Source organism: Coptis chinensis, chromosome 2 (genome assembly GCF_015680905.1).
Source record: "Coptis chinensis isolate HL-2020 chromosome 2, ASM1568090v1, whole genome shotgun sequence".
NCBI classification, from domain to species: domain Eukaryota; kingdom Viridiplantae; phylum Streptophyta; class Magnoliopsida; order Ranunculales; family Ranunculaceae; genus Coptis; species Coptis chinensis.
Window position 1 is genome coordinate 28746338 of NC_141457.1, and position 144179 is coordinate 28890516.

The 144179-nt window shown below is 36.2% G+C and overlaps 1 long non-coding RNA gene and 1 pseudogene across 2 annotated transcripts; one reads left to right on the plus strand and one right to left on the minus strand.

The window, feature by feature from the left end:
- Nucleotides 1-19346: 19346 nt before the first annotated feature.
- Nucleotides 19347-20560, minus strand: LOC147515674 (uncharacterized). 2 transcript variants are annotated; one of them, XR_015213491.1, is made up of 5 exons: nt 20359-20560; nt 20145-20231; nt 19912-20048; nt 19774-19824; nt 19347-19685 (listed from the first exon to the last, which is right to left on the minus strand). It is a non-coding gene; the product is annotated as an uncharacterized LOC147515674 (long non-coding RNA). The 2 variants fall into 2 exon arrangements; XR_015213492.1 differs by having other exon boundaries at nt 20145-20265.
- A 33102-nt stretch (nt 20561-53662) lies between these two features.
- Nucleotides 53663-54900, plus strand: LOC147515675 (calcium-dependent protein kinase 4-like; annotated as a pseudogene).
- The last annotated feature ends 89279 nt before the right edge of the window (nt 54901-144179 follow it).

Consider the following 144179-nt stretch of genomic DNA (forward strand, 5'->3'; position numbering starts at 1 on the left):
GATTCCCTCGTTTCGGGTCATTTTCGAAGTTTACGCAACTCGAAAGCGCTTTTCAGCTTCTGAGGAGCGCTTTCGCTCTCAGATATTTTTTCGAGTTTTTGTCGAGGCCAAGGCTTATATAAGAGCGCACTTTCAGCGCCGACTTCCATGGACCAGAAATTTCCAGTTTTTAGTCGTATGTAGTATCGGATCATTCGCAGCTATTCCAAAGCATAATTTTGAGATGACATCTCCAACATTGATACCGAACGATCTTTCGAAGATTTGTTCCAAAGCACTACTTATGGTGCTTGGTTTCGCGAAGCGATCACATTCGTTGGCTGGGAGCCGCTTATGGTAAGATCTGATGCACTTTATTCTCCGACTCTAGCCTCTTATTTTTACGATAACTGCATTTTCTTTGAAAGACCAGATGGAGAACAAGTGTTCTCCATCAACATTGATAATGAACCAATGGAAATTACCAGGTTCTTGCTAGCATTTGTTCTTGGACTTGCTATGCCCGCTGAAATACAAGACCCATGGTGTTATTGGGTAGACAATATGTATGTCTACACTTACGAGTTTTTGCATGAGTCGTATGGCGCGGGCATTTTCCGTATCGAGGACTAAGGGGAATATAACGTCGCCTTTGGTAGCCTGTCCATGAACATAGGAACTGTTATGTTTTGGATCATGCTAAACATTTTAGGGGAATGACGTTTTTCTTCTGTGAATGATGCCACATGCAGCGTCTTCCTTGCTCTAGCCACGAGACGTATATGTCATGACCTTCCCCGAACCTTGATGTCTAGTTTAGCTCGATCCCATAGCATGAGGCATAAGTACCTTCTTATGCCCGTTCTAGTTTCTCGTATTATGCTATGTTTCTTTCCTGTTTTTGTACACGCTTCCGCGGATTGGATTACGGCGATTACATCGTATGACCCACCAATAGTATTATTCGATCTTTCCGTGCAATGACTTGGCAAGGGTGTAGGATACAACCTCATCCGGTTGCACCCTACACCCGTCGGACCAAAGTGGCTCTTAATAGGTTAGCAATAATAGATGATAAATGGCGGGAAGCCCGCAAATTATCATGGCATGGCAGGGCGCTTGAAGGAACCTCACTTCTTTATGGAAGAAGAGAATGAGGAAGATGGACGATAATGGGGGATAAGGTAAGTTTCATTCTAGTTAGTGTCGCTTATGTCCTAAGCAATTTCATTCTTGTTAACCCCATAATGGGTAGAACTTCGTATAGAGTTGTGTCGGTTTTATTTCCTATATTAGTGCGTTCTAACCTTGTTTTACAGATGTTCCCGAATTTCACGCAGCGCTCAATGGTATTTTTCCTACCCTCTTTATTTAATTGCTTTGAGGACAAAGCATGCTTTTTATTTGGGGGCATAGAAACCGCGTGTAATTAAGGCATCTGTTAGGATATACATAGAGTTAATATGCATTTGTTTTCTAGTTAAAATTTTAAAAATTCAAAAATATAAATAAATAAGTTCATGCTATACACTTAGGAATAGTGGTATTGTTTTCCTTCTCTATGCTCTTAACAATCTAGAAGTCTCAATGTAGCTTTTGCATTAGAATAATTGTTAGAAACTTAGGTTAATATGTAGGTAATAATCTTTGCATCTATCTATAAATATATTACATGAGTATCTATGATTGTTAGCAAAGTAAGTTTCAAATCTAGGCTAGAGTACTTATTCTACAAATCCCGTGAGAATATAGCCTAAAAGCTTTATATGAGCGAAACATTTGAGAAATGACACAAGGGAGAAGTAAAATCCGGATAGAGAAATCACACGTCCACTTGCTTGATCACTATGCCATATCCTAAAGCGAGAATTTAGGTCCCTCTTTGGATCGATATAGCCAGAAATTCAAACCTATGAATTATTTTCCACTAGTAAGCCCCTCGAGCCTTTCTTTAGCCTTCCATAAACCACAAATCCTTTACCCTGTTACAAAAACAAAAACAAAAATAAAAAAATAAATCAACCTACCCAATTTAGAATAAGTCTGAGAATATAATGAGGAAGAAAGAAGAAGAGAAAAACCTGTGTAAACAAAAGTTAGTTAATTGCTTCAGAAAATAAAGAAAAGAAGTTTCCATCCAAGGAAAAGAAAAAAAAAGAAATAAATAAAAAAACTCCAAAAATAGAATAAAAGGGAGTCAAAAGCCAAAGAAAAAAAAAAAGAAAAATATGGCTAGGGATGGAAACAAAGTATAGAAGCAAAAGAAAATAACAAGGTTTTCTCTAAGTTACATAATATGAAAACTCTATTATCTCAGACTTGTCCTTTTTGAATATCCATTTCCTTCCTTCTTAAACCATCTCCTAATCCCCGCAACACCTAATAAAGACCTCTAGCTCAATTAGGAATAGGTTAGTGTGATAGTAAGTGGCAGATGTGTTTGATCGACTCCGGCTTCCTTGTTGTCATTGAGATTGTAAGGTAAAGTGTGCCCACTGCGCACTAGAGTAGCGAAACTTGAGTGGAAAAATCAGAGTGTTGTATCTTGACTATTATTGTGAGAACCTACTTAAGGACGCTATTCCGAGTTTCAGAAATGGACCTGCTAGACATTTCATAGTATTACTCATTGTATATATGCTTATTATAGATGATTGATTATTATGCATATATTAGCTTAGGTTTTTGACTTGGTTATTCTTGTTCATAGCTAGTGAGATGTATAGATAGTTTGGAGCATGAATAAGGAAACAATAGTTTTATTTCTTAGTCGTTGTAGTATAGATGAAGTTTGTGAGTACCTTCACTGGAAAACTCTCACGAGGCTATAACTCGTCGACTAGGGAATTCCTAGTGGTTTAAGGCCTTGTTGCATATGGTCAATGCAATTGCACTTTCAACGAAACGAGAAGTAGATAGAACTCCATTTTTGGTCGGGCTTATGTTAATTTCTCATCTTTGCTTGAGGACAAGCAAAAGGCTGTTTGGGGGTGGTTTGATAAGAGCCCAAAACTGTAGTTTTAACCCTTTAACAGATCATACTTTTAGACCAATTATGTGAGTAATAATTAAGAGTTAACATTCGACGTGTTTTTATGCATTTCAGCGCCAAAGTCCATTATGTGCAGAAATGTACCACTTTTTAGCGAGATAAAAGGAAAAAGGTCGGTTACTAAGGAGTTCCGTGATTAAAGCCCAAGTTTCGAAGACAAAAGCCTTTCTAAAAGCCCGGTCAAAAGCTGAAAAGTCGACGCGGCGTAAAACAAAGACACAAAGTCGTGAGAACTTCCGAAGGACATATCTTTGGACTCAGACCTCGGAATGGGGCCTACCTTATGTCAAAACGACCGGCTCGGAAAGAGATTTCCAATGGTGTAAGCCTTGACCCAATCAGAGGAGCAGAAGTGGACGGAAAGTCTATTGAAGCCAACTGCAGCTGAAGAGGCCTTTCTGGACTGAAAGAATTGGGTTTTGGGCCTGATTCTCTGGCCCAAAACATGGCTCCAAGCCCATGCACGATTTTTGGATCTGAAAGTATAAAAACAAAAGGTTAATTCTTAGTTACTGGTAGATTTTTAGGTTAGAAAATAAAAGTAGCTTAGAATAGAAAGTAGCCATTAAAATAGCTTCTAGATCTAGTTTTTCATTTAGATTAATTAAGTTTAGTTCCATTTCAATTATCATATTAGATTAAACCTTTGAATCTTGTTCTTCATTTTGATTAGATCAATAAAGTAGTACTTTTATCAATTTCGATTTTTGTCATTTCCATTTCTAGATCTAATTTCAATTCCTGTCCTTATTTCATTTGAGTCATTAAATTAGATTTCATTATTGTTTAATTAAGTAAATTTCAATTCTTTATATCATGTTTAGTTTAAATGTAATCGAAATGATTAGCGTAATGATTCTCGGCTAAACCTCCATTAGAGGGGGTTGAGAAGCCTTGATGAAAGCTTGATTCCGATTAACGTAGATTCGTCGTAATTTCCTTTCCACTCTAGAAACGTTTAGTTCACCATGAGAATGGGTTTAATCGTTCACATGCTAGTTATTAATTGGTAGAAATGCCATGTGTAATTAGGGATTAGGAAGAACCAATTGTTCGGCGAAGCAGTTCAATTCGGATTACGACGATTTGTAGTTAATAGGATTAAGTCGAGTTAAGGTGGAATCAATTCCCCTCTAACTCCTTATCATCGAATCAACGTAGCATTCCCTTAGTTGTCCTAATAGTTGACTAGTGCATCTCGTGGGTAGTTGCATCGTAGTCTAGTTGCCTTTTCGTAAATCTCTCATTAGACCTTAAGTAGAGTAATTACACACGCTAACAAGCATGCGGAAGGACTAGGAGTGGAACGAATCACTCTACTCCACTATATCTCATAGGATTGAGAGTAGAATCTTTGATAAATATAAGACTCATAAGATAGTTTTAGTTTTACTTGCGTTTTGAGTTTCATCGTTCATTTCGTAGGTAAGCTAATCATTTTATCATTTCTTTCTATCTTTCCTTGCCTCTCTTTTTTATTCATTGAATATGATCAATTTCGGCCAAGAGAAAAGGGATTCTTTTATATAGGCTACAACAGGGACCATGAGGAGAAATTAGGGTTAGGTCTCCTGACGGGCTTGGGCTTCCCATGTTCGCCCAGAACACACGGCCCAAGTCTGTCAACAAATGACTTATTCCACTAAAGGCCATTGTTGCACTACTGCCCTAATCCCAAATTACGTGTATTTATGGGCTCCATATTATATGCTCGTTGATCTCCCCGTGTTTAAGATATCAAATGCCCGTTGATTAAGTCAAATTACTGACAACTACATTAATCAACTTCTTATATCCTTGAGTAGTACCACTCAACCTCATTGTCATGTCGGATAAAATTCACCTGCAGGGTTTACATAACAATCCTTATGAGCTCCTCAAGGGGCCATCATCGACCCGGCTTCTTGCGGGTCACGAATTCCTTCTATAATCAACAACACACCTTACATACAATGTCATTACCCAATCCATCGAGTTTGTTGATTCACAAATGAATCTCACTCATTGATGATTTAAAGCAATGTACAATGCACGTAAGTGCCCGTTATTATATCTGGATTAAGAGGACAATCATCCATAATAACAGAGGTGTTTGTTCTCTTATATAGTTAGTATAAAGAGAAACAACCTTACTTGGTCCTGTTCAATACACACAAAGTATACTAGTGCAATCCTATAGTTAATATAGACTAATACCAGATTATACTACAACCGTACCAATGGTTTCTCCAAATCCATCTAGGTTGTGAACATTTGCTTATACTTTATAAGGTACTGATGATATGATCTTCTGTGTGTCACCACACACCATATTATCTACAACATAAAGTATTAGAAATATGCATATAACTAATAACATATATAATATGCATAACATTTGCCCATATGATTCTCATTCAAAATATAAAGAATTAGAATTAATATAAAAGTAATGCTTTTAGTATATAACCCTATCAATATGATACCCACATCGAGTAACCGTAAGACTTCTTCCCTAACCACCTCTTTCATGGCAGGGTTCAAGCGACGCTGAGGTTCGCGTGAAGTCTTCGTATTATCCTCCAAATGTATGCAATGTGTGCATACGCTAGGATCAATCCCCTTAATGTCGTCTAGGGACCAACCGATCGCGGAACGATGTTCCTTAATCAGCCTAATCAAACATGCCTCTTTATCAGTAGACAACTGAGAGGATATGATCACCGGATGGATGACTACCATCCGAATCAAGATGGATATATTTTAACTCAATAGGAAGAGGTTTAATCACAGGGGTGGGAGGAATGGGTAGAAAGGCTTTCGGAGGGTCTTCGTCTTGAGTAGTAAAGACTTGTTTAGGTAAGAGGTCTTCAAACTCGGAAGATGGAGCTATAGAAGGATCTAAGATAGGAGTAGACTCGAAAAGGGCGTTGACTTCCTCTACGTAGGAGTCGTCGTCGAAGTCAGAACTTCTGAAGGAAAGGAATTGGTGCTTCTGATTCTGTGGAAACATGTTGTTGAAATAATCTTGAGCTAAGCTCTCGATCATGCTAACTTCTCCATCGATAGTCGTATCGGGTAACTGTTGCATCATTTTGAAAACATTCACCTCAATAGAAAGGTGTCCAAAGGACATAGACATCGAACCTATAAGCCTCTGAGGATGCTTTATAAGGAAACTACTCACATTCATTATATCAAGAACCTCCTTATGATAATGTGAAAGCCCCTTGAAAAAGGCACGAACAAGCGTGTCTTTCGCAAGGTTATGATGTGGACACTATATAAGAAGATCAGTGTACCAGTTCTAAGCCTCTGAAAAGGATTCATGAGGGTTCTGGTGGAAGAAATGAATCTTTTGAATCATTTCATCTGTCTTTAGTGGTGGGTAAATTTGTTCCATGAACAATTGAACAAGTTTGGCCCTTGAGTCCACAAAATTAGGCGTTTGGGCAGTTAACCAAGACGCTGCCTTATCGGCTAGGGTGAAAGGAAACACCCTCACTTTAATTTTTTTCAGAACCTACATTAAGATGATTGAATGTAGTGAGAACTTGTTCTATCCTCCGCATATGCTGATAAAGCTTTTCGTGGTATAAACCATGAAAAATGGGTAACAAATTAAAAATATTTGGGGGAATTCGAAAATCCCCCATTGGGTCTACAAGAACGATGCATGACTTAGGGCCATCATTTAGGGCTTTGTAAAATTCAAAGAGAGAAGTCTCTACTTCTTTAGCCATTGATACAGGTGTAGTGTGTGATATTCTAGATAGGCGTGTGCGTTGACGTTTATGATAGATAATGTTAGATGGTTTTCTCTTACCATACCTTAATCTCATGCAAGGCTATGTCTAATATGAAAGAAACACGAACAACAGTCAAACAAAAACCTGATATACTATAATTAAACTTCTTTGACAAAAGAGACGAGGAGTGAAAAGAGGAGAACCTAAAGGCCTCCTTGCTACGCTTATGAATAATGTCTTTAATACGAACCTCAATGTCCTGTAGAAGCTTGGAACACCGAATTAACAATTATTTCCAACGAAAAGATGACCTGTAACTAACCTGTGTAAATCAGACTTTCTTCAGAGGGGCACGGGAGTGCTCAATTATAAAGTAACAAGGGTGCGTGCGCGCTCTGTTAATTTTTTTAGAAACAGGCTTTCACGCGATTTCTTAATGGGATTGGCCTTGAAACTGGAAAGAAAACACAAAACAAGCTTACTGGAAGGCAGGGCACTTGCGTGCTTAGATATATTGTAAATAGGGTGCGTACGCGCTCCGAGTGTACAACTTTGAAAATTTCCAGTAGACTTCCCGTGAGGCCAGGAGAAGAATCCAGTTTTCAGGAAACAGAAACACAGTCAGGAATCAAGGAATAGTGGCGGAAATAACCAAACACTTGCGAATAGTAGGGTGGGTGGGTGAATTGGGCTGTTTGTAGAATTGAAAAACTAAGGGAATTTATATCTAAAGACAACTAAGATGGCAGCGGCGCCATTTTATAAAATATAAATTAGACTTTTACTCCTACTTAGCTAAAGAGGCTAGGAAAAAGTAAACTATATTTTCCAATATTTTTATATCAAAATTCTACTATCAATTATCATGTAATAAAACTATAGTAAGAATTCGTTCCACTCCTAATTACTTATATAATAACTAATTCCACTAATGATGAACAATTAAACTGCATGAGAGTAATTATTTAAAATAGAACTAATCTTTTGAGAACTAATATTGAATATATACTAAATTATACTATAACAATTAAATATTAAGATGTGAATATGAAGAAGGAATTAGGGAGATTTGAAATCAACCTTGATTAATCCCTAACATGTTAGTATAGAGTTTGTTGCAACCCTAATCTTTATGTTTTCACACAAGGTTTAACGTAAAGGTTAGGTCTTTTTATCTCTAATTATTCATGGTATCTCTAACCAACTAATAATTAGCATGAGAGAAAGTTGAAACCCATTCTCATGGTGAATGAACTACCCTCTAGCCTAGGTTTATTTTACTACTTATTGCTAAATAGAAAACCCTAGACTTGAAGCTCTTAAATACAACTATTCTATACTAACACATCAAGTCTTCATCAAAGCTTCAATCAAGCCCCTCTAATGGAGGTTTAGCTATGGTTCATTAGACTATCATGGAATAAATAATGAGAAGAATAAGACATAATTAAAGGAATATTTGTATTAGAAATAACTTGAATTATATTAATGGTGGATAGGCTAATAAAACATAAACTTTTAAAACTAGATTAAACTAAAGAGAAGAGATAGGAGAGAGTTAGAGTTTTGCTTTAGTTTTTTTTATATAGGACATGGCTAGGTTTAAAATTTCGTGCATAGGCTTTGGAGCTATGTTTTGGGCCACTAAATCAAACCAAAAACCTAATTACTTAAGTCTAGAAAGGGTTTCTCTGTTAGAAATTACTGCAAAAACTTTTTCGTCAACTTTTACTGTTTGATTTACTCAAGGCTTAGACCATTAGAAAGCTCTTTCCGAGCCGGTCGTTTTGAAATATAATAGGCCAAATTCCGAGGTTTAAGTCCAAAGATACGACCTGCGGATGTTCTGTTGACTTTTATGATCTATTTCTGCCCGCGTTAACTTTGACTTTTGCAGCTTTGAAACTTGCAAAAGTGACATATTTCTGCATATAGTTGACTCAAAGACCTGAAATATACAAAAGTATGTAAACAGTACTAACTCCTATTTATTATAAACATAATTGGTCTAAATGTAATATTATTAAGGGGTTAAAACTACAGTTTTGGGCTCTTATCACCTCTTTAGTTTAGTTGTAAATTAGGGTTCTCTCTCTTTCTCTCCCTCTTTAGTTTAGTTTAGGTTTAGTTAATTAATTAGCCTGTAGTGTAGCCTCCATTATAACCTATCAATAAAAAGCTTTAGTTTAATATTCAATTCTTGTCTTCACATTATGACTTTACATTATTGTATTAGTTTAATTAATCTAATAATATTAGGCTAATCCCCTATTAGAGGAAGTGATCATGAAACCTAATGAGGAATAAATTGTTAAGTAGAATTATTTAAATTGTGCATGTGTTTCAATGGGTTTAATTTACTGTATGACTTCCAAAATAAGCATATAGTAAATTAAACTAGGGATTGTTATGATTAAGTCGAGAGATTTGGTTGTTATAATCCTACATGCTAGTAATAATGACTATAGAGATGTAGGTTATTACTAGGGATGATAAAGTTTGAGGCTTTAGGTTGGATCATTGCGTGAAAACCTAAAGACGATCTCTTTTCAATGAATAATTCAATTCTTGTATGAAACTAATCATTAGGTGGATTTATTACTCCTCTCTAGTATCTTTCTCATAGTTTAAATCACTGTTTTAACATATTTATTTACTGTTTTCATAGCCTAAAATATTACTCTCTCATTAGTGAATTAGTTTAGTTAGTCTTATTCGTATTAAGTACGTGCAAGCAAGAGTGGAGAACACGATTGCTCCTCTATAATAACATGTTTAGAGAGTATTATAATAACTTGATAAGCATGATTTAGTATTGTAGAAATACTGGTTTTACCTTATCAAAACTTAGTTATCAAATGGCATCGCTTGCTATCTTGCTTGTTTACGTATTGCGTGTTTAGATTATAAAAACTATTTTCACTATTCACTAACCAAAACACTGTTCATAATTTCTTCAAATTTTTCTGCTACTGCCTGAGTGTATACGAGTGGTGCTTCCAACTCCCTGCACTCCCGTGACCTGACCCTAAAAAAATCAAACCCTAGTTTTAACTTACGAGCGCGCACGCCCTAGATTTGCCTTTACACAGTGCGCCCTGTGCATTACGCCCTAGGCGCGACCCACACTTAATTTACCATATTCTTAAGTGCGACCATGCCCAATTTACCATATTCTTAAGTGCGCCTGCGCATCACACCCGAAACGCGACCTGCTCCTAATTTAGCCTATTTTTTAGCGCGCCCGCACCCTATTTGAAGTAGAATATATTTATTTTTTTTAAACTAATTGCAATATTACGTCATGAGTACAATGCAATGCTCGTATGCCCTACCACTCCAGTAATTGCATAAAAAAAAATTTCATACTTTACGGTGTCTAGAAAACTCAAATAATTGGGGTTATCTAATTAAGGTTTGGTGCACGCACGGACAACCTCCCTCAATTCTTAAGTGGCCTGGCCATTCGTTTGAAAAGTTTTTAGTAGACGTGCTTCAAGGCTATTGAAGGCACTATTCGTACACGTAGCAAGGACGCTCCAGGTATCACCTCTATACATCCTCGATTCTACTATTAGAAGATTCTATTTCTAGTAATAATCAGACTAATTTTTGCATGCTCATGAGGAATTGCCTATTAGACTTAAAACTTGCATGAGATTAAGATTTGGTACGCATAAACCTGCCATATTAGTTCTCATAGACGCATAAATAATTGCCTATCTAGAAATTTATAGTTAGAGTTTTTGTATATTAATTAACATAGAATATTTCTTTAAAAACAATATATGGCTTATCAATATGTAGACCAACAATCATGTGGTTATTATGTAAATCCTTCACTATGTTCATGATGTGGTAGTCTTTACCATTGGGCTTCTCAGTGTCCATCATACCAAGAGTTTGGGCCTACTATAGGATATAATTATAATTATGAGCCTCAATTTTCAAACTTTCATAGTAACCCATCACACTACGAGATCAACTAGAGTCATTCAAATGCCATATCCCAATAGGTACTCATATCGTATCCATTCTCCAATAACTATGACTATCAAACACCATACCAACTAGAACCACATAACCAAGCTTCCCCTCCGCTAACAACATTTGTCGAAATAATGACCCAAAACAAAATAATACTTCAGAACCTAGAACGGACAAGATTGATGCTAACCTCACCTACGCCAGACCTTTCCACCAAGCCAGAAATCAACCACCCATCTAGTTCGCCACCCTTCCCCGACTGAATTTCCCAACTAATAACCGACTCAACAAAAATATTTAGGGAACAAAAGACTAACTTAGAACAAATATTTAGGGAACAAAAGACTGACTTAGAACAAACATTTAGGGAACAAAAGACTAACTTAGAACAAACATGTAGGGAACAAAATGCTATCACCCAATCTATGCTTCAGAATCTAGCCCATATGATTTCCATGATTCCCTCACCTAACATAGAACTTTCAATCTTTTCAGAGATCGACACACAAGTAGAACAACCTATTCCCATAACCAAACCATTCCACCTAGTTAAGACCTACCCTGAATTTCATGAACCATTACCTTCCCACGACCCTCCCATTAACCATTGTATTGACTCCACACCCTACCTGGATGAGGAAATTCTTGAAAGCGACTATTTAGGACTTGTTTTAGATGACCACTCAATAAATTCGAATGATAATATTGAGGACACTCTTGAAGTTCTAGATGAAGAGAACAAAGAAATATATAAGGAAGAACTTGATGAAACTATGATAGAGGAAGAATTTCTCAACATATTTTGTGATGCCAATGCTCAACCAACTGAACCACCAACCGACCACCATCCACCTGAGTTACCACCTCCTAAATTATAACCATCTACCATAACTAAACCATCAATTCCTACACCATTTCAAAGGAACCTCAAATTTGCACTTGATCCTTTTGCTTTAGAGATCCTCTATAATTTTTTCAACCCTCAAGGTAAAGAGTTTTTGCCTAGCCCATAATCCCATAAATACACCATTCCTGAAGTTGAGAGCCACGCTTTGACTAAGTGTATTGAGAAACCTAGTTTGTCTTATTTTTCATCATCTGAGCCTCATGAAAGACATTAGGATCCATACTTCATTCCTTTCTCACCTAAAATATAACTAGTTCATCTTTTGGTTCATTCCAACTCTTTAAAACAGCTACAACATGATGGTTTGCATATGTTCTTTGATATGTTAAATAAGTTTGCATTCATTCTTCTACATGATTACTTCCAATTATACCACTTCATTCTGTTTGGGGGTGCATTTAGTATCATGTTTTTATGGCTAGACCCCAACTCTTTCGACTATTAGTTTATAGTTGACCACGCATCATCCATCTTGTGCCACCCTAGTTTCTTGCTTGTTTGGGGGTATGCACAGTCTTGGGGAATCTGACTTAAAATGACCCCACATTAAGTATAGGGAATCTGACTTTAAAAGACCTATACAATTTTTTGTAACATACTACCTTTTTGGAGTATAGGCCACAAAAATTTTCAAACTTAAAAAAGGTTTTCAAATTTTGTTTGGGGGTGCCGTATTTTGGTCTTTCATTTCAAAACTTTTTGCCACCTTTGCCTTTCATGTTTACTCCAGCCGAGTCTACTAAATTATGCTATTGAATTCTAGGTTATTTAGTTACATAATTTAATTGTGCTATTGAATTATTTCATGAACCCCCTTCTCTAAAATTGTTTGGGGGTAGTATATTTAATTTTAGCACATTATACGTTCACGTATTAAAATTACATGTGTAAATATCAAAATATTGATTTAATTGGGATGCATAATGTAATTAGGTACCTTAATTTCATAAAATTTCACTATTTCAGTGAATTTCAGAATCTAATCCTATAGGAGCCATGATATGTGCATGTTTGATTTGTGAACGTATGATATTATTTTATTTCTGTTAAAGTCCGCTTATGTCCCAAACACTATTTATTATTTCATGTTATCCCCAGGAGAAACTCATATAGGAGTTGCGTATGTTTTTATTTATTTATGTTAGTATAGATTAACCTTCTTTTACAGGTGCTCCCATTTACAAGCACGTTTCTATGATACTCTCTATCCTTTATTTTCATTCCATACTTTGGGGACAAAACATGATTCTGTTTGGGGGTTGGTATAGAAACACATTGCAAATATTTAAGAACATATTAGGTTGTATATTACTTATTAATTGTCGTATAAAAATTAGAAAAATATAAAAATCATAAAAATAGTTTATACTATGCACGTAGTGAGAATGGTATTGTTCCCTTCTCCATGATGATATTAGTCTAAAAATCTCACGTAGTACTTGAATTAGGATTTAATTTTTAAAATTTAGATTAATATGTAGGTAATAGTCATTGCATCTTTTCATGAATATCTTGCAAGAGCATCTTTTATTGTACTTGATAATATTTTTTTGAGACCTAGGTTAGAGTACTTAATACATATTCTTTGAGTATCTAGCCTAAAAAGCCTCGTAAGAGTGAAATATCTGAGTGATGACACAAAGAAGAAGTAAATTCCGAGTAGAGAAATCACACATCCACTTACTTGATCACCATACCATATCCTAAGCGAGAATTTAGGCCCTCTTTGGATCGATATAGCCAGAAATTCTAATCTAAGTATATTTTCCGCTAGTCGCCCCACTGAGCCTTTTAATTAGCGATTTCATAAACCACAAATTCTTTACCCAATAAAACAAAATAAAAAATAAAATTAGCCTACCTATCTAGATAAGTCTGAGAAATAGGATGAGTGAAGAAAAAAGAAAAGAAAAACCAGTGTAAATAAAAATTAGTTAGTTGCTTCAAAAGAAAAAAAAAATAGAAAAAGAAAATAAAGTTCCCATCCAAAGAAAAGAAAAATAAAATAGAAATAAAATAAAAAGTTCGAACTCCAAAAACATAATCAAAGGAGTTAAAAGCCAAAGGGCTAATGATGGAAACAAAGTGTAGAAGCAAAGTAAGAACAAGGTTTTCTCTAGTTACATGTAATTCAAGACCCTATTATCTTAGACTTGTTTATTTGAATATCCATTCCGTTTCTTCTCAAATCATCACCTCAGCCCCGCATCACCTAATAAAGACCTCTATCTCAATTATGATTAATTTAGTGTGATAGTAAGTGGTAGATGTGTTTGATCGACCTCGGCTTCCTTGGATTATCATTGAGATTGTGAGGAAATGTGTGCCCAATGCATACTGGAGTTAGCAAACTTGAGTAGAAAAATCAGAGTGTTATGTGTCTTGACACATTCCTTGTGAGAACCTACTTAGGCACGTTACCCAAAAGTTTCAGAAATGGACCTGCCATTGCGTTTCATAGCATAGTTCATTGTATAGTTGTTTATCTTAAGATGATTTGATTATTATACATGTATTAATTTAGGAGTTAGATTGATGATCCTTGTTTAACTGCTAGTGAGATATATAGATATCTTAGATAAAATTAGGGGACAATTACTTTTATTTCTTAGTAGTTTTAGTATAAATGAAGTTTGTGAGTATCTTCTTTGAAAAACTTTCACGAGGCTATAACTCATCTACTATAGAATTCCTAGTGGTTTAAGGCCTTATTGCATATGGTCAATACAATCGCACTCTGCGAAATGAGATTAGTTAGGACCACATTTTTGGCCACTTATCTGTTTTTATTTCTCATCTTTAATTGAGGATAAACAAAATGTTGTTTGGGGGTGGTTGATAAGCACCCAAAAGTGTAGTTTAAACCCTTTAATAGTATTACATTTAGGCCAAATATGTTTATAATAAATAAGAATTAGTATTGTTTACGTGTTTTTGTGTATTTTAAGTCTTGAAGCTGTTTATGTGCTTAAAGACGCTATTTTGCATGGAAAATGAGTCAAGATGATTGTTGAGGAAATTCTACGTTTAAAGCCCATGAATCATGAAGAAAAGCTTTTTTCAAGCCCAGTCAAAGATGGGAAGTCAAAGTCAATTTGGGTAGAAAAAGAATAGAAAAGTCAATAGAAATTCAAATAGTTGTATCTTTAGACTCGAGCCTCAGAATTGGGCCTACATTATGTCAAAACGACGGGCTCGAAATAATCTTTCCATTGGATCTGGCCTTGTTCGAATCAAATCTATAAAAGTGGACAAAAAGGGTACTGAAGTAATTTCTAGCAGTTGTGGCCTCTTTTAACTTAGCCTAATGGACTTTGGGCTCACATTAGAGGTCCAAAGTCTCCATTTTTAGCCCATGCACGAAAATATAACCCTAACCCTCTTCTATATAAAGAGGGTTAAGGCTAAACAAAATTTGGCTACTCCTCTCTTTAGTTTAGTTGTAAATTAGGGTTCTCTCTCTTTCTCCCTCTTTTGTTTAGTTTAGATTTAGTTAATTAATTAGTTTGTAGTGTAGCCTCCATTAGAACCTATCAATAAAAAGCTTTAGTTTAATATTCAATTATTGTCTGTACATTATGTCTTTACATTATTGTCTTAGTTTAATTAATCCAATGATATTAGACTAATCCCCCCATTAGAAGGAGTGATTATGAAGCATAATGATGAATAGATTGTTAAGTAGAATTATTTAAATTGTGTATGTGTTTCAATGAATTTAGTTTATTGTATGACTTCCAAAATAAGCATATAGTAAACTAAACTAGGGATTGTTATGATTAAGTCTAGATATTTGGTTGTAATAATCCTACATGCTAGTAATAATGACTATAGAGATGTAGGTTGTTGCTAGGGATGATAAATTTTGAGGCTTTAGGTTGGATCATTGCGTGAAAACCTAAAGACGATCTCTTTTCAATGAATAATTCGATTCTTGCATGAAACTAATCATTAGGTGGATTTATTATTACTCCTCTCTATTATCTTTCTCATAGTTTAAATCACTGTTTTAACATATTTATTTACTGTTTTCATAGCCTAAAATATTATTCTCTTATTAGTGAATTAGTTTAGTTAGTCTAAATTCGTATTAAGTACGTGCAAGCAAGAGTGGAGAACATGATTGCTCCTCTATATCAACATGTTTAGAGAGTATTATAATAACTTGATATGCATGATTCAATACTGTAGAAACACTATTTTTACATTATCAAAACTTAGTTATCACATAGTGTAAATAATTTTTATTATTTTTTAAACTTTTTTTTATAAAGAAAAGTACGTAATTTACATCCTAAAAGTGCCTAATTTTTGCAAATATTTCTATCCGACCCCCAAACAGTCGAACGCTTTGTCCTCAAAGTGTAAAGAGATAAGGAAAAAATTTACCAAAGAAATGTGGCAAAATTGGTAGTACCTGTGACAACAATATTATAAAGATAATATGATAATATGAAGCACAATCAAATTGTTACGTACTAAATAACACAAACTCTACTGGAATAAACATGACAGGTAAAGGGTGGCAAAAAGTTTTGAAATGAAAAACCAAAATACACCACCCGCAAACGAAATTTGAAAACTCTTTTTAAGTTTGAAAAATTTTGTGGCCTATACTCCAGAAAGGTGGTATTGTACAAAAACTTAGGTCTTTTAAAGTCAAATTCCCTAGACTTATTAATACATGTTTATGTTTATTTAAAAAAAAAAAAAAAAAACTTTTATAGGTTTCATTTTTGAAAAAAAACAAAATGACGAGGAAGAAATAAAAATGAAACTCACTCCATAGAGAAACACTACTCAGACAAAGAGAAAAAGTGCAAGAGATGAATGCGAGAGTCACATGAAACGTGGGCTAAGGATCCGACACTTACAGCCACTCACTCCAAAAGGAAGGCCCAGTTATCTTAATGGCGGACTCCCATAATATAAGATTGGAACGGAGTACACCGAAGAGTACAATGAGTCTTTTATAGTTAGATACTCGAGATTTTATCTAATATATATATATAATAAGTAAAACTTTACCTAAAAAATGAATTCAAACCTAATTTTTTGTGGATATCATCTACTCACCATAAACATCATCTTTTCAAAATTTCAACTCATTTGGAAATCTCTAACTTAGGAAAATGATGATTGCAAAAATACTATTTTCTGGAGCGTTAGATTTCTTTTTAAAGATGACAACAATTTTTAACTAGGATAGAGATTTCCAAATGAGCTCAAATTTTGTGGAAATGATCTTTATGGTATGAAGGTAATACCCACAAAAAGTTAGAGTTGAATTTAGTTTCTAGGTGATGTTTTACTTACGTACTTATTTTAGCTTTAAAATAAGTATGTACTTCTAAGATCGGGCTGATATATATATATATATATATATATATATATATATATATATATATATATATATATATATATATATATATATATATATATATATATTTTCAACTCATTTGGAAATCTCTAACTTAGGAAAATGATGATTGCAAAAATACTATTTTCCGAGGCGTTAGATTTCTTTTTAAAGATGACAACAATTTTTAACTAGGATAAAGATTTCCAAATGAGCTCAAATTTTGTGGAAATGATCTTTATGGTATGAAGGTAATACCCACAAAAAGTTAGAGTTGAATTTAGTTTCTAGGTGATGTTTTACTTTACGTTACTTATTTTAGCTTTAAAATAAGTATGTACTTCTAAGATCAGGGCGATATATATATATATATATATATATATATATATATATATATATATATATATATATATATATATATATATATATATATATATATATGGGGTGGGATAGAGGCACAGTCATTGTAGCCACATTCTAGACACAGTCGATCTGTTCCACCGATCTGTTTCGATATAGTCTATTCTCGTCCTTTGGATATTTTTTAGAGTTCTGAAAATCAAAACAGCTCAGTATCAAAATCGATAATCTTACGAAGGGTTTTCTCTCTCCTTCTCTCTCCCCAATTTGCTCCAGATTCAAACCAACCCCTCCAAATTCAACACCTCCAACACAAACTCAAACAACGAATCTGGCATGTGTGCTTCTCCATCCATCTCGCATCCACCAACAAACTTGAAATAGGAAAATAATTGAAAACCCTCACTCTCTCTCCTCGTCTCCTTTAATAGGTTCGTTCCTCGATTTATTTTCATCTCTTCTTGTATATAATTTTCTAATAATAATTACTAAATTCATGTTATTGCAGGTCCTAAGAATGTAATTGCGTGCTTCATAGTGCAGCAGGCAAATTTGTGGGGAGCTATGGTCAGCTACACGATTATTACACGCTACCAAAGCATGAGTGCGTGAATTACACTAGCTAGATCGTTGATCTGTTACTACAATAACGACTCGGAGCAACATCCGGATGAACATCAAATGCAACACACATTTTATGCTTAATTTACATGATAGTATTCAATTCAAATGCAACACACATTTTATGCTTCACATGATAGTATTCAATTCAAATGCAACACACTTTAAGGACAAGATACATAGATAAACTGAAAACAACACATGTAAACGTGTCATGTTAGTGGTTTTACTACTATTTAACGTGTCATGTTGGGGAACATCTAAAGTTCGATCTATTAAGCTCGACTGTTTTAGCACAATTTTAGCATATGACTGTAATTTGGTGAAATACAAGCTTTGCATATTGTTTTGTTGCTTTTCACCTAGCCCTGAGTAGTTTCATTTTCTCTGGATGAAGTGATAGTAAGCTCAAGTTTGGAATTTAACGAGAGGAAGACTATCCTTATACAGGGAAAGATGGTAAATGCAAATTTGATAAGACAAAGATTGCCGCATCTGTATCTAACTTTAGTGTTATCTCCATTGATGAAGAGCAAATAGCTGCAAATCTAGTGAAAAATGGTCCTCTTGCAGGTTTGTTAGCCAATTCTGCCAATGTCTTTTTATCATTCATTTTCCTGATATTGCTCTATGGATTAATAACTTGGTGATATGCTTGATTGCAGTGGGTATCAATGCAGCTTACATCTGCATTACATCTGAGCGGAGTCTCATGTCCATACATATGTTCTAAGAGGAGGTTGGATCATGCAATATTGCTGGTGGGATTCGCTCGGTGGCTTTGCTCCCATTAGGCTAAAGGAGAAACCGTACTAGATCCCGATGAATTCCCTCGGGGACAAACCGGGAAAAGGATGGTTTCTACAAGATATGCAGGGGGCCCGACGTGTGTGGTGTGGACTCTATGGTCTCAACCGTGGCTGCTGTTCAGCTCACTCCCAAATAAATTATGAAGTTATCAGCTAAAGATCTACAGATGCATGATCTTTGTGTAAATAGCTGGGTGTTTTATAGTTTATTTCTGAAAACTATGCTTTGCTTTAAACACGCAGCAGCTATGCAGTGTTCATAAACTATGCTTTGGTTAAAGATCTATACATGCATTGTGCATGATCTTGTGTAAATACTAAATGGTTGGATGTATGATAATTAAATTCTCAAGACATTCTTGCTTAGTACACTACACTATAGTATGTTGTTGCGTTGTTCGAAACTATGCTATCACAAAGCCCATAATGGTATAATACATTTTTTAAACTTACTGCTTTTTTGTAGCAAGTTATAAGGTCATTATGGTTCTATTGAAGTATTTCGTTTATCCCAATTACATCTTCAAAATTTGACAAGTACAAATACAAAATAAATAGAAAGCTCAAATAAATATTCCCACCGAGTTCAATTTTCTATCACAAGTTTTCTTGAAGTCATCATACTATGATAAAGAGTCGAATGAATAGGTGAACTTTGAAGTGACTACACTTGCTAGACAATTGCACTAGTTAAGGAAAACAATCCAATTTCTTTTATACATCATCTAAGCCCTATTTGAAGCGAAACTACAGAATCCAATATGGCAGCTTCATAATTGCCCAACACCATGTGGTACACAACCAATCATCATATCTGCTTTATAGTGTCAGCTTGAACAACAATAAACCCTTCACTTGCAAGAGTTGAAAGAGCATTTCTTAGCTGCAGAAGAATGAAAGGCCAGGTCATAAGTATGCATTTCTAATACCACAATATGCAAGTTTGTGTGCGTGATGAATAAATAACTTACATCAGTAAGGTGGGCTTCAGCAGAACTTTGCTTCTTCAGCTCCTCCAGTAACTGCAGAAGAGTCGACATTTTAAGCATCTTCAAATAGTTTAGAATGACTTGTCCTATTGATTCAGAAATAAAGAACAATTACATTACCTCCAAAGTATGAGTCGAGGGTCCTCCAAGTTACATCTTCTCCATTATTATGTTTCGAGCTGCTGACAACAGATTTTCACATCTCATCCTTTCACTTGCTGAAACTCCAGTTGTGATGAGATCCATATCTATTGTTCCTGATTAGAAGCAAAATAAAACAATTAACATCACTTAAGAGTATGGTAGGAGATAAATTTATATGGGGTTAAATATTATCAGAAAATGTACTTTACCTATGGCAGTGTGACGTGATCTGTGGCCGACTGTTATTGAGCAACTTCCAAAAGTCGGAACGCCTCTGCTACATCCGGTTTTTCAACCTGCACAAATACGCAGACCAACTCTAATCACAACCTGCACAAAAAACTTTAACTTCTATAATTTGTGAAAAAGACAAAGGTTCAAGAAATACGAATGTTCTTACTTTAGAAAATAACATATACGTACTTGGATTTCAATCAAGACCTCAGCATAAGTAAATGCAAAAGCAATATTCCCTAGAGCTTGAAATGTAGACCAAGTCTTAGAAGCTGAGGAAAGAGTAGCATCCTCTCTAGACATGATTCCCATCAGAGACCCTCGAATGTCGCCATGAGATATCCATTTTGCCATACACAAGCAAAAGCTAATAATAGAATAACCAAATGACATCACCAAGAGCCACAACTGAAAGCCATGTAATCTTTTCCAAGTTTGGAAACTATGATAATAAAATATTGATTGCCCCAAACATGATCATGAATGAATTCCCTGAAGCGCTACACCCCGTGGTCTCATGCTTGTGGAAACAATATGATCGCTATTTGCCCTATTTTCAAAAAAATAATTGAGGACATAAATATTAGGCTTTCAGTTATTTACATGTGTTGTTTTCAGTTTATCTATGTATCTTGTCCTTAAAGTGTGTTGCATTTGAATTGAATACTATCATGTGAAGCATAAAATGTGTGTTGCATTTGAATTGAATACTATCATGTAAATTAAGCATAAAATGTGTGTTGCATTTGATGTTCATCCGGATGTTGCTCCGAGTCATTATTGTAGTAACAGATCAACGATCTAGCTAGTGTAATTCACGTACCTCATGCTGGTAGCAGAAGTAATCGTGTAGCTGACCATAGCTCCCCACAAATTTGCCTGCTGCACTATGAAGCACGCAATTACATCCTTAGGACCTGCAATAACATGAATTTAGTAATTATTATTAGAAAATTATATACAAGAAGAGATGAAAATAAAGCGATGAACGAACCTGTTAAAGGAGATGAGGAGAGAGAGTGAGGGTTTTCAATTATTTTCCTATTTCAAGTTTGTTGGTGGATGCGAGATGGATGGAGAAGCACACATGCCAGATTCGTTGTTTGAGTTTGTGTTGGAGGTGTTGAATTTGGAGGGGTTGGTTTGAATCTCGAGCAAATTGGGGAGAGAGAAGGAGAGAGAAAACCCTTCGTAAGATTATCGATTTTGATACTGAGCTGTTTTGATTTTCAGAACTCTAAAAAATATCCAAAGGACGAGAATAGACTATATCGAAACAGATCGGTGGATCAGATCGACTGTGTCTAGAATGTGGCTACAGTGACTGTGCCTCTATCCCACCCCATATATATATATATATCGGTTAGGCTATAGTGCCACCCTTATCTCACACCCCTCCTGAACCGTCGGATTACGTCATGATCTTAAATGATCTAAAAGCTAAAAACCTTTGGCCTAATACAAAAACAAGTGGGGGTATATCGGTCATGTCGTACCAAAATCTCAAATCCAAAATTTTGGTCGACTTCTTCTCCAGCAACCCTTCTTCTCTCCAGCAAATTTGATCAAAAATTTGAAGAACCAATTTGTTTATCAAACTTTTTAGGGGGATTAAACTTAGTGATTATCAAGCAATTGCAATTATGGTATGCTTTCTTCATTTTTTTAATTTGTTTAATTCATTTGATAATGTTTAATAAATATATTTTAAACTGGATGTATGGCAAACATAATTGAAATTTGAATGATTGAAATATTGTTTAAGTCGTCTAAGCTATTTGAAATTTTGAACTCACTAAAATCTTGGCTAAGATAGAACCCAATTTCTGTAAAATAATTATTTGTTAAAAACTTAAACCCTGATAAATTGTTTCAAGTCAATTAGTCACTGTTTCTTTATTTGTGTAAAAACTAAAAACAATCCAGTTATTCGTTGTTGTGCTCTTAGTTTGCTGGTATTGGAAACTACTAGCCTGTGACAACATTTTGTGGTGCAACCTATTCAAGGAGAGACGGGGAGAAGGACATGCCGCATTCTATGCCCCTTTGATCACAGATCATGGAAAGGTGTCTATGAAGTTCGAGATCGCTGTGATCGTGTCGGACTGTAAGTTAAAACCATGTTTCCTAGATTGTTTTCTTTTCTCAATCAGCAATTACAATTTCAAATTTCTATCATTTTCAATGGTTTAGTTAATAGTTTCTCATTTTCAATAGTTGGTAGTTCATCGGTTATCTTGGGGAAAAAAAACAACTATGTCTCCAGCAGGAGACACTTATGTGCATAGTGGAATCTTTAGTTCTTCCAAAAAAACTGCGCTTGTTCATATTTGTGCCATAACTCAAAATCTTACTCGGGTTAGCACCCATGAAGCTAAGAGAACACGTTGTTATATTTATTTTTGGTGCTTTTGATGCATGAAGCTGAATGTAGTTTTTTTACCAGGGTACTGAAGATATTTAGAGAAGGCAGTGATTATTATCTTGTTCGGCAAGGCATAATCCAATGATATTTGGGTTTAAGGAATGCTACGAAGATTTCAAGTGGTCCCTCCAATCTTAAAAGAGCGTCCATTCCGGAAAGATCCCAGGAAGTTAAGGAAACATGCTCAAGCATTCTTGACAACATCCTCTTCTTCATTGGTGACTTGGAAGTCGCCTCGTGCAATGTAAAACGAAATCGTGTACTGTAGATGGGCAACAATGTAGTGAATACAATGCTAACCCTGGATGTCACGAATCTGCACATAATGTTTAAAAAACTTCTGTGAATAAAATTCATGGTGTATTTTATGTTATTTTCATGAAATTCATGGTGTGTGTACTGATTGTAGATGCTATTTATTTTTTATATGATTTGCCTTTTTTATTGTTTTTTTTCCTTCGAAAATAATGGAAGATAACTGTACTTTGGTCAGCCGCTACTAAATTTACCGGATTCTGGTGTTGTGTAATACTTTCTGTTCACTTAATCTTACTTCATTTTGAGGGTAATCTCCAGATTCAGTTCAATAGTTGTTAAATGTTAGACTGCAAGCCAAAATATCAGTATCAAAGCACTGCCCTAAATTGAACAATACCCACCTTAACGTAAAAGCAAAATGTATTTGCCGAAATTTTTGCAATCATTGTCCAACCTGTAGCAAGTTTTACTTTACAATGTTTGGAATTTTACATTTAGCTTCATTAGTGCCTGGTCTCATTTTTTAATAGTTATACTATGGTTCATGTCAGTGTTTTTGAAACCCATTGAAAGGAAAAAAAAAAGGTTCGCATACCCTTACCAGTTAAAGAGAATATACTGCACGCAGAAAAAGAAAAAAAATAGATCTTTTGTAGCATAAAACATGTGAATCTTAGTCACACATCAGAGATTTTCACTCTAAAAGTAACAGTGTCTAGCTTCTTTTACATTAGTAATCCACCACATAATTTTAAGATATCAACAAATTTACAGGCGGCGAAAATGTATATGCTCGTGAGGATGTAAACATTATTTAGAATTGCCGTTTTCCAAAGACTCATAGCTCTCTTGAACTTATAGATCTACATGCAGACCTTTTGCATCATAAGCAAGCCTTTTTAAGTTTGAACCGACTTGATTAGACTGCCTTGATAAAATGAGTCGCACAACATTCTCAGCTGCAACAACACTTGTCTGCATGGTGCTTGCAGCATTTTCAAAGGAGTTAACATAATACAGATGTAACCCATCCAACAAGAATGATGCAAAGACCTCTTGAGCCTTATAGTGAGGGTATGCTGCCCAATTTATTCGAATCGTCTCCTTCCTCACGCTGCCAATGGAAACACAGAAAAGGATTAACACCTCTTCCCCATGATTATTAATTAAGCATATTTAATAATACAGGTGGAAAGACCTCTGGAGACCTCTGGATCCATGAGAACTAGTCTTGGCACTGGCAGCTTTATTCAAGTCTCCGTCAGAGTTTTTGGGACATAAAAATAGACTAATGTTTTAGACTAAACATGAGTTCTGACACAATTTTCTCTTCATTGACATCTTGAAGCAATGGTAATCCCTAATCCCATGTGGTAGTTTATTGATTTCATATAACCCTTCAATATAAATACTTCCAAGTCATCTGTCCACTCCAATTGAGAAATCTATAAATGTATCGGAATTCTCATTAGGAATATACTAAAAGCAAGACAAAAAGAGAAAAAACAAGTGGTACACAAAATGGAAATAAATATCCTTGTCAAATACAGATACCTCATAAGGGGAAAACAGTCCACAAGCTCGATAAGTTATGTTCAACAAAGATGTTTCTTGTCAAAGGAGAAACATAAGGGTTAGTATGGCACATTACAACGAAGCTCAGAAACTTATTACTCTTCTTCTACATCATTCCCCGACGACCCACTAAACTTCTTACTTTTCACTTGGTTCCTCTAAAATCCAGAGTGGGACAATCTAAAGCTTAGCCAACTAAATGCCTCTAAAATTAAAGAATGCTTGATGCACTGCTAAAAAAAACATATGTATTCCTCCTCATAGAGTATATTGATAAAACATAAAAATGATAATTTACCTACGAAATGAACAATGAAACTCTTCCAGAACGCAAGTAAACTAAAACTTATTATTTGCTTATACTTTTTATCAAAGTGTCTACTCTCAATTCTATCGAAATAGAGTGGAGTAACAAATTCGTTCCAGTCCTAGTTCTCTAGCATGTAATGATTTCTAGTCAAATTAATCGGTCTTAAGTCTAATGAGAGTTTTACGAGGGGAATTCTATTCTACGAGGTGAATTAAATTAACAAGTTACGAATAACGAAAAGAGAGAATGCTAAGGGTTTAAATCTAGATAAAGAATTAAAGGGAATTGAATCCACCTTAACGCGACTTAATCCTACTAACAAAGACTCGTCGTGATCCAAATTGAATGCTTAGCATATCAAAATAGTAATCCTAATCCCTAATTATACATGGCATTTCTACCAATTCATAACTAGCATGTGAGCGATTAAACCCATTCTCATGGTGAATTAATCGTTTCTAGAGTGGAATAATTATCACGACGATTCCTAGGTTTAACAAAGATCAAGCGTCATCAAGGCTTCTTCAACCCCTCTAATGGAGGTTTAGCCTTGATTCATACCACTATCATTTCCCATTGATTTAAAACTAAACATCATACCAAAATTCTACTTGGCTAATTTAACTAACAATACTTCAATCTAATTTAACAACTCAGAAATGATACTCAACAAGAATTAAAATTAGATCTATAAATTGAAATGACAAAAATCGAAAATAACAAACTAGCTATTTTATTTATCAATACTAATGAAGAACAATGATTCTAAGAGTTTAATTTAAAGCAAGAATGGAATTTAAACTAAACTTAATTTAATTAATGAAACTAGATCTAGAATTATCTATTGTTTTAGGTCTAACTAGCTACCATTAACAAAGAGCTAAGCTTTGGTTTTTATATGTTCAGATCCAAAAATCGTTCATGGGCTTGGATCCATGTTTTGGGCCAGAGAATCAGGCCCAAAACCCAATTCTTTCAGTCCAAAAAGGCCTCTTCAGCTACAGTTGGCTTCAACAGACTTTTCGTCCACTTCTGCTCCTCTGATTGGCTTAAGGCTTAGACCGTTGGAAAGCTCTTTCCGAGACGGTCGTTTTGACATAAGGTAGGCCCAATTTCGAGCTCTGAGTCCAAAGATACGACCTTCGGAAGTTCTGCTGACTTTGAGTGTTGTTTCTGCCCGCGTCGACTTTTCAGCTTTTGACCGAGCTTTAGAAAGGCTTTGTCTTCTTGAACCTTGACCTTTAATCATAGAACTCCTTAGCAACCGACCTTTGCTCCTTTATCTCGCTAAAGTGGCACATTTCTGCACATAATGGACTTTGAAGCCTGAAATGCATAAAACACGAATCGGGTATTAACTCTTAATTATTACTCACATAATTGGTCTAAAAGTATGACTGTTACAGGGTTAAAACTACAGTTTTGGGCTCTTATCAAACCACCCCCAAACAGCATTTTGCTTGTCCTCAAGCAAAGATGAGAAATTAGAAAAAGTGACCAAAAATGGAGTTCTATCTACTCTCGTTTCGGTGAGTGCGATTGCATTGACCATATGTAACAAGGCCTTAAACCACTAGGGATTCCCTAGTGGATGAGTTATAGCCTCGTGAGAGTTTTCCAGTGAAGGTACTCACAAACTTCATCTATACTACAACGACTAAGAAATAAAACTATTGTTTCCTCATTCATGTCTCAACTATCTATACATCTCACTAGCAAATAAATAAGAATAACCAAGTCAAAAACCTAAGCTAATATATGCATAATAATCAATCATCTATGATACAAATATAAATACTATGAGTAATACTATGAAATGCCTAGCAGGTTTGTTTATGAAAACTCGGAATAGCGTCCTTAAGTAGGTCCTCACATAAATGTCAAGACGAAAATCACTCTGATTTTTCCGCTCAAGTTTCATACTCCAATTGTCGCGAAGCACGCTTTTACCTTACAATCTCAATGACAACAAGGAAGCTGGAGTCGATCAAACACATCTGCCACTTACTATCACACTAACCTATTCCTAATTGAGCTAGATGTCTTTATTAGGTGTTGCGGGGATTAGAAGATGGTTTAAGAAGGAAGGAAATGGATATTCAAAGGACAAGTCTGAGATAATAGAGTCTTCATATTATGTAACTAGAGAAAACCTTGTTATTTACTTTTGCTTCTACACTTTGTTTCCATCCTTAGCCATATTTTTTTTCTTTTTCTTTAGCTTTTGACTCCTTTTATTCTATTTTTTTGGAGTTTTTATTTTATTTCTATTTTCTTTGGATGGAAACTTCTTTTCTTTATTTTCTGAAGCAATTAACTAACTTTTGTTTACACAGGTTTTTCTCTTCTTCTTTCTTCCTCATTCTATTCTCATACTTATTCTATATTGGGTAGGTTGATTTTTTTTTTTTTTTTTTTTTTTTTTTTTTGTTTTGTAAATGTGGGGTAAAGGATTTGTGGTTTATGAAAGGCTAAAGAAAGGCTCGGAGGGGCTTACTTAGCGGAAAATAATTCATAGGTTTCAATTTCTGGCTATATCGATCCAAAGAGGGCCTAAATTCTCGCTTAGGATATGGCATAGTGATCAAGCAAGTGGACGTGTTATTTCTCTATCCAGATTTTACTTCTCCCTTGTGTCATTTCTCAAATGTTTCGCTCATATAAAGGCTTTTAGGCTATATTCTCACAGATTTGTAGAGTAAGTACTCTAGCCTAGATTTCAGAAACTTCATCGCTAACAATCACGATACTCATGTAATATATTTATAGATAGATGCAAAGATTATTACCTACATATTAACCTAAGTTTCTAACAATTATTCTGATGCAAAAGCTACGTGAGACTTCTAGATTGTTAAGAGCATAGAGAAAGAAAACAACACCAATATTCCTAAGTGTATAACATAACTTATTTATTTATATTTTTGAAATTTTTAACTTGAAAACAAATGCATGTTACACATATCTATATCCTAACAGATGCCTTAATTACACATGTTTCTAAGGCCCCCCCTAAACAAGAAGCATGCTTTGTCCTCAAAGCATTTAAATAAAGAAGGTAAAAAAATACCATGGAAACACGTGAAATTTTGGAACATCTGCAAAACAAGGTTAGAACATACTAATATAGGAAATAAAAATACTGACGCAACTCTATAAGAGTTCCACCCATTATGGGGTTAACGAAATTAAATTGCTTGGGACATAAGCAGACAATAACAAAACTAAAAACTTACCTTATCTCCCGCTTAAGCATCCTCCTCCTCAGCAAAGAGATGAGGTTCCTTCGCATCCTGCCAGGCCATTATAACTTGCCAAGCTTGCCGCCATTTATCATCTTCTAATGCTAACCTGTTAAGTGTTATTATGTCTGATGGGATGTATGGGGCGACCAATTGAGGTTGCACCTGCCATGCCGACCAAGTCATAATTCGCAGTGAGCGAACCACCCAATTGATGGGCCTCATGACTTCAACCCTTTTCCAATCTGTGAATTGGGCACAGAATACAGGTAAACAACTACGCATGATGCGGCTTACCAAAACAGGCATAAGAAGGTACTTACGTCTCATGCTTTGGGCTCTCTTAAGACTAGCGACTAAAACTCGGGGAATGTCTATCGGCGACGTCCCTCAGCTAAAGCGAGGAAAATGTCACCAGCAGTACTGTTTGCAGAAATGAACTGCCATTCCCCCAAAATATTCATCAAGATGAATAACATGGTGGTGCCTACGTTTAGGGACAGGCTACCAAGGGCAATGCTATATCGCCCACGGTCCATTACTCGAAATACCCCTCCTCCATAATACTCATGGAAATATGTATAATCATAAAGGTATGCATTATCGGTCATATATACCCATGTGTGGACAGGATCATGTATTGGTAATCCTGAAACTAAAGCGACCACATTTTTATTGAATTCTAGTGTCGTGTCATCGACTACGACGGAGAATTCTTGTTCTCCATCCTTATTACAATAGAATCTAACGTGGTCGTAGAAATAAGCAAGAAGTCTGTCTTTGAATATGAATCGTCATCACTTACCGGTGACGGCGCCATCCCAATCTAAGTAGGATCCCGTGGTCGAACCAATGTCCATAGGTCTCGGTTCCCAACACGCCTTCGAAAAGACCTGCTTCGGGTATGACTATAGGAGATGTTATCTCAACTACTCTTTTGAACAGCTCCAAAAATCCTAGAACAGGCCTCAGAAAATTGGGAATTTTCGTGGTTATTGTACGGGGGCGGCTGGTGCGCCTCCCTGCCGCCGGGTCGCTCGGGTTTTTTGATTTTACAATGTTTGGGGCGAAGTCGCAACCAACTTGACGCTGGTCGCGCCTCGAAAGTAAAATTTCTGAAGTGTCAAGGGCGCGTATGCTTAGTAAGTCTTGAAGCGAAGTTTAAGAGGAAAAAGAAGGAAAAGCTTGTAGTGAAAGGTGAGGGATGATGGTGGGGTGTAGTGTGGTTTTGTTTCCTCTTTTTTTTTTTTTTTTTAGGTTGAAAACTTTGTTAATGGCGGTGGTGGGTTAGAATCGCGATCTTGTTCAGTAGAAACGGAGGGGGGCCGGCGTCTCGCCAAGCTACCGGTCTTGGTTTGGGGCCCAAGCCCAATTTGAATTCCGAAATTTTTCGATATTTTACGCAATTTCAAATTTAATTTGCCGCTTCGTTACTGGTCCGATTTTTGCGAATGAGTTATAGAAATGATTAGTAGAGAATTTCCAATCCAATGATCCATAAAACACTCAATTCCAACCATGGGTGACATATAAGAAGGTGGAAAAATGCCTCGAAGTGCGTGTGTGACGTAAGTTATGCGAACGAAGGAAATCTAAGTTTTAGATAACGTCAACCTAATTGAACTACAACTAATGGCCTAAGCAACACAAATGGAAAGTTCGAGCAATCCAGATGGAAAGACTGACTGCCCACCCCCAAACAAATTTTTTAACACAAACTTTGTTTTAACGTGGGTCGTTTTTTAGTCAGATTCCCAAGACTTGTTGGATTGCTATTCTATGATTTTATTTTTTTTTTTTTTTTTTTTTTTTTAAAGAAAATGAAAGACAATAAATACATAATTCACCCCATAGAGGAACATGACTCAAAAACCGAGAAAACATGCAAAAGTGGAAAACGTGAATTATGTGAAACGTGGACTTAGGATCCGGTACTTACAGCCACACACTCCATAGGGAGGGTTCGGTTACCTGAATGGTGCACTTACCACTATATGGAAGTGAAAGGAAGTACACCAAATGACAAAGGTCAATCCTCATAGACAGGGTCCTGTAAAAGGACTTCGTCTACATCAGGGGACAGAAGTTCGTGAAAATGTTTTAACCGTTGACCATTAACTTGAAAGGTACTGTTGTCCTTGGGATTTACCAAGGTGATTGCCCCGTAAGGGGTGACTTCAGTAACCAGAAAAGGACCAGACCAACGGGTTTTTAGTTTCCCTGGGAAAATATGTAGACGGGAGTTATAAAGCAAAACCTTTTGACCAACCACAAACTCTTTGCGCAAGATTTGCTTATCATGAACACGTTTCATGTTAGCTTTATAATCCTTCGCGAGATCGTAAGAATCGCAACGGATTTCTTAAAGTTCATTCAATTACAACTTGCGTTTGACACCCGCCTCATCAATATTGAAGTTAAGGCTTTTTATAGCCCATAGAGCACGGTGCTCTAATTCAACGGGCAAATGAGATGGTTTCCCAAATACAAGTCTAAAGGGAGACATACCTATAGGAGTTTTGAAAGCCGTCCTATACGCCCATAAGGCCTCCGATAGACACTTCGACCAATCTTTCCTATCAGGGTTTACAGTTGTTTCTAAATTCTTTTTGATTTCCCTATTAGAAACTTCTACTTGTCCGCTAGTTTGTGGATGATAAGGAGTTGCTACTTTGTGTGTAACTCCATACTTTTTCACTAGGGATGCAACAACTCTATTGCAAAAATGTGTTCCACCATCACTAATGATGGCTTTAGGAATACCAAACCGACAGAAAATATATTCCTTAATAAAAAATACAACTGTCTTATGGTCATTGCTACAGCAAGCTAGGGCCTCTTTCCATTTAGACACGTAGTCCACAGCAACTAGATTATAAATATAACTGTGGGAAACAGGGAAGGGACCCATGAAATCAATACCCCAAACGTCAAAAATTTCTACAATCAAGATTGGATTTAATGGCATCATATTACGCTTTGTGATTCGCCCAAGTTGTTGGCAACGAATACACGTCTTGCAATGCACTTGGGCATCCTTAAAAAGGGTAGGCCAATAAAATACACATTGAAGAACTTTAGCGGCTGTTTTCATTCAACTAAAATGGCCACCACACTCTTTGTCATGGCAGAACGATAGAACTTCATTATATTCCCACTGGGGAATGCAACGACGAATAATCTGATCCGCACAATACTTAAAAAGGTAGGGCTCATCCCAAGAAGTATAAGCTTAACTCGGCCAAGAACTTCTTACGTTCATTTCTTGACCAATTATAAGGCATAACATCAGCCGCTAAATAATTTACAATGTCAGCATACCATGGTGCTGAAAAAATAGCATACAGATGCTCATCAGGAAAGGAGCCCGGTATGGACTCAGAATCACAATTATCGTTGTTTGTAAGTCTAGATAAGTGGTCGGCAACTATGTTTTCGACCCCTCTTTTGTCCTTTATTTCTAATGTGAACTCTTCCAGGAGAAGGATCCATCGGATTAATCTCGCTTAGCATCCTTCTTTGCAAGAAGGTACTTAAAGGGTCAGTATGGTCCGTGTAAACTAATGTTTTAGAACCAACCAAATAAGGGCTTAAACTTATCTAAAGCATAAATGACAGCTAAGAATTCTTTTTTTCAGTAGTTGAATAATTCGGTGAGCATCATTTAAGGTTTTACTAGCATAATAAATAACAATGGACTTATTATCTAGTTTCGTCCCAAGACAAAGACTAACCGCATAATCACTAGCATCACACATGAGTTCGAAAGGTTTAGACCAATCGAGGTCAGATAATTTGTGCAGAGGTTAGGTGGCTTTTAAAGTTTCAAAAGCCTGCTTACGCTTAAAATTAAAATCAAAGATTGCATCTTTTAAAAGCAGATTAGTTAAATGCCTAGCTATTTTTAAGAAATCTTTAATAAATCGCCTATAAAACCTGCATGGCCTAGAAAGGTTCTCTAATAATATCACGGACAATCAGGGTTTAGGTAGAGTCACTATCTTATCTAGTTTGGCCTTATCTACTTCGATGCCATCGCTAGATACAATGTGACCCAAGATTATGCCCTTTTTCACCATGAAATGACACTTTTCCCAGTTTAAAATGAGGCTCTTTCTTCACACCGTCAAAACCTTAGACAAAGTTAGACAAGCAGTCTGTGAAGGAGTCTCCATCGATAGAAAAATCATCCATGAAAACTTCCATAAAAAGCTCTACCATGTCACTAAATATGTGAAGCATACACCTCTGGAAGGTACCAGGAGCATTAGAAAGGCCAAAATGCATTCGTTTATAGGCATACGTTCCAAAGGGACATGTGAAGGTAGTCTTTTCTTGGTCATCAATATTAATAATAATCTGAAAATAGCCTGAGTAGCCATCCAGAAAACAATAAAAAGTATGACCAGCTAGGCGTTCGAGCATCTGATATATAAAAGGTAACGGAAAGTGATCCTTCTGTGTCATAGCATTTAAATGTATGTAATCAATACAGATTCTCCATTTCATAGGACCTTGTGTGACAACATAGTCACCCTTTTCATTACGTACCATGGTAACTCCCGATTTCTTAGGAACTACATGAATGGGGCTTACCCATTCGCTATCAGAGATTGGGTATATGATACCCGCATCGAGTAATCGTAAGACTTCTTCCCTAACCACCTCTTTCATGGCGGGGTTCGACGACGCGTTGAGGTTCGCGAGAAGTCTTTGCGTTTTCCTCCAAATGGATGCGATGAGTGCAAACATTAGGGTCAATTCCCTTAATGTCGGCTAGGAACCAACCAATCGCAGACCGATGTTCCCTAATCACTCGGATTAAACGTGTCTCTTCACCCTTAGTTAACTCGAAGATATAATTACCGGATGACTACCATCCGGATCAAGTTGAATATATTTTAACTCCGGGGAAGAGGTTTAAGACCGGGGTGGAAGGAAAATCAATAGATGTTTCACCAGGGTCCCCGTTTTGCCATAATGAATACTTGCTTAGGTAGCAAGTCTTCATACTCAGTATATGGAGCAACCGAAGGGTCTACAATTAGTGTGGACTCAAGGATGGTGTTGACTTCCTCTAAGTAGGAGTCATTTACAAAATTTGAAGTTCCGAAAGAAAGGAATTTATACATATTGTTTTTGGGGAAAATGTTGTTAAAATAATCTTGAGCTAAACTCTCAATCATGCTAACCTCCCCATCTATAGACGATTCTGGTAACTGTTTCATCATTTTAAAAACATTTACTTCAATAGAAAGATGGCCAAAAGATAAGGACATCTTACCATCGCGGCAATTTATAAGCGCGTTTGCAGTTGCCAAGAAGGGGCGCCCTAAGATGATCGGTACAGAGTCGTTAGTGACTTTTGTATCGAGGATAACAAAATCAGCAGGATAGTAGAAATCTTGAACCTTAACAAGCACGTTTTCCACTACACCCTTAGGATACTTAATTGACCTGTCCACTAACTGCAACGTTATTCGTGTAGGTTGCATTTCCTGTAGACCTATTTGCTTATACAAATAATACGGGAGTAAGTTAACACTCGCCCCCAGGTCTAATAAAGCGGTCGTTGTGTGGAAATCTCCTAAGGTACATTTTACAGTAGGACGACCAGGGTCCTTGTACTTAACAATTCCATTATTTTCAGATAAAGTTGGGAACTGTTCAGTTAGAAAGGCGTCTTTAGGTATGTTGGTCTTACGCCTAGTAGTGCACAACTCTTTAAGAAACTTAACGTGGTTAGGTAGCTTTTTAATAGCTTCGAGAAAAGGAAGGTTTATCGTTAGATTCTTGAAAACGTTCCTAATCTCCTCAAAGTTTGTATCCCTGGTTAGCATGGCTAATTTATGAGGGAACGGTGGTTTCGCTCTATATTTAGCGTATGGTTCGACTTGATGTGTAACCTTGGCTTTCTGTTTCTTAGTTTGTTGTTTAACTGGTACCTCTATAGTGGTAGGCTCTTCAGTTTCTATTTTGGTATCTAGTTCGATATCCGGTGTAGGGAGTACTGATGGGGTAACTATAGGCATAGTTACTTTGTTATCAACCACTCTTCCAGAACGGAGAGTGGTGATGGCATTTAGGTCACCTACGATTGTAGTTTCCGTACTACTATTACCGTTTACCTTGAAGGCTATGTTTGCTATTTTAGGATTTGGTATCGCTTGTCCTGAAAACACGCCTTTTGGTTGGGGTTTCTCTTGGGCTAACTGTTGTATGCCCTGATTTATGGATTGTAAGATCTGTTGGTTTGATTGAGTCATTGATTGGAAAAGTTGTTAGGTAACCTGGATAAAGGCATCGATACGATCCGGTTGTGTAGGTGTAGTAGTCACAGGTGGTGCGACTGGAACTATCTCACATTGATTATTTATGGGTGGGTTGTGATAGTTACTATTGTTAACCGGAACGATACTTCTATTGGTATTATAACTATTATAATTACCCTGACCTTGTGCTAGACCTTGTTGTGGTTGCACTTGGTTGTTATAATTATTATAATTCCCCTGACCTTGTCCTTGTCTAGGTGGAGCTTGGTTATAATTGTTTGCTTGCCTAACATTTTGGTTATTAAACCCTGGAGGTGAAACTTGTTGATTGTTTCGCCAACTAAAGTTGGGATGTTGTCTCCATGGGGCATTAGGAATAGGATAGCTATTAATGGAGCAAACATTATCTTGCTCTAATTGTTGTTGTTCATAGGTGAGAGGATAATAGTAGTCAGGGTGCTCAGGACTCAAACAGAAATTACATGGGTTGGAGTTGACATTCATGACGGGGATAGGCTTTTGTTGAACAGAAATAGCCTCTACCTTTTTAGTTATAGATTCAATTAAATTTTTATGTTCTAGATCGGGTTTCATCTCAAACATATCGGCGGCCTTAACTGTTGAAGAAGAACTAGCAGAGCGGGGGATATCATCACTACCCCCCCAATTATTATTGCGCTTAGTTTGATCTTCTAAAAATTTGTAAGCCTCCGAGGCTCCCTTACTTAGGAAACTACCCCCATTCATTATGTCAAAGACTTCTTTATAGTGGTGTAGAAGTCCTTTGAAAAAGGCACGAACTAACGTGTCTTTTGCTAGGTTATGGTGTGGATACTCTATAAGCAGATCGGTGAAACGGTTCCAAGCCTCAGAAAATGATTCATGAGGATTCTGTCGAAAAAAATGAATCTTGGAAAGCATCTCATCCGTCTTTAGGGGGGGTAAAAATGTTCCATAAACAAATGAACAAGTTTAGCCCACGAGTCCACAGAGTTAGGCTTGGGCGCTTAACCAAGACGCGCCTTTATCGGCTAAGGTGAAGGGGAAATACCCTCGGTTTAATTTGTTCCGCACCAACCGTAGGATGATGGAATGTTGTAAGGACTTGTTCAATCCTACGCGATGTGTTGGTAAGGTTTTTCATGGTCTAAACCATGGAAAACGGGTAACAAATTAAATATGTTTGGGGAATTCAAAAATCCCCAATCGGTCCGCTAGAACGATGCAAGATTTAGGGCTATCGCTCCAAGGCTTTGTAAAAGTCGGAGAGAGGAGTCTCTCTTTCTTCAGCCATTACGTCAGGTGTGGTTGGTGGGATAGTAGCTAGAGGTGTAGTGATTGGTATACTCGATAGATTTGTTTGCTGACGGTGACGGTTAATTACGTTCGGTGTTTTTCTCCGACCAGACCTTAATCTCATGCATGTCTAAGTCTAAACACGACAACACTCCAAACAATCTTGATATATTAGTATAAACCTCTAACTGGAGATGCGAGGTATGGAAGAAAGGAATACCTGATTGCGTCCTTGCTTCGTTTATGAATAGCATCTTGTTTACGCGTGTTCAGTGTATATAACAAGTTAGAACACTGAAAAACTTAAAAAATCGAAGTTCGAAACAAACCTGTAGAAATCCGGAAAAATTTAGCTTAGGGCGCAGGTGCGCTCGCTTTGGGCGCGGTCGCTATGTGTAACTCCAAGTTACAGTGTTTTAGGGCGGGTCGCGCTCAAGGTTCCAGGCGTTTGGGCGCAGGTGCGCTCCGTTAGGGCGCGGTCGCGCTCAATGTAATTTTTCGCGGAACTTTTCAATGCTGAAACGGACAACCACAATATGAATCAAACAAGGGTGGGTGGGTTTAATGGGACTTAAACATGACTAATTATACTCTGAAAACGATGCTAAAGTGAAACTAAGATGGCAGCGGCGCCATTTGATAAAACATAAAAATGATAATTTACCAACGAAATGAACGATGAAACTCTTCCAGAACGCAAGTAAACTAAAACTTATTATTTGCTTATACTTTTTATCAAAGTGTCTACTCTCAATTCTATCGAAATAGAGTGGAGTAACAAATTCGTTCCACTCCTAGTTCTCTAGCATGGAATGATTTCTAGTCAAATTAATCGGTCTTAAGTCTAATGAGAGTTTTACGAGGGGAATTCTATTCTACGAGGTGAATTAAATTAACAAGTTATGAATAACGAAAAGAGAGAATGCTAAGGGTTTAAATCTAGATAAAGAATTAAAGGGAATTGAATCCACCTTAATGTGACTTAATCCTACTAACAAAGACTCGCCGTGATCCAAATTGAATGCTTAGCATATCAAAATAGTAATCCTAATCCCTAATTATACATAGCATTTCTACCAATTCATAACTAGCATGTGAGCGATTAAACCCATTCTCATGGTGAATTAATCGTTTCTAGAGTGGAATAATTATCACGACGATTCCTAGGTTTAACAAAGATCAAGCGTCATCAAGGCTTCTTCAACCCCTCTAATGGAGGTTTAGCCTTGATTCATACCACTATCATTTCCCATTGATTTAAAACTAAACATCATACCAAAATTGTACTTGGCTAATTTAACTAACAATACTTCAATCTAATTTAACAACTCAAAAATGATACTCAACAAGAATTAAAATTAGATCTATAAATTGAAATGACAAAAATCGAAAATAACAAACTAGCTATTTTATTTATCAATACTAATGAAGAACAATGATTCTAAGAGTTTAATCTAAAACAATAATTGAATTTAAACTAAACTTAATTTAATTAATGAAACTAGATCTAGAATTATCTATTGTTTTAGGTCTAACTAGCTACCATTAACAAAGAGCTAAGCTTTGGTTTTTATATGTTCAGATCCAAAAATCGTGCATGGGCTTGGATCCATGTTTTGGGCTAGAGAATCAGGCCCAAAACCCAATTCTTTCAGTCCAGAAAGGCCTCTTCAGCTGCAGTTGGCTTCAATAGACTTTTCGTCCACTTTTGCTCCTCTGATTGGGTCAAGGCTTAGACCATTGGAAAGCTCTTTCCAAGTCGGTCGTTTTGAGATAAGGTAGGCTCAATTCCGAGGTCTGAGTCCAAAGATACGGCCTTCGGAAGTTCTGCTGACTTTGAGTGTTGTTTCTGCCCGCGTCGACTTTTCAGCTTTTGACCGGGCTTTAGAAAGGCTTTGTCTTTTTGAACCTTGACCTTTAATCACAGAACTCCTTAGCAAACGACCTTTGCTCCTTTATCTCGCTAAAGTGGCATATTTCTGCACATAATGGACTTTGAATCCTGAAATTCATAAAAACACGTAATCAGTATTAACTCTTAATTATTACTCACATAATTGGTCTAAAAGTATGACTGTTACAGGGTTAAAACTACAGTTTTGGGCTCTTATCATATATCATCCAAGATACTAAGAAGAGAATCTAGACAGATACAATCACCAATGAAGTAAAATTTCACAATTAAGGCATTTTTTACGCCATATTCGCAAACCCGGCCTTTTAAACATGTATACTATTGATAAAAAACAAAAAACATGCTAAATCACCTCCTTTCCATACTTAGGCCTTCTAATAGCCACCATAAATATTACTATGATTTATTCTATTAACTTTATCTCCATGTGCTATCCAAGCATCCAAAATTAACTATTGCCTTTTTCACACTCATTCCAAACAAGTGAATCCCCCACGAGAAGAAAAAATGGCATTGCAAACAACAATTTTCACAGATCTAAAACCACATTCCACCAAATCAAGCAATGCAATATAAATAAAAGTAAACAAAATCATTTCTTTCCACAATAAACAAACTCACACTAATTAAACGCGTGCTTCTAAAGGGATGAGTGGTGTTGAGTTAATTAAACGTGCTTCTAAAGGGCTGAGTAGTGTTGAGTATTGACTGCTGATTGCTGGTGGTGATCTAGAATTGATAGTTGGTTAACATTTTACAGAAATTGGGTTCTATCTCAGCCAAGATTTTAGTGAGTTCAAAATTTCAAATAGCTTAGACGACTTAAACCATATTTCAATCATTCAAATTTTAATTTTGTTTGCCATACAACCAGTTTAAAATATATTTATTAAACATTATCAAATGAATTAAATAAATTAAAAAAATAAAGAAAGCATACCATAATTGCAATTGCTTCATAATCACTAAGTTTAATCCCCCTAAAAAGTTTGATAAACAAATTGGTTCTTCAAATTTTCGATCAGGTTTGCTTGAGAGAAGAAGGGTTGCTGGAGAAGAAGTCGACCAAAATTTTGGATTTGAGATTCTCGTACAAAATGACTGATATACCCCCACTTGTTTTTGTATTGGGTCAAAGGTTTTTAGTTTTTAGATCATTTAAGATCAGGATGTAATCTGACCGTTCAGGAGAGGTGTGAGATTAGAGTGTCACCCTAAGAGTGTCACTATATCCAAACCAATATATATATATATATATATATATATATATATATATATATATATATATATATATATATATATATATATCAGTCACATTTTCATGCATAGGCCTGAAAGAGGGACTTTGGGCCTCTAATGTGAGCCCAAAGTCCATTAGGTTAAGTCTAAAAGAGCTAATGCTACTGGAAAATACTCCAGTGTCCTTTTCATCCACTTTTATAGCTCTAATTGGGCCAAATCCGGGTCCATTGGAAAACTTGTTCCAATCCGGTTGTTTTGACATAAAGTAGGCCCAATTCCGATGCCCAAGTCCAAAGATACGCCATTTTGAAGTTTTGTTTTGTTTTTTTTTTTTTTCTACTCGAATTGACTTTGACCTCTTAGAGCATCTCTAGGTGGTGGTAGTATTTCGTCCACTTTGATAGCTCTAATTGGGCCAAGGCCGGGTCCATTGGAAAACTTGTTCCAATCCAGTTGTTTTGACATAAAGTAGGCCCAATTTCGATGCCCAAGTCCAAAGATACGCCATTTTGAAGTTTTGTTTTGTTTTGTTTTTTTTTCTACTCGAATTGACTTTGACTTCTCAGAGCATCTCTAGGTGGTGGTAGTATACTCTTCAAATTTGAAGAAATTTTTTGGAGAATCTGGTCGCAAATTTCGACCAACTCTAGGTGGTCAAAAATATCGACCGCAAATGCAATTGTAGACCCTACCACGCGCGCCATTACCACTGTTGCCCCCAAGTTCAAAAAAAAACCTCACGCAACATTCCCACAGTCGCACCAAATTGGAAAAGTAAAAAAAAATAACTTGAGCGACATTAGTAGTGGTGCACACCAGTACCACTAGCGCGTGATGCTGGTCAAAGTAAAAAAAAAAAAATTGGGGCGACATTTGCAATGGCACGCGATATTACCAATGTCGCTTCGCATCTGCATCCAAATCGCCAAATTTGTGAACAAGAATGCGAACAAGCAGGTGATGCGACCATGAATGAGGCCACCTAGAGATGGAATTCTGAGATATTCTGAACTTTTTTTTCAAATATGAAGAAAAAGGCAGGTTATACTACCACCTAGAGATGCTCTTAGTTTTGACTGGGCTTGAAAATGTTTTTTCTCCTTGATTCTTGGGCTTTAAACACAGAACTCTTCTAGCAATCATCTTGACTTGTTTTCCATGTAAAATGGCATCTTTAAGCACATAAACAGCTTCAAGACCTGAAATACACAAAAACACGTAAACAATACTAACTATTATTTATTATAAACATAATTAGCCTACGTAGAATGCTATTAAGGGGTTTAAGCTACACTTTTGGGTGCTTATCACACCACCCCCAAACAGCATTTTGCTTGTCCTCAAGCAAAGATGATAAATAAAAACAAATAAGTGACCAAAAATTTGGTCCTAACTAATCTCATTTCGCAGAGTGCGATTGCATTAACCATATGCAATAAGGCCTTAAACCACTAGAAATTCCCTAGTGGATGAGTTATAGCCTCGTGAGAGTTTTCCAAAGATACTCACAAACTTCATTTATTACTACAACGACTAAAAATTAAAAGTAATTGCCCCCTAATTTATGTCAGATATCTATACATCTCACTAGCATTTAAACAATGATCATCAATCTAACTTCTAAATTAATACATGCATAATAATCAAATCGTGGCACTAGAACCAACTACATGGCAGAAACTTTTGTGATAATAGAAGGAGTCTCAAAAGCAATATATTTGGGATGGAGGAACATTTTGGGGGAATCAGACTCGACTTTGGTGGTCAAAGCTTTCCAAGATGATAAAATGCATTAGAGGGTCAAAACAAGGTGGATACAGCTTAAGGCCAAATCTTCATGGATAAATATTTCTTCCACCTGGAGGGAGACTAACTTTGGCGCGGACAATTGCGGAAGACATAGTGCGGCTCTATCAAAGGATGAAAGTAAATGGTGGACATCTAGACTTCCTTTTGTGAGGAGCTTAGAAAACCACTATACTACTTACTTTAGGTTCATTGCATAAGATAACGCCTCCTTGTAAGTCAATGGTGGATACACAATTGATGACGTCCATGATAGACCATCTTTAGCTTTCTTTTTCGTATTCTTTTTTCTTGTAACCTCCTTTTCAAATTAATTTAATCAATTACCTTTTAGCAAAAAAAAAAAAAAAATCATCTTAAGCTAAACAACTATACAATGAACTATGTTATGGAATGCAATGTCAGGTCTTTTTCTGAAACTTTTGGAATAGTGTCCTTAAGTAGGTTCTCACAAGGAATTTTCAAGACACATAACACTCTGATTTTTCCACTCAAATTTGCTAACTCCAGTGTGTAGTGGCACACGTTTACGTTTCCTCACAATCTTAATGACAATCCAAAGGAAACGAGGTCAATCAAACACATCTACCACTTACTATCACACCAACCTATTCCTAATTGAGTTAAAGGTCTTTATTAGGTGATACGGGGCGTAGGTGTTGGTTAAAGAAAGAAGGAAATGGATATTCAAAAAGACAAGTATGAGATAACATATATGGTATTCAAAATATGTAACTAGAGAAAACCTTGTTCTTTTGCTTCTACACTTTTGTTCCATACTTAGCCCTTTTGATTTGACTTTTAACTCCTTTGATTCTGTTTTTGGAGTTCTAATTTTTTTATTTTTATTTTCTTTGGATGGAAACTTTCTTTTCTTTTCTTTTTCTTTTATTTTTGAAGCAACTAACTAATTTTTATTTACATGGGTTTTTCTCTTCTCTTTTCTTCACTCATCCTATTTATCAGACTAATCAAGATAAGTAGGCTGATTTTATTTTATTTTTATTTTGTTTTATTAGGTAAAAGATATGTGATTTGTGAAAAGGAAAATAAAAAGGCTCAGTGGGACGACTAACAGAAAATATACTTAGGTCAGAATTTCTAGCTATATATTGATCCAAAGAGAGCCTAAATTATCGCTAAGGATATAGTGTGGTGATCAAGCAAAAAGGTGTGTGATTTCTCTACTCGGAATTTACTTCTCCCTTGTATCATCACTAAAATATTAATTCCTTTGGGTTTTTTGGCTAGATGCTCACAGGATATGTATTAAGTACTCTAACCTAGGTCTCAGAAAAATACTGCCAAGTACAATCATAAATGCTCACACAAGATGTTCATGAAAAGATGCAATGACTATTACCTACATATTAATCTATGTTTCAAAAATTAAATCCTAATTCAAGTACTACGTGAGATTTCTAGACTAATATCATCATAGAGAAGTGAACAATACCATTATCACTAAGTGCATAGTATAAACTATATTTGTGATTTTTAATATTTTATAAAGAAAAGTACGTAATTTACATCCTCAAATGTGCTTAAATATTTACATTATGTTTCTATACCACCCCCTAGACAGAATCATGCTTTGTCCCCAAAGTATGGAATGAAAATAAAGGATAGAGAGTACCATAGAAACGTGTTTGAAAATGGGAGCACCTGAAAAAGAAGGTTAATCTATACTAATATAAAGAAATAAAAACATACACAACTCCTATATGAGTTCCTCCCGTTATGGGGATAACATGAAATAATAAATAGCACTTGGGACATAAGCGGACTTTAACATAAATAAAATAATACCATATGTTCACAATTTAAGCGTGCACATATCGTGGCTCCTACAGGATTAGCTTCCAAAATTCCGCAAAATAGTGAAATTTCATGAAATTAAAGTACCTAATTACATTATGCATCCCAATTAAACCAGTAAGGCCCATGGGTTCTATATTTCGATGCAATTTTAATACGTGAACGTCCAATATGCTAAAATTAAATATACCACCCCCAAACAATTAGGGAGAAGGAGGTTCATGAAATAATTCAATAACACAATTAAATTACGTAACTAACTAACCTAGAATTCAATAACATAATTCAATAGACTCGACTGGAGTTAACATGACAATCAAAGGGTGGAAAAAAGTTTTGAAATGAAAAACTGAAATACACCACCCCCAAACAAAATTAGAAAACTCTTTTTAAGTTTTTAAAATTTTGTGGCTTATACTCAAGAAAAGTGGTATTTACAATAATATGGGTCTTTTAAAGTAAGATTCCCTAGACATACTAATATATGTTTATGTTTTTGATTAATTTTTTTTTTAATTTTTATAGGTTTCATTTTTGGAAAAACAAAATTATGAGGAAGAAATAAAAATGAAACTCACTCCATAGAGAAACACTACTCAAACAACGAGAAAAAGTGCAAGAGATGAATGCGTGAGTCACATGAAACGTGGGATAAGGATCCGACACTTACAACCACTCACTCCAAAAAGAGGATCCGGTTACCTTAATGGTGCACTCCCATAATATAAGATTGGAATGGAGTACACTGAAGAATAAAATGAGTCTTTTATAGGCAGATACTCGAGACTTTATCTAAAATAGGTATTAACATGTAGTTTACGATATATCAACAACCTAAAGAGTTGTAGATCTTTCCATAAATAATTAACACGGAATGCACTCCCAAACAGAATTAGGCACCAAGATTTCCTATGACGTGGCTTTGCGGAATGAGAGTGAAGTCTGATGGATGAAGAACCGAATCGAGCGTGTACTCTCTTCTTCTTTTTTCTAACGAAAGGGTGTCTTAGTGAATGATCGTGAGAAAATTGATGGTTGTGGGTGATACGTGGCATATGGATAAGTTTTAGATGGCAAAAATGGTAAAAGTGGGAATGTAGGTTTAGCACAAAACTTCGAGATCGGGATGAGCTCTTCATGGACCGCAGATTCTGAATCAAGCTTGGGGCAAAATGAGCTGCCTCTAAGCCATAGAGTGAGGGGAATAAAGCCCTTCGCGAACATGATGTGGAGTTTTATAGAGCGCCGAGGAGAATGGGATGAGACCCTTACAGAGATGTTGAGTGTTACGAATAAGAGCGAAGGGTTTGAGACCCTTCGCGGATATATTGTTGAGTTATACAAAAGAGAAATTGAGGGGATGAGGCCCTTTTATGGACGTGATATCGAGTTCCATGAGTAAGTGTGAAGGGGATGAGACTCTTCATGGACAATATGTTGAGTTTGAGGAGTGAGAGTGAAAAGGATAAGACCCTTCGCGGACAATATGTTGATTTTGAACAGTGAGAGCGAAAAGGAGGAGACCCTTCGCGGATACACTAATGAGTTCTATGTACGAGAGTCGATGGGTTGAGACACGTTGCGGACATGGTAGTGAGTTCTGTGAAGGAGAGCTGATAGTTAGATTGAGACACATCGCAGACATGGTAGTGAGTTCTATGAAGGATAGCTGATGGCTAGGGTGAGACACATTATGGACATGGTAGTGAGTTCTATGAAGGAGAGCTGGGGCAAGTAATGATGACAGAAGAGCAAACCGAGTCACTGTTGATGACACCACCTAGTTTAAGTCCATGGAAAAACAAACTGGGGGCAAGTTATCTGAATATAATTCGTGCTATCTGAGTGGAGTAGGTGGGAGGAGCCATCCGTGGACCCTCTTGTCCAAAACAAGCACGGGTTGGACACCCCCTTAAATTGTCACTTGGTTTGGACACTCCCTTAGACGTGTGATAGAAGTAAAAAGTCTTGTTTACTCCTACTTAACTAATTAAACTTAAACAGAAGTAAGCATTCAAATTTACTCTAATGTATCAAAGTTCTACTCTCGTGAATCATGCAATAAATGGAGTAGAGAATTCGCTCCACTCCTAGTCCTTTAAACGTAAGTTTCCGCTAGTTTAATCCATTCTACCAAAACGAATGAGAGTAATGAATTGAAATTATACCAATATGGCAATTGAACTTAAATAAGATGTATTAACTTATACTATAATAATTGAATATTAAAATGTGAATATGGAGAAGGGATTAGGGAGATTTGAATCCACTTGATGTACTCCTAATATGCTAGTGTAAATTATTGCAATCCTAATCAAATAAGATTAAGTGTTTGATCCCTAATTACTCATGGCAATCTCTGCTAACTAATAATTAGCATGTGAGGAAGTACAACCCATTCTCATGGCAAATCAACTATCCTACTAGAGTGAAACTCTTAAAAGCAATAATCCTAACTAACACATCAAGTCTTCATCAAGCATCATAAAACCCCTCTAATGGAGGTTTAGCTAAAAGTCATTAGACTATCATAAACATATAAATAAGAAGAAGACATAATGAAAAACAACAACTTTATTTTCTTAATCTAATGAATACTGAAGAACAATAACTAACTTAAGTTTAAACTAATAACTAAGTCTAAGTTCTAACTATCTATCTCTAATTAATTATATCTATCTAAGTCTAAGTATATTGAAAGTTATGCCTTAGTCCTCTTTATATAAGAGATGCTAGGTTTACAATTTCGTGCATGGGCTTTGGAGCCATGTTTTGGGCCATTAAATCAAGCCCAAAACCTAATTACATAAGTCTAAAAAGGGTCTCTCTACAGGAAATTACTACAACAGCCTTTTTGTCCACTTATGCTCTTTTGATTGGGTCTACGCCTAAATTGTTAGAAAGCTCTTTCCGAACCGGTCGTTTTGACATATAATAGGCCCAATTCCAAGGTCTAAGTCCAAAGATATAGCCTGTAGAAGTTCTGTTGACTTTTATGTTATATTTCTGCCTGCGTTGACTTTGACTTTTCAGCTTTGACCGGGCTTTAAAAGGGCTTTTTATCCTTGAATCTTGGCCTTTAATCATAGAACTTTTTAGCAACCAACCTTTGCTCCTTTATCTCACAAAAGTGATATGTTTCTTCACATATTTGACTCAAATAACGTACGTAAACAGTACTAACTCATATTTATTATACACATAATTGGTCTAAATGTAATAATATTAAGAGGTTAAAACTACAATTTTGGGCTCTTATCAACTTGTATGGACAAAAAACTTTAAGGGATGAGTTGAGAAACTATCAAGATGAGCCAGAATGGTATAAACCAGAATGGTATAAATGGAGACATGATCAAACTATTAGACATTTCGAGGTGGCACACCTCCATTAAAAACTATTTTCAAAAGTTTTTTACATCATAGAGCCTAGTGTCATAGGAGTACACAAAATTATTAAATCAAGTCATATGATACCGCGAAGGTTTCGAATTTGACAAGATAATAAAAGTAGATGTGAAAACAGGTGTTTAAACAATACTAAATCATTCTAATCAATCAATAATACTACTTTCTAAAATAGTTGTTATATGGGAGTAATCGTTTTTCCATCCAGTCTTGCTTGCACGTACTTAAAACGAATTTAGACTAAAGTAATGATTCACTAATAAGAGAGCAATTGATAATATGAAAACAGTAGATAAAAGATACAAAACAGTAGATTTAAATGAGAGAAAGATATAAAATGAGATAATCTACCACACGATTCGATTGGCTATTAGTTTAGTCATCGAATCAGTTTATTTGATCCCTAGTAAACAACCTACATCTCTATAGTAATTGTTTAACTAGCATGAGAGATTAGCTCCACCACAAATCTCTTTGATGGTGGTTCTAAAATCTAGTTCAACTCTTATGATTTTTATCTCTAAACAATCATAGGAATCAAACTTGAAACTCTAATTGCAAAAACTAATTACCAATCATCCTCACATGGCTTCATTAAGCCCCTAATGGAGGTTTTAACCTTGTGTCATTGGATTAATTAAACTAATACAATAAAGTAAAGACATAAGAATAAAGAGAATTAAATTAACTAAAGCTTTTATTCAAGGTTCTAATGGAGGCTACATACTAAACTAATTATATAAACCTAAACTATACTAAAGAAAGGGAGAGAGAGAGAATCCTAAATTATAACTAAACTAATGAGGGAGTAGCTAAGTTTTGTTTAACCTTAACCCTCTTTATATAGCAGAGGGTTAGGGTTACATTTTTGTGCATAGGCCAAAAAGGAGGACTTTGGGCCTCTAATGTGAGCCCAAAGTCCATTAGGTTAAGTCTAAAATGGCTACAACTATTAAAACTTATTTTAGTACCCTTTTTATACACTTTTACAACTCTGATTGGGGCAAGAATGGCTCCATTAGAAATCTTATTCCAAGCCGGTCATTTTGACATACAATAGGCCCAATTCCAAGGCCTGAGTCCAAAGATACGCCCTTTTGAAGTTCTGATGGCTTTTTGTCCTTTTTCTACCCGAATTGAGTTTGACTTCACAGCTTTAACTGGGCTTGAAAAGGCTTTTTCTTCTTGATTCTTGGGATTTAAACATAGAACTCTTCTAGCAATCATCTTGACTCATTTTCCATGTAAAATGACATCTTTAAGCACATAAATAGTTTTAAGACCTGAAATACACAAAAACATGTAAACATTACTAACTCTTATTTATTATAAACATAATTGGCCTAAATGTAATACTATTAAGGGATTTAAACTACACTTTTGGGTGTTTGTCACACCACCCCCAAACAGCATTTTGCTTGTCCTCAAGCAAAGATGAGAAAAAAAAACAGATAAGTGGCAAAAATGTGGTCCTAACAAATCTCGTTTCGCAAAGTGCGATTGCATTGACCATATGAAATAAGACTTTAAACCACTAGGAATTCCCTAGAGGATGAGTTATAGCCTCGTGAGAGTTTTCTAGAGAAGATATTCACAAACTTCATTTATACTACAACGACTAAGAAATAAACGTAATTGTCCCCTAATTTATCTCAAATATTTATACATCTTACTAGTTTTCTAACCCGTCCTATGAACGGGTACCGTTATATTAAATTATTGTAAAAAATATTAGCAACTATGCATAGTATGAGATATGAAAATTATATTAATCACTCATTCAAATTTCTTATACTACTCTCTATAAAAAGGAAGCACCAGACATTGATAAAACCCATTAGTTAATCTCTGATTTTAGTTTAATGTAGTTGCATCCAGTTTATAATTTTCCGTTAATTATTCTTTGAGGTTAGTTTAATGCTGTTGCATCCAATTTTCGATTTTATGTTAACGATTCTTTGTGGTGAATTCAATGCATTTGCATTAAGTTTCCAATTTAGTTCATTGCATTTGCATCCAATTTTTGATTTCTCGTTAATTGTTTCTCTAGGTTAGTTCGATAGTTTACAATTTCAATACAGTTTGTATACATGTAAGAGTATGTTTTTATAAACTCACTTTCGTTTTGGGTTCCTAATTACTCGTAATTACTTATGTAAGAAGGATGATTGGGAACTCCTTGGTATCCAAGTAGCTGTACTTGAAGAAATGATTACTCTTGTAAGTCTAGTTTACTTCTAAAGTACATTATCTGCAATTTTAGAACCCCTTTCTACATCTGCATCTAGTTTCTGATTATTTATGCTTTGAGGTTAGTTCGATGCAATTACATCCGGTTTTTGATTTTCTCTTAACTATTCTTTGAGGTTATTTCAATGCATTTGCATTTAGTTGTCGATTTCCTACCAATTATTTTATGATTTTAGTTCGATGCAGTTGCATTTGGTTTCCTATGGGTAGCGATCAGAGAAAGCGAGTGATCTCATCCTAGTTGTGCAGTTAAATCACTACTTTGTAGATACTCGTTTGAAGAGCGACTAGCGGTTAGGTTTATGCTAACTAAGAGTGTAAAAATGTTTTTTGTTACAGACGTCATCCTACTTATCTAAATTAGAAACGAATAACTATATAAAATAGAATTGTTTTTAGTATGGTAAAGGCAGGACCAATCCAAGTTTAGTACGGTATTTGCAGACCTCATTGGGGCAATAGGTTTATGCATATGAATCTAAGAATCTTGCTTTCCGTCATAATCATCTATCATTACTATGAGATTTATTAATGATAATAGAATTTTTTTCCTAACAATAAGACTTCATTGAACGCCACAAAAAACTTTATTGAACACCTAAAGCTCCATCCACATCCAACAACTTCGCTTAATTAAACTTTTACTATGTTGAGCTATGAGATATGAATATTATATTGGCTTTTACTAAATTTTTTATGTAGATGGTTCTTTGTCTTCTCCAGTTCGGTTGTGTAACTGTTATCCACATGTTCTATGTAGAGCTATGAGATATGAATATTATATTGGCTTTCACTAAATTTTTGATGTGGTTGGTTCTTTGTCTTTTCTAGTTTGGTTGTTTAATTGTTATCCACATGTTCTACTTTATCATATAATTTCCCCGTTTGTGAAACATAAATAGTGTTTTGCAATGCCATTTGACTTATTAGGATTACCAACTATCTTAACTTTGCTGATCTTGCTTTATATTAAATTATTATGAAAAATATTAGTAACTATGTAGAGCTATGATATATGAATATTATATTGATCACTCATCTATATTGATCCAACATGAAATCCCTACTGTCCATAAAAAGAAAAAACCCTCATTTGATAAATCTCTTGGACTTATTTTTGTTGTTTAATAATTGAATTTTGATTGAAGTTATGTGAAAATGTTCAATGAAGCGAATATGATATTGCCAATATTTTCAATGCAAAACTATCCCTACTACGTTGTGGCAATTGAGTTTGTTAAGACTGAAGGGGAGGTAAGGCATTCATTGAATGTGCCATGAATGACCTGTTAGTACTGTGATGGGTATTCCTTGAATGTGGTGGGAATGACCCAAGGTATTCATTGAATGTGCCATGAATGACCTGTTAGTGTTATGATGAGTATTCCTTGAATATGGCGAGAATGACCCAAGGTATTCATTGAATGTGCCATGAATGACCTATTATTGTTATGATGGGTATTCCTTGAAGGTGGCTGGAATGACCTAAGGTATTCATTGAATGTGCCATGATAATTAGTGTACACATTAATGTGTTATGTTTAATAGGCTAGTATTCCCTTACCAATATCCAATCAAGCGTTGTAGAACAATTGAATTGACAGTATATAAGCTATGAGAAAGAGATGCAGAAGTAACCTTAAGTTGAAATAGATCTCACATAGTATTGCTTCAATCTAGTTATTAGAGAATAATACTGGGCTACACTATGAATAAATTATGATCAAGCCTTTAGTAATGGTTTCTTGCTGTATAGCAACTACTGATACAATTTACATTAAGATCCCAGTAATTTGAGCCACACATCTAGTGCCTAGCTGGTAAGGCTTTGGTCTGGTGTCGTTGTACCAAAAGTCAGAAATCCATACGGATGTCATCATTTATTTGGAGAAACCAAGTTGGCATCACTAAATGATCACTTTATTTTCAAGGGAACTAAGAACAAATCTACTGACATGTGATAAGTGCTCAAAAAGGGCAATTCTTAGCCATCTTAGTGGACTAATAGTGTTTGTAAGTTATGTTTTATGATTCTACAGGTGAAAAAGAGAGTTTTTTGGAATATTAGAGAAAAAGGGGTAAAACAGAGCAATTCGGAGCATTAAGGATCACATGATAAGCCCGTGGACAATCATAGAGAAGGCCAAGGAATTGAAGCTATTAAAGATGCGACTTGGACCTATTTTAAAGCCTATTTGGAAGCCCAAGGCCAAAGGATTCATTGCTTGGACCAAAGCCTGCAAAAGAGGATAGAAGGATAGAGCAAAAAAGGGAAAATAGACTTCCGCGTCTGGGACACATGGATCGTCAGTCCAGATGCATGAAACAACACTGTAGCCATTTCCTTCTCAGTTTTGGAGATGAAGTTGAACTCTGAAAGAAGTTGATTTGTATTAGGAAACAAATGGCAGTTTGGAATGCTTCTAGAACTCATTATAACCCCTATAAATAGATGACCTAAGTACTTCATGTAATTTGCCAATTCACTTATACTCTTGTCTCCAAAAGTTGAGGTAGAGAGAGATTAATAATAAAAGATTCAGTTTTAACTAGCCGAGTCTTAATAAGTTAGTCTTTCTAGTCTTATGTTCTTCGACTCTTCTTTTTCTCGTTCTTCGTGTTCTTCCTTCTTTATGGAAGGCTAATCTTCTCCTTCAAGGGAGAAGATGAAGTCGGTGCTTAGGGTTTGTTGATTTTTCTGGTTCATGGTATTCTTCAATTAGGTTAGTTCTTTATGTTTTTAGTTATTAGTTCCAATGCCCAAACTAGGGGATGGAAGTATAGATTAAGGTTTTTATTTATTGCAATCGAATATCATGTTAGTTTAGGGTTTTATTTATTGTAATTGAATATTTGTTAGTGACATGCTTTTATTTATTGCAATTGAATATAATGCTAGAATAGGGTTTTATTTATTGTAATTGAATATTATACTATTATTCTCTACTTTTCTTCTAGTTGTGTAGTGTTTTAGAGTAAAGGAAGTATTCCTTGTGTTTGCCTTAGATGGTGATTCATTGAATAGCTGCCCAAGTTCACATAAAAAGAAAGAAGATATTAGTAGCATAAACATAGGAACAACCTTAAGTAGAGTTATTCGTTAACGATGTTTCATCCAAGAGGGCATCGGCACTCGCTCGATTGCCTAATTGTAGTCTACTTGTAAGAACAACTATGAAGCAAAATGTCATTGAATCAAAAGTATTGGTGGATTCTAATCCCTTAAATTCCCCTTTCTTATAAATTCTCAATAGTTTAGTTAGTTTAGTTTAGTTTAGCATTAGAATCTAAAATCTCTACAATCATAGTTTTTAATCCCTCAAACCCCCTTTCCAGTCATGTCCTTCACATAACATACACTTAAAAGTGGAATGATACCCTACTCATCCTTTATTTATTGAGGGATAATTAGGTTTTGATACGCTTCTATTTTGTTCAACAACCATCATCTATCTACATCATCCATATACCATCTCATAAACACAAAAGGAGCGCGTGTCAACATGTAACACCTAAACTAGGTATGTAGTTACATTTTTAACAAACAAAAATGCTGGAAGTCTATAAATTTAGCATTATGATAATCTTTATGCAATGCAAAAAATACACATCCTGAATAAACCTTTTATGCTTTTCCAAGGCAATACATTACTTTATTTGACAATGTATGGTAACTAAATTAAATGATACAATTTCTTATAGCAAATGACTTGAACGCCACATAAAACTTTATTGAATACCCAAAGCTCCATCCACATCCAACAACGAAGCTAAAGAGGTACAATCATGGGCCTCTTCAAAGGGAAGAAATTTGCTAAACCCAAGAACAAAGTATCTATTGGCATATAATTTAAACATGATTAGTTCACTTATTAGTAGGTAACAAATTTTGATAAGCATAAAATCCCAAACCAACCTAAATTTGTAATGGGCCTCATGGTTTTTTTTATCACAAAGCCCAAGATCTTAAAAGAAAAGCCCAAACGTTGCATGTGATTGGGCCTCATAGTTAGTTAATAAAAAGCCCAAATACAATACATGAATAGTACCGTGTCATCAAGTAAGACAGTTTTTTTTTTATGTTTAACACGTATATGAGTTGTTGAAGTGAGTAAAGTAAATGGTCATCCTTTCTCTTCCTCATTTTCTGAAAATCAAATTGGTTAAGAGATCACATTTTGTTTTTCTGAAGAACTCAATTACAATAGTTATAGGTATCCTTTCCTCTATTTTGAATTATTTCATTAAGAAATATAAATTCTAAACATACAATGGGTACTTGTATGTACAGTTTTGAACTACAATATAATTCTTAGACACTTGTGATAATAAGATGAGTGTAGGAAATGTTATCTTTTTTTTTTTTGGAGCCAGGGATTTTAATTATGACTGCTACATTTAACGTACTCGTGCCTCTATTTTACTTAAGTTTCGACTTTGAAGAGCTCTTAAGAGGTTTACCGATGGACTACACTCTAATATTCTTATTCGGAAAAAAATCATTATTTTGATATTGAAATTATATATCTAAAGTTACTATAGTTTATATGGTAATTCAATTAATTTGTATTTGTGTTTAATTTTTCTGTTTGTAAATATTTTTTCTTGATCTATTTCCACCTTTCACAGTTGAGTTACTTAGGCTAAATCGCTCGAATTTCTCATATCTTGCACTAAGGCATAAGTGTAGTTGCTTTTCCTATTGAGATTCGGAACTAAATCAGTTGGAAGTTCAAGCCAACTAGGAAGGGGCATTCATTATATCATTAGAGAAGAAAGGGAGTTTTGATCTTGTAGAATTTGATTTTTCAAATTTAAGTATATGATCCGTCAAATAAGGAAGTCATTGTTTAATGCACTATTTTAATTATTTTTCCAGGTTATCTTGGAATTTTATCAAAATGGAAGTGTAAGTTGAGTTATTTTTGTATTAGTATCCATTTATTTTTATGTTTAAATTTTTAATTTTTTTTATGATTACTAATTTATTTGTCTATTTTTTGTATGCTTTGTAGAGATTGTTCATGTAAATTTCGTAATTATTTTGGTTGTCCAAAAGACAAATGGTTAGTAGAATCGTTTGTTCAATATAATTATGACTGCAATACTGTTTTCGGTTTTTGCCAGTTCCTCCGCATCCTTACACGAAAAAAACACCTCCTGAGTGAGATTGAACTGCATCATTAACAAAGTTGAATACCTCACGTTGATTAGCGTTCATTCCATTGTTAAGAATCTCATATTCCTTTCGCAACTCATTGCAGTCGTAGTCTAATTTTTCAGCAATCAATCTATTATCATCCTTGAAGACATATTAAATTTTGGGAAATCAGGAATGTTTGTGAGAGATAATCCTTTTTCAGTCATAATTTGTTCAATCTCACAGAGAGTCTCATTTCTAATATGTTCTTTAGTGAGTTGGAGATTCTCATTATTGTTCTTCTTTCTATATCGAAACAAAATATCTTCTCCAAGGTGTTTTTGATGTTTTTCCCAAAGTTTTTTTAGGATATGTCACCCCACAAAACAAAATCAATGTGACAAACAATTGTCTTAAAGATTTTGGAACTTGCCAATGACTTGCTTCCTCCATAGCGTCATCCCATTCGCTGTCGTCCTCAAGCAATCCATGTGCCTTGATATAAAAATGAAACATTAGAATAATAATGTAACAAAATGAATTGCATTTTAATAGTAAACCATTATAAAAGAGCTGAGGTTTTATGATTAATAGGTATTATTTTTTTTTTGTTTCAATATCTTTTTCTGATGAAAGGTTTTTTGTATGTTTGATACAATATTTTTTCCTCAAGGGAATAGATGGTCCACAATTTTGCAACTGTTATAGAGTTGCAAATCTTGTTAACACAATTTTGGATACAAAACATATAGCTAATTTTGAAGAGCAGTATGAATTGGGAGATCAATTGGGATGGGGCAGTTTGGTATTATCAGATCGTGCTCTGATAAGTTGACTGGAGAGGTTTTGGCATGTAAGTCTATAGCCAAGGAGACATTGGTCACTGCAGAAGATCTTCATAGTATCAAGCTTGAGATAGAAATAATGGCAAGGTTGTCTCGCCACCCGAATGTTGTTGATCTTAAGGCGGTTTATGACGATGAGAATTATGTACACATAGTGATGGAGCTTTGTGCTGGTGGAGAACTTTTCATCGGTTAGAGAAACATGGGAGATTCTCAGAGTCTAAAGCCAGAGTTCTTTTCAAGCATCTCATGGTGGTGGTTATGTACTGCCATGACAATGGCATTGTTCATAGAGATTTAAAGCCATAAAACATTTTATTGGCGACAAAGGCCTCATCGTCACGCATTAAATTGGTAGATTTTGGTCTTGCAACATACATCAAGCCAGCTATTTTCTTTTGACTAATTTCATTGCTATTTATAGTTTCCAATTATCACTGTATTAGTAGTGGGGGTGTAAACAATTTGGTTTTTTCCGAATAGGGCAAAGTCTCTAGGGGACTGTTGGAAATCCATTTTATATAGCCCCTGAGGTATTAGTTGGGGGCTACAACCAAGCTGCTGATGTCTGGAGTGCTGGGGTTATTCTTTACACTCTTCTCAGTGTGATGCCACCATTTTGGGGGAAAACTAAGTTGAGGTTTTCGACTCTGTTAGGGCTTCCAATTTGCAGTTTCCATCTGATCCTTGGGATCATAGATCTACATTCGCCAGGGACTTGATTACTGGAATGCTTTGTACTGATCCCGTCTAACGTCTCACTGCTTCAAAAGTTCTAGGTATGTCATGTCTTAACTGTTTATTACGATGTAGTATCTGTTATAGTTGATTCATATCTTATATTCTTGAATTCTACTGTGGATTCCAAGAAAATTGAACTTGCTTACCTGTATTTAGTTTTTCACCTCTTGCATGAAGTAATCAAATGAATATCTATCTTTAAGAACTTCACTTGGACTATACTGAATTAGTGATTCTTTTATTGACCTTTATTTTGGTATCTTACCTCCTATGTGTTAGGCCATTACCTTTGTGTCGGAGTATTAATTATGCATCTGATTGACTTTTGATCCCATGTTTTCTTTTGGACCTTTCTACCCCAAGACCTTATCCATGTTAGCGTTTTCTTCGTTCGTTGATATGCGCTTGTGGTATCTTTATTGTTGTTTCCAAGAGATGGAATTTATGTTCTTTTGTTTGTATGTTTTATTAAAAGTCATTAATTTCAGTATTTTGACTGTGACAAACTATTTAGTTTTGTAACCATGGTGCGCTATATTGAAATGCGTATGTTTAGTTTAGTACTTACCAAAAATTTAATATGCATAATTAAAGGGTAAGAATGTGTTATGTAGACCTTTGTAGCATCATAATTTGTGAAATAAATATGTTTTTTGGTCTGCATGCATCACTTTTAATTTCATAATAATATATAACAATGTTTTTAAATAGTACATATGAATCAATTTGAACTTCTAAAAGTAGATGTGACAGATTTTAGGCGAGAAAACAATATACAAAAAAAAAAGTTAATATGTAATATGTAATATGTAATGAAATATACCTGACATGCTACTCTGAAAGTTGCATCAACTTTTCCATTAATAGTTTTAATATCTTCATAATTCAAAGGACCTTTGACGATATTCAGCAACAGCCGCAGATAAAATCTCTCTCCTAAAGTGGGATGTGAGTAGTAGACACGTCCAATTTTATTCCCATTTTTTCTTGGCTTCCACTTCCTTTCCTTTTTGTCCCCTAGCTAATTCTGGATACTCAACATTTGCTTTAAACCACTCTGTGATTGTGGTTTTTAATGAAGATTTCCTCTTTACTACATCTCTTTCATCATCTCTCTAACTATAATAAACCAAATGCTCACCTTCAAGATAGAATGGTAACCTTTCAACGCCTGGTCTTCTGTACTGAATATCAAATTTCAATAGTCTCCAAACCACTTCAGAAGCAGATAAGAATCGGCAATCTAAGAAATTTGCAACTTCATCAACGTCCTTTACTATTTAATGATTACTATCTTTGTTTGTAACCAAGTTTTCAACAATAATTGCAGTAGCTCTGTCCCTTCCCTTGTTAATGTATTTGAAAAGGTATTTGATTGATCTTCCCTTGTTGCAGTGTTCCACATTAATATGAGCTTGGTACTTAACTATCAAATCAACATTGTGTGGAACAACCCATCTGTTATCAACTTCTATATTCTTCTTCATTCCCTTTCGATTGTTATTCCGCCTCCTGTAAACTGTGAAGTCATTGTCGTCAATAGTTGTTTCTTCACTAAATGGTCTTGGATAGAACTTAGTACACTTTTTCTCATTTATGCAAGGGGAATCTAAGTTTTCTATTCCACATGGCCCATGTATCATGAATTCTACAACAGAATCATAGGCAATTTTGTCACCAATTAGGTCAGGTAACTCTGCTGATACGATCTTGTTGATTAGTGAAGGAGTAGTAGGCTTCGAAGCATTGTCTAGAAAAAGTAAAATGTGAGCGTGTCGTAAACTTCTTTTTTGGAATTCAATAGTGTATAATGTTGCAAAACATTAACAAAAACCGTGTTTATTAACATCTTCATAAATATTTTGACATTTCAAATATTTAAAATAATATAGTATATAGGTTACCTGGCCAAGCCTTTCCAAATTTCTTGCGCCTTTGTAAATCAGTCATCAGTTCATGCAATTTTGATAAGAGCTCAAAATTGTAGTTTTAACCCCTTTAACAATATCACTTTTGACCAATTATGTGATTAATAAGTAAGAGTTAGTACTGTTATCGTGTTCTTGTGTATTTCAGGCATTGGAGTCGAATATGTGCAGAAATGCATCCCTTTTGCGAGATAAAGAAGCAAAAGTTGGTTGTTAAGAAGTTCTATGATTAAAGGCCAAGATTCAAGGAGAAAAAACCTTTTTAAAGCCCAAAAGCCCAAAGTCAAAAGTCAAAGTCAACGGGCAAAAAAAAAGACATAAAAAGTCGATATAACTTCCGAAGGCCGTATCTTTGGACTCAGACCTCGGAATTGGGCCTACCTTATGTCAAAATGACCGGTTTGGAAAGAGATTTCCAATGGTCCAAGTCTTGACCCAATAAGAGGAGAAAAAGTGGACTAAAAGGCTATTGAAGTCAAATCTAGCTGAAAAGGTCTCTGTGGACTGAAGAAATTGGGTTTTGGGCTCTATTTTCCGGCCCAAAACATGGCTCCTCAGCCCATGCATGAAAAACTGGATTTGGTCTCCTCCATTTAAAGACACAAGACTTAGCTCTTAAGCATCTAGTTTTTTTTAGTTAGCCATTATCCAATAACTTGTTTTAGATTTAGTTTTACATTCAATTAATTAGTTTTAGAACAAAGTAGATTATTATTTAGAATCAGATTTAGTTTTATAATAAAGTATTAGTATTTTATTTCAATTTAGTTTATTGATTCAATTCTTATTTAGATTTAGTTGTCTTAAATTCATAATTAGTTTGTTTTAATTTGATAATTAGTATTCATAATCTTAGTTCTAATTTAGTTTTAAATTCAATTTAATCCATTTTGAATCTTAGACTATTGTTAAATTAGATTATCGAGTTTAATCATTTATTCAATAATGAGTTGTTATATTTGTTCTTGTTTAAGAAATAATAGTATAATGATTCAAGGCTAAAACCTCCATTAAAGGGGTTTGAATAAGTCTTAATGAAACTTGATTTCGATTAGCGTAGAATAGTTTGTAATGTTTTATTCCATTCTAGAAAGTAATTATTTCACCATGAGAATAGGTTTGATTGCTTCACATGCTAGTTGTTAGTTGGTAGAGACTACCATGAACAATTAGGGATTAGAAACACCCAATTGTTATGCGGAAATATTGCAATTCGGATTACGACAATTTTTCGTTAGTAAATTAAGTCGAGTGAAAGTGGAATCAAGTTCTCCTAATTCATTATTATATAGTCAATTTAGTATTTTAGTATTTTGAATTATCGCATCTTGATTAGTATAATTTCCATCATTACTCTCATCGATTTTGATAGAACTGATAATCTTAGTTAACGTAAATTCTAAAGAACTAGGAGTAGAACGAACTTTCTATTCTAACTATATTGCAATAGACTCGAGAGTAGAAAACTTTGCTAATTAAGCTGAATATAGTTTTAGTTTTACTTGTGTTTGAGTCTCGTTACTTATTCGTAGGTAAAACTATCGTTTTACATTTTATCAAATGGCGTCGCTGCCATCTTAGTTCCATTTAGAATTGTTTACATTAGTATTGTTAGTCTTCCTATAGTCCCATTAAACCTACCCACCCTTGTTTGATTCTAACCGTGATTGTCTACTTCAGAAACTAAAAAGATTTCCAAGAAAAAAGCTGAATAGCCCCGCAATACAAGGCAAAGTTTGAGCCACCCGTCTTTTTAGGCGACCGGAACTTGAGATTGGACTGGCGTGACCACCAGCCCTATCAAGGCAAAGTTTGAGCGCCACCTGCGCTGAAGCATCTGGAACTCGAGTTGGACTTGAGCACGATCCACGCCCTACCTAGGCTATTTCTGAGCGCGACCCGCACCCTCTTCTTGAGCAGCCCGATTTTCACCGGTTAGTACAAACTTCCATTACTTCAAGTTATTAAGTGTTTCTAACTTGTTACACACACTGAACTCACGTATACAAGATGCTATTCATAAGCGAAGCAAGGAGGCATTCATGTACTTCTTTCTTCCACTCCTCGCATCTCCTCTTAGAGGTTTATACTAGCATATCAGGATTGTTTTGACGGTTGTCGTGTTTAGTTAAAATTGGTCTTAGCCTTGCATGAGATTAAGGTCAGGTAGAGGAAAAACGCCTAACGTAATCAAACGTCAACATCAACAAACAAACCTATCTAGTATACCACTTACTACATCTCTAGCTAGTATACCACACATCACACTTGATATAATGGCTGAAGAAAAAGAGTTTCCTCTCTTTGACTTTTACAAAGCCTTGAACGATAGCCCAAAATCTTGCATTGTTCTTGCAGGCCCAATGGGGGATTTCCGAATTCCCCTAAATATATTTAATTTGTTACCCATTTTTCATGGGTTAGACCATGAAAAACCTTATCAGCACATGCATAGGGTTGAACAAGTCCTTACCACATTCTATCATCCTACGGTTGGTGCTGAACAAATTAAACTGAGGGTGTTTCCTTTCAACCTAGCCGACAAGGCGGCATCTTGGTTAACTGCCCAAGTGCCTAATTCTGTGAACTCATGGGCCAAACTTGTTCAACTATTTATGGAACATTTTTACCCACCAGTAAAGACAAATGAAATGCTTTCCAAGATTCATTTTTTTCGACAGAATCCTCATGAATCCTTTTAAGAGGCTTGGAAATGTTTCACTGACCTTCTTATAGAGTGTCCATATCATAACCTTGCGAAAGACACGTTAGTTCGTGCCTTTTTCAAGGGATTGTTACACCACCATAAAGAGGTCCTTGACATAATGAATGGGGGTAGTTTCCTCAGTAAAGGAGCCTCAGAGGCTTATAAATTTTTAGAAGATCAAACAAAGCGTAATAATAATGCCGGGGGGGGGGGGGAGGGGGGTACTAACAATATCTCCCGCTCCGCTAGTTCTTCTTCAACAGTTAAGGCCGCCGGTATGATTAAACCCGATCCTGAGCTTAAAACTTTAATCAAATCTCTAACTAAAAAGGTAGAAGCTATTTCTGTTCAAAAAAAGCCTATCCCCGTCATGAATGTCAACTTTAATCCATGTAATTTCTGTTTGAGTCCTGAGCATCTTGACTCCTATTGTCCTCTCGCTTATGAACAACAAACATCACAACAAGATAATGTTTGCTCAATTAATAGCTATCCTATTCCTAACACCCCTTGGAGACAACATCCCAACTTCAGTTGGAGAAATAATCAACAAGTTACACCTCCAGGGTTTAATAATCAAAATGTTAGGCCAGCAAACAATTACAACCAAGCTCCACCACGACAAGGACAAGGTCAAGGTAATTATAATAATTATAACAATAATAATTATAATGTTAATAGAGGTATCGTTCCAGTTAATTATAACTATCACAACCGACCTGTTAATAATCAACGTGACATAGTTCTTGTCACACAACCTGTAACAAACACTCCTCCACAACCGGATCGTTTCGACGCCTTTATGCAAACCCAACAACAAATTTTATAGTCCATCCAACTTTCCTTACAGTAGTTAGCACAAGAGAAAGTACAACCAAAAGGTGTGTTTCCAGGTCAAGCGATACCTAATCCTAAAACAACAAACACAGCCTTTGAGGTAAACGGTAATACTAATAAGAAAAATGCAAACGTAGGTGAACTAAATGCCATCACAACTCTCCATTCTGGCAGAGTGGTTGATAACACCGTAACTATGCCTATAGTTACCCCACCAGTAGTCCCTACACCAGATATTGAACTAGATACCGAAAAAGAAACTGAAGTTCCTACCCCTATAGAAGTACCAGTTAAACCACAACCTAAGAAATAGAAAGCCAAGGTTAGACATCCTATTGATCCATACGCTAAATATAGAGAGAAACAACCTTTTCCCCCGAGATTAGCAATGTTAAATAAGGATACAAATTTCGATGAGATTAGGGAAGTTTTCAAAAATCTAATGATAAACCTACCCTTTCTTGAAGCGATTAAAAAGTTACCTCACCATGCTAAGTTTCTTAAAGAGTTGTGCACTACTAGGCGTAAGACAAATATTCCTAAAGACGCCTTTTTAACATAATAGTTTCCGACTTTAACCGAACATAATAGAATCGTTAAGTATAAGGACCCTGGTCGTCCTACTGTACAATACACCTTAAGAGATTCCCACATGACGACCGCACTATTAGACCTGGGGGCGAGTGTTAACTTACTCCCTTATTATCTCTATACATAAATAGGTCTACAAGAGATGCAACCTACTAAAATGACGTTGCAATTAGCTGATCGGTATACTAAGTATCCTAACGGTGTGGTTGAAAACATGCTTGTTAAGGTTCAGAATTTCTACTTTCTTGCTAATTTTGTTATCCTCGATATAGAAGTCACTAACGACTCTGTTCTGATCATTTTAGGGCTATCATTTCTTACCTACTACCAACGCGCTCATAAATTGCCGCGATGGTTCGATGTCCATGTCTTTTGGCCATCTTTCTGTTGAGGTAAATGTTTTTAAAACGACAAAACAGTTCCCAAATATGACTGTTGATGGAGAAGTTAGCATGATTGAGAGCTTAGCTCAAAATTATTTCAAAACCACATTTCCTGATAATCAGATGCACAAATTCCTTTCCTTTAGAAGTTCCAACTTCGATGAGACCTCCCTGGAAGTGGGGGAAGATTTCCTTTTATTCATTTGCAACTCTTCATTGCCACCTCGCGAGTCCCTCCCTGTCAACATCCATTCATCCCTTGACGCTATGACGGAAGATGAATTTTTCACCCTCTATCCCAGTGATTCTTTTGACCCACCTATTAAGGAATGTCTTGCATATCTCAAGGCTTCTGATGATCTAAACCTGAGAGCTCTAGCCGAGCCCCATTCATCCACCTCACATCATCCTATCACTCATTCATCTTCCATCACCAATATTCCCCACCTTCCACCTTTTCAAAGGAACTTTGAGTTTGCACTTAACCCTCTTGCTTCTTCTGTGCTTAATTAATGATTTTCTAAACCTCCTAATACAGAAATAATTGCAAAGGAAAAGGTACTTAACACCTTCATTTTCAGAATTGAGACAATATCTACTTACACCATGAATGCGTTTTGTGCTAAACCCACATTCTCAGTTTTTCCATTCTTTCCTTCTAAAACTTATACATATCCAACATATCTTCCACAAATATTCATTTTCTCATGATCATTCACTTGGACACCCTTTCGTTCAAAGATGAAGAAGAAGGTGCATGCTCGGTTATGTTCTAGGTCTATCAGACTTCGCTTTCATTTCACTAAGTTGCGTCATAGTAAATCTTGGTGCTTGATTCTGTTTGGGGGTGCATTCCATGTTATTTATTTATGGAAAGATCCACAACTATTTCGGTTGTTGATATAGGGTAAACTGCATGTTCATTATATACATATGTTAGATATGAAGTCTCGGGAATCTGACTTTAAAAGACCCACGTTTAAAACAAATTTTCTAAACTTTGTTCTATAAAATTTGTTTGGGGGTGGGGTGTTGGTCTTTCCATCCTAAACTCTATTCTATAAATTTGTTATTTTGATGTTGTTTTTATTATTTTTAGTAGATTGGATGTTAAGTCGTTAAATTCAGTAGTTAAATTTGAATTATATAGTTAATTGTTATTTGAATTTCTATTTTTATTTAAATTGGGTTTTGTCTAAGCCTACGATGATTTTTGTGTAAATCCCACCTTCCCGAATTGTTTGGGGGTGGTATTATTATTTTTAGCATTACTTTTATCTAATCCACCATTTTAGAAGTAATTTTGCAATGAGTTGGTCGAGAATGTTGCTATTATTGGTGTGGCTATGATTAGATATTGTGGTAGGATAAAATTTCAATGAGTTAGGAAGTTGTTATTCTAAATTCAATCTAAAAGATAATAGGTTGGTTTTAGAATAATGAATCTGGGTTGTTTCCGTTTTAGGTTTTGGAAATATTTTGTTTCTCGCAATTGCCTAAATCTCTCACCCTGAACCTCCAATTTTTCCTTTTGTTTTTCATTGCACCCTGTTCTTCATACATGGAGTGCTCCCCGCACCCTAATAAGACTAATTCTGAGCGCTTAGCGCTGAAACGCCTATAAGTCGATTTTCATCTGAGCGAGACCCGCGCCCTACAAAGGCTATTTCGAGCGCACCCATACGACCTTCTCAGAGTCCGAAAATTTTTGATTTTTTATGGGTTGTTCCTGGGTTGTTTGCAGCTCTTCTAGAGAGTAGTTATTGTGATGACATCTCCTACTGTCATACCTGAGCAGTCTTTCGAAGACTTGTTGGGAAGCGACACTGATAATAGCAAATTTACGTTAACTAACTATCTATGCAAAAACACAAATAATCAATTAATATAAACAAATGCTTAAATTAATACTCCTACTCTCAATTCATTATGCAATATAGAAAGTCAGGATTCGTTCCACTCATAAACTATCAAGACATCAATAGGATTCAATTAATCAAACACAAAGAAACAAAGGTGAGAGTAATGTGTGATGTGAAATTTCTATTCTACGATTATACTATAGATTCAAATAAATCTAAATTAACTAAACTAATAAAAATAAGGTTTTGATGGAAGAGAAAGTTATAGAGAAGAGTAATCAATCCACCTAATAACTAGTTCATGCAACAATCAAATTATTCATTGAAAAGAGATCATATTTGGGTTTTCACACAATGATTCAACCTAAAGCCTCAACCTTTATCATCCCTAACAACAACCTACATCTCTATAGTCATTATTACTAGTATGTAAGATTATTACAACCAAGTCTATCGACTTAATTACAACAATCCCTAGTTTAATTTATCATATGCTTATTTTGGAAGTCATACAATAAACTAAACTCATTGAAATACATACACATGAAATAATTCTACTAAGAAATCTATTCCTCATTAGGTTTCATAATCATTCCCTCTAATGAGGGGGATTAGCCTAATATCATTATACTATCATTTCTAAAACAAGAGCAATAAGAACAAGTCATGATTGAATAAATGATTTCACTTATAAATCTAATTGAATAATAAGATAATATTCAAAATGAAATAAAACTGAAATTAAAACTAATGTAGAACTAAGATTATGAATAACTAATTATAAATTTAAGACAAACAAAATCTATGAATTCAATATTGAATTAGAAATTAAAACTTGAAATATAAACTAAGTATTTTATTCTAAAACTCAAATCTTGTTATAACAACTAATTAGATTAATCTATAAAAAGTAATTAAATGCAATAAACTAAGTATTTTTCATCATTCACTAAATAAAAACTAACTAAAAAACTAAGTAACTAAGTCAAAACTAAGTTTAAAACTAATTTTTTGATCTAGAACTAGGTAACTTAGGAGCTAAGCTTTTGTCTCTTGATATAGAAGAGACATGATCCACAATTTCGTTCATGGGCTTGGAGCCATGTTTTGGGCCGGAAAATCGGGCCCAAAACCTCAGTACTTCAGCCCACAAAGGGCATTTCAGCTAGAAATGACTTCAACAACCCTTTTTGTCCACTTATGCTCCTCTAATTTGGTCAAGGCTTCGACTATTAGAAAGCTCTTTCCAAGCTGGTCGTTTTGACATAAGGTAGGCACAATTCCGAGGTCGGAGTCCAAAGATACGACCTTCGGAAGTTAAGCTGACTTTTATGCGCTATTTCTGCCCGCGTTGACTTTGACTTTTCAGCTTTGACCGGGCTTTAAAAAGGCTTTTTCTCCTTGAATTGTGGCCTTTAATCATAGAACTTCTTAGCAACCAACCTTTGCTTCTTTATCTTGCAAAAGGGACACGTTTCTACATGTATTCGACTCCAATGCCTGAAATACATAAAAGCACGATAACAGTACTAACTCTTACTTATTAATCACATAATTGGTCTAAAAGTAATATTGCTAAATGGTAAAACTACAGTTTTGGGCTCTTATCAAACCACCCCCAAACAGCATTTTGCTTGTCCTCAAGCAAATATGAGAAATTAGAATAAGTGACAAAAAATGGAGTTCTAACTAATCTCGTTTCGCCGAGTGTGAATGCATTGACCATATGCAACAAGGCCTTAAACCACTAGTAATTCCCTAGTTGACGAGTTTTAGCCTCGTGAGAGTTTTCCAGTGAAGGTACTCACAAACTTCATCTATACTACAACGATTAAGAAATAAAACTATTGTTTCCTTATTTATGTCTCAATTATCTATACATCTCATTAGCAAAGAATACAGAATAATCAAGTCGAAACCTAAGCTAATATATGAATAATAATCAAATCATCTTAAGACAAACAACTATACAATGACTATGATACGAAATGCAATGGCAGGTCCGTTTCTAAAACTTTTGGGTAGCGTGCCTAAGTAGGTTCTCACAAGGAATGTGTTAAAACACATAACACTCTGATTTTTCCACTCAAGTTTGCTAACTCCAGTGTGTAGTGGGCACACGTTTCCTGACAATCTCAATGACAATCCAAGGAAGCCGAGGTCGATCAAACACATCTACCACTTACTATCACACCAACCTATTCCTAATTTAGCTAGAGGTCTTTATTAGGTGATACGGGGCGTAGGTATTGGTTAAAGAAGGAAGGAAATGGATATTCAAAAAGACAATTCTGAGAAAATAGGGTCTTCATATTATGTAACTAGAGAACACCTTGTTCTTTTGCTTTTACACTTTGTTTCCATCCTTAGCCTTTTTATTTTGGCTTTTTGACTCCTTTTATTCTATTTTTAGAGTTTTTATTTTATTTTCTTTTCTTTGGATGGAAACTTATTTTATTTTTCTTTTCTGAAGGAACTAACTAATTTTTGTTTACACAGGTTTTTCTCTTCTCTTTTCTTCACTCATCCTATTACTCATACTTATCTAGATAGGTAGGCTTTTTTTTTTTTTAAATTTTGTTTTATTGGGTGAAGAATTTGTCGTTTGTGAAAAGGCTAATGAAGGGCTCAGTGGGGCGACTAGCGGATAATAAATTTCATATAGGTGTGAATTTCTAGCTATATCGATCCAAAGAGAGCCTAAATTCTCGCTTAGGATATGGTATGGTGATCAAGCAAGTGGATGTGTGATTTCTCTACTCATAATTTACTTCTCCCTTGTGTCATCACTCAGATATTTCACTTTTATGAGGCTTTTAGGTTAGATGCTCACAGGATATGTATTAAGTACTCTAACCTAGGTCTCAGAAAAATACTGTCAAGTACAATAAAAAATGCTCAAGCAAGATGTTCATGAAAAGATACACTGACTATTACCTACGTATTAATCTATGTGTCAAAAATTAAATCCTCATTCAAGTACTACGTGAGATTTCTAGACTAATATAAATCCTCATTCAAGTACTACGTGAAATTTCTGGACTAATATCATCATGGAGAAGGGTACAATACTATTATCACTAAGTGCCTAGTATAAACAATATTTATGATTTTTAAATTTTTATAAAGAAAAGTGCGTAATTTACATCCTAAAAGTGCCTAATTTTTGCAAATGTGTCTATCCCACCCCCAAACAATCGAATGCTTTGTCCTCAAAGTGTAAAGAGATAAGGAAAGAATTTACCATAGAAACGTGACAAAAGTTGGCAGTACTTGTAACAGAAATATTGTAAAGATGATATGATAACATGAAGCACAATTAAACTATTACGTTCTAACTAACACAAACTCTACTGTACCAAACATGACATGCAAAGGGTGGCAAAAAGTTTTGAAATGAAATACCAAAATACGCCACCCCCAAACAAAATTGGAAAACCTTTTTTAAGTTTGAAAATTTTTGTTTGGCCTATACTCTAGAAAGTTGGTATTGTACTAAAACTTGGGTCGTTTAAAGTCAGATTCCCTAGACTTAATGTGATAGATATGTATTAACATACAATTTCCCATATATCAATAATCTAAATAATTGTGGATCTTTCCATAAATAGTTAATACAGAATGCACCATCAAACAGAATTAAGCACCAAGATTTCCTATGGCATGACTTAGTAGAATGGGAGTGAATTCTGATAGATCTAGAACCTAATCGAGCATAAAGTTTCTTCTTTTTCTTTGAATGAAAAGGTGTCCAAGTGAATGATCATGAGAAAATGGATGGTTGTGGAAGATATGTAGGGTATGGATAAGTTTTAGATTGAAGGAATGGAAAAAATGAGTGCGTGGTTTTAGCATAAAACTTATTAGTGGCATGGGTTAGTATTAGCACACATCTGAAAATGAAGGTATCAGGTGGCTCTTTAGGTAGTTCTTAAGAAGGTGGATCATCACAGGCTCTTAGAAACTCATCGAATTCCTCATCTAGGTTGTTTGCATGTATATAATTATGGTATTCATCTCCATCTTTGAGGAATTCATCTATCTTGTCTATTGTGAGGTTTACTCCATCTCTTGTAGTGTAGGAAGGCAGAGTGGAAAATTCTTTTGCTAGTTCAGTTATGTTCAAGGAGTCAAAATTGTGATATTTGTCTTCTTCCATAAGAGGGGTATCTACTAGTGTGGGGACAAGATTGTTGGAAGCAGTAATGTGATATACAAAATTCTCAATAGACTTAACTTCACCTTTTACAGGAAAACCTAGTTCTCCCTGCTTTTGTCTAAACATGTTAACTTCCACAGAAAGATTTCCAAAAGAAAGAGTCATTGAGCTATCCTGATAATTGATTTGGGCATTGGTGGTTGCCAAGAAAGGACGCCCTAAGATGATGGGAATAGAATCAGGAGCAGCTTCTGTGTCGAGAATAACAAAGTCAACGGGATAGTAAAAATCTTGAACTTTAATGAGAATGTTTTCAACTACACCTTTGGGATACTTAATAAAACGATCGGCTAACTGTAAAGTCATTTTGGTTGGTTGAAGTTTTGTTAGACCTAGTTGTTTATATAAATAAAAGGGGAGTAAGTTAACACTCGCCCCTAGGTCTAATAAAGCAATTGTTATGAAAGTATCACCCAAGGTGCATTGTACAGTAGGACGACCAGGGTCCTTGTACTTAACAATTCTGTTATGTTCAGATAAAGAAGGATATTGTTCTGTTAAGAATGCTTCGTGGGGTATGTTGGTTTTCCTCTTCTTGGTGCACAACTCTTTTAGAAACTTAGCGTGTCCCGGCAGCGGCGCCATTTGATAATAGCAAATTTACGTTAACTAACTATCTATGAATAAACACAAATAATCAATTAACTAAATAAGTACTTACTCAATATTTCTACTCTCAATTCATTATACAATATAGAGAGTCAGGATTCATTCCACTTTAAATCTATCAAGACTAAATAAATTTAATTAATCAAACACAAAGAAACAATGGTGAGAGTAATGTGTGATGTTAAATTTCTATTCTACGATTATACTATGGATTAAAATAAATCTAAATTAACTAAACTAATAAAAATAGGGTTTTGATGGAAGAGAAAGTTATAGAGAAGAGTAATCAATCCACCTAATAACTAGTTCATGCAAGAATCAAATTATTCATTGAAAATAGATCATATTTAGGTTTTCACACAATGATTCAACTTAAAGCTTCAACCTTTATCATCCCTAGCAACAACCTACATCTCTATAGTCATTATTACTAGCATGTAGGATTATTACAACCAAGTCTCTCGACCTAATTATAACAATCCCTAGTTTAATTTATCATATACTTATTTTGGAAGTCATACAATAAACTAAATTCATTGAAATACATACACATGAAATAATTCTACTAAGCAATCTATTCCTCATTAGGTTTCATAATCACTCCCTCTAATGAGGGGGATTAGCCTAATATCATTATACTATCATTTCTAAAACAAGAGCCATAAGAACAAGTCATGATTGAATAAGTGATTTTACTTATAAATCTAATTGAACAATAAGATAATATTCAAAATGAATTAAAACTGAAATTAAAACTAATGTAGAACTAAGATTATGAGTAACTAATTATAAATTTAAGACAAACTAAATCTGTGAATTCAATATTGAATTAGAAATTAAAACTTAAAATATAAACTAAGTATTATATTCTAAAACTCAAATCTTGTTCTAACAACTAATTAGATTAATCTATAAAAACTAATTTAATGGAATAAAACTAAGTATTTTTCACCATTCACTAATTAAAAACTAACTAAAAACTAATTAACTAAGTAAAAACTAAGTTTAAAACTAAATTTTTGATCTAGAACTAGGTAACTTAAGAGCTAAGTTTTTGTCTATTTATATAGAAGAGACCATATCCACAATTTCGTGAATGGGCTTGGAGCCATGTTTTAAGCCGGAAAATCGAGCCCAAAACCTCATTATTTCAGTCCACAAAGGGGTTTTTAGCTGGAAATATCATTAATAGCCTTTTTGTCCACTTCTGCTTCTCTGATTGGGTCAAGGCTTGAACCATTAGAAATCTCGTTCTGAGCCGGTCGGTTTGACATAAAGTAGGCCCAATTCCGAGGTCTGAGTCCAAAGATACGGACTTTGGAAGTTCAACTGACTTTTGTGCACTATTTCTGCCCGCGTTGACTTTGACTTTTTAGTTTTGACTGGGCTTTAAAAAGGCTTTTTCTTCTTGAATCTTGGCCTTTAATCATATAACTTCTTAGCAACCAACCCTTGCTCCTTTACCTCGCAAAAGGGATGCATTTCTGCATATATTCGACTCTAATGCCTGAAATACACAAAAACACGATAACAGTACTAACTCTTACTTATTAATCACATAATTGGTCTAAAATCAATATTGTTATAGGGTTAAAACTACAATTTTGGGCTCTTATCAAACCACCCCGAAATAGTATTTTGCTTGTCCTCAAGCAAATATGAGAAATTAGAATAAGTGACCAAAATTGGAGTTCTAACTAATCTCGTTTCACCGAGTGCGATTGCATTGACCATATGCAACAAGGCCTTAAACCACTAGGAATTCCCTAGTGGACGAGTTTTAGCCTCGTGAGAGTTTTCCACTGAAGGTAGTCACAAACTTTATCTATACTACAACTACTAAGAAATAAATTTATTGTTTCCTTATTTATGTCTCAATTATCTATACATCTCTTTAGCAATGAATACAAAATAATCAAGTCGAAACCTAAGCTAATATATGAATAATAATCAAATCATTTTAAGACAAATAACTATACAATGAACTATGATATGAAATGAAATGGCAGGTCCGTTTCTGAAACTTTTGGGTAGCGTGCCTAAGTAGGTTCTCACAAGGAATGTGTTAAAACACATAACACTCTGATTTTTTCACTCAAGTTTGCTAACTCCAGTGTGCAGTGGGCACACGTTTCCTCACAATCTCAATGACAATCCAAGGAAACCGAGGTCGATCAAACACATCTACCACTTACTAGCACACCAACCTATTCCTAATTGAGTTAGAGGTCTTTATTAGGTGATACGGGGCGTAGGTATTGGTTAAAGAATGAAGGAAATGGATATTCAAAAAGACAAGTCTGAGAAAATAGGGTATTCATATTATGTAACTAGAGAACCTTGTTCTTTTGCTTCTACACTTTGTTTCCATCCTTAGCATTTTTATTTTGGCGTTATGAGTCTTTTTATTCTATTTTTTGAGTTTTTATTTTATTTTTCTTTTCTTTTCTTTGGATGGAAACTTCTTTTCTTTTTCCTTTCTGAAGCAACTAACTAATTTTTGTTTACACAGGTTTTTCTCTTCTCTTTTCTTCACTCATCCTATTTCTCATACTTATTCAGATAGGTAGGCTGATTTTTTATTTTTTATTTTTTTTTATTTTGTTTTATTGGGTGAAGCATTTGTGGTTTGTGAAAAGGCTCATTGGGGCGACTAGTGGATAATAAATTTCATATTGGTGTGAATTTCTGGCTATATCGATCCAAGGAGGGACTAAATTCTTGCTTAAGATATGGTATGGTGATAAAGTACGTGGATGTGTGATTTCTCTACTAGGAATTTACTTCTCCCTTGTGTCATCACTCAGACATTTCACTCTTATGAGGCTTTTAGGCTAGATGTTCACAGGATCTATATTAAGTACTCTAACCTAGGTCTCAGAAAAATACTTCCAAGTACAATAAAAAATGCCCATGCAAGATGTTCATGAAAAGATGCAATGACTATTACCTACGTATTAATCTATGTTTCAAAAATTAAATCCTAATTCAAGTACTACTTGAGATTTCTAGACTAATATCATCATAGAGAAGGGAACAATACTATTCTCACTAAGTACCTAGTATAAACATTATTTATGATTTTTAATTTTTTATAAAGAAAAGTGTGTAATGTATATCCTAAAAGTGCCCAATATTTGCAAATGTTTCTATCCCACCCCCAAACAATCAAACGATTTGTCCTCAAAGTGTAAAGAGATAAGGAAAGAATTTATTATAGAAAAGTGTCAAAAATTGGCAGTACCTGTAACAGAAATATTATAAAGATGATATGGTAACATGAAGCACAATTAAACTGTTACATACTAACTAAATTGGAGTAAACATGACAGACAAAGGGTGGCAAAACATTTTGAAACAAAATACCAAAATACACCACCCCTAAACAAAATTGGAAAACTCTTTTTAAGTTTGAAAACTTTTATTTGGCCTATACTCCAGAAAGGTGGTATTGTAGAAAAACTTGGGTCTTTTAAAGTAAGATTCCCTAGACTTACTAATATATGTTTATGTTTTTATTTTATTTAGTTTTTATATGTTTGATTTTTAGAAAAACAAAATTACGAAAAGAAAATAAAAATGAAACTCACTCCATAGAGAAACACTCCTCAAACAACAAGAAAAAGTGCAAGAGATGAATGTGTGACTCACATGAAACGTGGACTAAGGATCCGACACTTACAACCACTCGCCCCCAAAGGAGGGTCCGGTTACCTTAATGGTGCACTCCCATAACATAAGATTAGGAATGGAGTACACCGAAGAATAAAATGAGTCGTTTTTATTCAGATACTCGAGACTTTATCTAGTATAAATGTATTAAAATGTAGTTTACCATATATCAACAACCGAAAAAGTTGTGGGTCTTTCCATTAATAATTAACATGGAATGCACCACCAAATAGAATCAAGCCCCAAAACTTTCTACGATGCAACTTAGTTAAATAAGAAGGTGTCCAAGTGAATGATCGTGAGAAAATGAATGGTTATGGAAAATACTTGGAATATGGATAAGTGTTAGAAGAAAATGGTGGGAAGAATGATTGGATTCTCTTAGGGATTAGCTCAGGTGGATGGTGGTAGGGTCGTGCTCTAGGTAGTGCTTGAGAGGGTGGATCATCACAGGCTCTTAAAAATTTGTTGAAGTCCTCATCTAGGTTGTTCGCATCCACATAAATATGGTATTTATCTCCATCTTTGAGGAATTCATCCATCTCGTCCATTGTGAGATTGACTTCATCTCTCATAGGGTCGGAAGGTAGGGTGGAAAATTCTTTCGCTAGTTCAATTATGTTGAAGGAGTCAAATTTGTGATCTTAATTTGTCTTCTTCCATAAGAGGGGTATCTATTAGTGTGGGGACGAGATCGTCGGAAGCACTAATGTGATATACAAAACTCTCAATAGACTTAACTTCACCTTCTACAGGAAAACCTAGTTGTCTTTGCTTTTGTCTAAACATGTTAACTTCCACAGAAAGATTTCCAAAAGAAAGAATCATTGAGCCATCCGGCAGTTGATTTGGGCATTGGCGGTTGCCAAGAAAGGACGCCCTAAGATGATGGGAATAGAATCATGAGCAGCTTTTGTATCGAGAATAACAAAGTCAACGGGGTAGTAAAAATCTTGAACCTTAACGAGAATGTTTTCAACTACACCTTTGGGATACTTAATAGAATGATCGGCTAACTGCAAAGTCATTTTGGTTGGTTGAAGTTTTGTTAGACCTAGTTGTTTATATAAATAAAAAGGGAGTAAGTTAACACTTGCCTCTAGGTCTAATAAAGCAGTTGTTATGAAAGTATCACCTAAGGTGCATTGTACAGTAGGACGACCGGGGTCCTTGTACTTAACAATTCTGCTATGTTCAGATAAAGAGGGATATTGTTTAGTTAAGAATGCTTCATGGGGTATTGATAAAAGATAAATTGAATAGTCTACCTACGAAATGAACGATGAACTCAGAACGTAAGTAAACTAAACTAATCTTATGATGCTCATATTTATCAAAGTTTCCTCTACTCTCAATCCTATGAGATATAGTGGAGTAGAAAGTTCGTTCCACTCCTAGTGCTCTAGCATGGATGTTTTCTAGTCTATTTAGTCGGTCTTAAGTCGATGAGAGCTTTACGAAGGTGATTACTACGATACTTACTGAATTTGATTACTTGACTTTTAAACTACTAATGCTATGGAAATATGATTGTTTTGAATCTAGATAAATGATTAGAGGGGAATTGAATCCACCTCGAATCCAACTTAATAGCCTAACATAGATTCTTGTATCTCGATTCTTACGTTCTTACGGCAAGAAATTCGAGTTCTAATCCCTAGTGTTCATTGCATTTCTACCGAGTACTAACTAGCATGTGAGGTCATCCACCCATTCTCATGACGAATCACGACCTTCTAGATTTGAATAGATTCTACAATGTTCTACACTATACCACTAAGTTTTCATCAAGGCTTCATCAACCCCTCTAATGGAGGTTTAGCCTTGAGTCATCAAACCATCATTTCCCATTTCATTATAACTACACATCATATTAAAATTCTAACTTAACTAAATTAACTAACAATGGTTCAGTCTATTTAAACTACGGAATGATAATCAACAAGAATTAAAATCAGATCTATAAATTGAAATAACACAATTCGAAATTAAGAAAACAACTATTTTATTTATCTAATCAATCAAGAACAATGATTCAAAGACTTAATCTAAAACAAGAATTGAAAATGGAACTAAAGCTTAATTTAATTAATGAAAACAGATCTAGAATTATCTATAATATTTTAGGTCTAACTAGCTACCATTAACAAAGAGCTAAACTTTTGTTTTTATACTTTCAGATCCAAAAATCGTGCATGGGCTTGGAGCCATGTTTTGGGCCAAAGAATCAGGCCCAAAACCCAATTCTTTCAGTCCAAAAAGGCCTCTTCAGCTGCAGTTGGCTTCCACAGACTTTTTATCCACTTCTGCTCCTCTGATTGGGTCAAGGCTTAGACCATTGGAAAGCTCTTTCTAAGCCGGTCGTTTTGACATAAGGTAGGCCCAATTCCGAGGTCTAAGTCCAAAGATACGGCTTTCGGAAGTTCTGCTAACTTGTGTACTGTTTCAGCCCGTGTCGACTTTTCAGCTTTTGACCGGAATTTAGGAAGGCTTTATCTTCTTGAATCTTGGCCTTTAATCACGGAACTCCTTAGTAACCGACCTTTTCTCCTTTATATCACTAAAACGGCACATTTCTGCACATAATGGACTTTGAAGCCTGAAATGCATAAAAACACGTAATCAGTGTTAACTCTTAATTATTACTCACATAATTGGTCCAAAAGTATGACTGTTAAAGGGTTAAAACTACAGTTTTGGGCTCTTATCAAACCACCCCCAAACAGCATTTTGCTTGTCCTCAAGCAAAGATGAGAAATTAAAATAAGTGACCAAAAATGGAGTTCTATCTACTCTCGTTTCGCTGAGTGCGATTGCATTGACCCTATGCAATAAGGCCTTAAACCACCAGGAATTCCCTAGTGGACGAGTTATAGCCTCGTGAGAGTTTTCCAGTGAAGGTACTCACAAACTTCAACTATACTACAACGACTAAGAAATAAAACTATTGTTTCCTCATTCATGTCCCAACTATCTATACATCTCACAAGCAAATGAATAAGAATAACCAAGTCAAAACCCTAAGCTAATATATGCATAATAATCAATCATCTATGATACAAATATATATACTATGAGTAATACTATGAAATGCCTAGCGTGTTCGTTTCTGAAAACTTCGAATAAGCGTCCTTAAGTAGGTCCTCACATAAATGTCAAGACAAAACCACTATGATTTTTCCACTCAAGTTTAAGCTACTCCGATTAATGCGATTGGGCACTTTACCTTACAACTCAATGACAACAAGGAAGCCGGGGGTCGATCAAACACATCTGCCACTTACTATCACACTAACCTATTCCTAATTGAGCTAGAGGTCTTTATTAGGTGTTCATGGGGGATTAGGAGATGGTTTAAGAAGGAAGGAAATGGATATTCAAAAGGACAAGTCCGAGATAATAGAGTCTTCATATTATGTAACTTAGAAAAACCTTGTTATTTTCTTTTGCTTCTATACTTTGTTTCCATCCTTAGCCATATTTTTCTTTTTCTTTTCTTTGGCTTTTGACTCCCTTTTATTCTATTTTTGGAGTTTTTATTTATTTCTATATATTTTTTTCTTTTCCTTGGATGGAAACTTCTTTTCTGAAGCAACTAACTAATTTTTGTTTACACAGGTTTTTCTCTTCTTCTTTCTTCACTCATTCTATTCTCAGACTTATTCTAAATTGGGTAGGTTGATTTATTTTTTCTATTTTGTTTTTGTTTTTGTAACAGGGTAAAGGAATTGTGGTTTATGGAAGGCTAAAGAAAGGCTCAGAGGGGCGACTAGCGGAAAATAATTCATAGGTTTGAATTTACGGCTATATCGATCCAAAAGGGCCTAAATTCTCGCTTAGGATATGGCATAGTGATCAAGCAAGTGGGCGTGTGATATCTCTATCCGGTTTTACTTCTCCCTTGTGTCATTTCTCAAATGTTTAAGCTCATATAAGGCTTTTAGGCTATATTCTCACAGGATTTGTAGAATAAGTACTCTAGCCTAGATTTCAGAAACTTACTGCTAACAATCATAGATACTCATGTAATATATTTATAGATAGATGCAAAGATTATTACCTATTTATTAACCTAAGTTTCTAACAATTATTCTGATGCAAAAGCTACGTGAGACTTCTAGATTGTTAAGAGCATGGAGAAAGAAAACAATACCAATATTCCTAAGTGCATAGCATAACTTATTTATTTATATTTTTGAATTGATTTTTTTTTTTAAATTTTAACTAGAAAACAAATGCATATTATACATATCTATATCCTAATAGATGCCTCAATTACACGTGTTTCTATGCCCCCCCCCCCCAAACAAGAATCATGTTTTGTCCTCAAAGTATTGTAAATAAAGAGGGTAGGAAAAATACCATTGAAACGTGTGAAATTCAGGAACATCTGCAAAACAAAGTTAGAACGTACTACTATAGGAAATAAACTGACGTAACTCAATACGAGTTCCACCCATTATGGGGTTAACAAAAATGAAATTGCTTGGGACATAAGCAGACACTAAAAAAAATCAAAAACTTACCTTATCTCCCGCTTAAGCATCCTCCTCCTCATTAAAGATATGAGGTTCCTTCGCATCCTGCCAGTCTATTATAACTTGCCAAGCTTGCCGCCATTTATCATCTACTAATGCGAACCTTATTAAGTGTTATTATGTCCGATGGGATGTGCAGGCGACCAAATGAGGCTGCACCCATCCCAGCCAAGTCATTATTCGCAATGAGCGAACCACCCTATTGGTGGGTCTCATGACTTCAACCTTTTTCCAATCGTGAATTGTGCACGTAATCTGAGGTAAACAACTACGCGATGATCGGCTTACCAACACGGGCATAAGAAGATACTTATGCCTCATGGTTTGGGCTCTCTTAAGACTAGTGACCAAAACTTCGGGGAATGTCATAGTGGTGGCGTCCCTTCCTAAAGCGAGGAAAATGTCACCAGCGATCTTGTTTCTGCGAAGTGAACGCCATTCCCCAAAATATTCATCGGGATAAATAACATGGTGGTGCCTACATTTAAGGAAAGGCTACCAAGGGCAATGCTATATAAGCCCGGGTCCATTACTCGAAATACCCTCCCCATAATAATCATGGAAATATGTATAATCATAAAGATATGCATTATCGGTCATATATGCCCATGTGTGAACGAGGATCGGTATTGGTATTCCTAAAACTAAGGCAACCAAATTTTTATTGAATTCATGTGTCGTGTCATCGACTACAACGGAGAATTCTTGATCTCCATCCTGATTACAATAGAATTTAACGTGGTCATAGAAATAAGCGATAAGTTGAGGTGAATATGACTCGTCATCACTTACCGATGAATGGCGCCATCCTAATCGAGGATCCCGTGGCCGGAACCAGTGTCCATAGGTCTCGGTGCCCAACACATCTTTGAAAGACTGTTCAGGTATGACTATAGGAGATGTCATCACAATAACTCTTTGAACAGTTTCACAAAAATCCTGGAATGACCGTCTGAAAATTGGAAATTTCAGCGTTCCACGAAACCCGGTATGCTAGCGTATGTAGGTGCGGTCGTGCTCTTGTGTAAATGCGATTATAGTGTTATGGCGCGGGTCGCGCTTGGTATGAGGGCGGGTCGCGCTCTGACAAAAATTTTCAAAAAAAGTAAAGGCGCGCAGCGCTCGACAAAGCAGCGGCCGGGCGTAAGCCATTGAACCCGGAGTTTAGATGAAAAAGAAAGTAAAACTTGGAGTGGATGGTGCGGGATGATGGTGGAATGTATTGTGGTTTGTTAGTGTAGAAAGAAGGGAGTTTAAATAGGTTATGAGCTTCCAAAATGAATCGGGAAATTCCCTATTTGTTTGAAGGCAATTTCCGGAAATAGGAAAATTCCCAAAACCGAAAACGGAAACAAGCCATTTTCATGATTTCCTAAAAATCCTGGTATCTTTCATACTAGATTTAGAATAGTAACTTCTAAACTGTCCTAGATTTCATGCTACCACCACACAAGTCATAGATATGCCGATATCGGCCAAATTATCAACCTTTCCTCCAAGACAACGTAACATATATATGATCATATAACGACTTATGCTCGGTCTAAATATTTCCACCCCCAAACAAGTCGGGAAGGTGGGATAAATGATAAAACAAGCGATGCTTTCGAAAATAACCAATTATATTAAAGACAAAATAAAAAATAAATCCAAACAACATTAAATAAACACATTACTATTTAAATTTAACTACTTGAATTAAAATCATTCTAATAAAAAGCGAAATATGAAATAACAACGAACTCAACCGGGGGTGAACACCTAGTTTTGTGATGATGATGGACCTTGAGATGGAGATTGGCTCTGGGGATGGAGAATGGCTTGAACCATCTGTCGCCCGGCGACGACGCTCATGCTGTCGGACTCGGCTGAAACAGAGTCCTCCACGGGTGGCATCGTCAGAGCATCTCTATTCGAACAAGCGTTGGGCTTCCATCTCGATCATCGAAGTCGCTGCATACTTGAGTTTGTTGTTGTTGGTGGATAGTCTCCATGTTATACAAGATATCGTCCGGAACCCCCGAGTATTTCAAATCTCCTCACGAAGGTTCCCTTGCTTCTTTTGAACTACTATCCGTCTATTTCGATATATCCACAAATACCATAAACGCACCGCAGGCGGTTTTGCAACACTTGCATCGTTCTACATTAAATTACACTTCTCTAATGCATCTTCATCCATCCATGTCATATCTTCCCTTTCATCCTCCGACTCATCCATTTTTTCTTCAGACAACGGCCAAGTCTCTTGGATGCAATCCATATAGATACTTGCATTAGAATGCAATTTGATCTTAATAGGAGCAGATCTTGCGACAGCTCTAAAGGAGAGCATGATCTTAGTGATCAATACGGGAAGAGGCGCTAAACTCTTCCCCACTCCTCGAATAACATTAAACATTAAATCAAGGATGCAGAAATTATACTTCTTTGTTTGCAAAATCTAGAGAACATGCAGACATTGCATGCCGATATCACTGACTTTGTCTTTCCCGAGGACGTTCCTACCAATCCACTGAGCTACAGCCAGTTGATTGGTTCTCAGGGTGGTCTGGCGGACGCAATGGGATGTCGAATTGTATTCACCCTCCACGACAGTATCCTTCATCAAAGCAGGAATTCCAGTATACTGGGGTTCCTGAATTGTCGTTACTAGGTTGCTTTCAAGCGTAATTCCTAACAGTTCAGCTAACAACTGTCGCGTTACTTCTCTCCGTGTTCCTCCTAACTTTATGAAAATCCTATCCCCTTCCAATTCTCGCTTTTTATAAAACTGTTCTACCAAATCATAGTGATAGAACTCCTCAGTTGAGTACCACAGTCCGTTCTAATGTCTCTTGAACATCTCCGCGTCATAAAATGGCTATCGGAAACAAAACGTTTTCCGCAAAATTCTACGTCGTAGCGCCATTGAAATTTCTTAGACTACTAATGGTTTGTAGACTGTGGGGGAGGCGAGTTTGAAGAAAACTACTAAAATGGCGTTGGTGGCGTTGGTGGTGGTGGTGGAAACTATAATTGGTGGGTGTTTTTCGAAGTTGGGTTGGTGGTGATGATTGTTTAGAGAAGATTTAAGGTGGATTTGATTTCCTTGTTGTAGGTGTAGTTAGGTTTTCTTCCCTCTCTCTATTTTTTTTTTTTTTTTTTTGGTTTTCCAAGTTTGATTTAAAATAGGTAACCGGCGGTATTGAAAGGGAAAGAAAGGAACTGTGCGTTTTTTCTGGGAAGGAAGGAGACGCGCAACATGCATGCGGTTTGGGCCCAAGCCCAGTTTGAATTGCGAAATTTTCTAATTTTTTGCGCAATTTCAAACTCAATTTGCCGCTTCGTTACTGGCCCAATTTTGGCGAATGAGTTATGGAAATGATCAGTAGAGAATTTCCAATCCAATGATCCATAAAACACTCAATTCCAACCATGGGTGACGTATAAGAGGGTAGAAGAACGCCTCGAAGTGCGTGTGTGACGTAAGTTATGCGAACGAAGGAAATCTAAGTTTAGATTACGTCAACCCAATTGAACTAATGGGCCTACACAAAACCAATGGAAAGTTCGAGCAATCCCGATGGAAAGATCGACTGCCCACCCCCAAACAAATTTTTAAACACAAAATTTGTTTACAACGTGGGTCGTTTAAAGTCAGATTCCCAAGACTTGTTGGATTGCTATTTCTATGATTTAAGAATTTTAATTTTATTTTTATTTGTTTATTATAAGAAACACGAAAAACAATAAATATATAATTCACTCCATAGAGGAACATGACTCAAAAACTGAGAAAACATGCAAAAGTGGAAAACGTGAATTATGTGAACTGTGGACTTAGGATTCGGTACTTACAGCCACACACTCCATAAGGAGGGCCCGGTTACCTGAATGGTGCACTTATCAGTATATGGAAATGAAAGTAAGTACACCAAATGTCAGGGGTCAGTCCTCATAGACAGAGTCCTGTAAAAGGACTTCCTCTACATCAGGGGACAGAAGTTCATGAAAATGTTTTAACCGTTGACCATTAACTTGAAAGGTACTGTTGTCATTTGGATTTACCAAGGTAATTGCCCGTAAGGGGTGACTTGATAACTAGAAAAGGCCGGACCAACGGGTTTTAGTTTGCACAGGAAAACATGTAGGCGGGAGTTGTAAAGCAAAACCTTTTGACCGACCACAAACTCTTTGCGCAAGATATGCTTATCATGAACACGTTTCATGTTAGCTTTATAATCCTTCGCGAGATCGTACGAATCGCTACGGATTTCTTCAAGCTCATTCAATTGCAACTTGCGTTTGACACCTGCCTCATCAATATTGAAGTTAAGCTTTTTATAGCCCATAGAGCACGGTGCTCTAATTCAACGGGCAAATGAGATGGTTTCCCAAATACAAGTCTAAAGGGAGACATACCTATAGGAGTTTTGAAAGCCGTTCTATACGCCCATAAGGCATCCGATAGACGCTTTGACCACTCTTTCCTATCAGGGTTTACAGTTGTTTCTAAAATCTTTTTGATTTCCCTATTAGAAACTTCTACTTGTCTGCTAGTTTGTGGATGATAAGGAGTTGCTACTTTGTGTGTAACTCCATACTTTTTCACTAGGGATGCAACAACTCATTGCAAAATGTGTTCCACCATCACTAATGATGGCTTTGAATGCCAAACCGATAGAAAATATATTCTTTAATAAAAATACAACGGTCTTATGGTCATTGCTACTCACGGCAAGCTAGGGCCTCTATCCATTTTGACCGCGTAGTCCACGGCAACTAGAATATAAATGAAACCGTGGGAAACCGGGAAAGGACCCTGAAATCAATGCCCCGGGCGTCGAAAATTTCTACTATCAAGATTGGATTTAATGGCATCATATTACGTTTAGTGATTAAGCCCAAGTTGTTGGCAACGAATACACGTCTTGCAATGCACTTGGGCATCCTTAAAAAGGGTAGGCCAATAAAATCCACATTGAAGAACTTTAGCGGCTGTTTTCATCCCACTAAAATGGCCACCACACTCTTTGTCATGGCAAAATGATAGAACTTCATTGTATTCCCACTGGGGAATACAACGACGAAATAATCCGCCGCACAATACTTAAAAAGGTAGGGCTCATCCCAGTAGTATAACTTAACTCTGGCCAAAAACTTCTTACGTTCATTTCTTGACCAATTATAAGGCATAACATCAGCCGCTAGATAATTTACAATGTCAGCATACCATGGTGCTGAAAAAATGGCATACAGATGCTCATCAGGAAAAGAGTCTGGTATGGACTCGAGAATCGATCGATTGTCGTTTGTGAGTATAGATAAGTGGTCGACAACTCGTTTTTTCGACCCTCTTTTGTCCTTTATTTCTAATGTGAACTCTTGCGGAAAGGATCCATCGGATTAATCTGCGCTTAGCATCCTTCTTTGCAAGAAGGTACTTAAGAGGCTGCATGGTCCGTGTAAACTAAATTTTTAAAACCAACCAAATAAGGGCCGAAACTTATCTAAAGCATAAATGGCGGCTAAGAATTCTTTTTTTCTGTAGTTGAATAATTTCGTTGAGCATCGTTTAATGTTTTACTAGCATAATAAATGACAGTGGACTTATTATCTAGTTTTTGTCCCAAGACTGCACCAACTGCATAATCACTAGCATCACACATGAGTTCGAAAGGTTTAGACCAATCGGGAGGCTGTATAATTGGTGTGCGAGGTTAGAGCTGACTTTTAAAGTTTCAAAAGCCTGCTTACAGTTAAAATTAAAATCAAAGATTGCATCTTTCAAAAGCAGATTAGTTAAAGGCCTAGCTATTTTCGAGAAGTCTTTAATAAATCGCCTATAAAAACCTGCATGGCCTAGAAAGGCTCTAATATCCGCGGACGATCCGTGGTTTAGGTAGAGTTGCTATCTTATCTAGTTTGGCCTTATCTACTTGATGCCATCACTAGATACAATGTGACCTAGTACTATGCCCTTTTCACCATGAAATGACACTTTTCCCAGTTTAAAAAGCGAGGCTCTTTTCTTCACACCTTGTCAAAACCTTAGACGGGTTAGACAAACGATCGTGAAGGAGTCTCCATAGATAGAAAAATCATTCATGAAAACTTCCATAAAAGCTCTACCATGTCACTAAATATATGAAGCATACACATTTGGAAGGTTCGGGAGCATTACAAAGGCCAAAAGGCATTCGTTTATAGGCATACGTTCCAAAGGGACATGTGAAGGTAGTCTTTTCTTGGTCATCAATATCAATAATAATCTGAAAATAGCCCGAGTAGCTATCCAGAAAACAATAAAAAGCATGACCAGCTAGGCGTTCGAGCATTTGATCTATAAAGGGTAAAGGAAAGTGATCCTTTCGTGTTATAGCATTTAAACGTCTGTAATCAATACAGATCCTCCATTTCATAGGACCTTGTGTGACAACATAGTCACCCTTTCTGTTACGAACCATGGTAACTCCTGATTTCTTAGGAACTACATGAATGGGGCTTACCCATTCGCCATCAGAGATGGGGTATATGATACCCGCATCGAGTAATCGTAAGACTTCTTTCCTAACCACCTCTTTCATGGCAGGGTTCAAGCGACGCTGAGGTTCGCGAGAAGTCTTCGCGTTATCCTCCAAATGGATATAATGAGTGCAAACATTAGGGTCAATTCCCTTAATGTTAGCTAGGGACCAACCAATCGCAGACCGATGTTCCCTAATCACCCGGATTAAACGTGTCTCTTCATCCTTAGATAACAGAGAAGATATAATTACCGGATGATTACCATCCGGATCAAGTTGTATATACTTTAACTCTGGGGGAAGGGGTTTAAGCACTGGGGTGGGAGGAAAATCAATAGATGTTTAAATCGGGGGTCCTCATTTTGCATAATGAATACTTGCTTAGGTAGCAAGTCTTCATACTCAATATGTGGAGCAACGAAGTGTCTACAATTGGTGTGGACTCAAGGATGGTGTTGACTTCCTCTAAGTAGGAGTCATTTACAAAATCTGACTTTCAAAAGAAAGGAATTTGTATATATTGTTTTCGAAAACGTGTTGTTAAAATAATCTTGAGCTAAGCTCTCGATCATGCTAACCTCCCCATCTATAGAGCGAATCACGGTAACTGTTTCATCATATTAAAACATTTACCTCAACCGTGAGATGGCCAAAAGATAAGGACATCTTACCATCGCGGCAATTAATAAGTGCGTTGGCGGTTGCTAAAAAGGGAAACCTAAGATGATCGGTGCTGAGTCATTAGCGACTTACGTATCGAGGATAACAAAATCCGCGGGATAGTAGAAATCCTTAACCTTAACAAGCACGTTTTCCACTACACCCTTAGGATACTTAATAGACACCGTCATCCGCTAATTGCAACGTTATTTTTGTAGGTTGCATTTCACTGTAAACCTATTTGTTTATACAAGTATCACGGGGAGTAAGTTAACACTTCGCCCCGTGGTCTAATAAAGCGGTTAGAAATCGTGTGGGAATCTCTAAGGTGCATTTCTGATAGGGCGACCGGGGTCCTTGTACTTAACAATTCCATTATGTTCGGATAAAGTTGGGAATTGTTCGGTTAAAAAGCGTCTTTAGGTATGTTGGTCTTCGCCTAGTAGTGCACAACTCTTTAAGAAACTTAAGCGTGATTAGGTAGCTTTTAATAGCTTCGAGAAAAGGAAGGTTTATCGTTAGATTTTTGAAAACGTTCCTAATCTCCTCAAAGTTGGTATCCCCGGTTAGCATGGCTAATTTTTGAGGAATGGTGGTTTAAAAACTCTATATTTAGCGTATGGCTCGACTTGATGTGTAACCTTGGCTTTCTGTTTCTTAGGTTGTGGTTTAACCGGGTACCTCTACGGTGGTAGGTTCTTCAGTTTCTATTTCATTATCTAGTTCGATATCCGGTGTAGGGAGTCTTGATGGGGTAACTATAGGCATAGTTACTTTGTTATCAACCACCTTTCGAGGCGGAGAGTGGTGATGGCATTCAGGTCACCTACTATTGTCGTTTCCGTACTAGTATTACCGTTTACCTCAAAGGTCGTGTTTGTTGTTTTAGGGTTTGGTATCGCTTGTCACGAAAACACGCCTTTTGGTTGGAGCTTTCTCTTGGGCTAAGCTGTTGTATGCCCCGATTTATGGATTGTAATATCTGTTGGTTTGATTGAGTCATTGATTGGAAAAGTTGTTGGGTAACCTGTATAAAAGGCATCGATACGGTCCGGTTGTGTAGGTGTAGTAGTCACAGGTGGTGCATTTGGAACTATCTCACGTTGATTATTTATGGGTGGGTTTTGATAGTTACTATTGTTAACCGGAATAATACCTCTATTGGTATTATAATTATTATAATTATTCTGACCTTGTGCTACACCTTGTCGTGGTTGCGCTTGGTTGTTATAATTATTATAATTTCCCTGACCTTGTCCCTGTCCTTGCCTAGGTGGAGCTTGATTATAGTTGTTTGTTTGCCTAACATTTTGGTTATTAAACCACGGAGTTGTAACTTGTTGATTGTTTAAGCCAACTAAAGTTGGGATGTTGTCTCCATGGGGCATTAGGAATAGGATAGTTATTAATGGAGCAAACATTATCTTGCTCGATTGTTGTTGTTCATAGGCGAGAGGACAATAGGAGTCGGGGTGCTTTCGGGACTCAAACAGAAATTACATGGGTTGGAGTTGACATTCATGACGGGAATAGGCTTTTGTTGAATAGAAATAGCCTCTACTTTTTAGTTAGAGATTGATTAAATTTTTAAGTTAAGGGTCGGGTTTCATCTCAAACATACCGTGCCTTAATGATGAAGAAGAACTAGCGAGGGGGGGATATCATCACTCCCCCATTGTTATTAGCGTTTAGTTTGTTATTCTAAAATTTATAAGCCTCGAGGCTCCTTTACTTAGGAAACTACCCCCATTCATTATGTCAAGGACTTCTTTATGGTGATGTTGAAGTCCTTTGAAAAAGGCACGAACTAACGTGTCTTTTGCTAGGTTATGGTGTGGACACTCTATTAGCAGATCGGTGAAACGATTCCAAGCCTCAGAAAATGATTCATGAGGGTTCTGTGAAGTAAATATTGCATATATTTGTGTTGGTACATGTCCAAATAACTTGTTAATAGGGTACCATCTTTATTTTAATTTTGCAGGTTTAGGACTGAGCGGTTTAGTAATGAAAGGAGCTATTGGTGCATGGGTCTGTTTTGGTAGAAACGAAGTCTTACTTTTGTTAGTGAATTAGACAAACAAGACTTCTTGACTTGGGCAGAAATTTAGATGTTAAATGTAGGATGTTTTCTATTCATGGCTACTGGTTTAAGAGTGGATCATATTACTCTTATTTAACTTATGAGATGATCTCAATAAAAATGACATTCGGAAATATTGTTGGTTAAGTATGAGATGGTTTAAGTAGTTGATGCTTCTTTCTTTTAGATTAAAATTATTGTGCAAAACAAGTGCATAAAGAACCTATGTGGTTGAACCAAAGCAGGGGAAAAAATAGCAAAATCAGAAAAAATTGAAAAAATTGGAACAACTTTTAGCGCCGTTCTTGGACAATAAAAAAGACAAGGTCTAACCACAGTAAAAAGCGTAGTAAATAACAAACTTATAGCGACGTTCAAAAACGTTGCAAAAATTAGATTATATTTAAAAATATCATATAACATACGACAACTACAAATGTCGCTACCACATATCCTTTGCTACGCACAAAAAAACGTGGCCAAAACTTACCCTAATGTGACGATTAGAAACGAAGTAAAACAATTCCCACGAAAACAATATTAGGCTTTTAGTGACAGACTAAACCGTCGCTAATATTAGTATTCAATTGACATTTCATATAACGTCGCCATAGCTATATCTTTTGCCACGTTATTTTATGCACTGGCAACAATAAAAAGGATGACTAAATTTGTGATAGTTTCAATTCGTCGGCTTAGGGTATTTGTGACTATATGATTTACCACGTCTGACTGACGATTAGAAAAACGTCGCAATCGATTTCCAGCAACAGTTTTTGAAGTTTTTGCCACGCTTTGTAACGTCGCTAAAAGGCTTTTCTGTTGTCTACCACTTACAATCTGGATGGTTCTATATTTATTGTTTCATTCATTGGCATGTTTATCACTTAGTTACTTCAAATTGGCCTCTACATGTTATTAATTTCCAATTCTATCTCGTCTTCCTTTATGATTTAATAGTTAATTTGTTACGCCACGCATACTAGCTAATTTCTTAACATTTATTTCTCTTTCAGAAAGTTTTATAGTAAATAGCATTTGTTAAGGGTATAAACATTTCGATAGCTATGGGACTCGGATATATGTATTTTACTTGTGCTTACGGTAATGACTTTGTACGGGATGCTTGGATGATATGGCATTAGTCCAGACATTCAATTACTTTGGCGTACTAAGTCCTAATGTTGAAGTGATCCATCTCATTATTGTAAGCTAGTTATTTGACTGCTCTGGCATCGGTCGAGACAGTTAAGTAACTGGGTTAACCAATGAGAAATATATATGATTGTGATTTTCAGGTTATGATAGGTTTATATTTATGAAATGTCAAAAATACAGAGGAGCTGTCGAAATTTTACAATAAAAACCACGTGTCATAGGTTTGTAGTTGTTTGAGTTTTGAAGCGTTACATATTTGCTTGTTCCAAAACTAGAAAAGATAGAGTTTTGTTCTATGGTAAATGACTATAAGCCACTGTTATTAGGGGAGATGACCAAACTAGTAGTGCTTATTATGTTATTGTTAGAGGTGACAAGGCTATGCAACTATTGGAAAGTGGGTTGAAGGTGAAGGAATATGAGTTTTAGATCACTTGTACGTACTCATCAATGGATGGTATGTTTTTTAGATTTTGTTGGTTTTAATTGGTTTTTGCTTACTGATCAGCTCCCAAATGTGTGTTTTATTATCCTTACATTACTGCATTATAGCCCTTTTTAAGCATAGAAGATGTACAACTCATAGCTTTTATTGCCTTTTTCATGTTACAGAGCAATTTAGACCACTTATCATAAAAGCTGCATCTTAGCACCAAAGGGAGCCTTATTTACGCTTATTATGCAGAAGCTGCTATGAAAAAGTGCTAAAAAGTCAAAATCAAATGTCAAAGGTCAAGGACTCAAAACCAGAAAAGTGAAAGTCACGTCCTTAACTCAGAAGACCAGAGATGGATGGCCTTGATACAAAAGAAGGCTTGCTCTAAACCTAGCTTGATTAAGAAGAAATGAAAAAGGAAAAGAAAAGCATAAAGCAACCATGGTGAGGTGTCTTGATTGTAGAGGGAGAAGGCAAATCAGACTTTTGTAAAAGTAGGGGTATAAGAACCAAAAAGTAGGAGGAGAGAATACACATAAACTTATTCTATTGTCATGTAGGAGTAGTGTATGATTTATTTTTCAAGTCATTTACATTCAAGTCGTTTTACTTTTTGTTCTTCAATTCAATGAAGTTATTCATTTTAAGTTTATGTTCAATCATTCAATCAAAGTTATTTCTTTCAAGTTTGTGTTTTCAATCATTCAATCAACAAGTTCTTTTCAAATTTTCTTCAATCATTCAAGTTGTTTCGTTCCAAAGTGTTCATTCAATACAAATAAAGTTAACAAAAACAAGTCCTAAAAGCTAGAGAATACTACATTTCTCCTTCACAACTCCTATTCTATCCAAGTTCTAAACAATTTATGGTGAACCTTAATCAAATGCTTTGAACTTACCACTCATCTACAGTTCCAAATGGCGCCGCCATCATGGATTGAAAGAACTTGGATGCTTGGTTGAGCATCTAAGGAGGGAAGCACCACTCTATCCCTTTCATTTATTGTTTTTTATTTTTATTTTTGTTGATATATTTCATTATTTTTCAATACTGATATGTTTTATTTCAAATCCAGGTTCGACTCTCAACTGTTAGAGAGGAGGTGAAGCTGCTGCCGGAAGCTGACTGGACTTGGCCAGAACCGACCGCGAGACTGCCCTACCGCCGGCGCGCCACCGCCCAACCACTTCATGACAGTTGCATCTCATTTTTTCACAGTTCATTCATTTTTAATGTGTGGTTGTAACTAGAGATTAGAATTTTGAAATAGAGTAGTATAAATCAATGGACATTGTTGTAATAGATAGAGATAAAAAGAAAAAAAAAAGTTTTCGATTGATTATATAGATTAACATGAGTTGAGCACTTGGTTGAAGTTGTGAAACTTACCAAGAGTTAGAGTTTTCATTGTCATGGGAAGTTCAAGTGTGTGAGGCGAGTCGTGAATCATACACTCACGCACTTCGAATCAAATTGGTAATCAACACTCTAATTACGGTTAACTCTATTTAATCTATGTAATCTAGGTAATCTATTAGTCTTAGTATTAGTGTTAGTTTACTTTTATGTTTTGGGCCCTTAAAGGCAAAGTTGTTTAATTATTAAAAACCCAGATTGTGAGCTTCTTTAAGTGGACCATTTTCGTAACCTAAAATAGGGAACGCTCGAACGGTTGGGCCTGATTCTCAGATCACGCGCCAACCAATGTCGCCTTCTCCTCAAGCAGTGTGTAAGCACGGATTGAGAGGTAAATTTTAAACCTCCTAGAAGCTCATGTAATAGGATATCTTGTGTGTTCAAGCATGCTTACATGATTGTTTGAATTTTAAGTTTCGCATTGCAATTTCAATTCACACATAAGGCTGAACCCGAGCCATATAACAACTATTGGGAAGTCATTCACCAATATAGATAAATCGAATGTTGCTCGATTCTTGAAGCACTAGACCAAACAATCAAATTAAAATCAATCAACTAGAGCCTAAAGTAGTTACTCTCCTCCAGAAAAGGACAAAAATATAGCCATGAGGATTTAGAGTAATCAGTTACCAGATTCCAATGAACCAACTACCTTCCTCACTCCCCTCCCCAATATTCATCTTGAGTGAGATTCTTGGTAGCACACCACTTGGTGAAGTAATTGCTTACTCTTTTAAGCCATGCAATAGGTCCATCCTAGTCTCGTGCCCAATTATTCCTTTGAACAGGGCATAGTAAATTATAAACCAAGCAAAGATTTTCAAAACTCCAAAATTGCAAAAATGAATTTCGATTGCTTGAGCAAACATTGCATCATTTGAGCATGTTAGGATAGTTTTGCTATCTTGCTAAAAGTGCATGATATTGCATTAAGGCACTACAAAGTTTAGCGAGAATACAACTTACTCACGTAGGAGAGCACGTCATCCTAGACAATCTCCAATTTCTTGTCCCCCACCTACTAAAAAGGCCGACGAAGTCGTGCAAGCTGAAGAGCCTCTCTCCAACTTCTACACACCATTGCAAGATGGACCTCCATCTTGTATATGACTCAGACCGCTGATACTATAAAAATGAATAGTTTACCTACGAAATGAACTATGAATTCACAACATAAGTAAACTAGAACTACTCTTTTACGTGGTTGATTATCAAAGCTTCTACTCTCAATGCAATGAGATATAGTGGAGTAGAAGTTCGTTCCACTCCTAGTGCTCTAGCATTGATGTTTTCTAATCTAACTAGTCGTTTTTAAGTCTATGAGAGTTTTACGAAGGGAATTATACTACGATGCAACTACCCACAAGATGCAACTAGTCGGTTATCAGAATACTAAGGGAATGCTACGTTGATTCTATGATAAGGAGTTAGAGGGGGATTGATTCCACCTTAACTCAACTTAATCCACTAACGACGAATCGTCGTAATCCGAATGAAGCTGCCCATGAGAACAATTGGTTATTCCTAATCCCTAATTATACATGGCATTTCTACCAATTCATAACTAGCATGTGAACAATTAAACCCATTCTCATGGTGAACTAATCGTCTCTAGAGTGGAATAGAAAATACGACGACTCTACGATAATCGGAATCAAGCTTTCATCAAGGCTTCACAACCCCCTCTAATGGAGGTTTAGCCTTGAATCATTCCGCAATCATTTCCATTCAGATTAAAACTAAACATAATATAAAGCATTGAAATTTACTTAATTTAACAATAATGAAATCTAATTTAATGACTAAATTGAAATAAGGACAGGAATTGAAATTAGATCTAGAATTGGAATGACAAAAATCGAAATGGATAAAGAATACTACTTTATTGATCTAATCAAATGAAGAACAAGATTCAAGGCTTAATCTAATAAAATGAATAAGATTTGAAACTATACTTAATCAAAAACAATTAAATAAAACTAGATCTAGAAGCTATTTTAATGGCTACTTTCTATTCTAAGCTATCTACTATTTTTCTAACTCTTGGCTACTTGACTGCCATTAACACTGAGTCAAGCTTTTGTTTTATACATTCAGATCCAAAATCGTGCATGGGCTTGGAGCCATGTTTTGGGCGGAGAATCGGGCCCCAAAACCCAATTCTTCGATCAAAAGGCCTCTTCAGCTGCAGTTGGCTTCCATAGACTTTTCGTCCACTTCTGCTCCTCTGATTGGATCAAGGCTTAGACCATTCCAAAGCTCTTTCCGAGCCGGTCGTTTTGACATAAGGTAGGCCTCAATCCGAGGTCTGAGTCCAAAGATATGGCATTCGAAGTTCTGGCGACTTTTGCTCCTTTATCTCGCTAAAATGGCACATTTACGCACATAATGGACTTTGAAGCCCTGAAATGCATAAAACACGTAATCGGTATTAACTCTTACTTATTATTCACATAATTGGTCTAACAAGATGATTATTAAGGGGTTAAAACTACAGTTTTGGGCTCTTATCAAACCACCCCAAACGGCATTTTGCTTGTCCTCAAGCAAAGATGAGAAATTAGAATAAGTGACCAAAAATGGAGTTCTACCTAATCTCGTTTATTTGAGTGCGATTGCATTGACCATATGCAACAAGGCCTTAAACCACTAGGAATTTAAGTAGTGGGCGAAGTTATAGCCTCGTGAGAGTTTTCGATGAAGGTACTCACAAACTTCATCTATCTACAACGACTAAGAAAATAAAACTATTGTTTCCTTATTAGGTGCTCAACTATCTATACATCTCTCTAGCAATTACATAAGAATAACCAAATCAAAACCCTAAGTGAATATATGCATAATAATCAATCATCTACAATAAACATATATCTGATGAGTAGTACTATCAAATGTTTAGCGGGTTTGTTTCGAGAACTTCGGAATAAGCGTCCTTAAGTAGGTTCTCACAATAATAGTCAAGAAACAACACTCGATTTTTCCACTCAAGTTTAAGCTACTCCGATTAATACGAGTGGGCACACTTTACCTTACAATCTCAATGACAACAAGGAAGCGGAATTCGATCAAACACATCTGCCACTTACTATCACACTAACCTATTCCTAATTGAGCTAGAGGTCTTTATTAGGTGTTACGGGGGATAGGAGATGGTTTAAGAAGGAAGGAAATGGATATTCTAAAGGACAAGTCTGAGATAATAGAGTCTTCATATTATGTAACTAGAGAAAACCTTGTTATTTACTTTTGCTTCTACAATTTGTTTCCATCCTTAGCCATATTTTTTTTTTCTTTTTCTTTGGCTTTTGACTCCCTTTTATTCTATTTTTGGAGTTTTTATTTTATTTTTTTTTTTTTTTTTTCTTTTCCTTGGATGGAAACTTCTTTTCTTTTTCCTGAAGCAACTAACTAATTTTTGTTTACACAGGTTTTTCTCTTCTTCTTTCTTCACTCATTTTATTCTCAGACTTATCTTCATTGGGTAGGTTGATTTATTATATATATATATATATATATATATTTTTTTTTTTTTTTTTTTTTTATTTTGTTTTGTAACAGGGTAAAGGAATTGTGGTTTATGGAAGGGGCTAATGAAAGGCTCGAGTGGCGACTAGCGGAAAATAATTCATAGGTTTGAATTTCTGGCTATATCGATCCAAAGAGCGGCCTAAATTCTCACTTAGGATATGGTTTAGTGATCAAGCAAGTGGACGTGTGATTTCTCTATCCGGATTTTACTTCTCCCTTGTGTCATTTCTCAAATGTTTCGCTCATATAAGGCTTTAGGCTATATTCTCCGCGATTTGTAGAATAAGTACTCTAGCCTAGATTTGAAAAACTTACTTGCTAACAATCATAGATACTCATGTAATATATTTATAGATAGATGCAAAGATTATTACCTACGTTATTAACCTAAGTTTCTAACAATTATTACGATGCAACAGCTATGTGAGACTTCTAGATTGTTAAAAGCATGGAGAAAGAAACAATACCAATATTCCTAAGTGTATAGCATAACTTATTTGTTTATATTTTTAAATTTTTGAAATTTTTAACTAGAAAACAAATGCATATTATATATTTATATCCTAGCGGATGTCTTAATTAGGCGTGTTTCTATGCCCCAAACAAAAGCATGCTTTGTCCTCAAAGCATTGTAAATAAAGAGGGTAGAAAAATACCATTGAAGCGTGAAATTCAGAAACATCGCAAAACAAGGTTAGAGCGTTACTAATATAGGAAATAAAACCGACGCGAACTCTATAAGAGTTCCACCCATTATGGGGTTAACATAATTAAATTGCTTGGGACATAAGAAGACACTAACTTAACTAAAACGTACCTCCACTCCCGTTGTTATTCGTCATCTTCGTCATCCTCTACTTCTATAAAGAAGTGAGGTTCCTTCGCGTCCTGCCATGCTATGATAATTTGCCAGGCTTCACGCCATTTATCATCTATGGTTGCTAACCTATTAAGTGCTACTTGGTCTGATGGGGTGTAGGGTGCAACCTGGTGAGGTTGTATCCGCCACCCATGCCAAGTCATTGCACGGAAAGATCGAATAATACTATTGGTGGGTCGCACCGTGTCTACCTTAATCCAATCCGTGAAACGTGTACAAAAAACAGGAAAAAAAACATAGCATAATACGTGAAATTAGAACAGGCATAAGAAGGTACTTATGCCTCATGGTATGGGCTCGTGCTAAACTAGACATCAAAGTCCCGGAAGGTCATAGAACCGGGCGTCCATTGGCTAAAGCAAGGAAAACGGCTGCAAGTGGCGTCATTCACGTAAGAAAAACGCCATTCCCCTAAAATGTTTAGCATAATCCAAAACATAACAGTTCCTATGTTCATGGACGGGCTACCAAGAACAACGTTATAGTCCCCTTGGTCCTCAATCTGGAAAATGCCTGCCCCATAAGCCTCGTGCAAAGACTCATAAGTATAGACATGCATATTATCGACCCATAGCACCATGGGTCTTGTATCTCAGCCGGGCATAGCAAGTCCAAGAACAAATGCTAGCAAGAACACGGTAATTTCCATTGGTTCATCGTCAATGTTGATGGAGAACACTTGTTCTCCATCCGGTCTCTCAAAGAAAATGCGGTTATTATAGAAATAAGATGCAAGTCTTTGAAGAATAAAGTTCACCGGGTCTTACCATAAGAGGTTCCCACCAACATATGTGATCACCTCGCTTGAAACCAAGCACCGTAAGTAGTGCTTTGGAACAAATCTTCGAAAGACTGTTCGGTATTATTATGGGAGATGTCATCTCAAAACTACGTTCGGAATAGTTGCAAAACGACCGGCACAACGAGCTTAAAAACTGGAATTTTTCTGGTCCAGAGAAGTCGGCATGAGGCGCCCTCAAATAGAGGCCAGCTGGCGCTTTTGTATTTTAAATTCCAGTAACTTAAGCGGTCGCTCGCTGACTTGAAGCGTGGCGCTTTCGAGCAAATTTTTCGGCGAAGTGTAGAGTAGCGAGCTTCATCTCAACTAACTAGCGGGCTCGCCCCGAAGCTGCGATTTTGTGAAAATGGAGACGAAACGGGAATCGCGGGTGTGAAGGGTGAGTGATGGGGTTTAGGTGTAGTGTGAGTTGTGAGGGTAGATTGTATCAAGTTTATATAGGTTTAAAGTTGCTAGAATGGATCGGAAAGTTGCCAAAACTAATTACGGCAGTTCCGAAATCCTAAAATTTCCAAACTTCAAAAACGAAACAACTCATATCCCGGATTCGATTCAAACCCAATATCTCTTATTTGGATTTTATGATTGAATGTACCTATTTAATCTAGATTTCATCCTACAATGATTCTCAATCATAGATAGGCCTAAACTCCATATTTTCACCTTACTCCGATGAAATTCTAACACTAGGGTTTTATAAAAATACAGCTTGAAATGATAAAACCACCCCCAAACAAGTTGGGAAGGTGGGATCAAAATGAAACAAGCACACATCTTGAAAATAACCCCTTATATTATAATTTTCATTCGAGGTCCTTTCACTTACAAAATTCAAATTACGAGAATAAAAATTACATTACAATAAAAACAACAAAAATAAATAAAACAACAACTTATAAAACAAAAATAACTACGACTATCACTCCTCATCCTCTCTAAACACCTCGCCCGGTGGTGGCCGAGGGCTGATCTCTAGTGGTGGCTCTTGGGCTCGGAAGGTCCAAAGAAGATCGCCCTTCGGCCGACGCTCATGTCTCGTATATTTGTGTCCTCGTGAGGCGAGAGTCCGTATGAGGTGGGAAGCGTGCTAGCATATCAACTCTAAACTGGCCGCTGGGCTTCCATCTCGACCCTGCTTCCTCCCATCTCTCATCCTCCCTCCGGGGTGCGGATCTCGAAGTTGTGATGAATGGTGCCTGTCGAAGTTCGGAGGGTCCGCGAGAGTGTTGAGTGAACGCGATGCCCCCTATGAAGCATAGCCATGCGCTCGGATCGACCAACACCTCTCGGAAGGCATCCGTATCAAAGCAAGTCCCATCCTCCTCATCCTCCTCCGAATCATCCTGGCCGTCCCCAGCTCCACCATCCTCTTCTTCTTCCTCTCTATCCTCAGCCCTCCTCCAAACTTGTTGGACACACTCCCTATAGATACGCGGGTTACGGTGCAGGGTAATGTAAATCCTCTCAGATGCAGGAGTTGCTTTCATCTTCAGCATGATCTTAGTAATAAGCACAGGGAGAGGTGCCAAAGACCTTCCAACCCCCTAATAATGTTCGAAGAAAACTCGGGGATGCAGAAATCATACTTCTGCTCCTGGAGTACCCATAGGACGTGGAGGCAGGTCAGACCGATGTCACTGACCTTGTCCTTGCCTAGGACATTCCGACCAATCCACTGAGCTGTAGCCAGTTGGTTGGTCCTGAGGGATGCCTGGCGAACACAATGGGAGTTTGGATTGTAACTCCCATTGATGACGATGCGCCCATCAACGGCTCTACCCCCATCAAACCGGGCTCCCCGTAAGGTGGCCTCGGATGGATTCTAGGCGGAATGCCTAGAATCTCAACCAACAAATCCGTAGTCAACTCCCTCCTCTTCTTCTTCACCAACACAAAAATCCTACTCCCTTCCAACTCCCTGGTGTTGTAGAACCGTCGGACCAAGTCTTCATGGTAGAAGTCTTCGGTCGAGTACCAGAGACTATTCCAGTCTCTACTAGCCATTTCGTCACCGTAAAACGGCGCGAAATGGTCGGCAGTGAAAACTTGCTCCGGTATGATTCGGCGTTGTTGAGCCATTTGAAGTTTGAATACGGTTTGGGGTTTGTAGAGGTGTGGTAGTGGTGGTTTAACTTGACCGACTGAAGGAACAGTGGTGGTGGCGGTGTGGTGGCGGCGCAGCACCAATTTTTTTATTTTTTCGGTGGTTTTTCTTGGGTTAAATTGGTGGAGTTTGTTTTGATTGGTGTTTGAAGTCGATTGGGGTTGGGATTTGATTTTTGGCGTGGGTTGTTTTTAGTTTTCTTTTATTTTGATTTTGTTTTTAGGTTTAAGCTTTAAGCTTGGTGTTAATGGCGGTGGAAGATGAAGAACGCGATGAACTGTTCGGTGAGAAGGTAAGAGCTTGGCCGCTGCTCCATGGGCTGGTGGGTGCGGGTTGAGCCCAAGCCCAAAATCGAAATTTTGATTTTTTTGATTTTTTCGCGAATTTCAAATCAAAATTCCCGCTTCGTTACCGGTCCGATTTTTGCGAATGAGATATGGAAATGATCAGGAGAGAATTTCCTATCCAATGATCCATAAAACACTCTATTCCGACTTCAGATGACATACGTGATAGTGGAAAACGCCTCGAAATGCGTGCATGATTTAAGTTATGTGAACGAATGAAATCTAAATTAATAGATTATGTCAATCCGAATCGTAATACAATAAAACGGCCTAAGAAACTCTAATGGGACATAAAACATTTTAGTACGGAAACACGAACACCCCACCCCCAAACAAATTTTTTACAACGAAGCTTAGAAAATTTGTTTTTAGCAATGGGTCTTTTAAGGTCAGATTCCCGAGACTTCCTAGATTACTATGTTTATTTTTATTTTTTATTTTTTATTTTATTTTTAGAAGGAAAAACAATAAGCAATAAAGACATAATTCACACCATAGAGAAACATGACTCAAAAATCCGATAAAAACATGCAAGAGTGGAAAACGTGAACTATGTGAACCGTGGACTTAGGATCCGGTACTTACAGCCACACACTCCATAGGGAGGGCCCGGTTACCTTAATGGTGCACTCACCAATATATTGGAATGAAAAGAAATGCACCAACACAGAAATTTGAGTCGTTTATAGTCAGATACTCAAGACTTTATCTAAAACATATGTATGAACATGCACATTGATCATATATCAACAACCGAAATAGTTGTGGATCATTCCATAAATAAATATCACAGAAAACATATCCAAACACAATAAAACACCAAGATTCCCTATGACTCAACCTAGTGATATGAAAGGGAAGTCGGATTACCCTATTAGTGTAACCTATCATGCACCTTCTTTTTATTTTTGAATGAGTGGGTGTTCTAGTAAATAAGTGTGGAAAAGTGAATGGGTGTGGAGAATATGGTGGATATGGATAAGTTTTAGAAAGACAGCATACACAATGAGGATGTGGTTTTAGCACTGAACTCATTCATTGTGTGTGTAGGGACCGGAATTTGTCCTCAATTTTGAAAATGAAGGTGTCAAGTAGTTTGTCCTTCGAGTATCCGCTTGCTAGGAGGATTTAAAAATTATGAAGCACGGGAGAAACAAAAGGATCGAGTGCAAACTTCGAGATTCCTTTGAAAGGGGTGGAAGGAGGGAATCGAGGTGGATGTTGTGCAAGTTAGTTCTTGATAGGGTGAATTGTCACCTACTCGAAGAAACTCATCAAATTCCTCATCAAGATTGGTCATATCCACATTACTATGGTAGTCCTCTACATCTTTGAAAAGTCATCTATCCCGGCCTCATCACTAATATGTGTATTGACTAGTGTAGGAATGCAAATGTTGGAGTCCGACTTTCCAAAGGAAAGAATTTTGGGCATATGACTATCGGGAACGTGTTGTTTAAATAATCTCGAAAGCAAAGCTCGATCATGCTAACCTCTCCATCCATAGGCGAATCGGGTAACTGCGTGTCCTTGTTTTAAAAAAACATTGACTTCAACAACAAGATGGCCAAAAGACATGGACATTGAACCATCCACGGCAATTAATGAGCGCATTGGCAGTTGCCGAGAAAGGGCGCCCTAAAATAATCGGGACAGAGTCGTTAGCGACTTCTGTATCGATGACTACAAAATCAGCCGGATAGTAGAAATCCTGCACTTTTACCAACACATTTTCGACTACACCCTTAGGATACTTAATAGACCGATCAGCTAATTGCAACGTCATTTTAGTGGGTTGCATCTTGTCTAGACCTATTTGTCTATACAAATAAAATGGGAGTAAGTTAACACTAGCCCCCAGGTCTAATAATGCGGTCGTCGTATATGAATCTCCTAAGGTGCATTGTACAGTAGGACGACCAGGGTCCTTGTACTTAACAATTCCATTATGTTCAGATAAGGTTGGGAATTGTTCTGTTAAAAAGGCGTCTTTTGGTATATTTGTCTTACGCCTAGTAGTACACAATTCCTTAAGAAACTTAGCATGATATGGTAGCTTTTTAATAGCTTCGAGGAAGGGAAGGCTTATAGTTAGATTCTTGAAAACGTCCCTAATCTCCTCGTAATTTGTATCCCTAGTTAACATGGCTAATTTTTGTGGAAACGGTGGTTTCTGTCTATATTTAGCAATGGTATCACCTGGATGTTTAACTGTGGCTTTATGTTTCTTAGGTTGTGTTGTAACTGGTACCTCTACAGTGGTAGGCTCTTCAGTTTCTATTTCGGTATCTAGTAAAATAGTAGGTGTAGGGGCTACTGGTGGGGTAACTATAGGTATAGTTACCTTGTTATCAACCACTCTGCCAGAACGGAGAGTGGTGATGGCATTTATCTCACCTACATTTTCATATTCATTACTAGTATTATCGGTTACCTCAAAGGCTGTGTTTGTTGTTTTAGGATTAGGTATTGCGTTACCTGGAAACACACCTTTGGGTTGGGCTTTATCTTGAGCCAACTGTTGGGTTAAATTATTAACGGATTGTAGAAGCTGTTGGTTAGATTGAGCCATGGTTTGGAAAAGTTTTTGGCTCACTTGTATGAAAGTGTCAAGACGATCCGTTGGGTGGGTGTAGTGTTCACGGGTGGTGTTCTTTGGAACTATTTCCGTGAATTATTTATTGGTGGATTTTGATAGTTATTATTTACCTAACGATACCTCTATTAGCATTATAATTATTATAATTACCTTGACCTTGTGCTTGACCTTGTCGAGGTTGCACTTGGTTGTTATAATTATTAAAATTACCCCGACTCTGTCCTTGTCGTAGTGGAGCTTGGTTAAAGCCGTGCGTTATTTAACATATTGATTATTGTACCCTTGGGGTGTGACTTGTTGGTTATTTCTCCAACCGAAGTTGGGATTTTGTCTCCGCGGGCTTAGGTTCACTATTAATGGAACAAGCCCGTTCATAGGCTATAGATGATGGGAATCGGGATGCTCGGGACTCAAACAAAACTACATGGATTTGAATTTACATTCATAATGGGGATTGGCTTTTGTTGTACGTAAATGGCATCTACCTTTTTAGTGAGGGATTCAATTAGAGTTTTAAGCTCGGGATCTGATTTAACCTCAAACATACCGGTAGCCTTTAATCGTGGAAGAAGAACTAGCGGAGCGGGGATATCATCACTACCCCCCCAATTATTATTTCGCTTAGTTTGGTCTTCTAAAAATTTATAAGCCTCCGGGCTCCTTTACTTAAGAAACTACCCCATTCATAATGTCAAGGACTTCTTTATGGTGATGTTGAAGTCCTTTGAAAAGGCACGAACTAACGTGTCTTTTGCTAGGTTATGGTGTGGACACTCTATAAGCGGATCGGTGAAACGATTCCAAGCCTCGAAAATGATTCATGAGGATTTTGTCGAAAAGAAATGAATCTTGGAAAGCATCTTATCCGTCTTTAGGGGTGGGTAAAATGTTCCATAAACAAATGAACAAGTTTAGCCCACGAAGTCCACGTAATTAGGCGCTTGGGCAGTTAACCAAGACGCCGCCTTATCGGCTAAGGTGAAAGGGAATACCCTTAATTTAATTTGTTCAACCAACCGTAGGATGGTGGAATGTTGTTAGGACTTGTTCAATCCCTACGCGTATAGCCGTAAGGTTTTCATGGTCTAAACCATGAAAAACGGGTAACAAATTAAAAATATTTGGAGGGATTCTCAAATCCCGGTGGGTCCGCTAGAACGATGCAAGATTTGGGGCTATCGCCAAGGCTTTGTAGAAGTCCGAGAGGAGTCTCTCTTTCTTCCCCATTATATCGGTGGTGTGTGTGGAATAGTAGCTAGAGGTGTAGTTTGTGGTATACTAGATAGACTTGTTTGTTGATGTTGGTGTGTATTTACGTTAGGTGTTTTGTTCGCCGGACCTTAATCTCATGCAAGACTAAGTCGAGCTTAACTAAACATGCAACACTCCAAACAATTCTGATGTACTAGTATAAACCTCTAACGAGAGATGCGAGGTGTGGAAGAAAGGAATACCTGATTCGCCCTTGCTTCGCTTTATGAATAGCGTCTTGTAATGCAGTGTGTTCGTGTATATAAGAGAATAGAACACTGAAAAAATTGACAACTCGAAGTTCGAATCAAACCGTGGAAATCCGAAAATTTCAGCTAAAAATGCTGGCGCTATATCTTAAGCGGCCTTCGGTGTCGAGATTCCAAGAACTTAGCTGGTCGCTCTCTTTTGGCGGCGCTTCGGTGTATTGATCAAATTCCAAGAACTTAGCTGGTCGCGCTCTTTGAAGCTGGCTTCGGTTGTATTTTCCTCGAATTTTTCCAAAACTGAAACGCAACCACGATGAATCAAACAAGGGTGGGTGGGTGAAATGGGACTTAAAATGACTAATTCTATTATGAAAACAATGCTAAAGTGCAACTAAGATGGCAGCGCCATTTGATACTATAAAATGAATAGTTTACCTCTGAAATGAACTATGAATTCACAACGTAAGTAAACTAGAACTACTCTTTTACGTGGTTGATTATCAAAGCTTCTACTCTCAATGCAACGAGATATAGTGGAGTAGAAGTTAAGTTCCACTCCTAGTGCTCTAGCATGGATGTTTTCTAATCTAACTAGTCGTTTTTAAGTCTATGAGAGTTTTACGAAGGAATTATACTACGATGCAACTACCCACAAGATGCAACTAGTCGGTTATCAGAATACTAAGGGGAATGCTACGTTGATTCTATGATAAGGAGTTAGAGGGGGATTGATTCCACCTTAACTCAACTTAATCCACTAACGACGAATCGTCATAATCCGAATTGAACTGCTTCGCAGAACAATTGGTTATTCCTAATCCCTAATTATACATGGCATTTCTACCAATTCATAACTAGCATGTGAACAATTAAACCCATTCTCATGGTGAACTAATCGTCTCTAGAGTGGAATAGAAAATACACGGCGACTTCTACGATAATCGAATCAAGCTTTCATCAAGGCTTCACAACCCCTCTAATGGAGGTTTAGCCTTGAATCATTCCAAATAATCATTTCCATTCAGATTAAAACTAAACATAATATAAAGCATTGAAATTTACTTAATTTAACAATAATGAAATCTAATTTAATGACTAAATTGAAATAAGGACAGGAATTGAAATTAGATCTAGAATTGGAATGACAAAAATCGAAATGGATAAAGAATACTACTTTATTGATCTAATCAAATGAAGAACAAGATTCAAGGCTTAATCTAATAAAATGAATAAGATTTGAAACTATACTTAATCAAAAACAATTAAATAAAACTAGATCTAGAAGCTATTTTAATGGCTACTTTCTATTCTAAGCTATCTACTATTTTCTAACTACTGGCTACTGACTGCCATTAACACTGAGTCAAGCTTTTGTTTTTATACATTCAGATCCAAAAATCGTGCATGGGCTTGGAGCCATGTTTTGGGCCAGAGAATCAGGCCCAAAACCCAATTCTTTCAGTCCAAAAAGGCCTCTTCAGCTGCAGTTGGCTTCCACAGACTTTTCGTCCACTTCTGCTCCTCTGATTGGGTCAAGTCTTAGACCATTGCAAAGCTCTTTCCGAGCCAGTCGTTTTGACATAAGGTAGGCCTCAATCCGAGGTCTGAGTCCAAAGATATGGCATTCGGAAGTTCTGCTGACTTTTGCTCCTTTATCTCGCTAAAATGGCACATTTCTGCACATAATGGACTTTGAAGCCTGAAATGCATAAAAACACGTAATCAGTATTAACTCTTACTTATTATTCACATAATTGGTCTAACAGTATGATTATTAAGGGGTTAAAACTACAGTTTTGGGCTCTTATCAACCGCTCACGAGCAATTTTCACATTCCACCAATCATGATCAATCTCCTACCCTTATTCCATGGGTTTGAACAGGAGTTATCGTATGAACATTTATGCCAGATACATGAAGTATGCAATATATACTTTCCACCATCAGGGAATCATCGACGATCAAGTGAAGCTACGAGTGTTTCCTTTCACTCTAGCTGATAAGAGTCACGCTTGGCTTCTTTCTCAGAAGCCCGATTCCTTCGATACATGGGAAAATGTTGTGTTCTCCTTCATGAAGAAGTACTTCCCACTGAAGAAAACAGAAGAGATAAGAAGTAAGATACAGTTCTTCAGACATAGCCCGAGTGAGACATTTTTTGAAGCATAGGATAGATTCTCTGACCTACTCCATTCATGTCATCACCATAAACTAGAAAAATCCACTCTTGTCTAATGTTTCTTCAAATTTCTTCTCCAAGATCAAAAGTAACCCTCGATATCATGAGTAATGGTAATATTTTGGATAAAGTTGCAACCGAAGCTTTAACATTTCTTGAAAACCAAGTTGAAAAAAGTACCTATGCATTGGGGTGATATAAACAATTCCAGAACAAACCAACCCAGTACATCTAAGGCTAGTGGGAATTATAAGGTGAAATCCAATCTAGAAATAAAAACTTAAATCGAAACCCTCACAAGAAAGATAGATACCCTCACAACCAAACAAAAAGACCAAACTCCTCATCTTGTCATGAACATAAATACCTCACCATGCAATTTCTGTTTAAGCTCAAATCATATAGATGACACCTGTCCCTTGATTACAAACCTATCATCACTTTAACCAGAAGAAGTGTGTGCTTTCAATGTACCAAATGCACCATGGAGACAACATCCAAACTTTGCATGGACTAATAATCTACAAACCCAACCACCTCCATGCTTCAATAACCATATCAAACCATCAAACACATTCAGACAAGGACAAGGTAACTATAATAATCAGAACAGAGAATTTGTTCTATCCTATTTTAACCAGAACTACCAAAACCCATCTATCAACAACCAAAGAGACCTAGTTTCAGTTACACCATCAACTAGTGTCAAACCGGATAAGCCCACCGAAATAATGCTATCGGTCATGCAACAACAATCTCAAACCCTAGCATCCATGCAACAATCATTGAACTTGTTAGCCCAAGACAAAACCCAAAAAGGTGTGTTCCCAGGACAAGCTAACACAACCTTTGACGTAACAACTGATGTGAACAAAGCCGGAGTGCTAAATTTTTTTTCATGATCATCCTATCTACGAGGATTAAGCTGGAGTGCTAAATTTTTTTTCATGATCATCCTATCTACGAGGATTAAATCCTCTTTTTCTCGATGTATTCCTTCCCCATTCCATTCTACCTTTTTCTTTGAAGAGAATGTATCAACAAGATAACCAGACCCTCCGATCCATTTGGAGTGTGTGGTTGTAAGTGTTGGAGCTTTAATCATCGTATATCTTGCGTATTCTTTGTAAAATATTTTTTACTCGCCATTTGAGTAAGTGTGAACCTGTGGAGCAAGTATTGATCAGCTCCTAAATGTACATTTTATTGCCCTTATATTACTACAATACAACCCTTCTTAAGCTTAATGAAAAGACAACTCATAGCTTTTATTGCCTTTCTCAAGTTACAAAGTAATTCAGACCATTTATCATAAAAATTGCGTCTTAACATAAAAAGGAGCCTTAATTATGCTTATTATGAAGACTCGAAGCTGCTATGAAAAAGTGCTGAAAAAAGTCAAAGTCAAAGGTCAAGGACTCATAACCAAAAAGCTGAAAGTTAAGTCCTCAATTCAAAAGACCAGAAATAGATCTCCTTAACACAAAAGATGGCTTTCCCTAAAATCTATCTTGATCAAGAAGAAATCAAAAAGAAAAAGCAAAAAAGCAAAAGCATAAAGCATAAAGGAAAGGGTGCGGTGTCTCAAATGTAATGGAGAAGGGCAAATCAGTCATTTGCATAGAGTAGGGGTATAAGAACTAAAAGTTAGGGAAAGAGAATGCACCTAGACTTATTCTAGTATCATGTAGGATTTATTTCCTAGTCTTTTTTTCATTCAAGTCATTTACTTTATTGTTCTTCATTATCAATCTTGTTATTTGTTTTTGTTATTCAATCAATCAATCATCTTTCTTTGTTGTTCTTCTTTGCAATCATTTCATTTCATTTCTTTCAAGTTTGTGTTCTTTCAATCATTAAACAACTTAAGCTTTTCAATGTTCTTTATAAACTAGTTAAGCAATACAAGTCCTACACTAAAGATTCTACCTTCCTTTCTTCTAAAAACTCCCAACCATTCAAACTCTAAACAATCTATGGTGAACCACATCAACAACTTTGAGATATTCACAACTAGACTACATCAAATGGCGCCACTACCGAGGGTTGAAGGAGCAAGAATGCTTGGTTGAGCATCTAATGAGGGAAACATCACTCTCACCTTTTCACTTCTTATTTTTCTAATTTTCGTTGATTTATTTCGTTGTTTTTTATTACTGATTTACTATTTACAAATCTAGGTTCGACATCAACATGCTAGAGAGGAGCTAAAGCTACAGCTGAAAAATGACTTGACTTGGCTGGAATCCAACGGGCGACCACGCGGGCGACCGCCCCACCTCCACACAGTGACATCTAGTTTTTTCACAGTTCAGTTGTACCATTTTTCGTGTGTGGTTACACTATGAAACTCAGATTTTGTAATAGAGTAGTATAAATCAGTGGAATTTGTTTGTAATAGATATAGATATAAAGAAAAAATAGAAAAACAAAAAAAAATAGAAAATATGAATTTTTTATTAATTATGTGGATGAACATGAGTGAACACTTGGTTAAAGTTCTAAACTTACCAAGAGATTAGAGTTTTCATTGCCTTAAGAAGTTCAAGTGTGCGATGCGAGTCTTGAATCATACGCTCGCACACTTTGAATGAACTTGGTAATCAACACTCTAACTAAGTTTATCTCTAGTTAATCTAGATAATCTATCTAAACTATCTATTATATTAGTATTAGTGTTAGTTTACTTTTATGTTTTGGGCCCTTGAAGGCAAAGTTGTATAATTATTAAAAAGCCCATAGTCCGACTTACTTTTTTAGTGGATCTTTTTTGTAACTTAAAACAGGGAAAAGCTCGAACGGTTGGACCTGATTCTCAGATCACGAGCTAACTAATATCGCATTCTCCTCAAGCAGCGTGTAAGCACGGCTTGAGAGGTAAATTCTAAGCCTCCTCAAAGCCCATGTGAGAGGATACCTTATGTGTTCAAGCATGCTTACGTAATTGTTTGAAATTTAATTTCTGCACTGCAATTTACATTCACGCATAAAGCTGAACCCGAGCCACATAACAACCATTGGGAAGTTATTCCCCAATGTAGATAAATCGAACGTTTCTTGATTCTTGAAACCCTAGACCAAAAAAATAAATTAAAATCAATCAACTAGAGCCAAAAGTAGTCACGCTCCTCCAGAAAATGACTAAAATTAATATAGCCATGAGGATTTAGAGCAGTTACTAGATTCCGGTGTACCAACTACCTTCCTCACTCCCCTCCCCTAGATTCTTCATGAGTGAGATTGTTGGTAGCACACCACTTGGTGAAGTAATTGCTTACTCTTCTAAGACGTGTAGTAGATCCATCCTAGTCTAGCGCCCAATTGTTCCTTTGAACAGGGCATAGTAATTTATAGACCAAGCAAATATTTTCAAAAATCCAAAAAAATGAATTTCTACTGATTGTGCATTATCATTGATTAAGCATTCATGTCTTATCAATATGCATCGCAACTGTCATGGAATTACAATGCAAACCCAGATTCTTGTTCTTTTTGCGGTACTCCTTATCACTGGTTATCCCATTGCCCATCATATACCGAATTCGAGTCTACTACGGGAAATCCTTACGATTATGAAGTTCAATTTTCAAACTTTCCTAGTACCCAATACACTCAAGAGTTTTCTAATCATATCGACAATTCATGGAGTTCCCATAGTCAACCACCATTCATATATCCACCTGGTCAGTCAGAGTACAGTTTCACCCAAAACCCATTACCATTTACATCACCATCCATATCAAATTCATATTCCACTACACCATCCATCGATCACAGACCAACTCTACCAGGAAATGGCCAAGCAAACAATACTAAGTCAGTGAATAGCAACTACCTTATGTTTTCTCCAATCTAGCTTAAATAATGCCACATCTGAGATTAATGTTCTTCCTACTAGTCCAGAATCCAACCAACAAGAGAAACAAGGTGTTACTATAACAAAGATCATTACTAAAGCCCATCCATTAATTAATGACCAATTAAAATTCCATCACCATCTACCTAACTATCGTCTGAATTTTAGATCTTATGATGATGACTATTTGCCTGACGTCACAGTTTCTCTCACATGCCTTAATGCATCATCACCTATAAATGAGAAAACTATGGCAGAAGAAACTCAAGAGCATGTATTGGACTCGACACACTTGGAATATGGCATTGAGAAACTTTATGAAGATCTAGGTAGAGAGGACAAAGAAAATGAAGTGCTTGGAAAAGAGGGAGTAAAATCTATGGTGGAAAGTAGATTTCAATTTAGTTTGGTCATTAAAGACTTATCGATGAAATAAATTTGTGACATCCTTACTATTGAAGATATGAACCACAATCTTATGGAAACGCCAAAACTAGATGAAAAATTCTTTGAGTCCTCGAGATCATGTGAAGAACCACCACCCAACCATCACCATCCTAATTTAACACATCTTGAAATCCAACCTCCATTCATTAAAAATTCACCAATTTCTGAGGACTGCACCACAAAACCATTTCAAAGAAACCTCAAATTCGCACTTAAGCCAATTTTCTTTGAGATCATTCATAATTTTATAAACCTTTCCAGTAAAAAGACTTTGCCCAATATAAAAACACAAGAGTCCATCATTTATGTGGTTGAGAAACCTGGTATGTCCTATTCCCATCATTTGAGCCTCATGAAGGATATATACTACCAACCTCTCACTCTTTTGGACAATTCAAAGATGATGGGTTATTTCATAAATTCCATGATGGGTTACATAATCTTTCTCTTATCATTCTGCATTTTACATTCCAAATGCATCATTTCATTCTGTTTGGGGGTGTATGCTTTTACATTTTTTTATGGATTGATCCTCAGATATTTAGATTATTATTTTATAGCAAGAAACAAACACAGCCTTTGAAGCAACAAGTGACATGAACGAAGCTGGAGTGCTAAAAACTCTTTTATGATCATCCTATCTAAGAGATTTAAATCCTCTTTTCCTCGATGTATTCCTTCCCCATTCCATTCCATCTTTTGCTTTAAAGGGAATACATCAATAAGGTAATCAGACCACTCCACTTGGAGCCTTAAGTCCATGTATACTTGCATATTCCTTGTTAGCACTTTTACTCGTGGTTTGAGTAGTGTACCTTATGGAGCAAATATACAATTTTTTATTTCTTTATTTTACATTCTTTTTAAAATAGTTTTCTTTTCTTGTAATTTACTTTACATTTCCTGTTGTCTGTTATTTCCCAGTTTTCTGTCTTACATAAGTTCTTTCATTCAATCTTCACTATTGACGCTTTAGTAGTCTTTCCTCTATAAAGAAGAGATGTTAAACAAAGCAGAGGTGAGATGGTGATTGAGTGGAAATGTCTTACAATTGCTTTTCATGGTTGTTTTGCATGTTTCGTCTTATATAGACATGCCAAACCATGGGATGGTTGGCAATTGTAGCCCTTTTAATTCAAAATTTTTTTCCTTCTGTGGGCGATTTCTAGTTGTTTCGAGTTTCGTCTTACAATCTAGTTGGAATGGCTTTAACTAGGGCTAACTAGAGAGCATAAGAGGAAAGACTAGATTATATAGAAATAAAGATAGTCCTCTTCACTAGATTTGCCTACTTGCAAAACAAGAAGTGGAAGATCTAGGGAGGCCAAACTATGGGATGGTTCACAATTTGAGTCACCTAAATTCAAAAATCTTTTTCTTCTATTGGGAGGATCACTCTACTCATAGTGATTTTTCTTAATAGTTTTCTTCAAAAAAAAAATGAGACGTCTCCAAACTAGAATTAAACAAATAGAGTAACCCAAAGTGATACTATTCTTTGTTTAATTCCATCTTTTGCCTCCACCTCTCTATTTGTCTCGAGAATCTAACGTTAAAAGACTCAAACTTGTACAAAATTTTCAAAAATTCTTTCCCCTTCTCAATCTCTCTCTTTCTAAAAACTTTCAAAAAACTTTCAGAAATATCTTCTGTAATGAACAAAAACCCTCCACATAGCAAGACTAGATGGATAAGTTTTAATAATTGTGTGCAAGTACTTCTTAGAGAACTGCAGCTGAAGATATGGACATGTATACCGAAAATTATTCCTGGTTTAGGTAAAAGTTTATACGCACGAAAAAGACAAGCTATGAGAGAAGGCCGGTGCTTTCGGTCCAAACACCAACTTGCCCCCATCTTCAACCTCATAGTGAAAATTCAGTTTTCAAGGTTTTCATGTACCAGCCACCTGCTCATTGAGCACAACAAAGGAGAGTAATCCAACCATCTGGTTGGGATTGCCTCAAGTTTTTGAAAACATCAAATTCTTAGGAATCTGACTTAAAATGACCTACCTTTTTAAAATTTCAGTACATATTCAAAACCCAAAACAATTAATTAAAAATTTCCTTATTTCATTTGTATATATTTTCCTATAATTCCTTTTCATTTCTTTCCCTCATTTTTTTTTCATCCATCGTTGGATGTGAACGTACCATATACTGTTGCGTAGTATTTTTGATGATGATCGTTTTGGTACCTTATGGGTCAATATCAGACGAGTAACGAAGCGCGGATCGGCTCTTGAAGTTGGCAACACACTGAGGACAAGATCAAAATTACCTGATTTCATTTAGGCTTGGGCCAAAAATTCGTTTTAACTTAAAAGGCACATGCCATCAAACATATTTAACCCACATGACCGCCCAACCGTCCATCTTCTTCCTCACACTTTCCAAACCCTAGCCACCATAAGCCAACTCATGACTGCCCCCATTTAGCTCGCGACCGCCCGCCCACTCATACAACCACCAATCCAAATTTTTACAGCCTGCTCCATTTTCAACCCCCATTCTAACTAAAAAACCCTAATTTTATCAACTCATACTCCAAATGGCTCGAGTTCTTAAAATCGTGCCGAGACAAAATTTTGAACCCATCTTCAATTCTGATCTATTTGAAGTGCACTTCAAGGCTAAGGTTAGAAGAAGAGGATGGGAAGCTTTGGTTTTATTGGAAGGTGCGGCTTATTTTCCCTCTCTCTCTTTCATTTTATAATCATATACTTAGAGGGGAGGATGACCGTATCACGGTTGTCAAGGATGGTCGCACGCTCGAGCTCACCAAAGAGGTAGTGAGTGAGGTTCTAGGGATTCCTCTGAAGGCTTATGTTCAGATGGAATAGTCCCCAGACAACAAGACCATCGATGTGATGATGGTAATGACGCTTCCGCGAGGGGTGAAAATCCCAAGTCACGCTATCGCGTTCGAGTTTGCTGCAAAACGAATCGGTTAGCGATATCTCGATGAGACAACCCACAACCTACTAGGCTCAACCAAGCCTTCTGATATCGGTAAGGCAATGTTCCACATCCTGTGGATTCTCCAAGAGCAAAAGAATAGCTTCTGCATCGTCATCTTCATTTGGGAGCAACTCTGCAAACCCAAGAGGTTCATCGCCCATTCTACCGGTCTTTGGTCACACCGGATTATGCAAAGACTGGGGTTCGAGGCTACAGACGCCCTAGTAGAGGTCATGAATGCTACCACGGGTCCTATCTATACCCACTGCATCCAGAAATTTTGGCATCCACCTGCAGCCAGAGCCACCGAGCAAGCACACCCTATCGAGCAAGTGGACTACTTCCCTGAAGGTGCCACTCTATAGTTCACTTAGCTCATGGATGGAATTCACTTCCTCCATGGAAGCCAAAGGATTTTGCACCAGCACATTTACCATCTTAGGCAAACACAGGGAGTCATCATAGCGGCACAACAGACCCTAAGAGAGGAGTAGCAGTCTTTCTAGCAGGAGCAGGGACGCTTTCAACATAGTGTCACTAGAACACTACAGAGCATTAGAGACGCGCTCCTGCATAATGATAGACATGCTAGGACCCGGCGTCAGGAGAAAAGATTTTCGACTTTGTGACGAGTCACGATGTATTCTGACTAGGCAGTTCCCTAGTGTCCATATAGTTAGACATTTTCCTTTTATTGTATTTTCTGTTGTTTTATTTTTCTTTATTATGATGTTAGTATAATATTAATTTTATATATGTTTATGTTATTTGCTTTCTTGTGGAATTTGGTATATGAGTAGAAGATAATACAGATACATCATGCCAAAACATAATTTGGTATATATGTTTTCTGCATTTCATGTGTTTTCAAAAATACAAAAACCTAAAATATTTATAGTAGAATAATTATCCTTAGTACAATAAACCATGTATTTATCGTTCTATATCAAACAACCCATGCCCCAAACTTATTTGGGGTTGACGTATTTTCATCATGAAAAACATAATACAAGTGTATCACCGTTTTTGCTCATGTTTCTATGGTAATCTCTTTCCTTATCCCTTCATACTTTGAGGACAAAGCATATTTCAATTTGGGGGTGGTATAGTAACATTTTGCAAAAACAAGGCATTTTCTATAGTAGATATAATAGTATATATTTCTTCCTTTCTAAAAAACAATTTCGAAAAAGACTAAAAATATTTTTCTATTTAGTATTCAAAAGTCTTCTTTCCTTTTTCTAGGATGAATAAAAATTTTAGAAGTCTCATTATAGCAAAAGAGTAAGGATTCGTTCTTCGAACTTAGACTAATATACGTACAATAATTTCTGCATCTTTTCATGAATGGCATGCATAAGCATTTGATTGTATATAGCAATGAGTTTCTTAATTAAACCAAGGTTAGAATAATTAAGTTTCATATCCTGTGAGAATCTAGCTAAAAGCCTCATCCGAATGATTATTGAGTGATGACACAAAGGATGTTCGGATAGAAAGACCACACGTCCACTTGATTGATCACTGATCAGCTCCCAAATGTTCATTTTATTATCCTTATATTACTACATTATAGCCCTTCTTACGTTTAATGAAAAGGCAACTTCATAGCTTTTATTGCCTTTTTCAGGTTACAGAGAAATTCAGACCACTTATCATAAAAGCTGCATCTTAGCACCAAAATGAGCATAATTATGCTTATTATGAAGGCCAGAAGCTGCTATGAAAAAGTGTTGAAAAAGTCAAAGGTCAAAGACTCATAACCAAAGAGCTAAAAATCAAAGTCCTCAACTCAGAAAACCAGAGATAGATGGCCTCAACTCAAAAGATGGCTTTCTCTAAAACCTATCTTAGTCAAGAAGAAAAGCATAAAGGAGAAAAGTATAAAGTAAAAGCAAGTTGTGAGGTGTCATGAATCTATAGGAGAGGGGTAGTTTTGTAATGGTGTCATATATAAGCCAAAGAGATGTAGAGAATTAGGTATTCATTGCATTTAGGGTCCAAACCATTTGGTTTGTAGGAGTAGAATGCATCTAGACTTAATGTAGTGTCATGTAGAATTTAATTTCTAGTCTTTTATTTTTCAAGTCATTTTACTTTATTGTTCTTCATTTTCATTTCCATCTTGTTATTTTGTTTTATTTCAATCAATCAATCAATTTTATTTTGTTGTTCTTTATTTCAATCACTTTATTTCAATATTTTGTGTTATTTCAATCTTCAACAACTTAAGTTTCAATGTTCTTCATTCATAAACTAAAAACTAAACAAGTTCTAAATTAAGAGTCTACCTTCTTCCTTTAAACTCCCAACATTCAAAATCTATACAATCTAGGATGAACCACATCAAAAACAAACTTTAAGGTACTCACTACAACATTACTTCAAATTGCTCCGCCATCATGGATTGAAAGAGCAAGAGTGCTTGGTTGAGCATTTAAGGAGGAAACACCATTCTCACCTTTCCATTTCTTTTTCTTTTATTTTTTTTTCGTTGTTTTATTTCATTGTTTTTCCTTACTGAGTTACTTTTTTGCAAATCAAGGTTCAGGATTAACATACTGGAGAGGAGTTGAAGTTATAGACAAAAACATGTATGTCCAATTTTTTCTAGTTCCAGTTGATTTTTAATGTATAGTTGAACTCTAGGCCCGAATTTTGTAATAAAGTAGGATCAATCAGTGGAACTTGTTTGTAATAGTTAAAGATAAAAAGAAAAACGAAAAAAAATTAGGAAAAATGGTTTTTTATTGATTTTTGTAGATGAACATGAGTTGAAACTTAGCTGAAGTTGTAAACTTACCAAGGGATTAGAGTTTTCATTGCCTTGGGAAGTTCAAGTGTGTGAGGCAAGTCGTGAATCATCGCTTGCACACTTTGAATCAACTTAGTAATCAACACTCTAAGTCCACTTAACTCTAGTTAATCTAGATAATCAATCTAAACTAGCTAGTTGATCTATTAGATTAGTTTTAGTATTAGTTTACTTTTGTGTTTTGGGCCCTTGAAGGCAAAGTTGTTTAATTATCAAAAACCCGACTTGTGGACTTTTTTGTGGACCTTTATTGTAACTTAAAACAAGGTAATGCTCGAAAGGTTGGGCCTGATTCTCAGATCACGCGCCAACCGACGTCGCCTTCTCCTCAAGCAGTGTGTAAGCACAGCTTGATAGGTAAATTCTAAACCTCCTCGAAACCCAAGTAAGAGGATACCTTGTGTGTTCAAGAATGCTTACGTGACTGTTTGAATTTTAATTTCCACACTGCAATTTACATTCACGCATAAGGCTGAACCCGAGCCACATAACAACCATTGGGCAGTCATTCCCTAATGTAGGTAAATCGGACGATGCTTGATTCTTGAAGCCCTAGACAAAAAAAAATGAATTACAATCAAATAACTATAGCCCAAAGTAGTCACGCTCTTCCAGAAAAGGACAAAAATATAGCCATGAGGATTTAGAGTAATCAGTTACCAGATTCCGGTGGACCAACTACATTCCTCACTCCCCTCCCCCAGATTCATCGAGAGTTAGATTCTTGGTAGCACACCACTTGGTGAAGTAACTGCCTACTCTTATGAGACGTGAAGTAGAGCCATCCTAGTCTCACGCCCAATTGTTCCCTTGAACAGGGCATAGTAAATTATAGACCAACAAAGATTTTCAAAAATCCAAAAAAAAGAATTTCTTCCATTTGTGCATAATCATTGACTTAGCATTCATGTCTTATCAATATGCATCACAACCGAAATGGAATTAGAATGCAAACCCGTAAGTTCTTTTTTGAGGTAGTCCTTATCACTAGTTATCTCATTGTTCATCATATACCTAATTCGAAGTCTACAACAGAAATCCTTACAATTATGAACCTCAATTTTCAAACTTCCCAAGTACCCAATACATTCAAGAGTTTTCCAATCATGAAAACAATTCATGGAGTTCCACCACAAATAGTCAACCACCATTCATATATCCACCTGTCAATCGGTTAGAGTGCGGTTTCACCCAAAATCTATTACCATTCACAAACACCATCCATCACGCACCAACTCTACCGGAAATGGCCAAGCAAATAATACTAACTTAGTAAATAAATAGTACCTACCTTATGTTTTCTCTAATCTGATTCAAAAGATGTCATATCTAAGACTAATATTCTTCCCACCACTCCAAAACCCAATAGAAAGGAGGAACAAGGTGTTACTATAACAAAGCCAATTTCTAAAGCCCATCCTGATACTTCTGACCAATTAAAAACCCATCATCCTCCACCTAACTATTGTGTGAATTCCAAATCTTATGATGATGACTATATGCCCGAAGTCACAGTTTCTCTCACATGCCTTAATGCATCATCACCCATAAATGAGGAAACTCCAGCAAAAGAAACTCAAGAGCATGTATTGGACTCAACACACTTGTAAAATGGCATTGAGAAAATTTATGAAGATCTAGGCAGAGAGGACAAAAAAAATGAAGTGCTTGGAAAAAAGGGAATAAAATCTATGGTGGAAAGTGGATTTCAATTTAGTTTGGCCATTAAAGACTTATCGAGGGAACAAATTTGTGACATCCTTACTATTGATATGAGCCACAATCTTGTGGAAACACCAAAGCACGTAAAGATGTAAATCACTCCATAGAGAAACACTACTCAAAAGAAACGAGAAAAGTGCAAGAAAGGAATGAGTGAATTATATGGACGTGTAGTAAGGATCCGATACTTACAACCACACACTCTGAAAGGAGGGTCTGATTACCTTAATAGAGTACTTCCAAAATATAGAATATGGATAGGAAGCACACCAAACATAGAGGGTCAGTCTTCATAAACAGGGTCTTGTATAAGGGTTTATTCTACAAATGGGCAATGTAATTCGTGGAAATATTTTAAGCGTTGGCCATTTACTTTAAAGGTATTGTTGTCCTTAGGATTTACCAAGGTAATTACCCCTTGAGGAGTGACATCAGTAACTAGAAAAGGTCCAGAACAACGTGTTTTTAATTTCCCAGGAAAAATATGCAAACGTGAGTTATATTACAAAACCTTTTGACCAAGATCAAATTTTTACGCAAAATATGTTTATTATGAATACATTTCATGCTAGCTTTATAATCCTTCGCTAAATCATAAGAATCACTACATATTTCTTAAAGCTCATTTAATTGTAATTTGCGCTTGACACAAACATCGTTAATGTTGAAATTAAGACTTTTAATAGCCCACAAGGCATGATATTCCAACTTAACAGGCAAGTGACATGGTTTACCAAAAACTAAGCGGTTAGGTGACATACCAATAGGTGTTTAAAAGCCGTTCTATATGCCCATAAAGCATCTGTTAGGCGTTTAGACCAGTCTTTCCTATAAGGATTAACTGTTGTTTCTAATATTTTTTTAATTTCTCTATTGGACACCTCTACTTGACCACTAGTTTGAGGATGATACAGAGTCACCACCTTATGGGTAACTCTATATTTCTTGACTAAAGCTTCAATAACTCTATTACAAAAATGTTTTCCTCTATCACTAATAATGGCCTTAGGTACGCCAAAACATGAGAAGATATACTCCTTCATAAACAATACTACAGTTTTATGGTAATTACTATGACAATCCATGGCTTCAATCCATCTAGAAACGTAGCCTACAGCTACAAGAATATAATTGAAGCCATGTGAAACAGACCCAAGAAATTAATACCCCAGACATAAAAAAATTCCACTATAAGAATGGGATTTAAGGGCATCATATTACATTGAGTAATACACCCAAGTTATTGACATCTAATACACGCTTTATAGTGTGTATGGGCATCTTGAAATAGGGTAAACCAATAAAAACCACATTGAAGAATTTTGGCGGCAGTTTTCTTTCCACTAAAATGACCCCCGCATGATTGTTCATAGTAGAAAGATAAGACTTCATTGTGCTCTCACTAGGGAATACACCGACGAATTATTTGATCCGCACAATACTTAAAAAGGTAGGGTTCATCCCAATAGTAAAACTTAACTTTGACCAAAAATCAAGGTGCAGAAAAAATTGAATAAAGATGCTCATCCGGAAAAGAGTCATATATCAATTCGAAATCACTGTCATCCTCATTAGTTAACCTAGATAAATGATCTGCAACTACATTTTCATCTCTTTTTTTATCCTTAATTTCTAAGGTAAATTCATTGAGGAGAAGAATCCAATGGATCAATCTCTATTTAGCATCCTTCTTCGCGAGAAGGTACCTATGCGCGGCATGGTCTGTATAGACTATGGTCGTGGAACCAACCAAGTAGGAACGGAACTTATCTAAGGCATAGACAACGGCTAGGAATTCCTTTTCAATAGTAGTGTAATTACGTTGAGCCTCATTTAAGGTTTTACTAGCATAAAAAATAACAATAGACTTATTATCTAACCTCTATCCTAGCACAAAGCACCAACAACATAATCACTAGCATCACACATAAGTTCAAAAGGTTTTGACCCGGTCACGGTGGGTGTATGATAGGTGCTTGAGGTTAAAGCTTTCAAAGTTTTCAAAAACCAGTTTTGCAGTCATGATTAAAATAAAAAATAATATCTTTTAAAAAGTAATTTTGTTAAAGGCTTAGCTATTTTTTAAAAATCTTTTATCGTCTATAGAAACTTGCATGGTCTAGAAAGGCCCTAATGTCACGAGGCATACCATGGTATAGGCAGAGACGCTTATCTTATCTAGTTTAGCTTTATCCATTTATATTCCATTTTTAGAAATAATATGACCTAAAACTATGTCTTTAGTGACCATAACCGTTTCAAAACTTTAGAAAGATTTGAAAGACAATCTTCAAAGGAATTACCATAAATGGAAAAATCATCCATAAAAACTTCCATGAATTTCTCCACCATGTCACTAAAAATATGGAGCATACAACGCTGGAAAGTACCAGGTGCATTACAAATGCCAAAGGGCATTCTTTTATATGCATACGTATCGAAGGGACATGTGAATGTAGTCTTCTCCTGGTCATCAGGGTCAATAATAATCTGGAAATAGCCAGAATAGTCGACTAAAAACCAATAGTAAGCATGGTCGGCTAGACGTTCAAGCATTTGGTCAACAAAGGGTAAAGGAAAGCGATCCTTACGTGTCATCGCATTTAGCTTCCTATAATCAATACAAATCCTCCGCGCTATAGGAACTCGGGTGGAAACTAACTCTCCATCGGCATTACGAATGAATGTAACACCTGATTTCGTAGGGACTACATGAACTGGGCTCACCCATTCACTATCTGAGATGGGATATATAATGTTAGCATCGAATAATCTCAAAACTTCCGCTCTAACTACCTCTTTCATGGCAGGGTTCAAACGACGTTATGGATCACGAGAGGTTTTCACATTATCCTCCAAATGTATGCGATGTTTGCATACGCTAGGGTCAATACCCTTAATATCGTCTGAAGACCAACCAATCATAGAACGATGTTCACGAATAACCCTAATCAAATTTGCCTTTTTCAGTAGCAGATAACTGAGATGATATAATAATCGGATGAGTCCCATCCGGATCAAGATGAATGTATTTTAACTTAGCGGGAAGAGATTTAAGCTCAGGGGTAGGAATGAGGGAATCAGGATGGTCTTCCTCCTCTAAAATGCAGATTTGTTCAGGAATGAGTTCTTCAAACTCAGGAGATAGATCATGGATAGGAGTAGACTCTAAGAGGGCATCTATTTCTTAGATGTAAGAATCCTCAGTACTGCTAAAGGAAATAAATTAGTGTATCTGATTATCTGGAAAAGTTTTATTAAAATAATCTTGAGCGAGAGTTTCTATCGAGCTAATTTCTCCATCTATAGTCGTGTCTGGTGTCTATTGCATCATCTTAAAAATATTTACCTCAACAGCAAGGTTTCTAAAGGAAATGGACATTGAACTATCACAGCAATTAATGAGGGCATTGGCAGTTGCCAATAAAGGATGCCCTAAGATGATAGGAACAGAGTCATGGGCGACTTCTGTGTCTAGAATGACAAAATTGGCTGGATAATAGAAGTCTTGTACTTTAACAAGAATATTTTCAACTACACCCTTAGGATACTTAATCGAACGATCGGCTAACTGCAAAGTCATTGTAGTCGGTTTTAGATCATGTATACCTAGTTGTTTATAACGGTAAAATGGGAGTAAGTTAACACTCACTCCTAGATCTAGAAGAGCAGTTGTGGTGAAAGTATTACCTAAGGTGCATTGTGCAGTGGAATGACCAAGGTCTTTATACTTAACGATTCTCACAGGCTCGGATAGAGAGGAAAATTAATCTATTAAGAAGGCTTCTTTAGGTATGTTTGTTTTCCTCTTTGTGGTGCGCAAATCTTTAAGAAACTTAGCATGTTTTGGAAAACATTTTATGGCTTCGAGGAAAGGTAGGTTGCTAGTTAAATTTTTGAAAAATTCCCAAATCTCGTCAAAATTATCGTCCTTCTTTAGCAGAGCTAGTTTTTGGGGAAACGGGGGTTTTTCCCTATATTTAGCATAATGGTCAATAGGAGTATTGCCCTTTTCTTGGGATAATTGTTGGATGGATTGTTAGATGGCTAGTAATATCTATTGTTGAACTTGCATGTATGCATCGAATCTATCAGATTGGGTAGGTTGAGTTGCCACGAGTTGTGTAACAAGAACTATCTCACGTTGATTATTAACAGGTGGATTTTGATAGTTGTTATTAACCGAGACTAAACTTCTATTATTATTATTATTATTATTATTATTATTATTATTATTATTATTATCTTGCCCTTGTCCTTGCTTTGGTTGATATTGATTGTAGTTGTTGGTGGGCCTAACATTTTGATTATTAAAACCTAGAGGTGCTGCTTGTTGGTGATTATTACGCCAACTAAAATTTGGATTTTGTCTCCAAGGTACATTAGGTATATAATTAAAAACACAGACATCTTTTGGCTGTGATGGTGGTTGTTCATAAGCAAGAGGACAATAATGATCGGAATGCTCAAGACTACAACAAAAATTAAAGCGAAAAGAGTTTATATTCATGACGAGAGTTGGTTTCTCTTCTTATTTATTGAGAAAAAGGGCATCTACCTTCCGAGTGAGGGATTCAATTAAAGTTTTAAGTTCAGGATCTTGTTTAATCTCAAACATATTGGCTGCCATAGCTATAAAAGAAGGAATGGAGCGGGAGTAATCGTTACCTCCCCAGTTATTACTTTTCTTGGATTGATTATCTAGAAAGTTATAAGCATCTGTGGCTCCTTTACCTAGGAAATTACCTCAATTCATGATATCTAAAGTCTCTTTATGATGTTGGGATAGGCGTTTGAAGAAGGCACAAACTAGTGTATCTTTACCCAGATTATGATGTGGACATTCTACTAGAAGATCAGTGAAATGATTCCAAGCCTCAGAAAAGGATTCTTGAGGCTTTTGGCGAAAGAAGTGAATATTTTGTAGCATCTCATCGGTCTTCTGTGGTGGGTAAAATTGTTCCATAAATAATTCAACTAGTTTTTCCCATGTGTCGACAGAGTCCGGCTTTTGTGTTGTTAGCCAAGCATCCGCTTTGTCAGCTAAGGTGAAAGGAAACACCCTGAGCTTTATTTATTCAGGTCTTACATTAGGATGATGAAATGTAGTAAGAACTTGTTGTATCCTACATAAGTGTTGATAAGGCTTCTCATGGTCTAACCCATGGAAAACAAGTAGCATATTAAATATATTGGGGGGATTCTAAAATCTCCTGTAGTATCTACAAGAATTATGCAAAACTCAGGTCCATCATTTAAAGCCTTATAAAAATTAGAGAGGAGTCTCTCTGCTATTTCTTCACCCATTGTTACAGATGTAGTGTTGGTGGGTGTAGGTGGTGTGTGTGTGTAGTAAGTGGTGAATTTCTAGATAGGCGATTATTTCTGCGTCTACGATAAACTAATATGGCAGGTTTATGCGTACCATATCTTAATCTCATACAATTTTTAAGTCTAATAGGCAAGTCCTAACGAGCATGCAAAAATAGCCTGATTATTATTAGAAAATAATCATCTAATAGTAATTCGAGGATGTAAAGAGGTGTTACCTAGAGCGTCCTTGCTACGCGTATAAATAGCGTCTTTAACAGCCTTGAAGCACGTCTATGTTACTTGAACAATTATATGAGTACTGATCCGAGTACATGTTGTGGATTGTGAAGTCCTATAAAAAGATTAACTTTATTAGTTTTAAAGTTTTAATTAAGAATTAGGCTAATGCTTTTTACTATGGGCTTCGTGTTGCGCCTGGATGTTAGGCCTATGAAAACAGGCTTTGGTAGTGGGTGGGTTTACTAATTTAACTATGATTAATTAATTAATTTTTTTGGTATTTTAATAATAAAACCAATAGTCAAGTCACTTAAGAATTTGAGGGAGGTTGTCCATGCGTGCACGTTCCTTAATTACAGAACCACAAATTCTTTCAATTTGCTTGACACCGTTTAGAATGAAGAAAATTAATTTCTAAAATTTTGTAATTTTTAGCATACGAGTACTGTACTATACTCTTGATATAATAAATGATAAGAGCCCAAAACTGTAGTTTTAACCCCTTAACAATATTACTTTTAGACTAATTATGTGATTAATAAGTAAGAGTTAGTACTATTATCGTGTTCTTATGTATTTCAAGCATTGGAGTCGAATATTTGTAGAAATGCGCCCCTTTTGCGAGATAATAGAGCAAAGGTTGGTTGCTAAGAAGTTCTATGATTAAAGGCCAAGATTCAAGGAGAAAAAACCTTTTTAAAGCAAGGTCAAAGCTGAAAAGTCAAAGTCAACGCGGGCAGAAATAGCGTACAAAAATCATCAAAACTTCCAAAGGCCGTATCTTTGGACTCAGACCTCAGAATTGGGCTTACCTTATGTCAAAACGACTAGCTCGGAATGAGCTTTCTAATAATACAAGCCTTGACCCAATCAGAAGAGGAAAAGTGGACGAAAAGGCTATTGAAGTTATTTTCAACTGAAAGCCCCTTTGTGGACTGAAGTAATGAGGTTTTGGGCTCGATTTTCCAGCCCAAAACATGGCTCCTCAGCCCATGTACAAAATTGTGGATCTAGTCTCTTCTATATGAAGAGACAAAGACTTAGCTCTTAAGTTAGTGAGTTTTTACTTAGTTTTACTTCATAAAAATTAGTTTTAGAACAATAAATTAGTTGGTTAAACTTAGTTACTTAGTTAAGAATCAAATACTTAGTTTGTATTTCAAGTTTTAGTTTCTAATTCAATATTTAATTCATATATTTAGTTTGTCTTAAATTGATAATTAGTTATTCATAATCTTAGTTCTAAATTAGTTTTAAATTCAGCTTTAATTCAATTTGAATCATTATCCTCTTGTTCAATTAGATTAATAAAGTTTAATACTTATTCAATAATGACTTGTTCTATGTGTTCTATGTGTTCTTGTGTTAGAAATGATAGTGTAATGATTTAAGTCTAAAACTTCCATTAGAGGGGTTTGAGGAAGCCTTGATGAAACTTGATTTCGATTAGCGTAGAAATGGTCATAATAATCTATTCCATTCTAGAAAGTAATTAGTTCTCCATGAGAATGGGTTTGATTGTTTCACATGTTGATTGTTAGTTGGTAGAGATTACCATGAATGATTAGGAATTAGATAGACCCAATTGTTATGCAAAAATATTTCAATTCGGATTACGATAATTCTTTGTTAGTTTATTAAGTCGAATTAAAGTGGAATCAAATTCCCCTAATTCATTCTCATATTGTCAATTTAGTATTAAATTGCCGTCATTTCATTTATCGCATCTTGATTAGTTGATTTACCATCGTAGTTAACTTCAATTATATTGCTCTCACAACTTTGTTAGCTTACACGAACTAGGAAACCTTACATCTAAACGAGCTAGGAGTGGAATGAATTCTCTACTCTAAACATATTGCATTGATAAAGAGAATAGAAAACTTTGATATATAAGCAAGAAAAAAGTTTTAGTTTTACCTACATTTGAGTTTCATCACTTATTCGTAGGTAAAACTATCATTTTACCTTTTATCAAATGGCGCCGCTGCCATCTTAGTTGTGTTTAGTTTCATTTTCTTTAGTAGTGATAATCCTACCAAAGTCCCATTAAACCTACCCACCCTTGTTTGTTCTAATTGTGGTTGTTTGCTCAAGAACTGATTTTTTTTCAGAGAAATACATTGAGCGTGCCCTGCACCTCATTGGCCTAAATTCAAAGCGCACCACATGCTGAAGCCCCTAGAAATCGAGATAGGCACGAGCACGCCCTGCGCCCATTCAAGGCAAATTCAGAGCGCACCCCCCGCTGAAGCCCCTGGACCTCGAGTCAAGCAAGAGCGCAACCCGCGCCCTTGAAAGGTAAAATCTGGCGCGCTACGCGCCCTCTTCTAAACAGCCCAATTTCCACAGGTTAGTCCAAATTTCCATTTCTTCAAGTTATTCAGTGTTTTTAACTTGTTAAATACACTGAGCTCGCGTATACAAGACGTTATTCATAAGCGAAGCAAGGAGGCATTCAGTACTTCTTTCTTCCACTTCTCGCATCTCCCCGTAGAGGATTTATACTAGCATATCAGGGTTGTTTTTACTGTTGTCGTGTTTCTTTAATATTGGACTTAGCCTCGCATGATATTAAGGTCAGATAGAGAAAAAACAACTAACGTAATCTATCGTGAACGCGTCAACACACAAACCTATATAGTATACCACACACTACACCTAAAATAATGGTATACCACTTTTACAAAGCCTTGAATGATAACCCAAAATCTTGCATCGTTCTTTTGGAAAATAAAATATATTTAATTTGTTACCTGTTTTCCTTATCGATATCGAAAGATTGAACAAGTTCTTACCATTCCATCATCATCCTACGGTACTTTTAAACTAAGGGTGTTTCCTTTCAATGATAGCCCAAAAATCTTGGTTAACTCATCGTTCTTTCTGTGGACTCATGGGCCAAACTTGTTCAATTGTTTATAGAACATTTTTACCCACCACTGAAGACAAATGAAATGCTTTCCAAGATTCATTTTTTCCACCAGAATCCTCATGAATCCTTTTCAGAGGCTTGGAATCATTTCACTAACCTTCTTATAGAGTGTCCACATCATAACCTTGCGAAAGACACGTTAGTTCGTGCCTTTTTCAAGGGACTTTTACACCACCATAAAGAGGTCCTTGATATAATGAATGGGGGTAGTTTCCTCAGTAAAGGAGCCTCAGAGGCTTATAGGTTTTTAGAAGATCAAACAAAGCGTAATAATAACTGGGGGGTAAGTGACGATATCCCCCGCTCCGCTAGTTCTTCTTCAATATTTAAGGCTACCAGTATGTTTGAGGTTAAATCTGATCCTGAGCTTAAAACTTTAATTTAATCCCTCACTAAAAAGGTAGAAGCTATTTATGTTCAACAAAAGCCTACCCTTGTCATGAATATCAACTCTATTCCATGTAATTTCTGTTTGAGTCTTGTGCATCCCGACTCCTATTGTCCTCTTGTCTATGAACAATCATCCGCACAGTCGAACAATATTTGTTCCATTAATAGCGAACCTAACGCACCTTGGCGACAAAACCCCAACTACAGTTGGTGAAATAATCAACAAGTTACACCTCCAGCGTATAATAATCAAAATGTTAGGCCAGCAAACAATTACAATCAAGCTCCATCGAGACAAGGACAAGGACAAGGTAATTATAATAATTATAATGCTAATAGAGGTATCATTCCAGGTTAATCATAACTATCACAACCCACCTGTTAATAATCAACGTGAGATAGTTCCCTCGCCACACCACCCAGAATAACTACACATCCACAACCGGATCGTTTCGACGTCTTTATGCAAACGCAACAATAGATTTTACAGTCCATCTAACTTTCCTTACAGTAGTTAACACAAGAGAAAGTACAACCAAAAGGTGTGTTTCCAAGTCAAGCGATACCTAACCTTAAAACACCAAACACAACTTTTGAGGTAAACGGTAATACTAGTAATGAAAATGGAAACGAAAGTGAGCTAAAAGTCATCACCACTCTCCGTTCTGGCAGAGTGGTTGATAATGGCATAACTATGCCTGTAGTTACCCCATCAGTAGTCCCTACACCGAAGATTTTATTAGATACCGAAGTAATAACTGAAGATCCTACCCTAGTAGAGGTACTAGTTAAACCACAACCTAAGAAACAAAAAGCCAAGGTTACACATCATGTTGATCCATACGCTAAATATAGAGAGAAACCACCGTTTCCCCCAAAGATTAGCCATGTTAACCAAGGATACGAATTTCGATGAGATTAGGGAAGTTTTCAAAAATCTAACGATAAACCTACCCTTTCTTGAAGTGATTAAAAAGTTACCTCACCATGCTAAGTTTCTTAAAGAGTTGTGCACTACTTGACGTAAAACAAATATTCCTAAAGACGCCTTTTTAACTGAACAGTTTCCTACTTTAACCAAACATAATGGCATCGTTAAGTACAAGGACCCTGGTCGTCCTACTGTACAATGCACCTTAGGAGATTCCCACATGACGACCGCGATATTAGACCTGGGGGCGAGTGTTAACTTACTCCCTTTTTATCTCTATAAACAAATAGGTCTACAAGCGATGCAACCTACTAAAATGACGTTGCAATTAGCGGATCGGTCTATTAAGTATCCTAAAGGTGTTGTTGAAAACGTGCTTGTTAAGGTTCAGGATTTCTACTATCTGGCTGATTTCATTATCCTTGACACAGAAGTCGCTAACGACTCTGTTCCTATCATTTTAGGGCTTCCCTTCTTGGCTACTGTCAACGCGCTCATAAACTGCCGCGATGGTTCAATGTCCTTGTCCTTTGGTCATCTTTCTGTTGAGGTAAATATTTTTAAATCGATGCAACAGTTCCCAAATACGACTGTCGATGGAGAGGTTAGCATGATCGAGAGCTTAGCTCAAGATTATTTCGACAACACCTTTCCTGATAATCAGATGCACCAATTTCTTTCCTTTGGAAGTTCAAATATTGACGCCATGACAGAAGAAGAACTTTTTCACACAATATCCCAGTGATTCTTCTAACCCACCTATTGAAGAATGTCTTGCATATCTACAAGCTTTTAATGATCTAGACCTGATAGCTCTAGCTGAGCACCATTCACCCACCGCATATTATCCTATCACTCATTCACCTTCTATCAATGTTCCCTGCCCTCCACCTTTCCAACGGAACCTTGAGTTTTCACTTGACCATCTTGTTTCTCCTGTGCTTCATGATTTTCTAAACTCTCCTAGTAAGAAACTACTACCTAAAGTGCCACCCGAGACCTTCATTTTCAGATGTGTGATAATACCAACCCACTCCACCAATGAATTTTGTAATAAACCCACATTCTCCATTTTTTCATTCCATACTTCTACAACTTATCCATATCCACCATATCTTCCACAACCATCCATTCATTCACGATCATTTACTTGGCTACCTACCCGTTGGGGGAAAAATAAGAAATTGCATCCTAGGTTAGGTTCTAGATCCATCAGTATTCACTCTCATTCTGCTAGGCCACATTTTGGGAAATCATAGTGCTTAATTGTGTTTGGGTGTGTTTCCTGTGATCATTATTTATTGAACGATCCACAACTATTTCGGTTGTTGATATATGGTAAACTGCATGTTTATTATATACATATATTTTAGATATAGTCTTGAGTATCTGACTATAAAAGACTCATTTTGTTGTTTGGTGTATTTTCTTTCACTTCCATATATTGGTAAGTGCACCATTCAGGTAACTGGGCCCTCCTTTGGAGTGTGTGGCTGTAAGTACCAGATCCTAAGTCCACGTTTAACGTAATTCATGCTTTCAACTCTCGCATATTTTCTCGGTTTTTTAGTCATGTTTATCTATGGAGTGATTTACGTCCTTATTGCTTATTGTTTTCCTTTATATAAATCTTATTCATAAAAAGTAAAAAATATTAAAACCATAAAAATAGTAATCTAGAAAGTCTCGGGAATCTGACTTTAAAAGACCCACGTTTAAAACAAATTTTCTAAACTCTGTTCTATAAAATCTGTTTGGGGGCGAGGTGTTGGTCTTTCCATCCTTGATTGCTCAACTTTCCATTTTTGTTGCTTAGGCCGTTAAATCGTATTTTGATTCAGGTTGACATTATCTATAAATTTAGATTTCATTTGTTCGCATAACTTACGTCATTCACGCACTTTAAGGCATTTTCCTCCTTTTTATATGTCAACCACGGTTACAATAGAATGTTTTATAGATCATTGGATTAGAAATTCTCTCCTGATTGTTTTCATATCTCATTCGCAAAAATCGGACCGATAACGAGTCGAGAATTTCAATTTTAATTTTTGCACGCATAGGGACAAAATGGGTATTTCCGAAATTGTTTGGGCTTGGGCCCAAATCCACAGTAAAAACCAAGAACACATCGCGTTCTTCTTCCTCCTCACACCTCCAAGCTCCATTAACGAACCAAAACCTAAAATAAATAAATAAATAAATAAAATAAAATAAAAAACCACCACCGATTCTTCTCCACTCAATTCAACCACCCACACCAAATTTCGCCCCCTCCAGTTCACTTCTCACTCCAACAATTCAAAAAAAAATCAAAAATTTCTCCCAAAATCAAAGGACCATTCAAACCAAAGTTTGATTTCTAGTTTCAACACCTCTCCCCCCCACCTTATTCAAACCCACATTTCAAATTCCAATATTCAATGACCCAAAAATGCAAAATCCTTTCGGAACAAGTTTTCAAAATGGAACAGTTTGCACCGTTTTACGATGACAAGATGAAACGTAGGGATTGGCAATGGTTGTGGTATACGGAGAATGATTTTTACCATGAGGATTTGGTTTTGAATTTCTACAAGAAGCGGGAAATCGTGGGTAGGTAGATTTTTGTGAAGTCGAATGGTGTGAGGAGAGAAGTGTGTGCTTCGGAGATGACTCATGTTTTGGGCATTATGCCAAAATGCCAGCTTGTAGCCACCGTGCAGGAATCCCAGTATGGGGGGTAGAGGCGTTGATGAAAGATATTGTTTTGGAGGGACGGTACAATGCGAAATCGCATTGCGTTCAACAGTCGTCTCTGAGGACCAACCAGCTGGCTGTAGCTCAGTGGGTTGGTAAAATTTTCATTGGGAAAGAGAAGTTCAGTGACATCGGTCTGAACTGTCTGCACATACTCTGGGTATTACAAGAACATAGGTATGATTTTTGTATCGTCAACTTCGTGTTAAATATGATTAAAGGAGTTGGAGTGAGTACCGCACCCTTTCCTGTTTTAATTACAAAGATAATGTTGTCATTGGGTGAGAAACCAAGAACTGAGCGGACTATGTTGAAGTTGCATGCAAATGCAATTGCTTATACTGAATGTGTTCAGAAAGTTTGGAGATTGCCTGGAGAAAGGGTTGTGGAAGAAGGTGATTCGGATGATGAGGAGGAGGGCACGGCATGTTTTGATGCCAATGCCTTGGAGAATTGTAATTCGGATATGGAACGCATGTCAGTGCTGCATCGTGGTTTGCGTTCCCTAAACCATATTTGTGAAGACCTGCGAAAAAGGCAAGTTACCATTCATGATGAAAATGTGAACCTGCAGAAGACTGGGGATGAGCGTTGGGTCGAGATGAGGGAATTCATGGAGGGACAGCGGCAGTTCCAAGACGAAGTCCTTAGATGCTTGCCACCTTATCAGAGTCATGTTTCTAACAACTCTGATAGGCATGAGCGTCGTTGATGCAAGACTGACGACGCTGGACCATCTTCCTCTCATGGCGAGTAGTGTAGTTGTTTTCGTGTTTAGGAAGTTTCCCTGTTTTTATTCCAAGTTGTTTAGTTTATTAGTTAGATTTGAATTATGTATTTGTTTTCGAATATTTGATCCTTAGTTGAATTTTTAATCTAATTTAGTTTTTGTCCAAGCATGCGATGGTTTTTGAATGAATCCCACCTTCCCGAATTGTTTGGGGGTGGTATTATTATTTTTTGCATTGTTTTTATCTTGTCCACCGTTTTAGAAGTTAAATCTTGCAAATCGTGGAAATATGAGTTGTTGGGAATGTTGCCGATATTGGTGTGGCTAAGATTAGATATTGTTGTAGTGATGGAATTCAATGAATAGAATTAGGAAGTTGTTATTCCGAATTCAACCAAAAGCTATTAGTTTATATTCGGAATATGCACCTAACTTGTTTCTATTTTGGAATTTAGAATATTTTGTTTCCAGCAATTGCCTTAAAAATTTTGGCAACTTGTGGATATTCGTTTTAGAAACTAAAACCTTATAAATACTTCATTCACTCTACACTCACAACCCACACCTCTCACCTTGCACTCTCACCCTTCACTCCTCACTTTTCTCTTAGTTTTTCACTGCAGAGCACTCAAGATATACGGAGCATACCCCGCACCCTATATAGGCTAAATCAAAGCGCACCCTACGCTATAGCCTCTAGACCTCAAGTTAGACAAGAGCGCGCCCTGCGCCCTTGTAAGGCCAATTATGAGCGCACCCAGCACTATAGCCTCTGGACCTCAAGTAAGACTAGAGCGCGCCATGCACCCTTGTAAGGCCAATTCTGAGCGCACCTTATGTTTTAGTGTCTGGACCTCGCCCAAGACAGGAGCGCACCCCGCGCCCTTCACAGGCCATTTCGACCACGCCCCATGCCCTGACCTACACAGCCACTTAAACTTCTGATTTTTTTGTGAGTTTTTCTAGGGTTGTTTACAACACTTCTAGAGTGTATTTGTTATGATGAACTCTCCTACACTCATACCGGAGTAGTCTTTCGAAGATTTGTTCTCGAGCGACACATACGGATCTTGGTTTCGCGAAGTGATCATACAAGCAAGATGCAATCTTTAATGGTAAGTTCTGATGAACTTTACTCTCCTGCACTTACTTTGTATTTTTATGACCATTGTAAATTCTTTTATCAGATGGATGGAGAACACGTGTTCTCCATCACCATTAATGACGAAACAATGGAAATAACCAAGTTCTTGTTGGTTTTTGTTGTTGAGCTTCCTATGCCTGCTGAGATTCAAGACTCATGGGGCTATTTAGTTGATAATATCTCTGCATACAACTACGAGCTTTTGCATGAGACTTATGGGGCCGAAAGTTTCCGTGTAAAGGACCAAGGGACATATAACGTAGCCCTTGGTAGCTTGTCCCTTAACGTGGGCACGGTGATGTTCTTTATCATGTTAAACATATTAGGGGAGTGGCATTTTTCTTCTACGAATGGCGCCACTTGCAACGTTTTCTTTGCTCTAGCTGAGGGACGTCTACTATACGACCTTCCCAAGACATTAATGTCTAGTTTAGCATGAGCCTAGAGTATGAGGCATAAGTATCTTCTTATGTCTGTCTTAGTTTGTCGAATCATGCTATGTTTCTTTCCCATTTTTTGTGCCCGTTTCACAGATTGGGTTGGGGTCTACATTGTGCGACCCACCAACTACATTATTCGTTCTTTACGTGCAATGACTTGGGCGGGCTGGAGGATACAACCTCATTGGGTTGCCCCCTACACCCCATCCGACCAAGTGGTGCTAAATAGGCTAGCGATTGTAGATGATAAAAGGCGTGAGGCATGGCAAATCATCATGGCGTGGCAGGATGCGAAAGAACCTCATTTCTTTATAGAAGAGGTTGACAACGCCTAAATGCTGGATAAGAGGTAAGTTTATATTTTTGTTCGTGTCTACTTATGTCCCAAGCAATTCACTCGTGTTAACCCCATAATGGGTGGAACTCATATAGAGTTGCGTCTGTTTTTATTTATCTATATTAGTATGTTTTAACTTTGTTTTGCAGATATTCCAAAATTTCACGCGTTTCCATGGTATTTTTCTACCCTTTTTATTTCAATACTTTGAGGACAAAGCATGCTTCTTGTTTGGTGGTGGCATAGAAACACACGTAATTTAAGGCATCTGTTAGGATATAGATATGTACAATATGCACTTGTTTTCTAGTAAAAATTTCAAAAATTCAAGAAAATATAAATAAAAAGTTTATGATATACACTTAGGAATATTGGTATTGTTTCTTTCTCTATGCTCTTAATAATCTAGAAGTTTCACGTTAGCTTTTGCATTAGAATAGTTTTAGAAACTTAGGTTAATATGTATGTAATAATCTTTGCATCTTTCTATAAATATATTGCATAAGTATCTATGTTGTATTGGCAGTAAGTTTATGAAATCTAGGCTAGAGTACTTATTCTACAAATCCTGTGAGAATATAGCTGAAAGCCTTATATGAGTGAAATATTTGAGAAATGACACAAGGGATAAGTAAATTCCAGATAGAGAAATCACATGTCCACTTGCTTGATCACTATACCATATCCTAAGCGAGAATTTAGACCCTCTTTGGATTGATATAGCCAGAAATTCAAACCTTATGAAATTATTTTTCATTAGTCTCCCCTCTGAGCCTTTCTTTAGCCTTTCATAACCCGCAAATCCTTTACCCTTTTACAAAACAAAATAAAAATAAAAATCAGCCTACCCATTCTTTGAATGAGTCTGAGAATAGAGATGAAGAATAGAAAAGAGAAAGACCTTTGAAATCAAGAATTTGTTAGTTGCTTCAAATAAGAAAAGAAAGTTTCCATCCAAATAAAAGAAAAAAATAAAAATAAAATAAAGAGTTAGAACTCTAAAAACATAATCAAAGGAGTCAAAAGCCAAAGAAAAAGAAAAAAAAAATGGCTAAGGATGGAAACAAAGTGTAGAAGCAAAGTAAAGAACAAGGTCTTCTCTAGTTACATAATATGAAGACTCTATTATCTCAGACTGGTTCTTTTTGAATATCCATTTCCTTCATTCTTAAACCGTCACCTAATATACCAGCAACACCTAATAAAGACCTCTAGCTCAATTAGGAATAGGTTAGTGTGATAGCAAGTGGCAGATGTGTTTAATCGACTTTGGCGTCCTTGTGTGTCATTGAGATTGTAAGGTAAAGTGTGCCCACTGCACACTGGAGTAGCGAAACTTGAGCGGAAAAATCAGAGTATTTTTGTTTTGACATTTATGTGAGGACCTACTTAAGGACACTATTCCAAAGTTTCATAAACGGACCTGTTAGTGCATTACATAGCATTACTCATTGTATATATATTTATTCGTAGATGATTGATTATTATGGATATATTAGCATAGGTTTCGACTTGATTATTCTGTATTCATTGCTAGTGAGATGTATAGATATCTGAGAATAAGTAAGGAAATAATAGTTTTATTTCGTAGTCGTTGCAGTATAGATGAAGTTTGTGAGTACCTTCACTGGAAAACTCTCACGAGGCTATAACTCGTCCAATAGGGAATTCCTAGTGGTTTAAGGCCTTGTTGCATATGGTCAATACAGTCGCACTCGGCGAAACGAAATTACTTAGAACTCCATTTTTGGTCACTTATTCTAATTTCTCATATTTGCTTGAGGACAAGCAAAATGTTATTTGGGGGTGGTTTGATAAGAGCCCAAAACTGTAGTTTTAACCCCTTAACAATATTACTTTTAGACTAATTATATGATTAATAAGTAAGAGTTAGTACTGTTATCGTGTTCTTATGTATTTCAGGCATTGGAGTCAAATATGTGCAGAAATGCACCCATTTTGCGAGATAATGGAGCAAAGGTTGGTTGCTAAGAAGTTCTATGATTAAAGGTCAAGATTCAAAGAGAAAAAGACTTTTTAAAGCCCGGTCAAAGCTAAAAAGTCAAAGTCAATGCAAGTAGAAATAGCGCACAAAAGTCAGCAGAACTTCCGAAGGCCGTATCTTTGGACTCAGACCTCGGAATTGGGCCTACCTTATGTCAAAACAACCATCTCGGAACAAGATTTCTAATGGTCCAAGTCTTAACCCAATTAGAAGAGCAAAAGTGGACAAAAAGGCTATTGAAGTCATTTCCAGCTGAAAACCCCTTTGTGGACTGAAGTAATGAGGTTTTGGGCTCGATTTTCCAGCCCAAAACATGGCTCCTCAACCCATGCACGAAATTGTAGATCTAGTCTCTTCTATATGAAGAGACAAAGACTTAGCTCTTAAGTTAGTGAGTTTTTACTTAGTTTTGCTTCATAAAAATTAGCTTTATAACAATAAATTAGTTGGTTAGACTTAGTTACTTAGTTAATAATCAAATATTTAGTTTGTATTTCAATTTTTAGTTTCTAATTCAATATTTAATTCATAGATTTAGTTTGTCTTAAATTGATAATTAGTTATTCATAATCTTAGTTCTAAATTAGTTTTAAATTCAGTTTTAATTCAATTTGAATCATTATCCTCTTGTTCAATTAGATTAATAAAGTTTAATACGTATTCAATAATGACTTGTTCTATGTGTTCTTGTGTTAGAAATGATAGTATAATGATTCAAGGCTAAAACCTCCATTAGAGGGGTTTAAAGAAGCCTTGATGAAACTTGATTTCGATTAGCGTAGAAATGGTCGCAGTAATCTATTCCATTCTAGAAAGTAATTAGTTCTCCATAAGAATGGGTTTGATTGCTTCACATGCTGATTGTTAGTTGGTAGAGATTACCATGAATGATTAGGGATTAGATAGACCCAATTGTTATGCAAAAACATTTCAATTCGGATTACGACAATTCTTCGTTAGTTTATTAAGTCAAATTAAGGTAGAATCAAATTCTCCTAATTTATTCTCATATTGTCAATTTAGTATTAAATTATCGTCATTTCATTTATAGCATCTTGATTAGTTGATTTACCATCGTAGTTAATTTTAATTCCATTGCTCTCACGACTTTGTTAGCTTACACGAACTAGGAAACCTTACATCTAAACGAGCTAGGAGTGGAACGAATTCTCTACTCTAAACATATTGCATTGATAAAGAGGTATATAAGCAAGAAAAAAGTTTTAGCTTTACCTACATTTGAGTTTCATCGCTTATTCGTAGGTAAAACTATCATTTTACCTTTTATCAATAAAGCAAATAATATTAAAAATTTAATTGACTGTATTTAACTTAGGGCGCATGCAAGCTTAGAAATAGGGCAACTTGGGCGCGGTGCGCGAGTTAAAATAAGGTGTGGGTCACACTCAGTGAAGGCAAAATTGAGGCGCGTGCGCTCGTGAATTAAAACTAGGGTTTGAAATTTTCAGGTTCAGGTCACGAGAGGGCAGGGAGCTGGTTGAACAACTCGTATGCTCTCGAACAAGAGCAGAAAAATTCGAAGAAATTACGAACAGTGTTTTCAGTGTGTGTTTTGTGAATATTAAAAACAGTGTTTTGTAATCTAAACATGCGTAATGTAAACAAACTAGATGGCAAGCGGCGCCATTGATAAGATTTTATTTAATTAGATTAGAGAACAGTAGATAAACAATGAATTAAATGATGAGGAGAAACAATACTTATCAAGATATAAACTCTCTAAATCATGTGATAAAGAGGAGAGTCATGTTCGTTCCACTCTAGTCATACACTACTTGAATGCAAGTCTAAATTAGATGAATGCTTTTACTAGTGAGAGTAATATGATGTGAAAACAGTAGATATAATGATGATGAAAGAGATTAGAGAGGGGAAATTCCACCACGCGATTCGATTGACTATTAGTTAGTTATCGAATCGCTTGTCGGATCAAGGCTTCATAAGCATGAGAGTTTAGCTCCACCACAAATCTCTTTGATGGTGGTTCTAAACTCTAGTTCTACGTTATGTGCTCTATCTCTGGACACTCACAATGGAGAACTTGATGGTAACCAACTAAATGCTAACCATCTTCACGTGGCTTCATAAACCCCCTCTAATGGAGGTTTAACCTTGTGTCAGCGGAATGGAATTAACTAAGATAATAAAATATGACATAATGTAAAAGAACAAGAATTGAAATAAATAAAGGCTTTTTATTGAATGGTTTAATGGTGACTACAAATGCTAAATTATTCTAACCCTAAAGAAAGTAAAACTAATTAAAACTAAACTAAACTACATATTAACTAAGGAGGGGAAGGAGATGGAGTGTTTAGCCTTAACCCTCTTTATATAGGAGAGGGTTAGAGTTACATTTTCGTGCAAGGGCCAAAAAGGGGGACTTTGGGCCTCTAATGTGAGCCCAAAGTCCATTAGGTTAAGTCTAAAGAGGTCACAACTGCTGGAAATTATTTATGTGCCCTTTTCGTCTATGTTTATAGCTCTGATTAGGAAAAGGCCAAGTCTATTGGAAAACATATTCTGAGCCGGTCGTTTTAACATAACGTAAGCCCAATCCCGAGGCCCGAGTCTAAAGATATGGCCTGTTGAAATTCTGTTGACTTTTTTGTGTTTTTCTACCCGGATTGACTTTGACTTCCCAACTTTGGCTAGGCTTGGAAAAGGCTTTTCTCCATGATTCTTGGGCTTTAAAGGTAGAACTTTCTCAGCGATCATCTTGACTCATTTTCCATGCAAAAGTGGTACTTTTAGCCACCTAATCAACTTTAAGTCTTGAAATGCACAAAAACACGTAAACAGTACTAACTCTTATTTATTATAAACATAATTGGCCTAAGTAGAATACTATTAATTAAGGGGTTTAAACTACAATTTTGGGTGTTTATCAGTCAACTATAAACTAATAGTGGAAAGAGTTGGAGGTCTAGCCATAAAAACATGATACTAAATGCACCCCCAAATAGAATGAAGTGGTATAATTTGAAGTAATCATGTAGAAGAATGAATGAAAACTTATGCAACCCATCAAAGAACATATGCAAACCATCATGTTATAGCTATTTTAAAGAGTTATAATGACCCAAAAAATGAACTAGTGATACTTTAGGTGAGAAAGTTATAAAGTATGGATCCTGATGTCTTTCATGAGGCTCAGATGATGAAAAATAAGACAAACTAGGTTTCTCACTACACTCAGTCAAAGCTTGGCTCTCAACTACAGGAATGGTGTACTCATGGATTGTGTGCTAGGCAAAAACTCTTCATCTTGAGAGTTGAAAAAAATATAGAGGGTCTCTGACACAAAAGGCTCAAGTGCAAATTTGAGGTTCCTTTGATATGGTGGAGGAATAGATGGCTTAGATATGGTAGATTGTTGGATTTCAAGAGATTGTAACTCAGGTGGATAGTGGTTGGTTGGTTGTGGATCCTCATACACTCTTGAGAACTGTACATCTAGCTTGGTTAAATCCACAAGGTTATGGTCATTGGCTTTATCCTTAAGAAATTCATTTATTATTTCCTCATCTGCCAAACTAAATTGAGATTCACATTGCGCTAACTAGATGAAGAATTCTCTGAGTCCTTGAGATCATGTGAAGAACCACCACCCAATCATCACCATCCCAATTTAACACCTCTTGAAATCCAACCTCCATTCATAAAAAATCCACTAATTTTTTAGGATCGCACCACAAAACCATTTCAAAGAAACCTTAAATTCGTACTTAAGCCAATTGCCTTTGAGATCATTCATAATTTTCTAAATATTCCCAGTAAAGAGACTCTGCCCAATATATAAATGCAAGAGTCCATCATTTCAATTGTTGAGAAACCTGGTATGTCCTATTCCCTAACATTTTAGCATCATGAAGGACAACTACTACCAACCTCTCACTCTTTTGGACAATTCAAACATGACGGGTTATTGCATAAGTTCCATGATGGGTTACACAAGCATTCTCTTATTATTCTGCATCTTACACTCCAAATACATCATTTCATTCTATTTGGGGGTGCATGCTTTCATATGTTTTTCTATAAAGACCCTCAACTATTTCGACTATTAGTATATAGTTAACATCATGTCATCCATCTTATGCATAGTCATGGGGAATCTGACTTAAAATAACCTCACATATAGTCTTGAATATCTTACTATAAAGATTCATGTTATGTTTTCTCGATGCATTCTATGGGAGTGCATCATTAAGGTAACCGGACCCTCCTCTTGGAGTATGTGGTTGTAAGTGCCAGAACCTTAATTAGTCCACGTATATCTCACATTTTTGTTGTAAAACACTTTTAACTCGTTATTTTAATAAGTGTGAACTTGTGGAGCGAGTATACAATTTTTCTTTTCTATATTTTACATTTCTTTGTCAAAATAGTTGTTTTTCTCCATTCTTATTATGAAAGGTTCTCGATACATCAAGAGTTATGTGATTTTCTAAAAACAAAAACATGGGCAATGGATTTCACATACACCAACCTTTAGAAGTAAGCAACCTCCATTCTTCTAAGGGCGGTTTGAGGATCAGTTGTGTGTTACTAAGGGTCGCCCATATTACCATGCACTTTCTGTCTCAGCTTAAACCATCTAGATACCAATTATCCCTTGCTCACCAACATATCATCACGTCAACGATCAAATACATTCAAACATGGACAAAGTACCTACAACAATCAGAACAGAGCATTGGTTCCATCCCATTTTAACCAGAACTACCAAAATCCACCAAAGAGACCTAGTTCCACCACCTACTAGTGTCTAATCAGATAAATCCTTCTATTATGTCCTGCGCAGTAAACCCCCAAACACACATAACTGAAGCCACAGTCTGACTGGATTGGGTTCAATAAAGAGCCAACCCGAAAGTTGCCTGAGATTTCTTATTATGGTTTGTTTTTCATCACAACTTTTTGAGTACGAGTTTCTTAAAATATCTCTCCATAGTTTTCAAAACTAGAGGATATAAAAATGAAAGTTATATGCCCCAGAGTAACCAAAATGATACCGGATTCATGTATAATTTTATCTTCTTGTCCAAACTTTTATATGGTTAGAGATATCTTTAGACTGAAAAAATAATTACTTTAAAAAAAAAAAACCACACACATTTCATGTGTCTATATAGATAGTTGTTTACATACTTTTTATTTCTTCAATCGTAGTCTACTCATAATCATGCATGCATGTTAGATCTTTTGCATTATATATGTTTTCAAAAATACAAAAAACCAAAAATATTTCATAGTAGAATATTAATCCCTAGTACAATAAACCGTGTATTTCTCGTTCTATATCAAACAATCCATACCCTAAACTTATTTGGGGGTGGCGTATTTTCATCATGAAGAACAGAATACAGGTGTATCGCCGTTTTTGCTCATGTTTCTATGGTAATTTCTTTCCTTATCTCTTCATACTTTGAGGACAAAGCATAATTCTATTTGGGGGTGGTATAGTAACATTTTGCAAAAATTAGGTATTTTGTATATAGTAGATATAATAGTATATTTCTTCCTTTCTAAAAAAAAAATCAAAAAATACCAAAAATATTTTTCTATTTAGTATTAAAAAGTCTTGTTTCCCTTTTCTATAATGAATAAAAAGTTTAAAAGTCTCATTATAGCAATAGAGTAAGGATTCGTTCTTCGAACTTAGACTAATATACGTACAATAGTTTCTACATCTTTTCATGAATGACATGCATCACCATTTGTTTGTATATAGCAATGAGTTTTTGAGACCAAGGTTAGAACAATTAAGTTCAATATCCTGTGAGAATCTAGCCAAAAGCCTCATCTGAATGATTATTGAGTGATGACACAAATGATGTCCGGCTAGAAAGACCACACTTCCACTTGCTTGATCACCACACCATATCTTAAAATAGAATTTATGCCCTTTTTGGATCGATATAGCCAAGTAAACATTAAAAACCCAAAAAGATAGTTTTTCATCTAGTTACCCCTCTTGAGCCTTCACCCTTTTCTAAAAGCCTTTTTATTCTTCACCAAAAATTTCTAACCCGTTACAACACACAATAAAAAGCTTGCCCAACTGACAAGTTAAGAACTGGATAGATATCAGAGAAAGAGAAGAGAAAACCTTGTACAAAAATAGAACAGCTATTTGCTTCGAAAAGAAAAGAAAAGGAAAGAAAAGAAAAGAAAAACCCATCAAAAACCAAAACTCCAAAACAATCAAAGGAGTCAAAAATCAAATCTCCCAAAAGTTCAAAATTGAAAGGAGACGATATCAAAAACAAAAGCAAAGTTAGAACTCCCAAAGTTTCAAAATCATATGGAGTCATAAAGCCAAAGGGCTAAAAGAATGTATCACAATTCGGAAGCAAAAGAACAAAATGAGGCTCTTCTCTGGTTACAAATATCTTGAAGACCTAGTTTCTCAACTTATCAGATTTTGTTTTTCCCTTCTTGTTTCTTTCTAAACCATCACCCTAGCCCCGTAAGTCCTAATAAAATACTTCTAGCTCAATTAGGAAAAGGATGTTGTGATAGTAAGTGGAAAGCATGATCAATCGACCACGATTTCTTTGGACATCATTTGAGTATGCAAGGAATATAAGTGCCCGCTACACTTGAGAGAACGAACTTTGAGTGAATCTATCAGAGAGTTGTGATCGCAACACACCCCTGTGAGAACCCACTTTAAGGACGCTCTCCAAAAGTCTCAGAAACGACTCTGCTTTTGCATTTCATTGCTCATGTTTTGCACATTTATCTTTAGAGATTAAAATATTGTACATATGTTATTCTAAGTTCGAAGGAGCTTGTCCTTATTTCCCGCTAATGAGATGTATGAACTTCTGAGAATAAATAAGAAAACAAGACCCTTGTACTAAATAGAAGAAGTTTGTGAGTACCTTCATTAGAAAACTCTCTCGAGGCTTAAAGCTCGTCCATTAGGGAATTCCTAGTGGTTTAAGTCCTTATTGCATATGGTCAATGCAATCACACTATGTGAAACGAGATTAGTATAACTTATAATAAATCACTCATTTGTGATCTTAGTTTTTTCTCTCATCTTTGCTTGAGGACAAGCAAGATGCTATTTGGGGGTGGTGATCAGCTCCCAAATGTACGTTTTTTTTTTTTTAAAAAAAATTAAGCTAGGGTTAGGCAGACCCTCACCTATATTAAAATCAATAACATCTTACATAGACGTGTCCACTAGCCTCCTCCTTTACATAGGCTAAAAAATTTATATCTAGAGGGGCCCAAAATGAACCGTACAAATGCTATTTTTTTGTGTTAGAACTTGATCTGTAAGGACTCTAGATGAATCTAAAGTATAACAGATTCGGATTCTAGGTGTTTTTATTCTAGGGTTGGTCCATGTCTTGCTTGCTGCCGAAACCACTAAAAGACGCCTCCACTAAAATTAATGATTAATTTGCTCAAACAAAATTGTAAGCGGTAGTAATGCACACAACTAATCACCTTTGTTCCTTCTAGGTATTAACCTTTCAATGTCCTCTTAAGTTAATTTTTAGGGAGTTAGATACTTGGATGTAGAGACTTGAGCTATTTGGAGCGAGACTTGAGTTGTTCATAATCATAATCAATAATCAATAATGGATTGTAATAATTGGAGACCTACTCCTCAACCTAAACCAACTATGGTTGAAACTCCTGATTAGCGTACTACATTACAACCTGATTCTCGTCATCGTATTGTTAACAAGATGTATGTTTCTCTATTGTTTTTAACTATTTGCTATTCCGATTGTCTTGTTTTGTGAAATTTGAATGGTAGAAATGAGAAACAATAAGTAAAGTTTTGAACTTGTGGAAGAATAAGTGCTGTATGAAGTTAGTTGAAGTATATAAGAAATGAGATTTAGTTAGGATAATTGAGTTTTATTGCTTGATGCCTTGATCATTATAGTTGAAATGATTGTGGGGTTTTTATTTTTTTAGCTTATATATAATGATCATGTTTAGTTTATAGGAAGCTTATTTACATTCCGAACTGCGATTGGAATTTAATTAAGTAGTAATCGGAGTTAAGCTTATTCTAGTGAGTTTTGTAGCATATATGGTTTGTGAGAGTATTGTATGAATCCTTGAGGATAAACATATTGTTGAGGATAGTTTGTGCTTGTCTGTTTATATACTTGGAGCCTGCACAAGTTCATTCCCGCTCTACAATTTTGTGAACAATTTGACTCGCACTAAATTTCTGCTAGGGCAAAATAGCAAATATCCGAAACTTTTCAGAGCCCTAAAACATAATAGACTAATTCATCACCCAAAACAGATAGTTGAAACAGATAGTAAGTGTGTGAGACAGAGGGAATTCTTGTTTTCAATTGTTGTTTCATTCTTAAACATCAACACAGAAACAAAACCGAAAAATTGAGAGAACCAAAAAGCAAAGAAGAAGAAACCTATAAATCAGACATAACCTTTGCGGGAAAAAAAGGGAAAACAATGGGTTTCACACACAATATTGGGTCTTTTGGTAAGTTCATCAGGTTGGAAGTGGTTCCCAACGTGGAGGGTTGCTATTCCAAATGGTCGTGGTCTCACTCCAAGTGGTACAGTCGTGAGTTCACGATTCATCCATAGTTTTTTTTTTTTGCACGCAATTAAGGAAATTTATTAATGAAAGAAATTGTCAAAGACAATACAAGTTACATTCTTTTTCATCTAAATCGATAGTAGGTCCTAAAGGGACTTTCTATCTTAGTAACAAAGTCTGGTCTACTAGTGCTCCATACTGAAGTGTCGGGCAATAAGGTGGATCCCTTCCTTGTTGTTGCATCCGCACTAAAGTTGCCTTCTCTCCAAACATGGGATAGCTTCCAGTGTTGTAAAAATGTAATTGCTCGCTTCCATCTCACTCTAAACATCCATGGAATTGCATCGCCATTGAAGGCCTTTAGAGCAGCTTCTGAGTTGGCTTCAATCCAAATGCAACCCCAATTCATCTCTACCGCTTTCTCAACTGCCATGACTATGGCTGTGCATTTGGCATGCATGATAACTATCTACCCGACCGAGACCCACAACAAGAACCCCAACCACATCTAAATGCTTATTCCGACATACTATACCAGCCCCGCCATTACTGGAAACTCCTTGGGTTGATCCATCGGTGTTACATTTGATGACATTGCCCACTGGAGCAACACAGTGCACTTCTTGGATCAACTGCGCTAGGGAACTTTTCACCTGTACATCAAGCCTATCAAGAATGCAAAATTCTTTCATGTCATTGTGTTTTTTTTCTACAATTCATCCATAGTCCACTAGCAAGACCTTGGTAATTGCTTATCTACAGTATGTATGTACTAGCCCCTGTAAATCATGAAAGAAACTTAAAGATTACTTGGTGCATGACTGGATGGTTGCCATACACCCAATCTTTAGGCAACCATCCACCTAATTTTTAGAAAATGGAATACCACTGTTAGTTTGAGGTAAACACTAAATTTCCAGACCTTATCGTCACCTTGACACCTGCCCAAACCTTCTTAGTGCAAGAACAGACAAATAAGGGTGCTTTGAGTTTTCATTGGCATGACCACAAAAACAACAAGACAAATGATCCAGTAATTTATTTTTGAACATCCTATCCTTACCGTCATCGGCATTGTTATTTATGCTCTCTACTAGTGGTTTAGGCTTTAGTTAATAGTCATTTGGTGTTGTTCGATATAATATTATTGATGCTTGTTTGAATGAAATTCATGGTTAATTGAGTAGAGCTAGAGGATGTTGGGATTGATGCTTGTTCCATTTCAGAAGTAGGAGTTTGGGATTAGAAGTACTTACTTATCTGACAAACTTTACCATAGATTTTTTTTCATAATTAGAAATTCACCAAGTAAAAATAGAATTGCTTATAGTTGTCTTATTTCAGCGAGTCTTTTTCTTGTACTAATGTAAGCTTGATCTTAGGAGTTTAAGAAAATTGAGATAAGTAGCTGGTGAGGGGTAGATTATATGCCTAGAACATTGGATTTCTTCCTTTTTCTTTTATTGTTTGGGATGCTGCAACTGACTTAGTTTCTTTAGCTTTAATTCCTCTTGCTTATATATGAAACTGCCAAGTTTACTTATTCCTTGTTGAGTCTGAAAAAAATTACCAACTGTAAATATATAATATTGCTATATGATAAGAGCCCAAAACTGTAGTTTTAACCCTGTAACAGTCATACTATTAGACCAATTATGTGAGTAATAATTAAGAGTTAACACTGATTACGTGTTTTTATGCATTTCAGGCTTCAAAGTCCATTATGTGTAGAAATATGCCACTTTAGCGAGATAAAGGAGCAAAGGTCCGTTACTAAGGAGTTCCATGATTAAAGGCCAAGATTCAAGAAGACAAAGCCTTTCTGAAGCCCGGTCAAAAGCTGAAAAGTCGACGCGGGCAGAAACAGCACACAAGTCAGCAGAACTTCCGAAGGCTGTATCTTTGGACTCAGACCTCGGAATGGGGCCTACCTTATGTCAAAACGACCGGCTCGGAAAGAGCTTTCCAATGGTCTAAGCCTTGATCCAATCAGAGGAGCAAAAGTGGACGAAAAGTCTGTTGAAGCCAACTGCAGCTGAAGAGGCCTTTTTGGACTGAAAGTATTGGGTTTTGGGCCTGATTCTCTGGCCCGAAACATGGATCCAAGCCCATGCACAATTATTGGATCTGAATATATAAAAACGAAAGCTTAGCTCTTTGTGAATGGTAGATAGTTAGGTTAGAAAATAAGGGTAGCTAGTTAGAACTAAACCAATAGATAATTCTAGATCTAGTTTTTATTTAATTGTTTTTATTTAATTGTTTTTAATTAAGTTTAGTTTCAAATCCAATTCTTGTCTTAGATTAAACTCTTAGAATCATTGTTCTTCATTAGTATTGATAAATAAAATAGCTAGTTGTTAATTTCGATTCTTGTCATTTACATTTGTGTTAGATCTGATTTCATTTATTACTTGTTATTCAATTCTTAGTTATTAATTAGATTTTAATTATTGTTGAATTTAGATTAGTAAATTTCAATTCTTTATATTATGCTTAGTTTTAATTTAATCGGAAGTGATTGCGTAATGATTCTCGGCTAAACCTCCATTGAGGGGATTTAGTAGCCTTGATGAAAGCTTGATTCCGTTTATCGTAGAGTCGTCGTAATTTCCTTTCCACTCTAGAAACGATTAGTTCACCATGAGAATGGGTTTAATCGTTCACATACTAGTTATGAATTGGTAGGAATACCATGAGTAATTAGGGATTAGGAGTAACCATATTGTTCTGCGAAGCAGTTCAATTTGGATTACGACGATTCGTCGTTAGTAGGATTAAGTCGAGTTAAGGTGGAATCAATCCCCCTCTAACTTATTATCATAGAATCAACGTAGCATTCCCATAGTTATTTAAATAGTCAACTAGTTGCATCGTAGTCTAGTTGCCACTTCATAAACCTCTCATTAGACTTTAGAGTTAAGAAAAATTATACGTAGAGAACACAGCATGCGGAAGGACTAGGAGTGGAACGAATCACTCTACTCCACTATATCTCATAGGATTGAGAGTAGAATCTTTGATAAGCAATCTAGCACGTAAGATAGTTTTAGTTTTACTTACGTTTTGAGTTTCATCGTTCATTTCGTAGGTAAACTATTCAATTTTACCATTTATCAAATGGCGCCGCTACCATCTTAGTTTCACTTTCGCATTGTTTTCATAGTGTAAGTACTTTTCTTAAAAAGTCCCATTTCACCCACCCACCCTTGTTTGATTCATACTGTGGTTATCCGTTTCAGCGTTGAAAAAATTCCGCGACAAAATTACACCGAAAGCACGACCACGCTATATAAGGGCCTGCATCATAATAAGCTCGCAATCGCGGCGACCGACCCCCATGTGGAGCGACCAGCCATTAAACACAACTGTAACTTCAAGTTACGGGCGACAGCTTTTCTAAAAGCGCACCGCCAGCCCTAAGCTAATTTTTCTTTTCGAATTCTACGGTTTGATTCAACTTTGATTTTTCAAGTTTTTCAGTGTTCTAACTTGTTATAAACACCAACACGCTTTAAACAAGACGCTATTCATAAAGCGAAGCAAGGGCGCAATCGGGTATTCCTTTCTTCCACACCTCGCATCTCCTGTTAGAGGTTTATACTAGTATATCAGAATTGTTTGGAGTGTTGACGTGTTTAGCTAAGTTTGGTCTTAGCCTTGTATGAGGTTAAGGTCTGGCCGAACAAAAACACCGAACGTAAATACACAACAACGTCAACAATCAAGTCTATCTAGTATACCACCCACTACACCTCTAGCTACTATTTCACACACACCACCTGATATAATGGCTGAAGAAAGAGAGACTCCTCTCTCTGACTTCTACAAAGCCTTGAGCGATAGCCCAAAATCTTGCATCGTTCTAGCAGACCCAGTTGGGGATTTTTAAATCCCCCAAATATTTTAATTTGTTACCCATTTTTTCATGGATTAGACCATGAAAAACCTTATCGGCTTTACGCGTAGGATTGAACAAGTCCTAACAACATTCCACCATCCTACGGTTGGTGCGGAACAAATTAAACTAAGGGGTATTCCCTTTCACCTTAGCCGATAAAGCGTCTTGGTTAAGCGCCCAAAGCCTAATTTCGTAGACTTCGTGGGCTAAACTTGTTCACTGTTTATGGAACATTTTACCCACCCCTAAAGACGGATGAGATGCTTTCCAAGATTCATTTCTTTTCGACAAAATCCTCATGAATCATTTTCGAGGCTTGGAATCGTTTCACCGATCTCCTTATAGAGTATCCACATCATAACTTAGCGAAAGACACGTTAGTTCGTTGCCTTTTTCAAAGGACTTCTACACCACCATAAAGAAGTCCTAGACATAATGAATGGGGTAGTTTCTTAAGCAAAGGAGCCTCGGAGGCT